General features: G+C 41.7%; 4 protein-coding genes and 1 long non-coding RNA gene across 5 annotated transcripts; all 5 read left to right on the forward strand.

Moving 5' to 3' along the window:
- The first annotated feature begins 2,274 nt into the window (after positions 1-2,274).
- exoc3 (exocyst complex component 3) lies at positions 2,275-14,003 on the forward strand. The gene is made up of 16 exons (XM_074652223.1): positions 2,275-2,441; positions 4,300-4,505; positions 4,730-4,949; positions 5,143-5,315; positions 5,584-5,796; positions 6,504-6,682; positions 6,878-6,994; positions 7,641-7,758; positions 8,137-8,262; positions 8,585-8,685; positions 9,036-9,146; positions 9,687-9,828; positions 10,556-10,678; positions 10,793-10,954; positions 11,099-11,220; positions 13,615-14,003. The coding sequence occupies exons 2-16, from the start codon at positions 4,362-4,364 to the stop codon at positions 13,817-13,819; spliced, it is 2,256 nt and encodes a 751-aa protein (XP_074508324.1). The 5' UTR covers positions 2,275-2,441; positions 4,300-4,361; the 3' UTR covers positions 13,820-14,003.
- A 2,842-nt stretch (positions 14,004-16,845) lies between these two features.
- Positions 16,846-27,746, forward strand: LOC141777708 (dnaJ homolog subfamily B member 6-like). The gene is made up of 8 exons (XM_074652221.1): positions 16,846-17,025; positions 20,329-20,435; positions 22,425-22,534; positions 23,308-23,373; positions 24,566-24,676; positions 24,860-25,006; positions 25,140-25,359; positions 26,792-27,746. Exons 2-8 carry the CDS (start codon positions 20,371-20,373, stop codon positions 26,895-26,897), a joined length of 825 nt encoding a protein of 274 aa, XP_074508322.1. The 5' UTR covers positions 16,846-17,025; positions 20,329-20,370; the 3' UTR covers positions 26,898-27,746.
- Positions 27,747-29,996: 2,250 nt separating this feature from the next.
- On the forward strand, positions 29,997-63,277 carry LOC141777709 (potassium voltage-gated channel subfamily B member 2-like). The gene is made up of 3 exons (XM_074652222.1): positions 29,997-30,669; positions 33,212-33,991; positions 59,168-63,277. Exons 2-3 carry the CDS (start codon positions 33,407-33,409, stop codon positions 61,169-61,171), a joined length of 2,589 nt encoding a protein of 862 aa, XP_074508323.1. The 5' UTR covers positions 29,997-30,669; positions 33,212-33,406; the 3' UTR covers positions 61,172-63,277.
- A 47,046-nt stretch (positions 63,278-110,323) lies between these two features.
- LOC141776287 (uncharacterized) lies at positions 110,324-113,369 on the forward strand. The gene is made up of 4 exons (XR_012595729.1): positions 110,324-110,376; positions 110,534-110,626; positions 110,712-110,811; positions 112,865-113,369. It is a non-coding gene; the product is annotated as an uncharacterized LOC141776287 (long non-coding RNA).
- Positions 111,067-112,925, forward strand: LOC141776612 (zinc finger MYM-type protein 1-like). The gene is made up of 2 exons (XM_074650322.1): positions 111,067-111,604; positions 112,529-112,925. Exons 1-2 carry the CDS (start codon positions 111,158-111,160, stop codon positions 112,844-112,846), a joined length of 765 nt encoding a protein of 254 aa, XP_074506423.1. The 5' UTR covers positions 111,067-111,157; the 3' UTR covers positions 112,847-112,925.
- Positions 113,370-133,595: the final 20,226 nt, after the last annotated feature.

Consider the following 133,595-nt stretch of genomic DNA (forward strand, 5'->3'; position numbering starts at 1 on the left):
GAAGGCAGTTGGTATGTTTAAAGTAAAAAAAACTTTTTACAAAGTATGGCATTTTGACAGTTCTATATTTTCCTATAATGTGTTTTCTGCTAATTCTTGTGGACTCAAAAGACCTGATCTGATGATTGCAGAGACTGATGGAAGTCATTGAGCTTGAGAAGAGCAGCAGTTGGAGGTGAACATGGAGGATGAGGAAGAGGAATAATCATCTCTGATCCACAGCTCTTGTTGAAGGAATTTTCTGCACGGCTGTTGATCAGCTCATGACAGATCTGGACGTCTGTGAAGTCCACCAGGCCCTGAAGAAATACCACAAAGAAAATGTGTTGTGTGAGAACATCATACAGCTCCAAACCTCCATTGAAACATCCCATATTTACATAGAGACGATATCAGACCTTCAAACATTTCAGTTCACACCTCAGATATTATTCTAATATGTTCTCTCACAAAGACACCCCTGTTTTCACTGAATGATTTCTACAGGCGTGATGCATAGACAGACACTGAGACACCATCAATTATCTCATACTGTTTTGCATCACACTGATAGCAGTACCTTAACTACAAAGCCTTGTGTGAGGGAGAAGAGGTCTTTCTGGTAGATGAAGTTCAGCATCACAGTCCCATTTTCCAGAAAATGAAGGTTCATGTTGATGGCTGCGTGTTCTTCCTTCACACAACAGAATACCTGTGGGAAGAAGAAGATGGTGAACATTTAAATGTAAAAGCAGCTTTAATTCTTCAGCCCATGCAGAGAATTATTACACATGTATCTGTTTGTATGTAATCTAAAATGTTAAATTTACCATACTGAGTGTGTCCCTGGCCTCTGCTCTTCCACTGAGGTCTTTACATGGTAATAGGATAGTACCTCCTTGGCATTATCAGTATTCAGATAATCTTCTCACTTCCAATTAAGATGAAAAAAAAGCTCAAATTCTCTGTAAATGTTAAATGTGCTTTAGTCATTAATAAGGATGTATGAAATTAATTTCTGTTCATCTTGGAAATGTTTAAAATGTGTGTCTTACCTTTGCGTCTTCATTGTGTTGTAATCCTCAAACCGGTGTGTTTATTCACACTGACTGTTTATATTTAATATTCTTTCCTTTGAGTTTATGAAACTTGTAGTCATCACATAGCAGCAGGATCAGTATGTGCGTCTCCACATTGAAAGAGGCGTTGTGCGCATTTTACGCAAGTGCCAGCATCTGAACCTTCATTAATGAAGCCTATTTAAATCTCCCGACAGGACAACAGGATCAGTGAGGATATAATGGTAAATGACCTACAGAGATTTCTACACATCACTCAGTTTGACTGTTTAACGCAGATTCCCGGTCGATTTATAGTAAAACATTTGGATCATCGCAGCTGTCCTCGGGATGAGTCCAGCTCCATCAGAGATGTCGGAACATTTTTATTAGAACTAAAAATCCAAATTTACTCTAGAAGGTCAAAAATATTTCTTTCTGTACTTTTAAGGTTAATAATACTTGGAGTTTTTAATGCTGTTGCATAAATGCAAAGTCTCGCAATATTTGCAGCATTGCGTCATTGTGCGCATATTTACCATATCAACCTGTTATCATAATGAAGGTCTTTCTTTGACACAGTTGGGGCCTTCCTCGGGACAGGTCAGGTAATAAAGCAGGACCCATAATTAACATGTTTGGTTTAATGTTTTAGTGCTGCATATTAAACAAATCAGTTAAATTACCACAAAATCACTAAGTTACCATACATGAAAATACGATGTCACATATCTGCTGGGATTTATGAAATTCAAGTAGGTCTACTTCAGAGTTGTACTCGTGGCTCCATCAGAGCAGTCGAGGACATTATAAATAAAAACTCAAACTACATTTCCTCTAAAGGGTCAAAAATATTTCCTTCTGTCCTGTCAAGGTTAATAAAACTTGGAGTTTTTAATGTCGTTGCTAAAATGCAAAGTCTGGTAATAAGGTCAGGTAATAAAGCAGGACCCACATTTAATAGGTTTTATGTTTTAGTGCTGCATATTCACTCTGTGTCCCCCAAGTATAAAGTGAAACATAATACTGAATAGTTATAGAGGAGTCTCTCATTTCTTCATCATTATCATATAATATGTAATGCATTTATTTTTTATTTATTTTATTTATTTTTGTATTATCATTAATAGTATTATTATTTTCATTTTCTTTAGTAGTAAAACTAGTGAGTAGTTAAACTCCAGACCAGCTGGTGGCAGTACTGCACCGTGAAGTTGTTTCAACCTCCATTAAACACCAACGAAGCAGCATCAGCTGGTGGTGGTGGGAGGAGGAGGAGGAGGAGGAGTCGGAGCTCAATGAGGAAGAGGAACCACAACCACAGACAGCTTCATCCCAAATATCAATGTTATAACTGTTGAAATGCATTTCATCCTCCCCACGGTTAGACCCTGAGTGTCTGAGGTAATCCCGTCTCTTGTGGTTTATTATAGAGAGCTAGTTTCAGACGGTGTTAGCGAGCCTCCAGCCGTCTGTTGTTAGCTTAGCTGATGCTACTAGCTGAATCTGTTGAGCTGGGAGATGTTAGTTAATTATCAAGGGTAGCTAATGATTTTATTTGACATTAGCTATACGTCCGAGAGAATAGTTTACCCGGCTGCTGTGTACCAGCTGTCACATTAAGACCTACGCTAACGTTAGCAGGTAAACGGCTAGCTCGCTAGCTGTCATCACAACAGCACCAGCACTGACGTCACTACCAACTAGTACTACTAACCTGACTCCATACTCAGCTACAGTCAAACTAGTGCAGCTGTTCACACAATACAGCTGACAGCTGAATATCTATATATCTAATACATTTATAGAAGGGCAGTCCTTTAATGTTCTCCTGCCATATTTTGTACATTGTCCCGTGTTATCCATGGAGAAAGGGTCGAGGGTCATCGGGAGGGGATTAGTCTGCAGCATGAACCAAATACTGAAGTAGATCGATATATACAAATGTGGCTTTTGCAACCATTGTGCTAATATAAAGGAGTGTAAACAATTCAGTGACCTTAAGACTCATAAGGTGTACGACATCAAAACGTCCATTAACTGTAACACTACTTTTGTTGTGTACCGTTTATCCTGTACCTGTGGTTGTGTTTACATGGGACGGACAAAGAGACGATTGAAAGAAAGATAGAGCCTCTGAGCATAAGTATGCAATCCGAAAAGCTAATTGAATTACGCTATGGCTAAGCACTTTTATGAAGTGCATAATAGCAATCCAGACAGCCTCATGGTTGAAGGCCTAGAAACCATCAAAAATAACTAATCGACTAAAATTGTTACTGCAGAGAGAAACTTTTTACATCCACCAAATTATGTGTCACAATATATCCAGGACTAAACGAGGAAATAGATTTTAGTCCGTTTTTTGTAGTGGCTCTTATGCATGTGGTCTGGTACTGTTGCCATAAATGGTAATATATATTATTACTTATTTACTTTTTTTTGTCTTTTTATCTGTATATTTATGTTTTCTTATTCTATTTTCATTATTTTCTCTGCTTTCTTGACATCCTGTAGAGCCATCTAGTGACCACATTTTGCACTTGTCACCTGAGAGTTTATTGGCCTCTTGCTCAAGTGTTTGCAATCATTAGTTGTCTGTGTACTCACAAAAGGGCAAGCTGTGTGCTGAGGGTTACACCCTGAAGAAGGCTGTTTGTTCCGCTATGCGTGGGTTGTTACCCAATCTGAACATGTACCAGCATTGTTTTTAGCATTTCATCATGAAATAGCCAATTGAATAAGGCTTTTTATTTTGCCAGAAGAGTGCTTTTGACTCCCCCCTTTTATATATATATATATATATATATATAGTTAGATATAGTTTCTACACACACTAGAGGTGTGTTCCACCTGAGAAATATTGCTATATTTATTTTTTAACCTATATATCTTTTCTTACAATTGCCCTGATGCTCAACAGTGAAACTGCTGTTTTCTGTGTTTTTTGTGACGCCATGGTTCACTCGCTGTTAGTTGGTACATCACAACACTGTTATAAACCACTGAAAAGCTGAATCTAGTCATTAACTCGAGATGTGAACATGATATACCAATATTTGTTTTATAGAATGTGCCTTTAAATTTGCCTGGACTCTTGTGCCACATTGTTTCCATAGAGAACAACCTGCTGTGACTTTTTTTTATAGTGCAATGTGATAGGAAAACACGGGAATTATTGCTGAATGTGTTGTATTTGGTTTAAGAAAAGATCAACTTTTTCTTATCTATTGGTGTGACAGTCTGTATTTTTCTCTTTCAGCTCAAGAGTGTTTGCAGGAAGCCTCTGAATACGAGTGGTACTTTATACTGCCGAGCATCGCTATGGAGGAGACGAGTCGGGAGGCGGTTGCCACGGCGGTGCAGCGTGTGGCAGGGATGCTGCAGCGATCGGACCAGCTGGACAAAGTGGAGCAGTACAGAAGAAGAGAGGCGCGCAAAAAGGCCTCTGTGGAGGCCAGACTGAAGGTGATGTGTTAACAGTGTAGTGTCGTTCAGTTTACACTCCTTCATTTTACATCTAGCAACTGTTTTGTCAGTGAGATGTCAGAAAATAGTGAAAAATCACAGGTTTGCTAAGTGTGACACATACTCAGTAAGTAATGAAGCATTGATCATATACCACAATATTATTAATTGACACAAAGCACAATAGAACTAACTGTCTCTTGATGGCCCCTGATGTGCTTCAGGCAGCCATCCAGTCCCAGCTGGATGGCGTTCGCACTGGACTGACCCAGCTGCACAGTGCTCTGCTGGACGTCAAAGACATCCAGGGCTCACTGGCTGACGTGAGTAAAGACTGGAGGCAGAGCATCAACACCATAGAGAACCTGAAAGACGTCAAGGATGCCGTAGTTCAACACAGTCAGCTGGCCTCAGCTGTGGAAAACCTTAAAAACATTTTCTCCGGTAAGCTTAGTTCAATCCGACCTAAAAGATGTCAACAATTGTGCGTCCCACCGCAGACAATATAGTGAAACATCCCAGGCTTTAGACTGGTTTGAGACAACAAGATATCTTTGAAGTTTGACTCGACTCACAGAGAACTTCTCTCCTGTTTTCTCTTGCTCTGTGTGTCTTTGTCACTCGGCTACGTGTACAGTCCCAGAGATTGTGTCAGATACGCAGCAGCTGATCGAGGAGGGGGAGCTGCTGCAGGCCCACAAGAAGCTGATGGAGTTGGAGTGTTCACGGGATGATCTCATGTATGAGCAGTACCGTATGGACAGCAAGAACACTAGTGACATGAACCTCATCTCCATTTACTTCGAAGATGTAAGTTTATGTGATAATTATAAAGTTTTATAACAGTATAATCAGTATAATGTACATTCCCACAGCACTAATTCCATCAGTACAACAACAGGGTCATGTCATACTCACTGTGTGTGCGCACGCGCGTGTCGCACTCAGAGTGAATTAAAGAGCAGCCAAGAAAGCAGTCAAATAAAATGAGTTTTGAAAACCACATATATATATATATAACCACATAGGCCAATGCTTTAAGGCAGTCTGTTCTCAATCTCCTCCTGTTCCCTTCCAGGTTCAGGGGTTGTCAGACGAGTTGGCCAAGCAGCTGTGGATGGTGCTGCAGAGGGCCATGTTAACGGTTCGTCGTGACCCTACCATGCTGGTGTCAGTGGTTCGCATCATTGAGCGGGAGGAGAAGATTGATCGACGTTTGGTCGACCGTAAGAAGCAGACTGGGTTCATTCCACCTGGGCGACCCAAACGGTGGAAGGACAAGATGTTTGAGGTAAGAGGAGTGATGAAGGATCACAGCATACTCTTCAAATACTCAAAAGTTCTTACAAATATTACTTGGACAATTAGAATAAAGTTTATTATCTGAGGTTAGCTACTATCCAGCCCCTAGTTTGTGGACCCTGGTTTTTCTCTTCTTTGACCATTTGTCTTCATCCGAAACATCCTCTTCTTCGTTGTTTGATTCTTCTTCCATGTCCAACCCTTCTTCCCTTTTTATTTTCCAAACCCTCTACCTTCTCTTTTTTCCTTTTCCTTCTTCCTCTTTGCCTTCTAACTCTTCTTGTTCTTCAGCCGACTCTTCTTCCGATTCTTTGTGCTATCCCACACTTATGTTCTTCTGTTTTTCTTCTTTCTCTCTTCCTTCCTCCTTGTAAATCATCACGACGTTTCACACAGCAGTCAGGTCTAGTCTAAAATGACCTATACCCAAACATGGAGGCCATATGGAGGTCGCTTTGAAGGCTGATTCAAAGTAACGTTTTCCGTCAAGAATGAAAGGCCTTGGTCTGACTGTCATGACTGTGTTTGTGGAACATATTATCACCAGTAGGTTTCCTTTTGCCTTACATTTAGATGCTGAGATGTAATTACATGCTGTGAACGCAGGGCACATTATAGGATTCATGGTAGTTTTAGCTGGTAAGAGGTTTTGCTTTTCTGGCTTCTCCTGAAGTCTTTGATCTGCTTCTGTTGCAGGTGTTGGAGGGTACAGTCAGCACCCGCATTGAAGGCACCCAGTCAGTGACGAGAGAGGTTGATAAAATGTGGCTGGTTCGTCTTCTAGAAATAACTAGGAAATATGTCCTGGATGACCTCATCATTGTCAAGAACCTCATGGCGCAGTGCTTCCCCCAGCACTACAACACGTTCAACAGGTAACAGACACTAAATGAAGTAGTTTTCTGTCATCACAGGTCAGTTTGCCTGACCAGTGACGGCCTCCACCTCCAAGCATAGTTGAAGTATAGTTGAAATTGGAAATGGAAGCCACATTCTCATACCATACCATACCATACCATACCATACCATACCATACCATGTTCTCTTACATGTATGTATGTGTGTTTCAGGTTTTTCGGTCTCTACCACAATGCTGTGTCCTGTCGTGTCAAAGAACTGGCCGCTGAGGACTTGGAGGCTAATGAGATCGTATCCATGCTAACCTGGGTCCTCAACACGTATAAGAGGTAAAAACACACACACACACACATACACACACTTTCACCAGCTCTGTCTGTGTACATGGTGTTTATTGTGGGACATTCATCAATTCAAAGACAGAACCTTATCTGTCAATATCGCACAGGTGAAACTTGTGAGGCTCAGTATTGCTGTTAGGGATCATTCTGGCTTGCCCCGACCACGGGGCTTTACATTACTTGTTTGTTCTGGCACCATTTGTGATGAGAGTTTGGTGACCTCTATAAAGTGTTGGATTATAGAGGTTGGGGGGAAAAAATCGATTCACCTATGTGTCATGATTTCCGATTTTGAAATTGAAACTTCAATTCCACAATCGATATACATGTGCTTCATTTGAGTCTAAAGTGTGTAGGATTCGGAAGCACCTAGTGGTGAGGTTTCAGATTGCAACCAACTGAAACTTCTCCCGTGTGTGAAGCTTGTAGGAGAACTACGATGGCCGACATTAAAACACTAATGGTCCTATCTAGAGCCAGCTGTTGTAAGAGTAAGAATAGTAGCTAAGAATAACAGAGCCAGTGCGTAGGGTGTGTGTGTGTGTGTGTGTGTGTGTACGTGTCTACACCAAATTCATGAAGCACCTGCTGATGGAAGTGATTTTAAGTTAATCTGTGCATGTGTATGTTTCAGCGAGGAGATGATGGGCCATCCCGAGCTCCTTTCAGAGTGTGACATCAACCAGCTGGAGTCTCTGCTGCCTCAAGATGTGGTGGACGACCTGCTCAGCAAATATGTCCAGACTTTTACAGTATGCACCACACACACATTCACAGGAATAGTAATGCATGTCCCGTTCAAGTTATTTAGCCTGTAGCCTGCCTTTATTTCATTTGGACCTGCTGTTGGAATCAACACATAATCAAATTGTGAGTGCTGCACTGAAAATAGACCTGACATCCAATCATAGTAACTAATTACGAAAAAAAAGACCAACACCGTGTCTTGTCCTGCCTCCCTGTCTGTCACACCTCCTCCCCCATCCCTGCACCTTCCCCCTGCACAGAGCATATAAATATTCACTTTATAAAAATGCCAACGTGTCATAATTAATAAGAAACAATGTTACAAAGCATCTTTTTGTTCAGTGTGGATCCCGACTCTCTGTTTTGACTGTCCATATTTTCAGTCTAATATAACAGGCTGGCTGCGGAAGGCCCTGGAAACAGACAAGAAGGACTGGCAGAAAGAAACAGAGCCTGAGGCTGACCAAGACGGATACTACCAGACCACACTGCCCGCCATTGTCTTTCAGGTAACACACCCATCAACTATTCCTGACCCTGAATAGCAATGAGAAGATATAGACGATGAGTTAACAGATTTTCAGTGGGCTGAAGGTGCAGCATGTGATCCAAACTGTAAATGAGTATTTGTGAATCTCAATTTGAATATGTTTGCAAACATTTAGCCATTATGACTTATTATGTATTGAAAGAAGTGAAGGGTTATGGATACTTCCCAAAGCCACTGCACAGTATGTTTGCTTCCTGGTCCTTTTAAATGAAACATCTTATCTCACTCATTCTCTCTCTCTTTTCCTTATTTTAATGTATCTCCACTCTACTCTCCATCAGATGTTTGAGCAGAACCTGCAAGTCGCTGCGCAGATTGACGGGGATTTCAAAGAGCAAGTTCTGAAGCTCTGCCTGAAACAGATGAACACTTTCCTCATCAGGTATTTTCTTTTCATACTTTCCGATTTTCTTTCTGACGTGATAGAGATCTCTTAAACCTATCCTTTTAAGGATAGGATAGATTTATAAGGATTAATTTAAGGTCAAATGAACAATATCTTAATTTAACATAGTATTAAAATCTGTGTAATTTTCCATGGTTGTGTGCACTTCTAATTTTCAGACCTCATGTGTTCTCTGTTGTGTTCTCTGTTCAAAAAGTTACCCTTTAAATATTGGTTATACGCAAACAGAGATCAAGTAACAAAGTACAGCAGTCCTTCTAACAGTGACTGTGTAAACCTAACCTGTGTGTGTGTGTGTGTGTGTGTGTGTGTTTTGTTGTGTGTAGGTACAGAGAGGAGGCAATGACCTACAAAGAGGAGCACCTGAGAGACAGACAGCTGCCTCAGTGTTACGTACAGTACATGATCGCCATCATTAACAACTGCCAGACATTCAAGTAAGATTTCATTTTATACATGATTAACTAGTGTTTACACTTTCAGTCAATGATAACTTTGGTCATAATGGGATAATGGGATAATGTCAAGGTGGTTGGCAGACAGGGGAAGGCCAACCAACTTCTCATGTAGAAGTGCAGTGGTGAGTGTTGTAACTGGCACCAGTTGAGGGCAGAATGGTAAATAGAATCCAGTGGTCTCAGGAATTAACTCATTGAATAAATTATCTTGTAATAATGATTGATTAAATGTCCACACTCCTGGGCCTCTGACAGAATCATCAATTATCAGGTGAAGAGTAATAAGTGAGGGGTGTAAGTGCACAACTCACCAATATCTTTGGTTAATATCTTGGAGCAGAGTGAGAAGGAAATGTAGAAATAGTCCGTTAAGTAAACCATTTTGGAATAGGCGAAAATGACCGTACATGAAACCTGCCTTGGCGGAGGTCTGCGCTCTCCGAGAGTACTTCTAGTTTGATATGGAACACTTTGGGCTCCATATTGTAATGCATGACAGATGTCCCATGTGTTCCTCAGAGAGTCCATCAACAGTCTGAAGAGGAAGTACTCGCAGTCGTCAGAGCCCACTGTCAGTGATGCTGCCATAGAGAGTACACTCAACGAGGTGGCCAAGGAGGGATGTCAGTTCTTACTGGATGAAGTCTTCCTAGACCTCGAAGTAAGTAGGAAATATTGTTGTTGTTATGCCAGGATCAGACTACATGATATTTTTGACGGTGACGATTGTCACTATGTCCCATTAGACGATTGAGAGTCATAAATTCTTGTCGTGACTTGGCCGCGACACAAAACAGACTACACGTCGGTCCCCTGTTCCGACAATACACACTCTCCCGGCACCGCCGTCTTTATATACGGGCTTACCGGGGCTCGAGCCCCCGGGCCCGACCATGTAGAGGGGCCCAGGAGGCTCCGGGGGAAAACAATAAAAATATGATTCACAGGGAGAAGCGTCTTGAGTGCGTTCACACCTGTACTTAGAGCTGTCCACTTGTGATCGTATCACTGAGGACGCGTGTTAATACCAGGTCTGAACAGTACCATAGCTCATTTCGCGGCTGCTGGTTACAGCTTCATCCCACAGTACTTTCAGAAATTCTTGTCCCCATTAGTCACATAGACATGTAAACATGGGAAAATAGGGTCCAGGTTGAAAAAATACCAAAGTTACCTTTTAACACCACAGAATAAATTATCCAATAAGAATATTTTAGCTTTTTGTAAACATTTGCTACAAAGCAAAAACACATTTTCTTGAAACTACAAAAAAAACTTAACTAACTGATGCATAAATGAACTTAAAATAGATCAATTGCCAAATTAAGGAAAATTCTACTGATTAACAAAATGCTCCAATCCATTTAATTGCTTTTTATATTGACCAGCATCACCTGAATGAGCTGATGACCAGGAAGTGGGTGACAGGCTCTCATGCTGTGGACACCATCTGTGTGACAGTGGAGGACTACTTCAATGACTTCAACAAGATCAAGAAACCCTTCAATCAGGTAGGACGGGAGCACTGTGCTCTTAGCAGGCTATCTCCACAACATCTGTCTATCTATCTAGTGTGTGTCATATTAGCTATGAGTGTTGTGATATGTTGGCTGTGGTGTGTACAGGAGATGACCAGCGAGGCCCTGCGCAGGGTGGTGGTGGAGTACATCAAAGCAGTGATGCAGAAGAGGATCACTTTTAAAAACGCTGATGAGAGGAGGGAGGGAGCTGAGAGGATGATCAAGGAGGCCGACCAGTTCAAGTTCCTCTTCAGGAAACTGGCTGCTGTGAGTTGACGTATAATGATTTCTCTATACGGAACACAGTACACAGCGTAGACTAAACATTGTGTAACAGTTGGCGTGGTAATGACAGGAAAGCCCCGTAAGGTTGGAGGGACATGCCTAACTTTATCTGGTTGTTGGGTGTAGGGTGAAGACACAGACCGGCTTTGTGGTGCCATCGCCGCCATCGCTGAGGTGTTCAAGCTGACTGACCCGACGCTGCTGTTCCTGGAGGTCACCACTCTGGTGTCCAAATATCCTGACATCAGGTACACACACACACACACACACACACACACACACACACACACACACACAGGTGTATGATATTCAACTAGGGCTGACAATCTATTACAATATTTAATCATGATTAATCGCATGATTGTCCGTAGTAAATCGTGATTAATCGCACATCTGTTCAAAATCGACCTTAAAGGGAGATTTGTCAAGTATTTAATACTCTAAACAAAACAATGACAAATATTGTCAGAAACCCTCACAGGTACTGCATTTAGCATAAAAAATATGCTCAAATCATAACATGGCAAACTGCAGCCCAACAGGCAACAACAGCTGTCGGTGTGCTGACTTGACTATGACTTGCCCCAAACTGCATGTGATGATCATAAAGTGGGCATGTCTGTAAAGGGGAGACTCGTGGGTACTCATAGAACCCATTTTCATTCACATATCTGGAGGTCAGAGGTCAAGGGACCCCTTTGGAAATGGCCATGACAGTTTTTCCTCGTCAAAATGTAGTGTAAGTGGGCGCCTGGGTTAGCTCAGTTGGTAGAGCAGGCGTCCATGTATCAAGGCTTGGTCCTGACCGCGGCGGCCCGGGTTCGAATCCGGCCTGTGGCCCTTTCCGCATCCACTCTCTCTCTCTCTCCCCCCTTTCAAGACTCTATCCACTGTCCTCAATAAAAATGGAAAAATGCCCCCAAAAAAATAACTTTAAAAAAAAAAAAATATAGTGTAAGTTTGAAGCGTTATTTAGCCTCCTTCACGACAAGCTAGTATGACATGATTTCTTCCATAAGATGATGATTCTTTAGGTTTTCTAGTTTCATATGATACCAGTATCTTCACTCTAGCTTTAAAACTGAGCCCGCTACAACCTGAAAATCACAAGTTGCGTTAATGGGTTTAAGAAATTAGCAGCGTTTAAACGAATAACTATATTCAACTTATCAAGCCTACAGTGCATCGACTTTTTTTTTTTTTTTACATTTAACATTGGATCATGGTATAATAAGGTTTTTATTGACACTGATCAGTAGAAAAAATACTGTGGTTGTATAAAAACATAAACTGTTACAGACTGCTGGGATTGAGGTTTGGACTCTGAGACGTTAACATTGTTGATTTGAAGTCATTCCTCCGTCCCAGTAACCCCCTGGAGGAGAACGCAAACGTCACATCAGTGTTGCGCTCGCTTAACAAGAGAGTTCATGCCACAATGAAACGACTGTCTATACCGGTTCCATCTGGTCCGAGCATTTCAAAGCGTCGAGCAGCAAAGGAGCAGCCACACTTTCTGTGCAGTTTGTAGTTTTCCTGTTTCCCCCTCGTAATCCGACAGGCTCTGAGAAAGTTTTAAAGAAAACTTTATTTGTATACCACTAAATAAATAAACAGCAATAAAGGAGAAAACATGCTATCAGATGAAATAAAATCAAAGAACAAGGTCAGATAATAAGAAAATAAGGATTATATGATAAAAGGTTGATAATTAAAATGATAAAATAAAATCCTTAAATAATATCATAATGTAGTAAAGTATGTAGGAGACAGCTGCAGAGATTAAAATGACAGCAAATCTGTTGCGTGAGACATGCAAGTAAAAAAAAACGTCTGACACGAGGGGTGCAGTACCATGACAGAAGTCCAGAGCCGGGTTTCCACCAATAATTTCTGCCGAACTTTACTTTCAATGTCAAACAAAGAGATCAGCTCTCCCCTCGTCCTAAAGTGGTCCTAAATTGAAACTAGAGTACTTCCATGTTTATGAATGAAGCGGTACAGTTAAGGCAGCGGTGCTGTGTGTTTGTGTTTCATTAATCAGCGACGGTCATCCCTGCAAACTCCACTCCGAAAGTTCTGGTACTTTCAGAAAGTACTTCCCCCCCGATCAGGGCCTTTTTGTGGAGTAAAATGTCCCCAGAACTTAATTTAGACCCTGGTTCCTGCAGTCCAAATGCAGTGAGTTCCTCAAAAGGTTCCTACTCCTGGGGTAAAGTTCCTGCTGTCGAAATGGTGCTCAGCATGCACAGCAAAGAGTATAGAAGCACAGAGACCTCAGCTGCTGCCGCTATTTTGGACTGAAAACGCTTATTATATTTATTATATTTTATTGTTTAACACAGGTCATTTCGGTAGAATATGACAATAGAAGAGAAATAATTTTGTTTTACTTTTGTACGTCACTTTTTACGCGGACGTTTTACTGGCTTTCAGTCCAAAATGGCGGAAGCGTAGCTCCGCTGCTGGGCGCTGATGTTGAACAATTGACTTTCACATCTTGGCAATATACGCTCTTTAAACATACTATTGATTACACCCAATCTTCTAAGTGACTGGGATGAGTTTCTTCATAAATGTTCTACTGTGTCCTCTGGGTGATGCCTCATTGTTTGAGCGCTAACACTGAAGTGTCTCCACAGGGAGGAACACATCCAGGCGTTGCTGGCAGTGCGAGGTGATGCCAGCAGGGAAATGCGCCAGATGATCATCGGGACTCTCAGCGAGAACAAAGTCTCCTACTCTGGTCTCACACAGCCCATCTTCAAAGACATCGCTGTGCCCACCATGACCATGACGACCATGAATACCATGACCTCTATGGCAACTGCAAAGCTCCTCAAATAAAGCCAATAACCATGACACTCTCTCCACTTTCAGACACAGTAACATAAGCAGACCTCTTCTTCCAGACTCATTTTGAATTGTTTAATGCAGCTAGTTGTGTTTTCTGTCTCCACCCTTTATTTGCTGTTTTTATTGTCACCCTGATCACGTCTGCTTCAACAAAATAATAAAATTAGAGTTGTAATAATGTGTGATATGACTACTAATTCCTACTTTCACTTATTTTTTTCCCTTTTCCTGCTGCTTCTCCACCACTACTGTACTTTGACCTCTGTGCAGGTGTCAAAGTTTACTTCCAAACAAGTTCCTCTTTATTTGTTGGCGCTCACACTGAGTTAGTGAACACAAAGCCAATAAAAGCCAGAAGGATGCATTACATGAGAACTAATAATATAGGGTCCTGATTTCACACGAGAAAATCCCATTAAGTCATCGGTGAGTACAACAGGAAGTATGTTACTACACATGAAATGGAAATGGGTCAAAAAGATAATGAATGAATGAATAAAGAAATAAATGATAATGTTATGATGCTGTGTTGGATTGAAGGCCTTTAGTTCTCAGGGGTTTTTTTAACACCAGAGATTCATTTTGCAAAAACACAAAATTCTGTACTTTCACTCACACAGCACACATGAAAACATCTGGATTAAAGTAAGTTACACATAGTGCATCAAGTTTATCAGAGCAGCACAACAGTGTACATTTACAAATGAATTTTAATCATTGTTGCATTTTTCTAAGATGAACATTGTCATCAAGACAGTTTGCAGTCATAACTTCATCAAGAATATACAGATGTCATAAGTGATGAAATGCAATGTCTGACTTTATTATTACAATACATTCTTTTCTTTTTTCCCCACTGCAGTGATGGTAAATCAATAATCTATATTGAAATGTGTCATGATTGCTGCCCAAGATGCTGATCCTGGGACAGCCTGGGAGCTGTCCATGGTGCTCATGTTATCAGACTGACTAATATTAGGCAGGGTATCCTGTCAGAAACTTTCAACATACTACACTGCTCTGTACGGTCTTATGTCAGCTGAGTCCGGAGATCGGCAGGATTTACTATTCAAAATAGTGGCAATACATGATTACTTCTCTTTGTGTCTTTATTAAACATTGTGACCAAACAGACATTCAGCAGGTCATGGACATTCTTACACAATTAAGATTCCAAAAAGTAGATGTCAATCCAATTAAATATGAAAAGTAAATAAATGAAATGACATATAAAAACTGTAGTATCTAAAGATAATAGATAAACAAGAACATCAAAAAGTTAATATACGTTAATCAGGAGCTAAGGAAAATAATTATTTAAAATTAGGGCTGTCAAAGTTAATGCAATTATAACGTGTTAACGCTAATTTGTTTTAAGGCCACTAATTTCTTTAACACATTAACACAACTTAAGATTTTTAGGTTGTAGAGGCTCAGTTTTAAAGCTAAAGTGAAGATCATATGAAGCAAGTAAACCTAATGAATCCATTGGTACAACGCAATCCATTGGCCTTGTTGGGAAGGAGGTACAGAAATTGTCAATAATGTATTATTATAGATTAAACTACCCATCAGTACATAAAAAAATCATTAAAATGAGCTCCACCTTAACCAGCTGCAACATTAAAGTGATGAACACATTAATGCATCAATAAGTATAATCCAATAATATAAATGTTTCTGCATAATGTGTACTTTTATGTTTGGTACTTTAAGTATATTCATATGCTAATATTTTTGCACTTTTATTTAAGTAGGATTTTGAATGCAGGACCTGTACTTGTAACAGAATATTTCTACATGGTAGTATTGCTACTTTTACTGATCTGACTACTTCTTCCACCTCTGCATGTACTATAATACAATAATAAATATGTAATACAATAATAATGTAATATAACATGTAATAGAAATGTTTTCTTAATGTGATGCCCCTATTGACTTTGCTTTGTTTGGTAAACCAATAGTGAGGTAAAGATCAGGGGAAGTCAACATGAAGTGTAATTAAGAATACTACATAGACATATTATTTTATATCTATGGGAAATACATTCAAGAGTAATACAATAAGGACTCATATGGGTGAGTTAATGAGAGAGTGGATAAACTAGCCCAACAAGCCAAGTCATGACAAAACATAAGTCAGGGGTCTGCAACCCGCGGCTCCGGAGCCACATGCGGCTCTTTAGCCCTTCTCCAGTGGCTCCCTACGGATTTTTAAAAATGGAAATGAATAACTGTTTTTTGTTTACATTTTAATTTATATTTATCATTGTTGTAGGTCTATGGTACGACGAAGTATTAGGGCCAAATTGAGGAGAAAAGTCATAATATTACGAGAATAAATTCATAATATTACGAGAATAAATTCATAGGTTTACAAGAAAAAAAGTCGTAATATTATGAAAATAAAGTAATAAGTTTAAGAAAGAAAAAAGTCATAGTATTATGAGAATAAAGTCATAATATTATAAAGTAAATATTTTACTTATTTTCTTTTTTTCTCGTTAAGTTATGACTTTATTCTCTTAATATTACGACTTTTTTTCTTGTAAAGTTATGACTTCATTCTCGTGATATTGCGACTTTTTTTCTTGTAAAGTTATGACTTTATTCTCGTGATATGACTTTTTTTCTAGTAATATTATGACTTTATTCTGGAAATCTCCGATTTTTTCCCCTCAATGTGGCCCTAATACTCCGTAGTACATTTGCTCATTGGCCCTCACTGCATTAGACTTACATACTATATACTTAGACTATAAACTGTGTTACCTTCATCACAATGCTCAAATGTTTTACGGCTCCAGACAGATTTTTGTTATTTATTTTTTTGCCTAAAATGTCTCTTTTGATAGTAAAGGTTGCTGACCCCTGACATAGACCCTATTAGACTCTCAGAATCAGAGGGAAACAGTGGGAGAAGCAAAGTGGACGCTGTAGAGGTTAACTACCTCCAGCAGGTGGCGCTAATGCAACAACAACAACAACAAGCTGCCGTTAAAGCTCACAGAAGAAGAAGCTGAAGCAGAAGCTGATGATGAAGCCAGGAACAGAAACAGGACGTTGCGTCTAATCTGAGGAGCTGCAGACTGCTGAACATGAATAAACCTCAACCTGTTTAGCTTCGGACACTCAACCTGAACCACAGACTGTCTACCTGTCCTCCAGCCCGCTGAGACAGCTGGACTTGACCGGTAAGAGTGGTTTAACAGCGCAGCTTCATGTGGCTGCTGATGTTTACTGCTGAGCAGAGCAGAGCTAAGCTAAGCTAAGCTAACGCTCTAACCAGCTTAACGCTATAGGTCCGCTGAGGTGAGCAGCTAGCAGCAGCTAGCAGCAGCTAGCAGCAGACAAACTACCGACACAAACTAAACAGTATCAGTGAAATAATACATCTTCACCGGGCTAGATATAATACATGTTTCCCGGTAACGCCACCGTTCCCGGTTCTTTGTGTTGCCGGGTTGCAGCAGAGAGATAAACAAGCTAGCGTCACTCACGCAGCTCAGCGCGCTAAAGTCTCATAATCAGCGTTACATGTACATCTTAAAGCTGACGCTGTGTTACATGTGTTAAAGCTTAACACTATACTGTGTAGTGATCAGTATCAGGACACAGTTGTTATTCATAAGTATTGAGGTTTCATAGCCAGCAGCCACACCATGCTTCTTATCAGGTGTTTGTTATCAGTGAGGAGCATCCAGACCACAGAGAGCTGCATGACTGAGAGGAACTGCTGCGTACTTAGAAAGACAAGAAGAAGCTTATTATGAATCATTTCCTGAACAAACTGCATGTGATTGGTGGAAGCATTGTGACAGTGCTATGCTGCTCAATGCTTGAATGATTCACATGATCATGTACAATCTGCAAACAATGCACAGCTTTATTCTGCACTTTAGTCTATTTAAAAAAAAAAAACTCTACCTCAGTTCTTATCCTGCATTATATATCTCCTATATTTTATTATCCAGCACTATATCACTTTTTGCACTATATTCACATTTGTAATAGTCCCGTATCTCAGTTGTTACCCTGCACTATATTCATTTTTAACAGTTTTCTTCATCTCCTGGTGTTTTTATATCTGGTATATTTCTTTGTACTTTGTACTACTTACTTCTGCCTTTTTTACTAACATGTCTTGCGCTATTGAACTGAGATGCTGGAAACTTGAATTTCCCTCGGGATCAATAAAGTTACTATCTATCTATCTATCTAAATCACATCAAATCTATATGTTGTATGATTGTGTTGTATTGTTTTCAACTGTGGCATTGAGTAATTGCCTTTCTTTTTATTATATATATATATATATATATATATATATATATATATAGTTTCTGGCCTTATTGTCTCCATTATTGATTGCAGACTGAAATAAATTTCAATGTACAGTACCGGCCGTATTGGAAGTATTGTCTCTAAAATACTTTAAAGGGGAGCTACACCCATTTTCAAAATTCATCCATGTTGTTCCTATGGTCTAAGACAGTCCCAGAAAATATTAGTAAACATGAACAACTCTCCCAAATCCAAAAACCTGAGTGCTAAAACTCAAACTTGTGATGTCATCGGGTATAAAGTGTGGAGCTGCTCCATAGACAATGAATGAGAGACAGATTTTGTGGACCCACAGAATGCTTGTTTTCTTTTTTATACCCAAATGAGCTTTATTCTATTGTAGAGTTCTCGGTTGTGAAACAGAAAATGTTCCCATATAATCACAACATTGCCCTGGCTGCTCTCAGTGTTATCTAGAACATCTCTCCTAATTCATGTCCACACTTTATACCCGATGACATCACAAGTTTGAGTTTTAGCACTCTAGTTTTTGGATTTGGGAAAGAGTTGTTCATGTTTACTAATATTTTTTTGGTCTGTCTTGGACCATTGGAATAACATGTATGAATTTAGAAAATGGGTGTAAATCCCCTTTAAGCTTTAACGCTTCAATGCATCAAACTTCACATGCATCATAATGAGCTTATGTTAAGTTGATCTGTGTGCAGCACTGAGCATTTTGATAAAATTGGTGTGCATACTTTGTGAAATTATTGTAAAATATAGAATAGGAAAGGATCCCTTAGGATTTTAGGACATTGACTAAGTCATCAAAATGGCTAATTTGGTTGTTGAATGTCCTCATTGTCCACTTCGGTACCCCCCTTCCGGTTTGCTGCTGCTTTAGACCAGTTCAGACTGACACAGTGTACCAGAGGCTCCGTTATATACCAGTAGCTACAAAGGAGCCTTTGTTAAACACATAACCATGTGAAATGAAAACAATCTGAGAAGAGAACGTCACTCTTTGGTTGAGCTGCTCAGCTGACAACGTGTGATGAGGGGGGCACAATTAGACATTGCCTAGCAATAATAGGTCACAAGCCCAAAATGTTGCTCTACACACTTTATCATGTGTAATCTTTAATTAATCTTTTAAACTGAGAGGAAGCCTGTTTTATGCAGGAATGCCCTGATCACAATCTCACTGTTACACATTTACACCTGGAAGCTGCCCAGTACAACCACAGTTTGACCTGCTGGCCACTGTGCAGCTCCACTGGGTTGAACTGGGTTAAGGGCCTTGCTCAAGGGCACCCCAGTGGTGGTAATGAGGGAGGGGCAAACGCTGCTTTTTCACTTTCCCCACCCAGATTTATCTTTACGGTCACACGCTCACTTCTCAAACCTTTAGGCCCCCACTGCCCCAAAATAAACATTTAATTATAGGCTCATATTAATGTTGGAATATACATTTGATTTTAGTGTTTTATTATTATTATTTTTGTATAAAAGGTCATTTGATTTGTAATTTTTTTTATTTAAATTTATTTAATAATTATTTTTTATTATTTATTTATTTATTTATTTATTTTTATATAGTAGTCATTTGTTGACCAAAATGTGACAATGGTTATATAAACATTCAATAAAATACTAATTTACAAAAAAAATAGCAATAGTAATTGTAGGACTGGTGGTACTTTATGTTGGAAACCAGTATCACTCATTAATATTAACAAAAATATTTTTTCCAAGATATAATGTATTACACTGTGGTAAATGTATGCACAGTTACACAGACACTAATCCAAATGATGCTCAGTGTGCCACTGCTATACTTTAAATCCAACCAAACACTTCTTGTGTGTTAAACCAAAGCTGCACTAACTCACTTGTTAGTTTTTATCACACTGAGCTCACATGGCCAGTTATAATACTGTCTCTCTTTTTGGATCTCATTGTAGCTCTTCTTAGCACAATCAATATATTGATATTTATTACGATATATAGATTATTTAAGATGAATGTATGATGAATGATGAAAGTAATTTCATCACTAACGTGGTCACACACTCTGTAAAATTGTTAATGACTGTATGGTCCCATCTGATTAGACACAACTGTTGCTACTGTTTTGACTGTTAGATCCAGGACACCAGACAGTCCCCCTATTGTAACACTATACTCTGCACCTCTTCTTGTTCTTTCAGGTTCATCAAGCTCACTGAAGTTCCTCCCTTCATCCACTCACCATGGTGGACTACTACCAGGTTTTAGGAGTACGGAGAGAATCGTCTGCGGAGGACATAAAGAAAGCGTGAGCTGATAAAACAATGTTATCTCTGATGTTGTGAAATATTTCAGCAGTCATCTGCACAGCGATGCTATCATCATCCTTGTTGTTGTTATCATTGTTGTGCAGCTATACAGCTAATCAATGACTCTCTATAGGAGCTCCCTTAACAACACAACTACTGAGTGAGCTCAAACTGACGGAGTAATCAATCTGCAGCTCACGATTTAAGAATGTGACGGGACACGTTTGTCAAGTCCAAACTAGTTAACGGAGCATGCAGCAGAGTGGGAGTAGTTTTCCTGTGCTCAGTGTCTTCCAGCTGCTCACTTTCAGTGTCAGCACTTTGTTTCCCTCTCATGCAAACTTTGTTAAATCTTTAATGTCACCTATGGGCACAAAAACAGTAATTTTACCTCTCAGAACATGAGAGATGCTGGTCCACCGCTGCTTAGATCAGTTAGTTAGTTTGTGTTATTGTGTGACTTTGGTGTTTTAAAGGGTTAGTTCGGATTCACCAAAGTCGCACAATAATCAAACTAACTGATCGAGGCAGTGGTCGACCGGCAACTCCCGTTATCTGCGAGGTAAAATGACTGTTCTTGTCAATGGAGTCTGGTGGCTTTGAAGAGAGCATAGATAAACGGCTTCAGTTCCCCGTTGCTTTGCTCCCTTGCTCGTGCTCCGGTCTGTTTCTCCAAACTGGGGGTGTGCTGACCCTCATCTACTGTAGGTAACACACTGACTATGGATAAGTACCTCTTACAATCCCACTTCAAAACACCTGAACTATCCCTTTAAACGTGCAGAAGGTAGAAATGGAGCAAATATGATTAAATAAGTTATTTTTATGAAATTATCACGTTTCCTGACAGTAGTGCATGAGACAGGTAATCTGAAAAAAATCATGTTCCTCCGGTGCTCCTAACGGCATTTGCAAGATTTCACAGACCGGTGGAAAACAACCAATAAGAGCTGATCTAGATTGTCAATCACTCGGGAACTCCCACAAAACGGTCAAACTAGGCAGCGCTGATCAAATCTGAATCAATATTCTGTTACTGTAATGCCTATTTCTCTCCTCAAATGTTTCCAGAAACATCTTGTAGTGCACGGTTTAGCTGTAAAATGAGAGAGTTTGTTCTGCACTGTATATTATTATCCGTTGCTTCATTTCTACTTTGCAGAAAGGAAGTATTTCTTCATATAAACACATATAGTTGTAGGCCACATCTATCATTTATCTAGGGAGGTAAAACTGAGTATTAACCCTTTAGGGGAAAAAGCCCACGTGGGTTTTATGAGGCAGTGTTCATCATGTAAAGAGATAGAGAGCAGACTGCCCACTGGAGATACAGGCAGTCAGTGTTATCTAAGTGAAACACAAGGCCCTCCAGGCTCAGACACACCCTGCTCTAAAGCATGATATCCTGACACTCTTGACTTTTGCCGTCTCTGACCAGCTGTCACTCACTCGCAAACTCGGATCAAACTGAATATTGATCCATATTTGATCAGCGCTGCCTAGTTTGACCGTTTGATCGGAGTTCGTTAGTGATTGACAGCCGGCTCTGTTGAATGAACAGCCAATAGGAACGCTCTCTGTCTGAAATGACCTGTGATTGGCCAAAGTCTCCCGTCAAGGGCTAGATTTTTTTAAAGCCTGAAAACAGAGCCAAGAGGTGGTGCAGAAGTCTAGTTATCTCTGAGAGCACCGGAATTACAATATGCTGAAAGGTTATTATGGATTTTTTTCACAATGATGCCAAAAATATACTGCCTACTGCCGCTTTAAGACAATAAAATAATTCAGATAATACAATCAGTGATAAGGTGAGAAAATTGTAATTGGGGATAAAGAAACAAAATGACCTATAAGAGTGTACAGTATTGTTCTCATCGGTAGTTAGCAGCAGTACCATGACAGCTAGATAAAAGTTCATGAGCGCAGTATTTTATTTTGTCTGTCGTGTGTTATTAATACGCCGTCATCTTCCTTCTGTCCTCGTGCAGCTACAGAAAGCTGGCCTTGAGGTGGCACCCTGATAAAAACCCAGAGAACAAGGACGATGCCGAGAAGAAGTTCAAGGAGCTGTCGGAGGCTTATGAAGTCCTGTCAGACGGTTTGTGTCTCAACTATCTGTACAAGTTCTGCAAATAAACACCAGACACCAGAGGCCCTGTTCACACCTGGCATTAGAATGCATCTCCACATGCGTCTCCAGTGACCACATGTGATCGGATCTCACTTCCCCGCTCAAAATGTAGAAAAACAAGTACATTATTTCCGTTTGCAAAGACCAAATGCTTTTTAACCAGCGGGAGGCAGCAATGCGCTTCTCATGCCTAGTCTGCTGGAAATTAAAAGAAGAAGTAGAAGAGGAAATCCAAACAATACAGACTGGGTCTATCCCTTGGTGTGTTCCAGACAAACCTGTTTGACACACAAGTAATATGTCTCTGTGGGATTTTTGAAATTCTCAGACGTCTTGGGCAAAGCCAGCTTATGCGATTTAAGAGCCAAATGGAGATGAGAGAAAGGAGGAACAAAAGGAGAGCCGCAGCTTTCATGACGTATTTTCCTGTTGCGTCCTTGTCGGGGACACATCGGGACGCATTACAATTTACACTACAAAAGATACGTTGTCAAACGCGTCCCAGACCGCATCGGCAAATGGTCTGAGTGCTCGGACCACAATGCGTCTTTGTGCTTGTTTTGTATTCAGAGTTGTCCACTTGTGATCGGATCACCCAAGACACATGTTAAAGCCAAGTGTGAACGGGGTCAGTGAAACACAGCACAGTTGTTAATGAAGTGAAGCTTATACCAACAACACAGGGTCTGTCTGGTCACTGATGTGATTCTATTTTGAGATTTTTCACTTTCCTCTTCCAGCCAACAAGAGGACCTTATATGATCGCTATGGCAAAGAGGGATTGACGGCGAACAACGGAGGAAGAGGTAAGAGCTCCTTTTAGAAGAGCTCAAAACTTACCATTAACCTAAAATCATTTCTTTTCTTGTGTGTGGACAACTGGTTTTAGTTTGAACTTCAAGTGAAACTTTATTGTTTTTCAACCTGGACCCCATTTTTTCCATGTTTTTGTGACCCAGTGACTAATGGGTACAACAATTATTTAAATGAGTCCAGTATTGAGGGAGAAGGCTGCAGCCGCTAAACAGGCTGCAGTGTAATCTTTCGGTGCAATTGGACACAAAAACATGGGAAAATAGGGTCCAGGTTGAAAAATACCAAAGTTACCCCTAAGAGAACATATCAAACATGACATTTCACTAAATTAATTATCATTTAGTTCTCACTAACTAACTTCACATGATGTTTTACTGGGAAGATTCAGATAGGGATGTCACAAGAACTGATCCAAAGTCATAGCCAAAATTGTGTAAATGTGACGGTACTCGGTTTTCTACAGAACCGCAGGTTAGGGTTGTTCAAAAATATCAAAGTATCGATACGTATCATTACAGAATATTTTTAAACGTTTCAATATTCATTTTCAGCAGTATCGATACGCAGGTACCAGCTGCACTTTCTGCTCTCTCTTCTCTCCGACAGCACACACACACACACACACACACACACCGCTATTTATCTTTTAAAGGAGCAGAGTGTAGGATCTGGCTAGTGTAGGATAATGGGTAAACAGTTGAAATAGTTAGCTAAAAGTAACAGGTGAACAGCTGAAATAGTTAGCTACATATCTTCCAACAGAAAGACACGGTTACACATGCACGAATGCAGGAGAGTGATCATTGCCTGCTCAGGCAATATTTGCCTGAAAGTTCAACTCCATGCGAATGCAAAGATGCAAATTTGCTACCGGAAACAAAAGTTTTTTGCCCCTTTTGTCAGTCTTAATATTAATACAACACACAGGCTTAATTAGACTAGTCTAACCACACAATCTAAGGCCAAGACTACTCTTACTAAGTTTATGCAACTGGCCCAAGAGTGTGTTTCCAGTGCCAGCAGAGTTGGCTGCTGGGTAATTCAACAGAAGCATAGTTTGATGTTGAATGCAGCAGATAGAGATGGCAGGAACGGTCAAAATAAACGCTGAACTAGCAGTGTTGAATGCATTTTGTCGTGTTTATACTGTTAACATCCGTTTCCATTGACATCATGTTTCAGGGGGACATTACCACAACGGAGATCATTTCCATGAACCATTCACATTCCGCAACCCAGACGACGTCTTCAGGGAATTCTTCGGAGGCAGAGACCCGTTTGCAGACTTTTTCGGTAAGTCGTACTATTTCAGTTTAAAGAAGTTGGTACGTCACTATGTCTGCCGCTGATTTAGGAGTTTTTTTTTTTTTTTTTTATCAAATTACAGATTAAACCGTTTTAGCCTGAATCCTAATCTCCTTTATCTCCTGCACCAGTTTTTCTTAAACTTAAATACTTTCTGTCCTCTTCTCTCAGGTGCAGATCCATTTAGTGATGATCCATTTTTCGGCAATGGCCGGCGGCACCAAGGTCGGGCGAATCGCAACCGGAACAGTGGCTCGTTTTTCGGGGGCTTTGTTGGTTTCCCTCCCTTTGGTGCTGGCTTCTCACCTTTTGACCCAGGTCAGACACGCACCGATGAATATATTATTAAAAAACAAAACATCACACCACTGTCACCTGTTTACATGACATTCTCTCTCTCTCTCTCTCTCTCTCTCTCTCTCTCTCTCTCTCTCTGCCCTGTTTATCTCAGGCTTCGGTACTTTTAATTCTATGAGCCCCATGGGTCATATGGGTCACATGGGTCACATGACAACCATGGGCAGCCTGGGAGGTGGAGGCTTCACCTCTTTTTCCTCCTCCTCCTATGGGGGGGGAGGAGGTGGAGGTGGAGGTGGCGGTGGCATGGGCAACTTCCGCTCTGTGTCCACCTCCTCCAAGATCATCAACGGCAGGAAGATCACTACTAAAAGGTATTTACTGAGCAACTGGGACATCGCAGTGACACAAATGGGGTGACATGTAGACTTTTTCCTCTTTCTCTACACATGGCAGCAGTATGCATGATATGATTTTATTTATGCTTTGCTATCTGACCTACATTCACTGGAAATTGAAAATCCAAGTGTAGTAAAGATGCCACTACCTGCACTAGTAGACAGACATTTACCCTGGCCCTCTGTTGACTGGTAGAAAACCTAAATTGCATCCAGGATTGCTGAAATACGAACCAAACTGGAAACAAGCGTATTGATTTAGAGATAAAAAATCACTACCGTAAGTTAGTCTATCTTCTGTTATTTATATTTTCACTATTTAATGAGCATTTTGTTATACATCCAACAACTCCTGTTTTCAGCGAAACACCTTTGGTAACACTTTTTATTACACGGCTGTGTTGAATACTCGATTCTGATTGGTCAATCGCAGCGTTCTGCGGTCTGTAATTTCTGTATAATAGACCGTTGCTATGGGCGCAGTTCTGATGTCGGACTCTGACGGACCATTTTTGTGTCAAAATATTGATTTCTTCAGTAAGTAGCCGTGTAATAAGCGGGGGTGCTTTATACATGGATGTATAAAGAGAGCAGAGCTGACGGGAGAGCTATAGACCACCTTGGAGAAGTTAGAGGAAGTATACACACGGTTTTCAAAATAAGGTGTTAACAAAGGTGTATGCAAAATACATATATGGTAATAAGATTGATTGGATTATATTCACCAGAAGTATAAAACATTACATGTCTCTTATAAATTAAAAAGAAAATACCACTAATCTGTGAGGGAAATGTCTTTATTCTTTGCTTTTTGGGTTGCTGGAAAAAATTTAATAAATAATGCCTGACAATGACTGATATATTTGATTTCAGGACATCTCTGACTACATACATGCTGAAAATCAAACATTTTTACTGGATTCATTTAGAGATTTTCCAAAGTAAAAGCCCCTAGAAGTGTATGATTCAACTTTTTCCCCATGGTCTAGTGTTAAAAAAGTTAACCAAAATCATAAAAAAACAATCGCAATGCACATCGAATCGGCACCCAAGTATCGTGATAGTATCGAATCGGAAGATAGGTGTATGGTCCCAGCCCTGATACTGTATGTACTGTGTATATTAATATGTCATTTACCACAGCTGTAAGGTGCTGGAAAAGCTTGAAATGCACCTTTTTAAAATGCTTCAAAAGTGCTTGAACTTGACTCAGGAATCCTGATTTACTGTCCTGAATAAAGCCATTACAGACCATTTCATCAATATGAGAAATAAAACATCTATTTATGGGATGAATGAAGCCAGCAGTGTTACAGTTGCCATGTTTTTAATCTTATTCAGCTCAGTTCCTCTTTCTCCTTTTTACGAGGATTCATGCTCTTATGTACTTTCCCTCCTCTTCCTCCAGAATCGTGGAAAACGGTCAGGAGCGGGTGGAGGTGGAGGAGGACGGGCAGCTGCGGTCAATAACCATCAACGGTAAGGAGCAGCTGCTGCGACTGGAACACAAGTGAAGACCGGAGCGTCCTCTGCTGGAGACGTGTTACCTCAGCACAAACATACCAACAAACTTGAGCTTGAAATGGAAGGCGGAAAAAAAAAAGCAACAAAACAATGTAATAATAGTGTTCTACTGTTGTTTGGATGTACATACTTAGGTTGTGTTTATTTCCCCCTTCATGTCCTCTCCCTGCTGACTCATTTGTTAACCAATTATTCAGATCCCAGGATTTGGATGCAGACTTTTCTATGCATTTTGTTAATGTATTTCTGAATTGGAGCTGTCCTTATATTTTGGCTCAGGGTGGTGTTATTGTTTCCGTGTTTGGGACCACATTATTGTTCTGATGTATATGACCAGCCCCCCCGCCCCCCTTCCTCTGTACTTTCTGTATGCACTCCACTGTGTGTTTGTCTGTGTCTGCAGACAGCACACACACTGTTCAGAAAAAACAAAGCATGACTTTGCTTTTTTCATCTGAATATTAAAAAAAGAAAGTGTCGCATTTTATTTTAGGAAAAGTGGGTAGAAATGTCTGAAGCATCTCCCCCCGCCTCCCCTCTCTGTTTACTGCTTGTCTAACCTCTTCTTAGTAATAATTCTTTTTTTATTAAAAAAAAAAAAAATACAATGCTGGTAGGATGAGTTATGCAATTTTATATGTTCTAATACCAATGTGTTTTTTGTTTATTTAATTATGCATGTACACCTGTTGATGTTGAGTCTTAATGTTACAGCTGCATTATGATGCACAAATAATGAAGGCATTCTATAAATGATATATGGATATAGAAGGAATTTTGTGTACTTTGTAAACCAATAAATCTTGAGTTTCATCCTGTTTTCAGGATGTTAAAATCTGGCTGATTTCTGCTCCTTGGAGGCGTCCAAAAACTGCCATTATTCGGCTCGCTTTACATTATCCCTTACACGTATATATGAAACTCTGAAACCCTCAGTCTAAATGTCAGGCCTTAGATATTAGCTTAATTCTTTACTTAAATTATACCTGCAAAATATGTATCAATGTGATATATTCATCAAATGACCACTGTAAAACCACCATATGGGGCCCCAGACTGTGTGGGGAGAGGAGGTGGGTGTTACAGCACCCCTGTGTGAATGGAAAGCTATGAATGTACCATCTCAGTCAGCTCTCAGCTTTTTTTTTAAAGATAATTTTTTGAGCTTTTATGCTTTTATTCAGTGACAGAGATAGTAGTGAAAGGGGAGAGAGAGTGAGAGAGAGAGAGAGAGGGCAACAAAGGCTTTGCCAGGGCGGAGCTTAAATGTGGGCGAGGAAATTGCAACAGCTATGGAGCTATGTCTGCTGTCATAGGCGGAGAAACCTGACAAACAGGTCAAATACCAATGTGCCAACCTCCGGTGCTGAGAAACAAAACCTGCAGGTCCTCAAATGGCCACTTGAGGCTGGCTCCAAACGCGAGTCAGTCCCCACAGACCCCCATGTTAAAATGATCAACTTTACAGCAGAAATAAAGTTACAGCCTGGTACAAAAAACAGTTCTGGTCTCTAGAGCTAATATCCCCGTTCATGACAACTGTACGGGGGTGAATTTTTATATAACTAACCTGTTTAAATTTAAATTATATTAATGTGGCGGTAGGCAGAATATTTTTGGCATTATTGGGCAAAAATTCCATAATAACCTTTCAGCATATTGTAATTCAAGTGTTCTGAGAGAAAACTAGACTTCTCATGGCTCTGTTTTTAGGCTTTAAAACATCTGGCCTGTGACGGGAGACTTTGACTAATCACAGGTAATTTCAGAGAGAAAGCGTTCCTATTGGCTGTGCTCCGGCTGGTGGGCGGTGCTTGGTATTTCCTCAACTGATCTCAACATGGCTGCCAGGTAACAAACTTTCTCATTTTACAGCTAAACAGTACACTACAAGATGTTTCTGAAAACATCTGAGGCGAGAAATAGGCACTACAGTAACAGAATATTGATTCATATTTGATCAGCGCTGCCTAGTTTGACCGTTTGATCGGAGTTCGCGAGTGATTGACAGCTGCTCAGTGACGGCAGACTCCAGATCAGCTCTGATTGGTTGTTTTCCTTCCGGTCTGTGAAATCTTGCAGATGCCGTTAGGAGCACCAGAGGACACAAGCACATGATTTTTTCAGATTACCTGTCTCATGCACAACTGTCAGGATATAGTGACCGTTTTATAAAAATAACTTTTTTTTAATCATAATTGCTCCTATTCTACTCACTTCTGCTTTAAAGGTCCTATATTATAAAAAAAGTGAGATTTTCATGTTTTTTTATTATAAAGCAGGCTTAAGTCCTATATAAATACTGTGAAAGTATCGAAACACTAAATCCACAGGGAAATACACACAGCCCGTATTCAGAAACTCTGCATTTGAAACAAGCCGTCAGGATTTCTGCCCATTTGTGATGTCACGAATATATAATATTTAGACCCTTGACACAATTTTAAACGTAAACATTCAAAATGTTTCCCAGTTTATTCCTGGTTGCAATTCCGTCAAAATGCGCTAAAATGGCACGTTTCAGACAGAGGATTACAGGCATATTCAGGCTGACAGTATGAGGAAAATAAAGTTGTTTTTTTAACATTACAGCATGTAAACATGTTCTAGTAGAAACGCAAAATACAAGTATGAACCTGAAAACGAGCACGATATGGGACCTTTAAGGCTTAAGTTAGGCACAAGGGCTACTTTGAGTAACAAGTGTATGCCATACAGGTTTATGTGAACCCAAACCACAATCTTTTTCCTAAACCTAACCAAGAATGTCTGTTGCCTGAACCTAAAAGGAGATATCCGGTAGAAACCCCTGAAGCCAAACTTCTTCCATGTGCTCTGCTGAATCACCTGCTGGGCCTCATCAGCTCCACCGACGCTCCTCCACCTCTTTGACCCTGTTTTTGGATTAGCCAGGCTGTGTGTCGTCACTGCCAAGATGGCGACAGCCACCCACTTTGACTTCCGGAAACTTCATGGGTTATGTCACTGAGACTGTGTCCATACTTTATACAGTCTATGGCAAATATAGGAGTTTTTTTTTAGTTTATATAGTTTTTCAATACAGTTAGGTCTTGGTTGTGCTATACCCTTCTATATGTGATACATATAATGTTAAAAAAAAAAACATCCTTTAAGCTTTTAATATTCTGTGATTAATTATAGAGATACACCAGAAATCAAGAAAAGTTAAAAATAGAAAAAGATTTATTTTAAGTAACAGAGCTCAGTAACAGAGAGTTCTACTGGAGGTGGAAACAAGCTGTTGATGTGGAGCTGTCCTTGGTGCTGAACGCCTCAATCCAATTACCTCTCTCTCTCTATTTCTCTCTATCTCTCCCTCTCTCTCTCTCTCCCTCCCTCTCTCTCTCTCTTGCTCATCCCTTTATTCTCTGTTCCTCTGGGCCGGTGTCTCTTCGGGCCAGCTGGTTCATACTTCTTCTTCTTCTTCTCTCTCTATATATATTATCAGCTGTGTGTTTTCTCCACATGGAGCTCCTCCCTGAGCATCACACATCTCTCGGGACATTTCCTCTCTTGCGCTGATTTTTTTTGTTTTGTTGTTTTTTTTGTTTGTTGTTCGCCAAAATGTGGCTGATCTCCAGCGGTCTGTGCGCTCTCGGGAGGCTTCGCGAATCAACGTCCGGAGAAGAGGCGAGGCAGCTGGGATAAGAACTAGAGAACTACCCTGGGGTGCTATGGTGGGACCTCCTGGAAGAGACACAGTTGGGCTTTCCCCAAATATCACCTTCACTTTCCACAGAGGTGAGATTCTTTTACTCTACACACACCCTTTTAAAAAGTATTTAAAATATATATATATGTATTTTAATAAGGAATTTGATGATGTTAATTTGTGTTGGGTCAGATATTACTTTCTATCCACTTTCTTATCTATACCTTGTACTTTTTAAACCTGGAGTGGGCTCAGGTGCATTATCACGGGTTAAGCCTGAGTCTCCTTAATCTCTTGGAGATCTCTCACTTTGCACTCTTATTCTGTGTTGTATGTACATGGATTCTCTGCATTTGGTCTCTATTGATGGAGAAAGTTAAAAAAAGAAAATACAGCTATGTATGTAATCTATTTCACACACAATTATTCAATAGTTAATTTTGGTTTATTAATAAACCCAATATATAAGTTAGTTTATTAATCTAGATTTTGATGTTGCAGACATGAATTGTCTTTTATTTTGGAGGGGGTGGGGGGGGGAGCACTGGAGCGTTTTTTTATTAGTGATGTAGCAGCTTGGTTCCTGACGTAGCTGTGTGTCCTGTGAGTGTCCCAGGAGAAGATAGACAGGCTATAATTAACTAAGGCAGACTTGAGCCAGGGGAGACGAAGCCCTAATGCCACTACTTGGATTTGTGGAACTCCATTACACAATCAGATAAAGGTCCTGCAGTCAGAGGACTTCTAATGGCAACGTAAGAGCCTTTGTGGTCCAATAGGAGAAGGGCTATGAAGTTAAAAAAAAAAAAAAAGATGCATTTTTAGATGCCACTCATTCTCAGGGAGTGGATTCCTATTGGTATTCACTGCATAGGAAAGCCTGTGTAAAGATATGCAGTTTCATTATTCAGTGATTTAATTAGAGGATGTTTTTCTAATTAACATTCCCTGGGTTTTGATGGATGTCCGGGTTTAACGGGGCTACCAGATATCACAGTGTATCACATCTCCCATGAAAACACTCATTTAGATTTGGTGTTGTGTGTGTCTGCTACTCACTGAACCTAAATAATTTACCATCTGACAGCTTGGAAGCTACAATAAATACAGACTCTTGTTAGAATTCACTGGAGCTTACCAGCTGTCAGCTGTTTTATATATATATATATATATATATATATATAGTATATGAGGGCTGTCAATCGATTAAAATATTTAATCGCGATTAATCACATGATTGTCCATAGTTAATTGTGATTACTCACAAATTAATCAAACATTTTGTATCTGTTCAAAATGTACCTTAAAGGGAAATTTAATATTTAATACTCTTATCAGTGGGCAAATATACTGCTTTATGCAAATGTATGTATATATTTATTATTGGAAATCAATTAACAACACAAAAACAATCACAGATATTGTCCCTCACAGGTACTGCATTTAGCATAAAAAATATGCTCAAATCATAACATAGCAAACTGCAGCCCAACAGGCAACAACAGCTGTCAGTGTGTCATTGTGCTGACTTGACTATGACTTGCCCCAAACTGCATGTGATTATCATAAAGTGGGCATATCTGTAAAGGGGAGACTTGTGGGTACCCATAGAACCCATTTTCAATCACATATCTGGAGGTCAGAGGTCAAGGGACCCCTTTGAAAGTGGCCATGCCAGTTTTTCCTCGGCAAAATTTGGCGTAAGTTTGGAGCGTTATTTAACCTCCTTCATGACAAGCCCGACTGAGCTCGCTACAACCTACCAAATCATCTATTCACATGGGCGATCACCAAAAGAAGGAATAAAAGAAGATGACAGTGACCTCTAGCGACTGTAGTAATTATGACAGGAGCAGAAGCGGAAGTCAGGCGTCAAAGTTGATTTATTTGTCATGTAACTTCTGTACTGAAGTTCCACCACCTCTGGTGTTATTTTAACCCAAACCACGATCTTTTCCTAAACCTAACTAAGTATTTTGTTGCCTAAGCCTAACCAAGTCAATCTTTTCCAAAACCTAACTAAGTAGTTTTATTTTGAAAAGACTGGAGTCGGAATAGACAAGTGCATCACGTGTTGTTGGACATTCGTAGGAAAACGCACAAAAAATACGTTGTCATAAGTCGCGATGAGCGTCATGAAATAAAAAGGGAAATTGGTGTCTATGAACACGAAACAAATAGATTCAATTTTGTGACTACTTTACGAACTGCCGTGAGACTGAGTTGGAAACTCTATGGGCTGGAGGTCGGGGATGATGGATGGAATACAAAACACAGTACTGTCACCCAGGAGACCGGGGTTTGCATCCCTTGTGAAATCAACGTGTAGTTATCTTTATGTTCATGAGTGTTAACTTTCACTTTTACGCGAACGTACTTCTTTTAAGCCAGAACACAACCTTTTTCCCTAAACTTCACTGAGTGGTTTTGTTGCCTATACCTAAACAAGCTGTTTTGTTTGTGTTCACATTCACTTGTACAATGTAGGAGGTGTAGCAGGCTCCTACTGACCCACATCTATGAGGCTGATAAAGACTGATAATACCCATTTAATGAACTGATAACAGTCACACTGGATGCGTGGTTACTGAGGAGGAATGATGTCTCATGTATGATGTCTTGTTTTTCCAGCCATGGATCAAACCAGGAGTTTAGTGGTCTGAACACAGCCAGGTGAGCTTGGTGGGCCTGGGCCACCTTCCCCACAACTGACTGACCACCATCATCATCTCACTGAGCCTCACAGCTCCAGACATTCACACACATACCACTACAACCTGTCTGAGGTAACCCACTCCCACAGTAGGACACACATACAGAGCAGACATGACGGACAGAGTGAACTTCAGCACGCCCAAAGTCAGCCCGCGACCCGCCGCAGGTCCCATGCTCCCCCCTGAGCCCATCGACATCATCCGCATTAAGGCCCGCTCCCGGCGGGTCCGGCTCAACGTCGGAGGTCTCACACATGAAGTCCTGTGGAGAACACTGGACCGGCTGCCCAGAACCCGTCTGGGACGGCTAAGAGACTGCAACACCCACGAGTCGCTGCTGGAGATCTGCGATGACTACAGCCTCAATGAGAACGAGTACTTCTTCGACCGGCACCCGGTGGCCTTCTCCTCCATCCTCAACTTCTACAGGACGGGGAAGCTGCACATGATGGAGGAGATGTGCGCCCTGTCCTTCGGCCAGGAGCTGGACTACTGGGGGATCGACGAGATCTACCTGGAGTCGTGCTGCCAGGCGCGGTACCACCAGAAGAAGGAGCAGATGAACGAGGAGCTGAGGAGGGAGGCGGAGACGCTGAGGGAGAAGGACGTGGAGGAGGAGGAACACGGTTGCTGTCCCGACAAGAGACAGAAGCTCTGGGATCTGCTGGAGAAACCCAGCTCGTCTGTGGCTGCAAAGGTAACAACAGCTGCACACACACACTGTAAACATGCCGATAAAGGGAAATTACACTCTGAAATAGAGTGGAGAATACAACTTTAGAACGTAAAGCATGGGCGTCTTTTTTGAAGCATTTCTTTTCCTTTATCGTGATTCCTTTTGCACGGTGATACGGTTGACGGGTGAACTTTGGTAGAAAGAAAATAGTTCCTACATGAAACTGCTCATAACAAGGTCTGTGGATTATCTGGAGTAACCGGGTCACGATTACTTCCATTATATTGGAGAAAAGGCAGAGATCTCTACGGCCAATATCTCCAACACTCAGCAACTCACACCAGAACAATCTAGACTGATAAATAACACTACAGGTTAAAGGGTAAATATAGAGTTTTGATTTTGGGGTGAACTGTTCCTTTAAAGCATTTTTTCTATTGTTCAACTTAGGAAGTGGCTCCTGTCTCTGTTTTTCCCGACATATTAGTCCCTAGCAGGTGGGCAAAGGGGGAGAATCTTTGATTTCAACCAATAAGTTGTTCAAATATCGGATAAAATTGATTTTGTCTTAGAATCTGAGCCACTGAGATTTACAATTATTTGTCAGTGGAGGAAAGTAACTAGGGATGCAATGATCTGGCTTTTTCAGTCCCGATACAGATAGCGACACCTGGGCTTTGGGTATCGGCCGATACCGAGTACCGATCCAATACCAGTGTTTGATTAATCAGCTGTATGCCTCACTGTGTGGACGTGACTGGGATCATTCTGTTATGTGTGATGCAACATCATGGTTGGACTTAAACATCGCTTTTTTAACTTTTTAAAACAAAATGTAACAAATAAATACATAGATACAAATTTACTGAATTGTTATAAATTATTAAAATAATAAAGCGTGCACCAGCAACTTGGTAAAAAAATATTCTAAATCAACAGGAATTAAAATTCCAGTATATAAATGTATACAGTATATAAACATAGAGTTGGACTGAATAGATCGGCCCCATTGTCACCGATACCCAATGCAGCTATTTGAGTATCTGATCTGGTATCGGTTGGTATGATGAGTTTATAAAATATGATGCATTATTCTAGATTAAACAACAGTATGTTAGAATTACCTCGGCCATCTACTGCATTAAAATGCTGCTTCCACATTAATGTGCCAAGAGTAATCATTTATTGATATAAACTGATAATGATAACACTCTGAAAGGTGCATAATGGGAACTTTTCCTCTTCTTGAAATCTTGTTCATAAAACTTCTGTATTTTGACGAACTCTATGAGCATTTCATTAGAGGAAAAATAAAACCTAGCAGCAGCAATAACTAGGGCCCCTTATAACTGGGATTGAACCAATTGCATGTCAATGTTCCAACAGACTCAATAATGTCCCACCATTGAGCAGGATTTTGACTCTGAGGTAGTAGCGTTCAGTCTCAATCATCCCTGAGTCTGAGCCGCCCGGCTGAACTCAGGTCCGTTTCCTCCTGCCTCTGTGATTAGCAGCCTCATGCAGATCCACGTAGGGGCATCGGAGGCCATTAGGGAGCTATCAGGACCATAATCCTCCTTCACCTGCAAAGTACAGAGACACCGAGGTGGAGGAGGAGGAAGAGGGATTACTGTTGCTTATTCTCCTGGCGTGTTAGCGCTGTATTGGATGTCCTTGAGTCTTCCCTAGTGGAAAGGTAGTGGGGGTTTTATGTTTCAAGGGTCAAATCACCCAAATTAACAAACCAAATATAAATTTTTTTTCACTTCCCTCCAGCAGTGTGTATCCATGCAGATAGTTTGGGTTTTATTTGGGTTTCTGAGATTTCTTCCTCTAACCCAAAACAATGGGGATGACTGGAATTTAGCTGGTTGGACTCACAGCACTGAAGAACTACATTTAAACCGGAAGCAATGTCCCTGTTAGTCTGGATAATCCTCAGAACACACTGTGAACAGGTTGCATTGGTATTACAAGTGTGCTGAGGCTGAAGAAATATTTAGTCCCTTTAAAAACTGTTAACAGTGAGGTCTGTGGGGAGTTTTTTTTTTTGGTAGTTTGGGTGAAATGGATTGGATGTACCAATGGATTCGTTAACTTTGGCTGCCTTTGTTATAATCTGCTTATAGAACTGTATAATAATAGTTATAAGCACTCATAAATATTCATATTGCTTTATAACAATAATCATAACTAGGGATGTAAAAAAATAACAATACTATTGAGTATCGTGATATGATGTTTTGTGATACTGTATCGATTCTCAAAATGAAGAAAACACCATAGATTTTTAACTAATAGTTTAAATGCAAAGATGAACTCAGTCAATACTTTATTTAATTTGCAAAGTTATGCACCCTCTCTCTATCCAACATCATAGAGAGGATGCGAAGATATGCACCCTCTCTATGATGTTGGATGTTACAGGACGGTGATAAATGCAAATGCAGATCCAACTGTTTTAAAATGCATGAAAAAGTTTGCTTTTTTTATTCAGATTGTATGCTTATAAAGCATTGTGCATTTTCATTACACGGCTTTGTTGAATACTCGATTCTGATTGGTCAATCACGGCATTCTACGGTCTGTTATTTCTTTATTGCAGACCGTTGCTATGTATAACAGACCGTTGCTATGGGTACAGTTCTGATGTCGGACTCTGGCGGACGTTTTTTTTGTCGGATTATTGATTTCTTAAACAAGTAGCTGTGTAATAAGCGATATAATGTACAGCAAGCTGGTCATTGTTGTGAAATAAACCTCGACAGGACGATGTGGCAGCCTGTTTAGGGGTTTATTTCTGGGTTTATTTTGAGCATTCAACAAAGCCGTGTAATAAAAATTCATAATGCGTTATAACAATAATCATAACACATTATAAAGCATTTTATAATGACTTATCTGGTCAAGTATTATAATACTTCATAATTGCTGGTCACTCACTTTCATGTTGTTTTTGCAAGGATCATACTGTATTATAATTCCCATAGTTTTAATACATTATAATAATTTTATAATGCACTATAATCACTGTTATTATGCATTATAATGTCATAAATGGTCATTGGGTGCTTCAAGTAAAGTAATGGAATTGCTAAAGTATACTGTAGACTGTTGGTTATAAGTCACTCTAAGTGGTCATCGTTTGGTTTAAGTAAAGTGAAAAAATATCCTTAAATTTATGAGGAACAACACACAAAACGTAAAATTTATATATATGTTTAATGGCTCGTGAGAGAAATTGAGTACAATATAATGCATAACAACAGTGATTATAAAGCATTATAAAAGGATTTTAATGTATTACAACTATGGTAATTATAATACACTATGATCATTGCAAATAAGAATGTCAGTGAGTACATTATCCCTTACTTATCAGTGATTATAACTATAATTATACAGTTCTATAAACAGATTATAAGTATGTTTAAAAAGCATTACAGACATGGACGTCATAGAAAATGTTACTGTGACCCTTAAACATGAAGCTGTGATTTTAATCACGTTATGCCCTCAATGTATTACAAGAAAAAAAAAAAAAAAATATATATTATTATTCATCCCATTAACTATCTTGTAGAGCCTCATATCTCTCTCTCTGTGGAGATCATAACCCCCAGGTTGGGCCCTGAGTAAATAGATAGCGACAGCTGTCAGGACTATAATATGAGAAAGTCTGATGCATCAAAAGCAATCTATCTCTGTGAGTCTCATCTTTATTGCATCACAATGTATTCATAAAGAAGCAGTCTGATGGAAGGTGAAAAGGTTGAGTGTGGAGATGCACTGATCCCACTCACACATCAAGCTTTATGACAGCTCTCACTGTGTGTTTGGACAGAGGTGTGTGTGTGTGTGTGTGTGTGTGTGTGTGTATGTGTGTGTGTGTGTGTGTGTGTGTGTGTGTGTGTGTGTGTGTGTGTGTGTGTATGTGTGTGTGTGTGTGTGTGTGTGTGTGTGTGTGTGTGTGTGTGTGTGTGTGTGTGTGTGTGTGTGTGCTTCTTCAAAATCCACACATTTAATATCAAATCCTGCAAAAAAAGAAGGCACATTGTTTTTCTCAAAATTACTGCGACATCTATTTATAGTTCAGTTTCCGTGTTTTTTGGGATAGGTTAGGTTAAGGTCAGGTTTCTGCTTGTCATGGTGGAGTCCACGGGGCCCAATATATTTTTTGCATCTGATGGAAAAAATGACATAATGTGTTTTCTGTGTAAATGCGTATGGATTTTCAGTGAGATCAGCTTTATATGTGTGTGTGTGTGTGTGTGTGTGTGTGTGTGTGTGTGTGTGTGTGTGTGTGTGTGTGTGTGTGTGTTTGCTACTAAAAGCTGCACATTATCTTTTTTTCTCTCTAAGCTTTGTGTAGTAGTAGTAGTACACACTGCAAGCTTGAAGAAAACAAATGATTTGACAGTTTGTTGAGCGCAGTGAGCTTACTGGGCTGGTTTTATTGTCTGCAGCACAGCAGAGCAGAGTGGAGCAGAGCAGAGCAGAGCAGAGCAGGCAGACAGCAGATAGACAGTACCAGTAGAGCATTAGTCAATCACTAATTACTGTATGTGACAGCATTGGACATTTATGATAACAGTTTTAATACACCACTGAGGGTATATCTTTATCTCTGGAAGGAATACAATACACAGTGTTCAGTGGACTTTTCCAGTTTGTGAGCCATCAAAATAAGAAGGAGAGGAGAGGAAACAAGGGAGGAGAGGAGAAGAGAGGAGAGGAGGGTAGAGGAGAGGAGAGGAGACAAATGAAGGAGAGGAGAGGAAATGAGGAGGGAGGAGAGGAAAGGAGACAAAAGAATGAGAGGAGAGGAGAGGAGAGGAGAGGAGAGGAGAGGAGAGGAGAGGAGACAAAAGAATTAGATTAGAGGAAACAAGATGAGGGGAAAGGAAAGGAGAGGAGAGGAGAGGAGAGGAGACAAAAGAAGGAGAGGAGAGCAAACAAGATAGGGGAGGAGGGGAAAGGAAAGGAAAGGAGAGGAGAGGAAACGAGGGAGGAGAGGAGGGTAGAGGAGAGGAGAGGAGACAAATGAAGGAGAGGAGAGGAAATGAGGAGGGAGAAGAGGAGAGGCGAGGAGAGGAGAGGAGAGGAGAGGAGAGGAGAGGAGAGGAGAGGAGAGGAGAGGAGAGGAGAGGAGAGGAGAGGAGAGGAGAGGAGAGGAGAGGAGACAAAAGAAGGAGTAGTGAAGTCTCCCTGAATTCCTATGTGATGATTGTGCAGCAGGCTACATGGTTTAATGTCAAGTGTCAGTGTGTTCCTTCTGTTCAGCAGTGGTGAGGTCATTGTGGTTAATGTAGACTATACCTCTGAATGCATCCTGTCGTAGACCCACACTTTGTTTCTTTTAGTGAGTGGGTTGGCAAAATGTCATGTAATGAAAACTGTTCAGCAGCGTAAATATAGAGCAAAGAGACGCTTGGCTGATATAGTTACAGTAATTGATTCCCTGTTTGCAGCTGACTGACTGGAAAGCGGTCCAGGACGACTGCACTGTCAGCAGCACAATGGGAGACGGTTCAGAGCTTTGGGTTTAATCAGCTAGATTCACAGAGGACCTGATTAACTTCAGGTCCTCTGTGAATGGCAGCTTCAACATGGACAACCAATAATACGAAAATATTGTACAATAGAAGAAGGCTGCGGTGGCGGTTTTACCCATTTACTACAAACTGTGTTGATATTATTATTGTAACCATTTTATAACACACGGCATTTGTGTTTAAGTTGATTTCCATTCTTTCTGTGTAGACGTTTGGTAAGATCAGTGTAGTTATGGAGGTGTTATTTTTTCTGCACTGAACAGCTGTGAACCATGTTGACAGCTCCAGTTGACCCCTTTTTGTGTGGACGTCATGATGACGTCACAGTGTCAGCTGGAGGCTAACACTAGCAGTGGGCTAAAGTTACACATCTAAATGAATCCAGATATCACATACATTTGAGATGACAAACTGTGATTCCTGGCTCTAGTGAGCTACAATATCGGAGAAACGTTTCAGAGATGGAGAGTAAATGTTGCTGATATTTAGCCTTCTGCTAACCGCAGCCAATGGCTCACGGCTTCGGTTAGCAGAAGGCTAAACTATTAGCAACCCTTTCTCTCCATCTCTGAAACGCCCCGCCGGTATTGTTCGACTCTCTTTTTGACTGACTTTACTGAAGGATAGTTAACTATAGGCCACCAACGGCGTAGGGGTCGGCAAATCTGGTCCCGTTGGTTAATGTTAACTTTCTCAACTAACACTTGTGATCCTGGAGAGTGAGTAACAGTACATATTAAGAGAAACTAGTATTTTCTTCAGCCATTGCTAAAAAACAAGCCAACAATACTTGGTAGTCAGCTTTAGCTAACGTGTTCAGAGAATTATTCTGCCTCCACTTAACGCACCGCCCGCTAAATACGTCACCATGGTTACTAACAGAAAAAGGGTCTATACTCTGATATCTGTGATGATCACAGTATCTGACAATATGGCCAACAATAGCACCAAATAATGTGATATGATATATGATAAGGGAAGATAAGATATTCCTTTATTAGTCCCGCAGTGGGGAAATTTGCAGTGTACAGCAGCAAAGGGGATAGTGCAAAAAACAAGAAGCATCAGCTAACACAGTAAAAAAGGAGCTAAACAAAGTGTAACAAAATATGAACCATTTAAATAGAAGGAAGTATAAAAATAGGAGCAGTATATACAGTATTGACAATAAACAGACTATTAACAAAATTGCACAAGTGGAAAATGATATTGCACAGTGAGGATGAATGAATGAATGAATGAATGAATGAAATTCCACCTGAAAATATCAGGTTATTGTCAGTTTTTGGTGTGTATGTGGTCTACTGGGAGCAGTGCTGGTTGTGGAGTCTGACAGCTTTAGGAAGGAAGGACCTGCGATAGCTCCTTCACAAACTTTGGATGGAGCAGCCTGTCGCTGAAGGAGTTCTCCAGTGCTGAGATGGTGTCCTGCATGGGGTGGGAGTCATTCTCCATCATGGATGACAGCTTAGCCATCATCATATGGCGTGCATACGATGCTTGTCTTTCACCATAAAAGTCCAGTTTAGAGATAGTTCATCTCTCTATAAATACCACAGTGCTGGCCTTCAGAGGGCCATGTGACTGCGTTGGAACCGTAGTGTCAGCAGGAGGGGAAGCTGCTTAGGCCACTCTGCTCTGACACCAGCCGTGTGTCACTCTGTGGCAGCGGTGATGCAGCTCAGCTCTCAGCCAATAGGAGGGCCTCTTCCTGGTGACATGTACAGCTCAGCGCTACGGCTGATTAGAACACAAGCATTACCTGGCCATTTGGAGAACATGGCGCAGCTAGTGCACACACACACACACACACACACACACATGCACACACAGAGCAGTTCAGAGTCCAGATGGACAGCTATCCATGATAGTTTTGAGTTTTATTGGATAATATGAGTATTAAACGTTCCAATAATAGAGCTTAGTTTCGTACACTTTACATAATCTGTGTAATCTTCTTATTTTTGACTCTGATTATATTTTTTGACGTGTTCTTTCTTTTGTTGTGAGGCTCACACACACAAACAGTTTCCTTTGTTGTCGGTCAAATGTATGTCCTGATATAACATTCAAACTCTGAGTGAGGTTTGAATGGAACCAACAGCGAGTTATGACAGCACCTCTGCATGCATGATCACCTGTTCATAGTGGACACACACACACACACACACACACACACACACACACACGCACACACACACACACACAGAGTATGATTTAGGAGTATAGCTTAATCTCCTTTGGGGCTTTTACCAGGACTGCTGCTGCTGCAAATAGACTAACTGTTGGCAGGTTGGATAGTCTGTCCTGTCCACTGTCTGACCTGCAGAAGGGAAGAAGGAAGGGGGGGGGGGAGGGGGCAATTAAGAACACAGTGCAATAAAATGTTTTATCAAATGGCACTATCCAGTGCAAAATAAGTGCAATGACTGTAAGTCACAGACTGCGGGGCGGTCATCAGAGCATTTTAACCCTCTTTATTCCAAAATGTGGTTCAAATTGTGAAGTTGTAGAGCTAGAGTGAAGATACTGCCATCATATAAAACTATAAAACCTAAGGAATCCATTGGTACCAGCCATGTCATACGAGCTTGTCAAGAAGGAGATTAAATAACGCTCCAAACTTATGCTAAACTTTGGCAAGGAAAAACTGGCATGGCCATTTTCAAAGGGGTCCCTTGACCTCTGACCTCAAGATATGTGAATGAAAAATGGGTTCTATGGGTACCCATGAGTCTCCCCTTAACAGGCATGCCCACTTTATGATAATCACATGCAGTTTGGGGGATGTCATAGTCAAGTCAGCACACTGACACACTGAGAGCATTAATTACAATTAATCGCATCGTATTTAATACTCTTATCAACATGGGAGTGGAAAAATGTGCTGCTTTATGCAAATGTATGTATATATTTATTTTTGGAAATCAATTAACAACACAAAACAATGACATACATTGTCCAGAAACCCTCACAGGTACTGCATTTAGCATAAAACAATATGCTCAAATCATAACATGGCAAACTGCAGCCCAACAGGCAACAACAGCTGTCAATGTGTCAGTGTGCTGACTTGACTATGACTTGAGTATAGTTTCATGAGGTTGATTCAATACAACAAACAAAGACATTTAATCGTTAATGAATGATTGACAACTACCAGAATGAGAGGAGAGAGGGGGAAGAGTCTTTGTGTGTACTCTACTGTATATGCAGCACACTGCAGGGAGCACTTGTTTACCCAGAGCGCAGTCACTACTGTCTGTCTCTCTGATGAACCACTGGTCCATAGCTGACAGGGAGCTCTCACTCTGCCCTCCACTTATCGCTCCATTCTTTCAAAATGTTTTGCTTTTGGTGAAAAATATTTCCTGCAGCTCATAAGGGGAAAGCATGTGACCATATATGGTTGTACAGATATGATGGCTCTTCTATGGTCTAGTTTATATCTTCTTCTTTACATTTATATATTCATATATTTCAAACTCAATATTGCATAAATAATGTATACGTTTCCCTTTATAGTTTAATGTATCCATTTGGTATTAGTGAAGATGAATTTTTCATTTTTTGTTTTAAAATTAACATGTTGTTACCAGCCTGTTGCTGAGCAGAAGATCATTTCTTCATGATGTTTACGCTCAGTAATGTCTTCTGTGATTTGTTGTATTTGATATTTATGTCTCTAAAAAGAAGGAAGAACTATAGATAACATAACTATAGATAACATCGTCTTTACAAACTGACTAACTTAAATGTTGGTGTTTATCATTATTGTGTGTGTTATTTGTATATTAAGCTTATAGCACTAAACATTAATCATATTTGCGTCCTAGTTCACTGGTTTGAACCTCAGTGGTTTATGTTCCAATATTCCTTCAGTGTATTCAGTATATCCATTATTACAAAGCTTAAAAATTAATTACTTTTTGATATTTTAAGGAAAAGGATATTTTCCCATTGATCCCAGTAGGGTCACAACAACTATCTTACTCATGAGTTGTCCCTACTCTGAGTAACTTAGCTGACTAGTAACATAGTTGACAACTTCCCTATTTTAGCCCATAACTTCAATGGTAGACCTAGCGTGGCTAACAACAAGTAATTTTGTTATAAGGTTAACCTTAAATTTCAAAATATATTTGAATTAAAATCTGAAAATAATTGTAAAACATAACAATGCACCCAACATAGTTGACATATTACAGTTATGATTTTTATTTTCAAATGAGGAGACTTTAATGTATTCAAAATAGCCACCATTGAGAGAAATTACATCCTGTGATGCTGGTCACATGATTTTGGGACAAACCATTTTTGAGTTTCAGGGGATGTTCTGTTAGTAACATAGCTGACAGAACTTTTGCGGACATTAATAAACTGACATATTTATATAATTTAATTATTAAACTGAATTAAAATATATATATATATATTGTATTTACAAGTTTAAAAAAAAATTAATAACAAATAGATGATGCTAAATTTAATGGTTTTACATCATTATTCTGGGAACATAGGAACATCATGACAATTTCAAGCTAAATGAAATAGAGTATGCAAGAAATATGTGTTTGATCTTATCATATGCTTTTCCTTAATCTGTAAAATATGATATTTTTGGAGAAAATAGTTAGAAAAAAATCATCAATAGACATAAAATGTACCCCCAATTAGAGAATGACTCACGTAAAATACCATCAGCATACCGAGTGAGCAAGAGACGTTCAACTGCAATAGTTAAAACACGTATATACTTATTTATAAATGTCATAAATGTATTTAAATTAAAATAATGTGGATTCTACGTTCTGATCACCATTTTGCCACGAACCAGCATGCTCACTTATTATAAGCGTTTAACTTAGTCGGAGGCTTGTCAGCACTCTGAAATTCAGGTTTGCCATGAGAGATTATGTTTTACTGGATCAACTCTTTTTTTAATACTTTTCAAAATAATTTTTTAAACAACATGGGCCTTATTTTAATAGTTCTATTGATTATGATAGCATATACCCATCAGTGTCATTACTGAGGTCTTTGCTAAACACAGCTTTACAACATAGAGCATCAGTAAGCCAGCAGTGAACAAGTTGTACAATATTCATCTAAACCACTTCTGTGTATGTTCAACGTGAATATTAAAGTTATTACTGAGAACAGTCTGTTGAAAATGTTCATTACATTTCAGAAGGCTACTTCCTGCTTCACCTTTGACTTTATGCTATTATGTTGTGCTAATATTTTTGTATGCACAATGGTTGATTATTACCGAAGTGTTTGCTTATATTTTCATCTCTACATAAGCAGTTTATGTAATATGGTTAAATTAGGGGATTAGTGTGACTGTCTGACTTACTTGCCCTATTAAACTGTGGCGATGATGCGATGAGATGAGGCAGTAAATCTGACGTCAGGTTAAAATGGCAACAGATAAGTTTTCAACTCCTTAGGTTTAGGAAACCAAATGGTTGGCCTTAAAACTACTACGTTTGTAAAGTAAAAATAAAACTATGCTGCAGCCAGCCACCAGGGGGCGATCGAAATGTTTTGGCTTCACTTTTGGGGGTCATGTCATCCGTCTTTGTATACAGTCTATGGTTTCACTCTGCCTTTATCATAGCACTGAGATTGAGGTTTCAAGTTCAAATTGAGATTCTTACGGAATGGTTGTTTCTTGCTTTGGACGGTAGCTAGGCTGCTAGCGGTGGTCATGTTGCTAACGCTAAAGCTAGCTAGCCAGCTAGATTAGTTAATTTAGAAATGACTGCGGAACAAATAAGGAACGACTTGAAAATGTATTAATAAATATTTCTCTGATGATTCCTAATGGAGGACTAGATAATGGTGAGTTACTAGAGAAAAGACTGGGCGATCTTATAATAATGAATCATTAAGTAATGATTAGTTCATGAATATATGTGACTCAATACTAGATATTCATGAACTAATCATTACTGACTGATTCATTATTATAAGAACTCCCAGTCTGTTCTCTAGTAACTCATCATTATCTACTATATAGTCCTCCAATTAGGAATTATTAGAGAAATACTCACGAACGATTCGATTTCTCAATTAACTAATCATTAACTACTCTATATAATTTGATTAGGAGTTACATATTAACTAATGGTTCCCTATAGCAATTATTTCCTCATTTCTTCCCGGGTAACTACTTGCATTTCTATGTACAGTATTATAAAGTTAACCCACATGGGCACATGCCAGCAGTCAAAGTATGAGCACTGCTTCTTCATAGTTGCGTTGGCATTGAGCTGTCTCTTTGTTAATTTACTAATTAACAAACATTTTCAACACTTGCGCGAGTTTTAAAATTCATTGCGAAATCCTGAGTGAAATTCAGGACATGGTAAAAGTCAACAATGAGTCATTGGTGGTGTGTGTGTGTGTGTGTGTGTGTGTGTGTAAAGTTTCTCCTTCCTATTATTGTGCAGGAAGCATGTCTCCACAGACAGCAGTGAGCAGCTCCTCAGAGGTCTGTAGTTTACTGGAATGATGTTTATGCACTAATGTACTGTAGCTTTCCGATACTGAATGCTTTCATTCCAATGAGAATGATTTGTCACTCCAGCAGGAGAGAGGTTGATCCAAAGTGGTTTGCCGTCTACAGCAAAGTTCATCCTGTTGACTGTAAATCTTTTGTTGGCAAATGTCTCCATGTCAGACTGCTCATTGGGTATGAGTGTACCACAGCTAACAAGCTGCCAGGCTGTTTGTTCACTACTTTATACGTCTTCGGTATAGCAAGAGACATCGGTGATGTTTCCTGCAGCTGAGTAATGCTAATATGGTGGATTACACAACTGCTTTTTTATCAGAGGAGAGTACTTCCACATGTAGCTGCCTACATGTTCATTCTAACCGTGCATCTCATCAACATTAACCATCTTTTCGGCAGCATCCCTTCCTTCCACCTGTAGCAGCTTTACCCAATATAGATTATACGCTACATGTTTTTATTAACGTGTCAACCTATCCTGATTTGGAGTGTCTTTCAGCCGCATCGTGTAGCCTTTATGTACAACGACATATTAGGGCCATTGTAGGTAAAAAAAATCATAAATCAGTCATAAATTTGCGAGAAAAATGTCAGAGATTTATGGGAAACAAACCTCGCAAATTGTGTTTTTTGTTTTCTCACTTTACAAGGTTGGATCGACCTCATCACACCATGTATTATGCCTGCAGTGGTTGACCTAATCAAATTATACTTTGCAATCGGATTTAGCAATAAGGAAATACTGGTGATTTTAGCCCAGAATCACTATTAATATTATATGCATCCAGACTTTGTAGACGTTGCTGTGAATTGGGTTAAGAAAAGAAAACTACATACTGATTTAATTTATTTCCCCAATCATTTGTGAGTTCTTTCTCGTACATTTACCACTTTAACCTCAAAGAATATCAGAGTTTTTTTCTCATAAATTTGTGACTTTAATCTAAGAGAATATCAAAGGCTTTTCCTCGTAAATGTACCACTTTCATCTCAAAGAAAATCTGAGTTTTTTTCTCGTAAATTTACCACTTTCATCTCAAAGAATATCAGTGTTTTTCTCGTAAATTTGTGACTTTAATCTCAGAGAATAATGAAAAAATTGTTATGTTATTTACAACGTTTTTTAGCAATAAATTGCTGCAATGTTTAAAATTGCAATTCTAAAAAACTACACCGTTTAAAGACGTCATATATTATATAACTAGTTCCCCTAAAAGCTGGTTTGTTGAGACCGAGATTTTATTTTATGAGTCATGTAACAGTGACTCTGAATTGTATTTGTTTATGGCTGGTGATGAGTAATATATATATATATATATATATATTTTATTTGGTTGGTTCTAACTACTTTGGCGTGATTAGGTGTAAGGAGCAGCAAAGCCTTCATGAGTCTCTGTGAGTCTGTATTACCCTCAAACGTTTTTGATGACGTGTGAATTACGGTTGCGGTCACCATGGAAGTCTCCAGAGACATCAGCCAGAAGCTCCATCAGGTTCATCTCCTGTGGTGCCACCAGATTTCTTTACTCAAGCTATCTTGTTAAGTGGAGTCCTACTGTTTTCATTGTGTGACTCATAAACAGCCAAGATGTATTCATCGATTTGGTCTGAAATGCAAGGCGTTGGTGGTTCTGTTTTAGACAATACCAACAGTGAATTGAACGTTTAAACCTCTCTATTATAGTTAGGAAACGTGCCTATAAAGTTGAAAAAGGATTCGGTTCATTTCACTGATGTATGGTGGTGCTTTCTCTTTAAAAATGAAATGAATTAAAATTAAACTTCTAAATGACTATGGCAATATATAATCCTGCTATTTTTCTTGTTTCAAAGCGTGTAGGTATAAGCATTTTCATTTTGGAATAGTAAAAATAATGATTATTGCTCTGTAAAATATTTTGGATTTGTCGAACCAAGCTGTGATACAGCAACAGAGATTCATCAAATGACCTTAAACCAACGGATCCACAGCAGCAGCTTCCATTGTGCTTCAGTGTCAGTTAGTGAACAGCCTGCCTGCCTGGATGGTTAATAACATACCATGTCTGACTAATTACAGACCAGCCAGGAGCTTCTCTTTGGAGTAATTACTATAATTCTGTCTTTATTCTGCTCCTCTTCCTCCTCTGTCTCTATCTAAGACTGAACACCCTGGCGGCATTCAGACCTTAATGATACACAGAGTTTGTCTTGTTAAACACTGACTCCGGTCTCAACATTTTCCATGTAGTCTCCATTTCTCTCAGTAGCAATAAAACCAGTAATACCAAATGCACTGAGGACGGCTCACATTTCCTGTCTGTAGATTGACAGTGTGCACCTGAAGGCAGGTCACCACACAGGTAGAAGAGTACAAGGCTAACAACGAGTCACAGCTCGGAATACTGTAACAGTTCAATACTAAGACGGAGCTGAGAGGTTATCTGGAAATAATGTATTTGAGGATAAGTAACCACAAAGGGAATATAACAACAGTAGCTCAAATTTTTTTAAATTTAATTTTGTTTGTTCATACGGAAGGGGAATGCATTCATTCATCATTAAATAATGGACTTTTTTCCAAAGATGAGAGAAATACATTTTATAAATGATACTGATATTTGGTAATGGTTTATTTCAGCCAATTACTCCTTTCAAAAGTAGAGGAGGAGCAACCTCCTCTGCCTCTATGGACCAGCCTCCACTGGGTTTTACTTAGTTTACGTACTTATTTTAAGCCCAACCTTGATGTTTTCCCTTACCCTAACTAAGAGGTTTTCTTGCCTCAACCTAACTGCGGACGTTTTTGCACTCATGACACGCGGAATGTCCGTGCAGTGTCCGGTTGCGCAGCCTTAAACCTCAATCGATTCTATCGATCAACACAAATGTTATCAGCAATGCAGGTAAAAATTGTAAATTCCATCTCCTTCGGGGGGTTAAAAAACAGAGCTCTGTCCAGTTTATTGAAGCCACACCAAAGATTTCTAGGTACTCTGATATAATTGGGCAAAAAAGATATATTCCCCTAATTTGTGGAAGGTGGGCTCACCTCTCCATAGTGTTAGCAAGCTACCCGGGGGTGCTACTGACAGCCCCGATCCACCCTGCCGCACCCCATTATGATTGACTTTCAAATGTGTGTAGGAGGTGGTGTGGAAAGACTAAAGGGCAGTGTTTCATTCCTCTTTAAATCCAGATCCTTGTAGGTGGTCTCCCTCACAGCACCTTTAAACCCCCAGATTCCCTTCCAGAGAGCTCCATGATTTTTGCAACACAGCCGCCCCACACAAACCTACATCTCTGCAATAGCGTGTTTGTGTAGGGGGGATTGATTTGGGGAAATGCTGATGCTATTGGGTGCTAAAAAGTCAGTGTGTATCTTGAACATTGCAGTGAATATCCACAAGTCACTATTAATAATCTGCTGTAGTAAATATCTAACATTTGGATTACTAAAGAAATGGTTTGAATGGAGAGAATATCAGCACAACCTCAGTGTAACAGTGGATGAAAACTATACGCCTGGAGAAAGCAGGCAGCAGCTTTATAGATGAAATGTTGTTGCAGCTGTCCAACAGTTCCTGTCACTGTTGTTCCAGAAATACCTCCACATATTGATCAGGGCTCTGGTTTCTCTTTCCAGTCACTCACTTCATCCATACTTTCATTTCCATCTCGTGTTTTCACTGATGTCTGTTTGACATCTTCTGGCTCTACTGTTTATTTGTGTTGACCCTGACAGGGACACCCCGCCCCCCCACTTCATTGATTCATATGACTATGGTTCAGATTACTGTATGTCAACAACTTTCTGTTGATATTTATGGTCCCCAGAGGAATTTTGTGTTGACCCCCTGACCTTTCAGATGCCATTAACTGAACACAGTCATACTCCTAAGACAATGTATCCTTTCAATTTTTAACATGTCGTGACCTTGAACAATCACGGCCATGCATAGCGAGACATAGAGATATAGATATAGATATCATTTAGAGATGTATATGTATATAAGATGCCTTTATATCAGCATTCTATTATACTGAACTATGCGTTTGTGTTTATCATAAACTAGCATCTAGAAGGCAGAGAGGCTAACAGTTTAGCAAGCTAGCAAGCAAGTCACATAACGCAGGATATCCAAAGACATAATGACAGAGGAAAAAGATGAGGCAGTTGGGAATATCAACATTTTCCTCAGACATATTATAAAATTATGAAGAATTACAATATACGACTAAAATGACAATATATTAACTTATTATACACCGAAAAATTTACTTCCATGGCCTCCGCTATTTCTGACAACGTTAACAAACACGTTGCAACTCGTGAACTCGGATATTTTTTTGGTTGCAGCTGGAACTGCTGCAACTTTTCGGGCTCCGAGCCAATTTTATATCATTCACAAAGGTCCAAAATTAGGTGGCGTAACTAATTACACATTTACGCATTAACACATTAACGCGACTTACATGTTTTAGATTGTAGCGGGTTCAGTTTGAAAGCTAGAGTGAAGATACTGGTATCATATGAAACTAGAAAAACCTAATGAATCCATTGGTACCAACCAAGACGGAGGCTAAATAACGCTCCAAACTTACGCTAAATTTGAACTATGATTATATAGTGCTATAAGCAGATTATAACGAAGGTTGTCAAAGTTAACGCGATAATAACGTTAACATAAATCTGTTTTAACGCCTGGCAAGTCATAGTCAAGTCAGCACACTGACACACTGATAGCTGTTGTTGCCTGTTGGGCTGCAGTTTGCCATGTTATGATTTCAGCATGTTTTTTTTATGCTAAATGTAGTACTTGTGAGGGTTAATATCTGTCATTGTTTTGGGTTGTTAACTGATTTATAATAATAAATATATACATACATTTGCATTAAGCATGATATTTGTCTACTCCCATGTTGATAAGAGTATTAAATACTTGACAAATCTCCTTTTAAGGTATATTTTGAACAGATACAAAATGTGTGATTAATTTGAGATTTATCACGATAGTCATGTGACTAATCGTGATTAAACAATCTAATTGATTGACAGCCCATATTTAAACCAGATAATTTCCTTTGGGTCAGAAAAACATTAGGGGTCATCTTCTGGAGGTCATGAATATAGATTACATCTCATGGGTATCCTGTCATTCAATGTATCCTGTCGAGGATCAAAGGTCATTAAGAAGTCCAGAGTAGATTTTCATCCTAATCACAAAACAGTGAGAGGAAGCCACGCAGCGTCATTGACATTAACTTTCCTCAGCTTTCTCTATCTCTATTTGAAGAACTGTTCCACTGTGACTACATGTGTTCCACTACTTTGTTAGTGACTCACTGGGATGCAAACTCAAATAGTAATTGAGCAGCGGAGTCTTAAATGTGGAGCCTCCATTAATTCTTCCTCCACTGCGCAGCTTCTAAAGCAGCTTGTGTGTTCCTGGTACTGCTTTAGATCTGCCCTGTGGGTGCCAAGGTCACAGCATTTGGCAGCCATTAAGCCATTAAGACGCTGCAGTGTGGACACACTTTGATACACCTGCCCTTTGTCCCGTCTTCCGGTCTCTCTCTGTCGTTTTCTATCTATCTGCTCTCTTCTTTTTCTCTTTGTTTCTCTGTTTTCTTTTTCTTGTTTGTGTTGCAGTCTGTTTGTGTTGTCTTTTTTTTTGTCTGAAACAAAGTCGCTCAGTCTGAATGAGGATTATGAAGCAGCAGAGATACTGTACACTGTGTAATGCTGTAATGCGCTGTGTCCTTTGACATACATGACTCTGATAGGCCAGACGGTCTAACGACCGGAAACTGCCGAGACAATCCTTCCATCACGATTTCACAGCAACTCTCTCTCTTAAGTGTCAGGCACAGTTGTCATAGAAGAATAAAAAAGTGCAGACAGAAAGATTAATGATGTGAATAAATGTTTTCCCTTTTTTAACTGAACATTTAAATCCTTTAACTTTAAATCAAATAAAGGTACATTTATTAAAGAAATTAGCTACTTGTGCTGACTCATTCTATCTAATCACAGTTTAATAAGTAAGTTAAAAAGTGTAAGAAAAAATAAACAGATATTAAACTTATTACCATTAAACAGATTAGGTTATTCTATTTCCTTATTCTGCTGTTAAGTGATTCATATTTGAATTGGTCCTAGATCTCATTTTATTAAATTTTGAAATGTAAGTGAAGTGTACACTCTTAACATTAAAGTGATCCTAATGTACCTTAAAGGGAGATTTGTCAAGTATTTAATACGAGTGGGCAAATATGCTGGTTTATGCAAATGTATGTATATATTTATTATTGGAAATCAATTAACAACACAAAACAATGACAAATATTGTCCAGAAACCCTCACAGGTACTGCATTTAGCATAAAGAATATGCTCCAATCATAACATGGCAAACTGCAGCCCAACAGGCAACAACAGCTGTCAGTGTGTCACTGTGCTGACTTGACTATGACTTGCCCCAAACTGCATGTGATTATCATAAAGTGGGCATGTCTGTAAAGGGGAGACTCGTGGGTACCCATAGAACCCATTTTCATCCACATATCTGGAGGTTAGAGGTCAAGGGACCCCTTTGAAAATGGCCATGCCAGTTTTTCCTCACCAAAATGTAACGTGAGTTTGGGCTCTTTAGGTTTTCTAGTTTCATATGATACCAATATCTAACCGCAAGTTGCGTTAATGCGTTAAAGAAATTAGTTGCGTTAAAACAAATTTGCTTTAACGCGTTAGCGCGTTAACTTTGACAGCCCTAATTTCACATATTTATTTTGTATTATATTGATATGTTATATCTATAATAATAATAATTATTATTACACTTTATCATCTAAAGACAGAATAAAGATGTACAACAATCAATTGGTACATATAATTATCTTTATTTTTAATTTTTTAATGTTTATTAATTGATCATAATTACATACTGTCTTTAATTACAACCTTGTGAAACGGTTGCAGTTAACGTAAATGGTTAACCTTGTGAAACGGCCACGGTTAACGTAACGTGGTTAACATGATGTGGTTAATGTTATGAAACGGTCACAGTTAACGTAACACAGTTAACATAACACAGTTAACGTAACGTTGTGAAACGGTCACAATTAACGTAATGTGGTAAACGTAATGTGGTAAACGTAATGTGGTTAACGTTGTGAAACGTCCGCGGTTAGGTTTAGGCAACAAAGATACTTGGTTATGGTTTGAAAAAAAGATCATGGTTTGAATTAAAATAAGTATGTCTCATACCAAACTTGAAGCTAGGGTTGGTAGTGTTGTTCAAATACATATTTTGTTATATTTGTTGAAATTCTCATTACATCCCGACAGCAATCAATGAATCAAATGCACAATTTATTTATTTTTTTAAACGGTATCTGTGGCTGTCGCAGGACTGTAATTAACATTAATAATAATAATTAATGATTAATAATAATCACTTTATTGGGGCGGAATGAGATGAATGGACGGACAACTTGCCTGTCCACCTGTGTGCACTCTATCTGTGCACTCATTGCACATCACCGCAGTCTTCTACAAGCTCATGTTTGTTGTTTATGTTCATAATGATAATTTTTGGAGAGTGTCTTTGAAGAGAGGCCTGAAGCGACGGACTGTCAGTGTTGCCGACTTGGCGACTTTCTCTCTAGATTTAGGTACTTATGGACTTAGGAGCTAGTGCTGCTAGATACTTTCATTGGAAAAGTGTTGGTTACTCCAAAAAATCTAGTGTACTATTGCTAGTTTCTCAGCATTACCAACCCTACCTTTAAGCTACGGACATAACGTCATGTGCCTCAGTGACCTCGGTGCGTCGGTATCAAGACGTCAAGGGGCAATGACCTAGTGTCAGTATTTGATGCCCGATCAGGCTGACACTCAAGCCTCCATACACTTATACCCATTGAGTAACAGAGCACTTCACTACAAAGTGTATTGTTGTTACAGGTTTAATAATGTATGATAACATTATATATTTGTCCAGGTATTTGCCTTCCATACACTCTAAACCAGGCCAATCCAAAGGACAAAGAGGGTGCTGTATGCTGCAGCATACACAGCATGGAAAACATGAACACAGATAGTTTAGTTTCTTTTTAGCACAGAATAGTTTCTAGATAGCAGAAAATGCACAGATTATTATTATTAATATTGCTTAACTACAATTATCTAACTTGTTACTTGGGAGAGTTTTACATTAAATATGAGACAGACAACCCATATGGTATTTCTGTTACTTATTACATCTTTAGGTAGGGGTTTTTATCTGTAGAAAATTATGCGGCCTCCAGCTCTAACTACTTTATATGCTTAATAATAATATACTACTTAATAATACACCATAGTTTATTAGTTGGTTTATATTTAGTATAAAGAATCTGAATCTGTACAAAGCTAGAAACTAATATTGTGAAGTGAAAAATTACAATATTTCCCTCTGAGATGTAGTGAAGTAGAAGTGGGCTATAAAGTTACATAAAATGGAAATACTCAAGTAACTCAAAATTGTATTTAAGTACAGTACTTGAGCAGGCTATAGTTCACCATTGCTAGAGCACAAAATCGTTTACAAGATATTTTAATAGTTCTAGCCTCTTAATGTTGCTCTCAAAGTGCACCAGATTGATGCATTTAACTTTTAAAATGAACAACATTTTCTGCTGGGGGAGCAGACTATCATGACCTCGGACCCTCTAGGAGGGTCAAGATGGTATACCACCTATGAAAAACCCTGTTTAGGTAATTGTCTTGAATCTCCAAACATATTATCTCGTCTTAAAAACAGCCTTATTTAAGCTCATTTTATTGCTTATACTTGTTTCTTGTAGTTCAGACTACATTTCTAACATCATTTGTATAAGCACTCAATCGGACATTCTCACAAAATCAAGGAGTGTATCTTTAAATTCCTGATGCAATCACTCACCATTGTAATCAACTCACCAGCACACATGCACAGAGCATGATGCACAACCGTCTCGGTTCACTTAGAAACAGCATCTCTCAGTGTTTCCTGTCACTCATTATCAGGCTCTTTTGACATATACTTTCTTTTTTTTTGTCTGACCTTTGTTCATTATATTCTATTTTGGTATAACCCTTTTCTCGGGTGTGTCCACCTATTGCTTGATTCTTCCTCTTGGGGGAGGAAATAATGAGTAAACACTTCTAACCTCTCTCTATCCTTTCTATAGATAGCAACACAATCCTATTACAATTATCCTGAAATGTCTTAGCAAGGGCTGCAGAGAGAAGACTCAGAGCGCACATGCTTCAGCTACCTCACTCCACTAGGACATTCAAGTTTATTTTTTTTTTAACAGGTATAAGGGAGTGGTGTTGAATCCCCTAAGTCCATTTTTCTAGGTGAGCCGTCCTGTGACAAGTACAGTAGGACTGCTGTGACTTCTAATCAGCCGGGAGCAGGAATGAATATGGGTTGGAGGAAAAAACTGTCTCAAAGGTTCATAAATCACCTGTGAAGCTAAAAGCTACAGTTTTATAAAAACAACTTTTTGTCATATTTGTTCAAACTGTCACTATATTCTGACAGTAGTACATGAGACAGATAATCTGTGAAAAAAATCATGTTCCTCTGCCTCCTCCTAGTGCTCCTAACGGCATTTGCAAGATTCCACCACGCCCAAAGGAAAATAAAAAAAAAAAACAATCGGAGCCGAGGAGTCTCTAACGCAGCTGTCAATCACTCACTAATTCCGACCAAATGGTCAAACTAGGCAGCGCTGATCAAATATCAATCAATATTCTGTTACTGTAATGCCTATTTTTCTCCTCAAATGTTGTCAGAAACATATTTTAGTGTAATGTTAACAGTAAATGAGAATGTTTGTGAACCGGCCACCATCTTACCGGAGCAAACTTTCTCATTTTACAGCTAAACAGTACACTACAAGATGTTTCTGAAAACATCTGAGGAGAGAAATAGGCATTACAGTAACAGAATATTGATTCACATTTGATCAGCGCTGCCTAGTTTGACCGTTTGATTGGAATTCACGAGCTTCACAGAGAGCGATTGACAGCTGCGTTAGAGACTCCCTGGCTCTGATTGGTTGTTTTCCTTCGGGCGTGGTAGAACCTTGCAAATGCTATTAGGAGCAGTAAAAGGAGGCAGAGGAACATGATATTTCCACAGATTATCTGTCTCCTGTACTACTGTCAGGATATAGTGACAGTTTGAGCAAATATGATAGTTATTTTTTTTTTATAAAAGTTACCAACTGCAGCTTTAAATATGTAGGGGTAAAAACTATAACTCCGTCTTTTACATTTTACTCAGCAAATGTTTAATATTTTTGCTTGAATGTCTGCTGGCCCATGGTGACCAAATCTTTCTAGTGCATTGTGGGGAAAATTTAACCAATTAGTAAAAGAGGCTGTTTCGGCTCAGTTGACACACAAGAAGCAGCAAGAGAAGGGGATACTGACCTCACAGAAAGAAAGAGTTCAAGAAAGTCTTATTCAAAATTCAAAATGACCAACAGTGGTTGATTGCATATTTTGAATAGATATTCCAGGGATTTAGTATTGTACTTTCATTAAGACGGGGGACTCACAGGAGGGAGATAAAAAAAATAAAAAAAGGTCCAAAAAACACGATTTTTAATTAAATTCCCAAAAATGCCACCCACACTTCCCATAATGCAACTTGATAGAGTCTTTCATTAAAACCTCTGCCTGGTAACAGTCTGGTCACATCGTTTAAACTCCACAGCTCTAGTTTGTAACGTAGGCTTGTAAATGGTGAGATAACTCTGATGATGTCATGTTGATTTTTTGATTTGTTGGTGAGCTGATTGAACCCTTATCAAATGGTGGTCATCAAAATACGGGAGACCTCTAGACTGCCTCTAACTTTTCTCAGAGTTAGGAGGCTTTTTAAGACCAGAAACTTAGGAGTCTTAGAGTTAGGACTGACACGGCCCTTATTTTTAGGAGTTTGTCCTTCCTCGGCCAATTAAGAGCTACTTTTAGCCATAGGATGTTTTGTGAATGCGCCCCTAGAGAGAAATCCACCAGAGAGAAAATGGCTCTTCTTTTAATGGTCATTAGCTTTACGAGGATGTGCGGCACCAATTGTGACTTTGTTGGTCTTGTTCTTTTCACATAAAACCATTTGTATGAAAGCCTGCTCTGAACAACGTGTGGTAGAGCAAGTACAGCTCTAACAAAGGAAAATAGTTTTCATGAGAATCTTGCCAAATGAGTGTGAGGTTTGCAGCCAGTGTGTTCTTCGTTAGACTCGTTTTGCAATCAGAGGTCATGAGGAGAAGATGGTTAGAGGGGCGACTGTCACTATGCATAACATGACACAGCTTTCAGAGCTAAATCATCTTATGAATACTGGATAAAAAATGACCTTTGCCAACCCTTCCTCAGTGCCCTCAGAACAAACTTTTTTGCCTCACTGTTGAGGCTCTAAGAAGAGCTAAAGCATCAGTATGTTGTTGATTGAGTCTAACATATTTGTGTAGTGGAATGAAATGAACACTGCAGCTACTAGGAGCCACTAGTGGGGCTTTATAGTTTTAGTCTTATTTATGCGTTTGTCATGTCAATTCTGAAGATTGTTTTGAGCTGATTAGTGTGACACGAAAGCAGCCATGAAGGTTGAGGTTGGGGGGGCAGCGCCAATGATTCCTGGTCAGAAGTCCCCGTTTGAACGATCCACATCATTGTCCTATAGGAGACAATGCAATAGAGTTAGCACCATACTTTAGTAGCACCTCACCTCTACTGGCTTTGCAGGTTTGCAAGAAAAAAGGACAATAAATAAACACTACAAGGATCCAAATCCTATCTTGTTTAAAATATGTATTGCTAATGTAACATATATGACACACTTGATGTGACTGTCTTTTAGTTTTGGTTCAAAACATAGTAATGATGAAATAGAGATGCTAAATAAATCAAACAGCCACATCCCAAAGTATGTACAAAGGCCCCCTGTGGACTTGAAAAAAAACATTGGGGTGCAATGCAAAAGGTTCCCAAAAATATTTAAAGTGTACAGCTATGCCAGCAGTGTTGTTAGCAGTGTTGCTAGATTGGGTGGTTTTCCACCAAAGTGGGGTACTTTCTATTTGATTGGGCAGGCAAAAATGTTTGGGGTGGCTTTTGATAATTTGAGCTACATTTTGTACTATTTTGTCAATCCAAAATGTAGTATGTGTAAATTTATCTTACCTGTAATACAAATAGGCTGAAACATTTTCCTTTTCAAATTATTATCCACCAACTCTGTCATAAAAAAACACTTGTAAAAGCTTACATCTGGTTTTAGACAGACTAAGTCTAAACGACTGGGTGTAGATCATTTTTTATTAGCGCATTTTGGTTCACCTAATTATAAAGATAAAACAGAAGACCAGAGGCATATAGTAAGAATCCACTTCTATGGAAATTGGGTGGGTTTGAGGCTCTGATTGGGCTACTAGGTGTCACTGAAATCTGGCAGAACACAGGGGGTTTGAGCTAAATGCTGATGTCAGCAAGCTAACATCCCTTAATGATTAACATGCTGATGTTTCGTTTTACATTAGCATGCTAATAATTGCTAATTAGCACTGTACACAAAGTACAGGTGAGGCTGATGAGAATGGTATTAGTTTGTGAGCTTTTTGGTCATAAACCAAAGTATGGGACAAATTGATATTTCAACTTAATTATGGCACTGGATGATAAGTTATGGGATTACTAAAGTCCTTTCTTTTCATCCTGTGGGGAACAACTGTACCAAATTGTATAGCAAGCCGTTCAATAATTGTGATGACATTTTACTTGAAAAGTCAAGGGATCCCCGAAGTCCTCAGGACTCATCCTCTTGGGAACACGATTCAACAGTTGTGGAGACATTTCAATCTGAACCAAAGTGGTGGACAGACTGGCTGACATTGCCGTCCCTACAGCTATGCAGCTAGGGTGGCTAAAAACAATTACAGGACTAACATGTTGCATCCCATATTGGCACACCGGATTTGACCAAGCAAGCTCTGCATGCTTTTGTTTGTCTATGTACAGATATGTGGATATGTACTGTATGGAACTAAAAATATGCTCAGCTAATACAGTAACCCACAATCTTTTCTTTGTCTTGCAGGTCCTGGCTACGATCTCCATCCTGTTCATCATCATTTCCACCATCTCGTTGTCCCTAAACACCCTACCGGAGCTCCAGGTGGTAGATGAATTTGGACAGTTCAATGACAACCCCAGTCTAGCCCACGTGGAAGCTGTCTGCATTGCCTGGTTCACCATGGAGTACATACTACGTCTGCTCTCAGCACCCAACAAGTGGGATTTCATCAAAGCACCACTGAACATCATTGATTTGCTGGCTATCCTGCCTTACTATGTGACCCTCTGCCTAACGGAGTCTAACAAGAACGTAATGCAGTTCCAGAACGTGCGCCGTGTGGTCCAGATCTTCCGAATTATGAGGATCCTGAGGATCCTGAAGCTGGCCAGGCACTCGACAGGACTCCAGTCTTTGGGCTTCACTTTGCGAAGGAGCTATAATGAGTTGGGTCTACTGATCCTCTTCTTAGCCATGGGCATTATGATCTTCTCTAGCTTGGTGTTCTTTGCTGAGAAGGACGAGGACGCCACCAAATTCACCAGTATCCCTGCCTCCTTCTGGTGGGCTACCATTACTATGACTACTGTTGGTTATGGAGACATCTACCCACAAACCCTGCTGGGCAAGATTGTAGGTGGACTTTGCTGCATAGCCGGTGTGTTGGTCATTGCCCTTCCCATCCCAATCATTGTCAACAACTTCTCTGAGTTCTACCGAGAGCAGAAGAGGCAGGAGAAGGCCATCAAGAGGAGGGAAGCTCTTGAAAGAGCGAAACGGAGTGGAAGCATTATTTCTATTAACCTAAAGGATGCTTTTGCACGCAGTATGGAACTCACAGATGTGTTGGTGGAAAAGAGAGAGGACAGTAAGTGTCCTCTGGACAATAACCTGTCGCCCAGCCGCTGGAGCTACCACAAACAGTACACCAATGCAGAGGTGGGTAGCCCAGTCAAGTCCCAACATTCTCATTACCTGGAAGTGGCTCAGCAAGGCTCCCCTGAACGGGTCAAGTCTCAAACTGCCCCTCAAAAACTCAACGTAAAGCAACTGGAAGACACTTACAACAAGACGGCAGCCATCCAGGAGCAGCCGGAGAGAAACAAAGAGGAGCAGATGGAGATGAAAGCATTGACTTCCACTCAAGCCCGACAAACTCCGCCTGAAGTTGCCAGGAAATTCTCCAATGTGGCTGATGAACTTTTAGTGGAAAGAGGGGAAAGAAGCTCTCTGCTCCCCAGCGCTGAAGGGGATAACACTAGTGCTAGAAACCCGCGCATCCCCCCTCCCTTGGATCTAACTCAGATCAGCACTATTGAGGTGAGCAAAGGCCCTGACAGCATCCAGCCAATGGCCATTATTAAAGAGGGTTTGTATGAGTTTGTGTCCACCCCCAAAGGTGGGACTGGAGATATGGATATGGAAAGTGTCGAAAGCTCTGGAATGACCTATGACAGCATCTCCAGCTCCTTGCAAGATTATAGCAGCCCTAAAAAGACAAGAGCCCACAAGCTTGACTTCATTGGATCCCAAGACGACGTGCTTATGGCGGTGATGACACCTGTAGCAACCTCGGCATCCACTGGATCAGCCAAGCTTGCTCAGCTGCTTTCCGACGAAATGGTTTCCAGGTTCTCTCCCTCTCCTAGCTCTGTAACCCATGAAGTTAAGTCTCCGCTGGCAATCCTGCAATCTCTGTCTCCGGCCCAGCAATCTGTCAGTCCAAGCAACTCCCAGGGGGGAGGTGAGGGTTCAGCAGCCAGGAGCTTAGAGGGTGAAGGGCAGCTCACAGGCTTAAGCCACCAGGAGAAGAATCACATGGAAAGGTCTGCTGTCGGCTCAGGCAGCAGCGCTAGCCCACTGCAGTCTAAAGCCAGCCCGCTCAACTGCACCCAGGAGCTAGCAACTATGGAAGGAGGGGAGGAAGAAGAAGAAGGAAGGGATGGAGCAGAACAGAGTAGGGAGAAACGAGAAAATCACATTGTTCGGGATGGAAGTGCGTCACCACCCTGTGAAACGCCCATGTGAACCGGAGAAAAGTTCACAGACGGGGATGCCAAATGGATGGGTTGATGAAAAGGTTGACGGGATGGATGACGGCAACTACCCAGAATAAACTGGAACAACTATTACCTGGTGTGGGTAGTGCACCTGTTGACAAAGACAATATGGAAACACACATGACAGTTGTTATAGTTTTTCTGGGGTGATGCACTTGTCATACCCCACAAGACTTTTGGAGTCTCATCTCTTTACTACTGTAAAGTAGTACTGTAAAGTACTGCCATCCAGAAACAGACATCTCTGCGGTGCTGTTATTATTATTATTACATTGAGGGAAGTCAGAAGCACATGCCCACTGTCTGGGTACTATCTGAAAGACACTGTCTCATATCAGTATTATTTACTTATTCTTTGTAGATCAGACTGATATGCTGCAGAGCAACTGATAAATCTTTTAGGGCTCAGACGTGAGCATAAACGAAGCCTTGTGTAAATGAGAGTATTTACGACTATCCTCAGAGAGTTTTTGTGTACAGCTCAACAGTTTCCTATTGCTTGCTATTTAGGCCTATTTCTTATGATGGACTAATAACACCAAGGAAAGACAGGAGGTGGAGGGAAGTAATATTTTTTTACAATTATCTAAGCAAAATTGATCTTTTACAAGACTTGAAAAAATGATGAGTCTTCATTCTGTATGGTGGGTCTTGCTTACCCATCATTCTCTCAATCTAGGTATTACGCTATTGTAATGGTACCCAGATCAAACACAGCACTCTTTATCACTTCATTGGACACACATAACATTGTATACAGTGCAGGAGGACATCCGCTGTATCCCTAAACACTGACCGTGTATGTTCAGTTTTATGTATGTTTCTCTTTTTGGTTTTGAATTTTTGTCTCTCCTTTTTCTATAATACCTGAAATAGGGTCTTGAAGGTGAAAAGGGAATAGACTAGGGATGCAAAGGCTATTGTATTTACTGCTAGACACACACTTCTAGAATAAGAGAAGTCCTTAAAAAAAGAAAAGAAACAGCTAAGGAAACAAAATACTCACAAGGAGACAGGTGAAATGATCAGATATAAGGACAGTGTACAAGTTCACTGATCGCTCCTGTGTGGGTGATCTCACACTGCCTGTGTACCAGCTCAGGGGCTCCTCCTTCAGTGTCATGCATTGCTGTACTGAATGTGTCATAGCAGGCCGACGTGGCTTGAACCATTCCAAAGGAACCTCCAAATATGGCTGACCGTCTTTTCCCATCCTTTATCAAAACATTGACCGGCCACTTGTTTAATGGTGTGTTCAGGCTGCCCTCCTGAATTCAGGAAGTTGACGAAGAGCGCCCAAACACAATCTGTTTTAGTCTCTATGAGACTACTGTTTTATTAAAGAGTAATTCCGGTTTAATACAACTTCTTTCTATCACTAATAATATCACTATATGCACACCAATTTAATTGTTGAGATCTGGGAACACGGTGACATCAATAAAAAGAAGACCAACGGGTCAAGAAACATGAGCAGTCAGACTATCAGACTGGTTGGAAACCGACCAACATGAGCAGTCAAACTTATTTGGAAGAGAAAACGAAGACAAAATGTGGAAAGATCACCCAAGGATCCATCACTATACCTACCTGTAAGCCTTGGTTTTACTCCCAATCGGACGTGTACACGGAGAGTTGCGGGCACCATGGCCGCGTATTACTTCTGTTTATACTCCTTTCTGGAGTCCACACATGTGCAGTAGATCGTTATGCTACCACTGGTAGCGTAGTGGCGGCGCGGAAAAGTCCGGACAAGTTTGTGTAGTCACAACAAATTGGAAGTATACTTCCAGACAGAGTCTATGGGTACACCTTCCGATGCCGATTTTCGGCACGCGGACCCTTGTGGATGCGGAAAGTATAATTTCGGTTTTAGGCCTTCAGTATGCTTCTCGGGGAGGAGGCTGAATCCAACCATTCTTGTAACTTTCCCAAACCGCCAACTCACCGATCACTTCCACAGTGATTGACCAGGTTTGTGGAGGTGTGACAACAGTTTAAACTTCTCCCTCAGGCTTTGAGTGCAACACCTTGACAGCCGGAGGAGAGACCGCCTGAAAGTGGTGCTATTAATTTCATCAAGATTATAAAGACCGGAGAAAAAAAGAGTTCTTGGAGAGTGATCAGGGAGGCAGGCAGGTTTCCCCCCCTGCCTTCTAAACACTTCTGTTGTACAAACTAACTTTCTTCCAAGCATACTGAACCCTTTGTGTGCACACAGTTCTCCTATACAATAAAGGATTATCAGCATAATTTCGCTTTTAGTTTTACCTCCAAATAAAGTGGCTTAGATGCTCTGGATAAACTGTTGGTTTGTTTTAAACCCGTCTGATCATCTGACTGTGTTTTCTCGACTTGTTGGACTTTGTTGTAGCAATGTCGCCATGCTCCCAGATCTCAGCAGTTAACTTGGTATGTTATCGTAACCAATATGAAAGATGGACAAAACTACCGATGCAAGACCAAGTGGTAATACACAAATACACTATCCTTTGAGGGAGGAGGTTCAGGTTCAACCTACTGCCCTTAAGTCCTGCAAAGGCTACACCTTTGAAGCCCACTGAAGGAGGTGGCCCCTGAATTCATGTGATTCCACACAGTTTGTACTGCTCTTCCCAGCGCTTGTTCATGTATGATGACTGGGGGGGTATCAAGAGAGGGAGTGTGTCTGTGCAGCTTGTTTTTTTTGCACGGCTGCTGGTTGTATTGTGAAGGTAGTATAAGAGTGCCCTCTACAGGCGTTCTTAAGGCACTTGAATGGAAGAACCTGATGCCTCTTTAGCACTCTGTGTAATCTTATTTAATGGACATATTTGTATTAGATCAGCTGTGCATTCATTTGAATGCATGCTGACACGCTCAAACGCACATTTAATTGTGGATAACTCACACAGTGCAGAGTGAGTGTGTAGTGATGGGACCAGTCACAATGTGAAAAATGAATTCTAAGTATACTTTCTAGATGAAGATGTCATATTTTTGTTTGCAGTTGAAACTAATTCATTGCATTTTTATAAGGTGAACTTGGAGCTGTGTGTTAACATCTCAGTATATTTAAAAAAAATGGGTGCCTTTTCATAAATAGACAATTTATGAGAAGGTGGGGAAAAAAACCTGTACAATTTTTTTGTTTTTGTCCTGATTTTCTCTCGTTTATCTCTGTTTAGTGGATATGTTGATATGCAAATACGCAAAGCTTTGTGTTCTCTAATCAACTCCAGTCAGTCATCTAGTTCTCATGCAACATAGCTTACTGTTCTAACCTCACTGTGCCACAATGTCGTTTTTTTTTTCAGCTAATGAAACTTTTTTGTGGAAAGTAGAGGCTTCAATTATGTTCAGTAGTGACTTCAGCTTGGATCAATTTGGTGCTGCAGCAGTACTATATACTGTATATTTCCAACTGCAGCACTGTACTAAATGTGACATTTAAAAGGTGTTGGTTAACCACAACCAAGACGGTTGCCACCCCTCAGCATGTGGAAAATGATCACAATAGGCAACCCGTTCTCACTCCTCAATGCGTCAAATACCGGTACTTGGTCAGTGCCCCCGCTGTTGGCTTTGTTTCCACCGTGGTCTAAAGACCTGTGGAGATTAGGCAAATTAGTCCACTGACGTATGAAAAAGCAACATGACATGAGACGAGGGCTGCTGGTGGTCACAGAGGTTAACACACTCTGCAGCCTGCAGTTCAGTGTGTCGCCTCTTCACTTTAAAAAACATCCTGGGAAAATGTTTTATAACAGTATTTGACGTGGCGAGAGTAAGAACGGATACGGATATGTGACAACCACATTTACTTCTTTACAGTAGCTTCTAGTAGAGATGCAGTGTGAGATAAAAAAAAAAAAAAAAAAAAAGACTCCTTTTTTATAGATCTTGTGAGTGGAAGTGTTGGGGAGCGCTAATTTCTAAATGTATGCACACTGTTTCTTTCTGTTAGCCAATATCCCCAAGCAGGCTGGTCAAGGCAGTTGATTAGATAAGAGCTTTACTGAGCCACAGCTTGATCTCACTGGAAATCCCTTCTTATGATAACGGAGAATATTTTTGACATTGTGAAGGTATGGCCCATTGTCCATTCACAAAACCACTGAAAATAACAAGCTTCCAAAATTCTTCCGCATGTTCATGACATGTTTTGTTTTGATCAGAAGTGTCTCTGTGCGGATCAGGGACCACATGAACACTGCTTTGGCTTTCCTTTGGACAACCTCAAACTCATCACAGTCATCTGAGAAATGTCACAAAATCTCCATTTGTATTTTGTTGATGTCGGGTTTTGTACAGTTAGATACAATCATCCAAACCAGACTCTTAAAAACCTGCTTCTTCACCTCTCCCTTCTTTTATTGTTCTTTAATGTTCCACTCTTCCACCCTCATCTACTTTGTTTGTTTAACAGTAGCCTGTGTGATGATTAGTCAGTTTCATTATCTTGTAACATACATAGTGAATGATAGGGACTTTTTGATTCAGTTACCAATATGCAAGACAAATAAATGTGTTCATGTGACCTACTTTTTGTGTGTTTTGTGTTATGTGTATGCATGTGTGTGTATGTGTGGATACAGGCAACTTGGCGAAGTGGGCCCCAAAATGTGCAGCCTCACTGCATGTCAGATGGTGTTGGTAATATGGTTCTTACACATTTGTTACTAAACTATATGCACAAACATGAGCAAATTATTTACCACATATACTTTATACTCTACTATAGATTAAGATTTTGCAAAGACAAACTATGATGAGTTTATGAAATGATTGTTAAAGATTAAATTATACAACAGTATAAAGAAGTTAGTGTTAGGGCCACCATGACGTGCTGCACCATTACAACGTTGCTTACATGTTATAGTAATAATAATCTGATAATATATCCGATGATATATATATCACTGCAGTGATTCTGCATGGAGTTACTTCTGTGTCTTTATCATGCAAGCAAACAGGATAGGTTTGAGAGCAAAACTATCGACATGCAACCAAATAATGTTTTATTGCAAGCGAAAGAAATTTGTGATTAAAAATGTATTAATGCAAATCCAAAAGCTTTGCTCGCTGTTGAGCAATACCAAGACCAATAGCAATTTTTTGGCCATGGGGCCGATAATCTGGTCATGCATGGAGGGGACCCACGCCATCTTCACAAGGCACTTCAACTAAACTTTAAAAAAAATGTCATTATTAGGGCCCGAGCACCGACAACGTCAGGCCAGCGAAGGCCCTACTGAAACTGTAGGAATTATTTTTCTTCTCTCAAATGAATTGCATTTTTGAGGGCCTTAACATGTTCCAAAAATTGTTAAACGTGGCACATTATATATGACTTGTAGAGTATATATGAACTGTAATAAAAACTCTACTATAAAACAACAGAAATCCAACCAAACAACAGATGATATAACAAAAGTCGATGTTATTGCTTAGAAGAGGAACAATCATGTTACAGTAACATTTACTGAAAGTTGATTTATGTAGTTTAATACCAAAATGTTTCCCCTGTAAATTACATCAATCACAATGTAACATGTGATTAAAATAAACCGTAAAGTATCTAGATGCATGGTAATAAAACACCTCAAACTACTTGATTTAAAGATACTTAAATTAAAGAAATGAAAGAAAATCAAAGTACTGGCTATCAGCGCAGTCAGACCAGCGGTCCTAATGCTCGTTTCACTAAAAAAAACAAAAAAACACTTCTGAATGGATGAAATATGGAAAGACAAGTTTGCTACTCATAAATGTAGAAGTCTTGAGGAAAGGTCAAGTTTTTATTTATATATAAAAGGTTTATCCTCTCTACGGTGGCCTTTTTAAGGACATTTGAAGCCCCGTTTGGACAGGATCTACAGTATGTTTCCAGGGGAGGTTCGGGTGATTTCAATATCAGCTGCGCTGGTCAATGATTTTAATACATCTTCCAGCTCTTTATACTTCCTGGTTCACGATTACGTGGAATTACGAAATGATTTCGTGCCGACCATCCCGAAAAAAATATGAAATTTGTGTCTTTCCAGTACAAGTACTAATACCACACCGTAAAAATACCCTGTTACAGTACAAGTACTAATACCACACCGTAAAAATACCCTGTTACAGTACAAGTACTAATACCACACCGTAAAAATACCCTGTTACAGTACAAGTACTAATACCACACCGTAAAAATACCCTGTTACAGTACAAGTACTAATACCACACTGTAAAAATACTCGGTTAAAGTAAACATACTAATACTACAGTCCAAACTTCAACATTAGTACTAATATATTAACATTATTACATGAAAAATTACTTCAACCATCAAAATTGTTTCACATAAATTTTCTATCAATCCATTAATTGTTTAATGGACTAACTGATTAATGGACTAATTGATTAATAGGATAAGGGTTTCAGCTGTACTTGTACATGTTCGTATGTTTTGTCTTCAAAAATCTTGATCTGTAAAGTAACTAAAGCTGTCAGATAAACGTAGTGCAGTGAAAAGTACAATATTATACAATATTTCTCTCTGAAATGTAGTGGAGTAAAAGTGTAAAGTGGCATGAGAAGAAAATACTCAAGTAAAGTACAAGTACCTGCATACTTTTACTGTAAGTACTTTAAGTATCTTTTACTGCACTATGCATACATTTACTTAAAGTATTTTAAGAATATTTTACTGTGCAATGCATACTTTTACCTTAAGTACTTTGAGTACATTTTACTGCACAAAGCACACTTTTACTTTAAGTACTATAAGTATATTTTACTGCACTATGCATACTTTCACTTCAAGTACTTTAACTACATTTAACTGATAATACTTTTACTACAGTAAGGTTTTGAATGCAGGACTTTGACTTGTAGTGGAGTATTTTCACAGTGTGGTATTAGTACTTTTACTGAAGGACCTGAATACTTCCTCCACCACTGAAACAATGTGTATGAGCTAGTGTGTGTGTGTGTGTGTGTGTGTGTGTGTGTGTGTGTGTGCGTGTGTGTGTGTGTGTTGTACCTCTGCAGCCAGTGGTCTCGCAATATTCTGCAGTTGATGAACTGAGTGATGGGAGCGTCAGACAGCGAGGGCATGTTTTTGTCTCAGCAGACGAGCAGAGACAAACTTCGTCCACTCGGCTTCAGAAGACTGAAAGACACAGCAGAATAAATCAAACGCTCCTCTTTGTTACACAAACAGGAACGTCACATAAACCAACAGTGTATGATCCCTAAAGGGACACCAGAGGGAAACTTAGTGGATGCTCTGCTGTGACTTCAGGACATGACCTAAACCCTGAATTTAACCCTAATTCCAATCCTAAATTATTTAGCTCCTCTCCAGTGGCTCCCTGTGAATTTTTAATAAAATTTGTGGAAATGAATAACTGTTTTTTTGTTTACATTTTAAATTTTATTTGTCATCGTTGTAGGTCTATGGTACGACGGTACGACGGAGTATTAGGGCCACATTTAGGGAAAAAAAATAATCTGAGATTTAGAATAAAGTCGTAATATTACGAGAATAAAGTCATAATATTATAAAGTAGCAATTTTACGTTATTTACTTTTTTTCTCGTAAAGTTATGACTTTATTCTGTAAATCTCAGATGTTTTTTCCCTCAATGTGGCCCTAATACTCCATAGTACATTTGCTCTTTGGCCCTCACTGCATTAGGCTTATATACTATATACTTAGACTATAAACTGTGTTACCTTCATCACAATGCTCAAATGTTTTGCGGCTCCAGACAGATTTATTTTTATTTTTTGCCTAAAATGTCTCTTTTGATAGTAAAGGTTGCTGACCCATGCCCTACTACTATGGTCACTGTATATATGGTGATGCTCCATCAGCATTAAATTATATCTTATCAGTGGAGGTGCAGCAGCTGACTTTGACCCCTCCATCCATCCATCTTCAACCGCTTATCCGGGATCGGGTCGCGGGGGCAACAGCTCCAGCAGGGGACCCCAAACTTCCCTTTCCCGGGCCACATTAACCAGCTCTGACTGGGGGATCCCGAGGCGTTCCCAGGCCAGAGTAGAGATATAATCTCTCCATCTAGTCCTGGGTCTTCCCCGTGGTCTCCTCCCAGCTGGTCGTGCCTGGAACACCTCCCAAGGGAGGCGCCCAGGAGGCATCCGTGCTAGATGCCCGAACCACCTCAACTGGCTCCTTTCGACGCAAAGGAGCAAGGACTCTACTCCGAGTCCCTCACGGATGACTGAGCTTCTTACCCTATCTCTAAGGGAGACGCCAGCCACCCTCCTGAGGAAACCCATTTCGGCCGCTTGCACCCGCGACCTCGTTCTTTCGGTCATGACCCAACCCTCATGACCATAGGTGAGAGTAGGAACAAAGATTGAACGGTAGATCGAGAGCTTTGCCTTCCGGCTCAGCTCTCTTTTCGTCACAACGGTGCGGTAAAGCGAATGCAATACCGCCCCTGCTGCTCCGATTCTCCGACCAATCTCACGTTCCATCGTCCCCTCACTCGCGAACAAGACCCCGAGATACTTAAACTCCTTCACTTGGGGTAAGGACTCATTCCCTACCCGGAGTAGGCAAACCACCGGTTTCCTGCTGAGAACCATGGCCTCAGATTTAGAGGTGCTGATTCTCATCCCGACTGCGTCACACTCGGCTGCGAACCGATCCAGTGAGTGCTGGAGGTCGCAGACCGATGATGCCAACAGGACCACATCATCTGCAAAAAGCAGCGATGAGATCCTCAGCACACCGATCTGCAAACCCTCCTCCACCCGACTACGCCTCGATATCCTGTCCATGAATATCACGAACAGGATTGGTGACAAAGCGCAGCCCTGGCGGAGGCCAACCCCCACCGGAAACGAGTCCGACTTATTGCCGAGGATCCGAACACAGCTCTCGCTTTGGGCGTACAGGGATTGGATGGCCCTGAGAAGTGCCCCCCTCACCCCATACTCCCGCAGCACCCCCCACAGTATCTCCCGGGGGACCCGGTCATATGCCTTCTCCAAGTCCACAAAACACATGTAGACTGGATGGGCATACTCCCAGGCCCCCTCCAGGATCCTTGCGAGAGTGAAAAGCTGGTCCGTTGTTCCACGGCCAGGACGGAATCCGCATTGTTCCTCTTCGATCTGAGGTTCGACTATCGGCCGAACCCTCCTTTCCAGCACCTTGGAGTAGACTTTACCAGGGAGGCTGAGCAGTGTGATACCCCTGTAATTGGCACACACTCTCTGGTCCCCCTTTTTGAAAAGGGGAACCACCACCCCGGTCTGCCACTCCTTAGGCACTGTCACCGACTTCCACGCGGTGTTGAAGAGACGTGTCATCCAAGACAGCCCCTCCCCACCCAGAGCCTTCAGCATTTCTGGGCGGATCTCATCAACCCCCTGGGCTTTGCCACTGTGGAGTTGTTTGACTACCTCAGTGACTTCCACCAGGGTAATTGATGATGGTCCCCCATCAGCTTCCAGCTCTGCCTCTACCATAGAGGGGCGTATTGGTCGGATTCAGAAGTTCCTCAAAGTGCTCCTTCCACCGCCCGATTACCTCCTCAGTTGAGGTCAACAGTGTCCCATCCTTACTGTACACAGCTTGGATGGTTCCCCGTTTCCCCCTCCTAAGGTGCCGGATGGTTTTCCAGAAGCACTTTGGTGCCGACCGAAAGTCCTTCTCCATGGCTGCTCCGAACTCCTCCCACACCCGCTGCTTTGCCTCCGTCACGGCAGTGGCTGCTGCTCTTCGGGCCCGTCGGTACCCTGCAACTGCCTCCGGAGACCTCCGAGATAACATATCCCGGAAGGCCTCCTTCTTCAGTCGGACGGCTTCCCTGACCACCGGCGTCCACCACGGTGTTCGAGGGTTGCCGCCCCTTGAGGCACCTAAGACCTTAAAACCACAGCTCACCGCCGCAGCTTCAGCAATGGAAGCTTTGAACATCGTCCACTCGGGTTCAATGCCCCCAACCTCCACAGGGATGCCAGAAAAGCTCCGCCGGAGGTGTGAGTTGAAGATCTCTCGGACAGGGGCCTCCTCCAGACGTTCCCAGTTCACCCTCACTACGCGTTTGGGCTTACCAGGTCTGTCCAGAGTCTTCCCCCACCCTCTGACCCAACTCACCACCAGATGGTGATCAGTTGACAGCTCCGCCCCTCTCTTCACCCGAGTGTCCAAAACATGCGGCCTCAGATCAGATGATACGATTACAAAATCGATCATCGACCTTCGGCCTAGGGTGCTCTGGTACCACGTACACTTATGAGCATCCTTATGTTCGAACATGGTGTTCGTTATGGACAATCCATGACTAGCACAGAAGTCCAACAACAAACGACCACTCGGGTTTAGATCAGGGAGGCCGTTCCTCCCAATCACGCCACTCCAGGTGTCTCCATCGTTGCCCACGTGCGCGTTGAAGTCTCCCAGGAGAACTATGGAGTCCCCTACTGGAGCCCCATACAGGACTCCATTCAGGGTCTCCAAGAAGGCCGAATACTCCGAACTGCTGTTTGGTGCATACGCACAAACAACAGTCAGAGTTTTCCCCCCCATAACCCGAAGGCGTAGGGAGGCGACCCTCTCGTCCACCGGGGTAAACTCCAACGTAGCGGCACTCAGCCGGGGATTTGTGAGTATCCCCACACCCGCCCGGCGCCTCACACCATGGGCAACTCCAGAGAAGAATAGAGTCCAACCCCTATCCAAGAGTACGGTTCCAGAACCGAGGCTGTGCGTAGAGGTAAGCCCTACCAGATCCAACTGGTAGCGCTCCACCTCCCGCACAAGCTCCGGCTCCTTCCCCCACAGAGAGGTGACGTTCCACGTCCCCAGAGCCAGCCTCTGCCGCCCGGGTCCAGTCCGTCGAGGTCCCTGGCCTTCACTGCCACCCATGTGGCAGCGCACCCGACCCAAGCGGTTCTTCCCGCAGGTGGTGAGCCCACAGGATGGAGAGGAGGGGGGTGCCACGTTCCTTTTTCGGGGTATCCCCGGCCGGGCTCCGTGGCAAGCCCGGCCACCAGACGCTCGTTGACGGGCCCTCCGTCTGGGCCTGGCTCCAGACGTGGGCCCCGGGCTTCCTCCGGGCCGGGTAACTCCTCCTCTGCCTCGTGTCGTCATTGGGTTTTTTGGGACTTTGACCCCTGATCTTCTTTATGTGCTCAATGCGTTATTGAATGTGTGATGTTGCAATGAGGACAAATAAATCTACTTTACCGTCGTCTTTCATACTCTGTACACGTATATATTATTATTACCTGGCTGTCTTTGAGAAACTATTACTCTGGTCTGTTCTCTGCGTGAAAACGCCCAACACCAAACTCCATCCAGAAAACAGTCAATTTAAGGTTTCGTTAGCTCTGACCTACTTTCCATACCTAGAGAGAGATGCGGGTTAGTTGTCTGAGGATCGGCAGAGTCCAGTTGTCAACTCGGCGACACTGAATACACAATACATCACTTATTCCGGTTCAGTTTTAACTTCTTCAACCGTCTCCACGTCGCTCGTCTTCTCCCACAACAACAGCGAAACAGGAGCAAGCCTGATTTAACTACCGTAGTTTTTTAACCGAGTTTGGCGACCGAACATTCCGTATTTTCATTCAGCTGTTTTGCCATAAACAGGATAAAACAAGATGATCAAACTGTTACTGTACTTTTATCTCTCGTGTTGGTAAGTCACCACAAGCTGCCAGAGGATGCCGCCGTTGCCTAGCAACCGTTGCCAGCCGCTGTTGGGCAGAGTTTAGCGGACATTCCTCTGAGGAGAGAATTAACCAAAAATCCCATTTCTGACAGTTTGCTCGAAGAGTTCACATGTACAACAACGCTTCTAGTCAAGACATTGAAGATAATCATTCATTTGCAATGGCCACCTATACAAGAAGTTCACAGACAACACCAGAGATCAGAGAGCAGGATGTTCGTCCACTGTTCAAAACCTTCTTAGGAAGTTTAACAGTGCAACAGCAGGCTCTGCTGAAACGAGGGGAACCTGATTCCGGCACAGAAATTCTGTCGGTGAAACTAGTCCAGGACATCATCGCCTTAGTGACGAAATGCATTTCGGAGACTGACGACGTGAATGCCATCACGTCTGAGGTTGTCCGGTACAGTCTGGGCGATACGCTCCATCGGGTTCTTGCTGTGGTCCTGAAGGTAAACGTCCAAGTCAACTGTGAGGGCACAAAAATCTTGACCGACTTGATTGCTGAAGACGTCGCAGAAAGGGTCAACAGCTCATCGGACAACAAATCGGGCAACAGCTCTGACAAACTCACCAAAATGGTCCATCACGTCTCCTGCAGCTTTAAAGCATTCATGGCCAAGATAAGAGCTGTGTTGACACCTCGTCGATCAGGACATCAATATCAGGACGGATCTGTGGAAACCAAGGAAACGTTCTCAAGAAGGTCAGAGGACAACTCGACCACACCAACCAGCATCGTCCAACAACTGATTGGAAAAGACCTTTTCTGGATATCATGGAGGTCTCTGAGCGTGAGCTGCTGCAATCCGACACCGACAGAGAGACTGAAAGTTTTGCAAAGGACATCGCAAAGTCAGTCGATGAACTGGTTGAGAAAGATGCTGCAAGTACCAGGCCAGAATCTGAAAAACGGGTCCAACAGCTCTGGAAAGAAGTGCCGGCCAAGATAAAGATCTTTTTGGCCAAACAGTTTGCCAAACTGTTAGCACATCCAGTCGCAAAAGAGCTGAAGGATAGATTCTTCCCAGCTCCACAGTTGAAAGCGACGAATCAATCCAGTCCTTCAGTAAGGCTATTGAAGATCTAATTCTGCCAGAGGATGATCAACAAGCTGGAAATGAGGCTGTGCTTGAGAGGTTACAGCACATTTTCAGCGGCAAAGACCTGGTGTTCACAGAAGCACTCTGTGAATACCTCTACAATCACACCACAAAGTCATGTGAGATCAATCCAGAAGCACTGACAAGGGTAGTGCATGTTTTACCATCACGTGAGAACATGTACGCTTACATACACGGCAAAGTGCAGCGTTTCCTGAGACTGATGGGGTGGTGCCTGGCAACTCAGTTTGGCTTCCACAGTGAAAAGTTCACTCAGGCTCTGATGGACGCTCTGTCACTGGCTCGGGAAAAACACGCATCGATCCAAAAAACAGCTGTATTGATCGTTGTGGAGAAGCTCGTTATCCGGGCCTTCAGCAAAACAAAGGTGAACTTTGAATGTGGAAGCCAGGTGACCATCATTCCACTACTGGTCGAAGAGATATGGGCCGAAATCAAAGGGTTAGATGTTGAACTCACCCCATAGATAGTTGACGACCTCGACAAAGCCATCTACAAGACCTTGCTCAAGAACTGTGGCGATGCAGACTGCGTGCTGGCTATGATGAGGATGCGTGAAGGGTATATTGGCAAGATTTTCAAGGAAACGCTGTTGACACCACCAAAGAAACGTAGCCCCATCTGGAGCTGCTTTTCCCGTGTGGGCAAAGCCATAACCAAGACCTCCACCGCATCGTCAAACCCAAGAGGAACTCTGTATGACCTGGACCCGATAATGGTCGGTGTCCTATAGGGGCCTACTGAGCTCTGTAGGACCAGGACCAGTGAATGGTCTCTGTCCTATAGAGAACTACAGAGCTCTGTAGGACCAGGACCAGTGAATGGTCTCCCACCTTAGTGGTCAGCAGTGTGAGCTCACAGGCGAGGATGTGACTTCCTGAGCCTTTGTGAGTTGGTCTGCTGTCTACTTGGGTGCTGTGTGTTTTTCTAAAAAAGTCTTCAATAAAAGACAAATAATTGAATTTCTGCTTAGCTGTCTTATAATTTTGTGTCGGAGCTGTAAATAGAAAAGAAATACATAGAAAAGTTGTTTTACTAGTGTTTTTCACATGGAAACCATCAGTCCTAGCATGCGAGTTGTAGTCATGAAATAGGTAGTAGATAAGGTAGTCACCATTCACATTCACTTAAAATACGTTTGAAAAAAGCACATCATAAATGGATATAACTAGTTATGAAGCCACAAGTAAAGTAAAATAACAAAAAGAGCAGCTATCTTATAAAAAAGAAAGTATTTTACCAAAGTTTGCTGAAGCTAATATATAAAATAATTCATGTAAATAGTAGCAGCACATACAGAACAGATATAAATGGTACAATACAGATTCACACAAGGAGCATTAAATACAATTAAAGGGCCTACATAAGAGCATAAATATATATAATAAATAAAAACAGGAGTTAAGTTAGGTGGAGCTAGTTTTAACTTTGTAAGTTCTGCGCCTGGATTAAGGACTTTGTCACCAACCGACCGCACACAGTGAAACTTGGCCCCCATCGATCCTCTCCTCTCTCACTCAGCACCGGCTCTCCTCAAGGCTGTGTGCTGAGCCCGCTACTCTATGCACTCTACACCCATGACTGCACTCCATCCCACCCCAAAAAACACTGTCATCAAATCTGCAGACGACACCACCGTGGTCGGGCTCATCTTGAAAGGAGACGAGACGATCTACAGGGACGAGGTCCAGCGACTGACGGCATGGTGTGCAGACAGTAACCTGGCTCTCAACAGGGTAAAACAAAGGAAATCATGGACTTCAGAAGACACCGTGCGGACCCTGGCCCACTCCACATCCACGGAGACTGCGTGGAAAGGGTCCCGACCTTCAAGTTCTTGGGCATCCACATCAGGGAGGAGCTTTCCTGGTCCACTAACACCACAGTGACAGTGAAGAAGGCACAGCAGCGTCTACACTTCCTGAGGCTACTCAGGAAAAACAAACTGGGACAGAAGCTGCTGGTGGCCTTCTGTCGCTCTGCCATCGAGAGCATACTGGCGTATGGCATCACAGTGTGGTACGCTGGGTGCTCCGCTGCGGACAAGAGAGCTCTCCAGAGGGTCACAAACTCAGCCCAAAAGATTGTTGGCTGCCCTCTCCCTCCCTGGAGGACATTTCAAGTTCCCGCTGCCTCAACAGAGCCAAAAACATTATCAAGGACTCCTCCCACCCAGCACAACACCTATTGAACCTGTTGCCCTCCGGCAGGCGCTACAGGTCCATCAGAGCTCACACCACCAGACTCACAAACAGTTTCTTTCCCTGGGCATTAAGAACTCTAAACTCTGTCAAACAGTAAATACCTCATACCTGTGCAATAATTATATTTTATTAGTAAAATAGCTACACTATTTATACACAGGTTCTTTTTTTAATTTCACTGATCTGGAGAAGCACTCCAAACACTTGTGTATTATGTGGGGAACGAATGTGAATGTGAATGTTGTGAATGTTATGGAGGAATGAATCAGTATTGTAGTTGTCTGTTGTTTTTATTTATCTATTTTTAACTGCACTGAGCTGGAGAAGCCTCCACATTTCGTTGTACCATGTACAATGACAATAAAGCTTTCTATTCTAAAACAAACTGGCGCCTACATAGCTATTTGTACATGTGTGTGTGTGTGTGTGTGTGTGTATGTGTTTTCAGTAGTTAAAGGTGCAGAGCCAGTAGAGGGAACCAAAGCACAACATTTAAACACAAACCTCACTTGACTTTTCTTCTGATAAACTGTTTGGGTTTTTGTAACAAGAGTTCTGGATATTTCTGTTCTTGCATTATGTACTTAAGCACTTGCATAAGTACACAATGCTTATTTTAGCAGCACCATGTACAGTATGTAGTAAAAGTACTCATTGTGCAGTAAAATGTCTCTGTGACTGTTATCTGATTCAATGTGACATCATTAGGCAGTACATACAGTATATATATACAGTATATATATTAAAGCTGCGAGCAGCGATAAACGGGCCCGAGCACCTTCTGGCGCGTTGGGGCTGACCTCAGGCAAAAATCGCACATTAAATTCAAAATGGCTGACTTTCTGTTGAGTTTTGGCTATACCTCCAAGAGTTGTTTTTTTGTGTCTCCACATGTTACATCTTCCTGCCAAATTTCATACATGTAGGTGAAACCGGAGCGAGGGGCTGAATTCTTCCCACTTTCTAGGGGGCGCTAGCGAGCCATTTTGCAACAGCCAAGCCCAAGACCCCATAAAATACTACAATTTTCACCGCTTCTGATAGGTGTGCCAAGGTTAAAAAATGTTTGAGCAAGTTAAGGCACTCAAAAAGGCGATTCATTTGAGATAAGAAAACGAAGAAACACTACAGTTTCAATAGGGCCTTCGCTGGTGCTCGGGCCCTAATAAAAATAAAATATTTATATATGAATAAAATATTTATATATATAAATAAATAAATTCAATCTTTATATATATATATATATATATAAATAAATAAAATATTTAGGACCAGGACCAGTGAATGGTCTCTGTCCTATAGAGGCCTACAGAGCTCTATAACACAGAGACCAGTGAATGGTCTCCCATGATGGGCGGCTGTGGCTCAGAGGGTAGAGCAGGTTGTCCACCAATCGGAAGGTCGGTGGTTCGATCCCCGGCTGCTCCGGGTCACATGTCGATGTGTCCTTGAGCAAGACACTTAACCCCAAATTGCTCCCGGAGGCATAGCCATCGGTGTGTGAATGAGTATTTAGATTAAATCCTGATGGGCAAAGTTGGCACCTTAGTAGCCTCTGCCATCAGTGTGTGTGAATGGGTGAATACTGACATGTAGTGTAAAGCGCTTTGAGTGGTCGGAAGACTAGAAAAGCGCTATATAAGTCCAAGTCCATTTACCATTTACCACCTTAGTGGTCAGCAGTGTGAGTTCACAGGCGAGGATGTGACTTCCTGAGCCTTTTTGAGTTTGTCTGCTGTCTACTTGAGTGGTGTGGGTTTTTCTCCGGTGCTCTGGTTTCAATAAATATAATCAATAAAAAAAATTATTGAATTTCTGCTTAGCGGTCTTATAATTTTCTGTCAGAGCTGTAAATATGAAACAAAAGCTGAAGTTCTGCTGTTCAGAGGGTTCACATTTGATGATTGTTTGATATATTTGATTCAGTGGTAGTCCGGGGATGTTAAATAGGTTCAACTTGATCAAACCTCTTGTTTTATTGACGTGACTGGGATGTTTCTAAATGTCTTCTTTATTTTCTGGGTCTGACAGCTGCTTTCATTGTTATTTATATTCATATAAATGTAATTTATGGTGCTGTTGGATTGCTGCCTGTCCGCCCCGTTACAGGTGTGTGTGGAAGAGAAAGCCGTTTTTAACCGCAGTGAAACTGCTGTTTTTGAAGGGCTGAACGACGAAAAATATGGACTGAAGCAGAATATTTGGTTAGAGAAAAACATGTAGTGATTTTTGGAAATAACACGATCTCTCTTGACTTTTGGACTGAGGACTGAGGCGAGGACAGAGAGGGTGGAGGAGGTGGAGGGAGGCTCATGTTTCTCACATCATTGTTACACAGCTGCTGCGCTCAGGAGACATTCCATGGGGCATGCACAGGTGCGCAGAACGTCTGTGCATAGAATGTCATGATGTCATGATGTGACATCACATGCAAGGCTTATTGAAAGAGGCTGCACCTGCTGCCATTAATCATGATGTCACAAAGCCAAATTCCGAATGATGTCACAGAGCCAAATTCCGAATGATGTCACAAAGCCATCAAAGCCATCAGTTCAGAGAAATCTTCAGTCACTACAGCAGAAGATTCCTGAGACCGCGGCAATACATCACGCCTTCAATTTGGCAAAGGGGGAAAATGGAGCACGTTGCCAAATACATCAGAGATCGGAAAAGATTGCCGACACACAACGAAGACAACGAAGACAAAAAAGATCTCCTGAGGACAGGGCAGCAGACTTCAGAGATGGCAGCATCGCGTCCCATCACTGTGGGAAAGGGGTTACTGAATGCTCCCTTGAAGAGACCTCACCTGAACTTAAATATCCGGAACACATCAGCTCAGGAGATGATAGCTTACCTGAAGCCAACTCGCCTGAAGACAGCTCGCCTGAACACACCTCGCCTGAACACAGATCTCTTGAAGGAGCAGCAGATTTCAGAGATGGCAGCATCACGTCCTGTCAGTGTGCCAAAGGAGTTCCAATTCAAACCAATCAGAATTATGAATGACAGATTGCTGACGGACCAGGAAAACGAGGGAATTCTCCTGATGACAGATCTCTAGAGGACAGCTAACCCAACCTACCCTGAATCTCTGACAGAGCAACAACGTGCAGAGATGGCATGTCTGCAGGCAACCATTCAGGGTCAAGCTCAGGAAGTCAACAAAAACAAGAGCTCGTTGGAGGCTACACCTGAGGATCAGACACATGAGAACCTCCCAAAGGCTCCAGCTGATAAGGATCAGACACATGGGAACTTCTCAAAGGCTCCAGCTGATGAGGATCAGACACATGAAAACCTCCCAAAGGCTCCAGCTGATGAGGATCAGACACATGAGAACCTCCCAAAGGCTCCAGCTGATGAGGATCAGACACATGAGAACCTCCCAAAGGCTCCAGCTGATGAGGATCACGAAGCAAGTTGGTGGCCCAGCACTGCTAACGTTCTACGGAAAGTAGCTTGGTGTGCTGGCATCGCCATTGTGGGTGTAGTGGCCTATAAAATCATCTCACTTTGACATTGTCACCTCATGTTATATAAGGTGTAGCACCGTCAAATCACATGAGGTGACAGAGCTACACCTCATATAATGATATGCGATATGAGGTGTAGCACCGTCACAGATATGTGGGGTCGCACCGACCGGTGAACGGTGTCTGTCCTATAGGGGCCTACAGAGCTCTGTAGGACAAGGACCAGTGAATGGTCTCTGTCCTATAGCATGTGAGTTGTAGTCATGAAATAGGTTGTAGATAAGGTAGTCACCATTCACATTCACTTAAAATACATTAGAAAAAAGCATATTATAAATGAATATAACTAGTTATGAAGCTACAAGTAAAGTAAAATAATAAAAAGAGCAGCTATCTTAAAAGAAAAAAAGGATTTTACCAAAGTTTATTAATGCTAATATATAAAATAATTCATGTAAATAGTAGCAGCACATACAGAACAGATATACAGTAAATGGTACAATACAGATACACACAAGGAGCATTAAATACAATTAAAGGGCATACATAAGAGCATAAATATATATAATAAATAAAAACAGGAGTTAAGTTAGGTGGAGCTAGTTTTAACTTTGTAAGTTCTGCGCCTGGATTAAGGACTTTGTCACCAACCGACCGCACACAGTGAAACTTGGCCCCCATCGATCCTCTTCCCTCTCACTCAGCACCGGCTCTCCTCAAGGCTGTGTGCTGAGCCCGCTACTCTATGCACTCTACACCCACGACTGCACTCCATCCCACCCCAAAAAACACTGTCATCAAATTTGACGACGACACCACCGCGGTCGGGCTCATCTTGAAAGGAGACAAGACGGCCTACAGAGACGAGATCCAGAGACTGACGGCATGGTGTGCAGACAATAACCTGGCTCTCAACACAGTAAAAACAAAGGAAATCATCATGGACTTCAGAAGACACCTTGCGGACCCTGCCCCACTCCACATCCACGGAGACTGCGTGGAAAGGATCCCGATCTTCAAGTTCTTGTGCATCCACATCAGGGAGGAGCTCTCCTGGTCCACTAACACCACAGCCACAGTGAAGAAGGCACAGCAGCGTCTACACTTCCTGAGGCTACTCAGGAAAAACAAACTGGGACAGAAGCTGCTGGTGGCCTTCTATCGCTCTGCCATTGTGGGTGTAGTGGCCTATAAAACCATCTTTTACGGGTTCCGTAAGTTAAAACTACTCAGAGTGGTAGGTCTGCCTAGTATTCACTATCTTTACAGGTTGCCAAACTGCTTCCCTACTTCTTTCGTGTGACGTCACTGCTGTGTCTACCACTCCGCGGTCGCGGCGGGAACCGGCCGAATCATTTAAAACAGGACCGGAGATGAACGACACGGGTGGCTGTGATTATGCTTGATCAGTCCACCTCGTTGCTTCTTTGTGTGTTGTTAACGTTGGAGTATAGAAGCATTTGTTATTTGGTTGGAACTGGGCTAGAGATTAGTAGTGTTTTAGGTCACATATCCCTGTGATAGTTGGTTAGTCTTTTCCCTCTGTGTAGATACACTAGTTTAAGAGGTGGCTGCCACTTGTGTGTTTTGGTTATTAGTTTGGAGCGTAGTTAAAATAGAGTTTTATTTCTTGTTCATATTTAGTTGTTTGCCAGCTCAGCTGTGATCCTAATTTCTAGTTTGCAGTCATTTTTGTTTTATTAAGTTATTGATTTCGGCGCCATCAGAACCCTGTTCCTAATTTACATTTTATGTCAACACTTGTTTTCGCTTTTGTTTGCTGCATCTTGTTGGTAAATTGCCTGCAGCCTGTTTCTATCATATTAATTGTGCATTTAATAATAAACGGCTACTGTACGCCTGATACCATCGGCTCAGGTTGCTTCCCTTACCCCTAGACCTTACTGGGACGTAACATAATGGGGCCTCGTCGGGGATCATTGTAATCAATTCCCGTGCTAATAGTAGTTGTTAAATTGTTTGTGGACAATCACAGTAAATTTGTCACTCTGTAGGTGACCTGATAGGATTGGATTGGATCACTGGATCAGACGCATGAGAACCTCCCAAAGGCTCCAGCTGATGAGGATCAGACACATGAGAACCTCCCAAAGGCTCCAGCTGATGAGGATCAGACACATGAGAACCTCCCAAAGGCTCCAGCTGATGAGGATCACGAAACAAGTTGGTGGCCCAGCACTGCTAACGTTCTACGGAAAGTAGCTTGGTGTGCTGGCATTGCCATTTTGGGTGTAGTGGCCTATAAAATCATCTCACATGGACATTGTCACCTCATGTGATATGAGGTGTATCACCGTCATATCACATGAGGTGACAGAGCTACACCTCATATAACGATATGCGATATGATGTGTAGCACCTTCACAGATATGTGGTGTAGCACCGACCAGTGAACGGTGTCTGTCCTATAGGGGCCTACTGAACTCTGTAGGACCAGGACCAGTGAATGGTCTCTCACCTTAGTGGTCAGCAGTGTGAGCTCACAGACGAGGATGTGACTTCCTGAGCCTTTGTGAGTTTGTCTGCTGTCTACTTGGGTGCTGTGGGTTTTTCTTAAAAAGTCTTCAATAAAACAAAAATAATTGAATTTCTGCTTAGCTGTCTTATAATTTTCTGTCGGAGCTATAAATGGAAAAGAAATACATAGAAAAGTTGTTTTACTAGTGTTTTTCATGTGGAAACCATCAGTCCTAGCATGTGAGTTGTAGTCATGAAATAGGTAGTAGATAAGGTAATCACCATTCACATTCACTTAAAATACATTTGAAAAAATCACATCATAAATTAATATAACTAGTTATGAAGCCACAAGTAAAGTGAAATAACAAAAAGAGCAGCTATCTTATAAAAAAAAGAGTATTTTACCAAAGTTTGCTAAAGCTAATATATAAAATAATTCTTGAGCAGACAGTATAGTTGTGCTTATGAAACATTGCTCTTTATGCATTATATATGTGGCTCTTAAAAGAGCCTTTTGGTTGTGTAGTGCTCTACACATTTTCTTGCCATGGAACAGCACCCAATTGGCAAAAGTGTGAGGTGAAGCTCTGTCTCACACGAATGGCTTCCCTTGTGGCGTTGGTCGACCCCATCCTGGCAACATCCTGGAGAACAGCAGCAGAAGCAGCAGCAGTGTTTTCTGGTACGTGGAGATGAGGTTCAGCCTCCCTCATGTCGGCGACCCTCAGGAAGTTGTGAAGGACACAGGTGGCCTTCACACACAGCTCTGCAGTTACTGAGCCGACTCCAATTACGCGCCGGTACATACGCCACTGGGATGAGAGGATGCCCAAAGCATCCTCAACCACCAACATGGCACGACTGAGGCGGTAATTGAATACCCTCTGCTCCCTGCTGATGTTGGAGCCTGGGAATGGCCGCATCAGGTTCCTGCGGAGGGGAAAGGCCTCATCTTCCATAAATACATGTGGCAGTGAGCCTCTGTGCTCTGCTCCTGGAACCACAGCATCTTGTGGGAGGTCCAGGGTGCCATCTCGGAGCCCATTTCCAAAAGCGGAGTTGTGGAGAGACCTACTGTCACTGGTTCTCCCATATCCGCCGATGTCAACCACCCGGAAACGGTACTGCGCATCTACAACTGCCAAGAGGACAATAGAAAATGTCCCCTTGTAGTTGTAGTACAGCGAGCCGGAGTTGGAGGGGGCCTTGATGACAACGTGCTTGCCATCTATGGAGCCAACACAGTTGGGGAAGTTCCAGCGATGACGGAACTCCTCCGCTATGGTCCTTCAGTCCTCCATGGTTGGAGTAGGCATGACCTCACTCACCATGGAATCCCAGAGAGCTGCTGCCACATCCCTCACGATCCTGCCCACTGTGCAGACCCCCACACGATAATTTAAGGCTATCGTGTGGAATGAGTCGCCTGTTGCAAGATATCTGTAAATACATATATGAAGACATTAGCCTTGTATTAACTGTAATATGTAGCTGTGTGGCATACACAGTATTACAGTAATTCAAACAAACATAATGGCTAACGACTACAGGAAGGCTCATGGGGTCTAGTACAACAACTTTCTGTTGACATTATTTGTCCTAACTAATGTTGAGTTGAAATATTACCTAGTTATGTAGTGCCTACAGGACACTTAATGGGCACAACTACATTATTCCAAAGTATGAGGATTTAATAACAAAAGTAATACTGCACAAAATAAAGCTGGGTACAACACTATGCTTATAATTTACTCTATACATCTTGATAATGTAATTTCACCGCCATTATGGCAGTAGGACCATGGAACTTTGTGCCAACATGTTATTTAAACAACAATGGATGCATGGACAAAAATCAATTTTTTTGTGCTTTTGAACGCATAGCCACGGCTCTTCACTGGCCGCAAGGTATGTGGGCCCTGTTGTTGCAGTGCAAGATCAATGGCAAAGCTCAAGAGGCAGTCTCCGCACTCCCTCTAGAGGAGAGTTTGATTTATGATAAAGTTAAAATCGCAACTCCCCGAGCATATGAACTCGTTCCAGAGGCCTATAGGCAAAAATTCAGAGCGTTACCCAAACTTGCGTTGAGTTTGCTAGGGACAAGGGAAGTCTATTTGATAAGTGGTGTGTTGCATGTAAAGTCGAGGATTTTGCATCTCTTAGGGAACTGATGTTGCTCCAGGAGTTTAAAAAGTGTCTTCTGGAACGCAAGGTGGTTCATTTAAATGAACAGAAAGTTAAAATCCTCTCTGTTGCCGCTGTGTTGGCAGATGAATATATGTTAATGCACAAAACTTTCATATTCATTACCTGTTACTGCTGCTGAGAAGCCACGATCTGTAGTTTCCACATCTGACAACTTTCCAAAAGCACTCGCTTTCCACAAGGACGAGAGAGAGTGTTTTTATTGTCATAAGACCAGGCACATTATTGCGAATTGCCTGCTCCTCAAACGCAAGGAGCAGCAGCAATCTTCCCCTGATGTGTCCCAACCCAAAGGCATAGGTTTGATTTAGTCAGTATCACCTGTAGTTCCACATAGCCAGAGTGAGCATGATGTTGAGTGTCCAGATCCCTGTTTTAAGCCCTTTGTATTCGAAGGGCTGGTGTCACTGACAGGTAAGCCAGAGGACCAGACACCCGTGCGTTTTTTACGCGACACGGACGGATCGCAGTCTGTGATCCTAGCTAAAGCTTTGCCGTTTTCTGACAAATCTGCCTGTGGTTCCAGTACGGTGCTTAGCGGCATCTAAATGGGTTATGTTCCACAGCCACTGCGCAAGTTTTTTGTTTAGTCCAGTTTGATTACCCGCTTTTTCCGCGTCGCCGTTTGCCCCACGCTGCCCGTCCGTGGCATCGTTTTCTCAATGGGAAACGATATTGCCGGAGGAAAAGTACCTCCTTAGCACGTTGATACCGAAGTCTCCCCGTTGCCTGTCAAATTGTACCCTTCGTGCGTAATTACGCGCGATCAGGCACAGCAACAGCAGGAAATAATTTTGTCTGACAGTGTTTGTATGCCAATCTTTGCAGGAGAGACAGAACCGGAGAGTGAACAGGTGTCAGAGTCCTGTGTTGACACCAAAACGGCCGAGGTACCGCGTACCACCGTTCCTGATGAGCCACGGTTAGTGGTAACTAGTGAGCGGCTCGTTATGGATTAGAAGGCGGAACAGAGTCCTCAAAAATGTTATGCGGCTGTGATGAGTGGAGAACAGTTCAAAGAGGCAGATGTCGGTTACTTCGTTGATAGTGATGTGTTAATGCGTAAATGGTCACCGGCCGTAGTGGATGGTGTAGACTGGAAGGATACGCTGATTAACTCACAATCTGGGATGAAAACTCAATCTGATCGTTCCGCTGATGAAGTGGGTGATAAAGTTTCCGCCCTCCTGCCCATTGTTGGTTCTGCTCTCACTGCACGTTTTTCCGGTCCGTATGATGTGCGTGACAAACGGAGTGACACAGACTATGTTATCCATACTCCTGGTAGGAAAAGAAAAACTTGCGTACGTCACATTAACTTGCTAAAACCGTATGACGTCCGCGATGACCTCGCCCGTCCCGTCCATCCGGTGCTGATAACTAAGCGCTTTGAGCAATCAGCTCTGGTCGTGGCCAAGCCTGGTACTGACTGTGTAGCAGTGCGACACCCATCCCAAAGTGCCAGACTGCCGAACTTGAAAATGAAAAAAATGTTGCCCACGCAACTTGATCATTCGGATGTTAATCGGAGGTGTGGTATTGTAGGTTTAGTGGTCTGTTTGACTCTAGTTTTAGTTCTCCCGCACGTTGAGGTTTATGTTGGGTCTAGCTGTCTATCTATTGTGGTGCACACTGACCATAACCCCCTCGTGTTCATGTCTCGTATATACAACCACAGCCAGCGCCTCATGCGCTGGGCTCTGTTGGCGCAGGAGTTTAACCTCGCCATTAAACATAAGAAAGGCTCAGAGAAAGTGTTAGCCGATGCCTTGTTCCGTGTGTAAATATGCGTTGAGTAGATTACAAACCTACAGGTTTGTATTTATGGGAAGGGGGGGTTACGGGAACCGTAAATTAAAACTACTCAGAGTGGTAGGTCTGCCTAGCATTCACTATCTTTGCAGGTTGCCAAGCCTGCCTGCTTTCGTGTGACGTCAACGCTGTGTCTACCACTCCGCGGTCGCGGCGGGAACCGGCCGAATCATTTAAAACAGGACCGGAGATGAACGACACGGGTGGCTGTGATTACGCTTGATCAGTCCACCTCGTTGCTTCTTTGTGTGTTGTTAACGTTGGAGTATAGAAGCATTTGTTATTTGGTTGGAACTGGGCTAGAGATTAGTAGTGTTTTAGGTCACATATCCCTGTGATAGTTGGTTAGTCTTTTCCCTCTGTGTAGATACACTAGTTTAAGAGGTGGCTGCCACTTGTGTGTTTTGGTTATTAGTTTGGAGCGTAGTTAAAATAGAGTTTTATTTCTTGTTCATATTTAGTTGTTTGCCAGCTCAGCTGTGATCCTAATTTCTAGTTTGCAGTCATTTTTGTTTTATTAAGTTATTGATTTCGGCACCATTAGAAGCCCGTACCTAATTTACATTTTATGTCAACACTTGTGTTCGCTTTTGTTTGCTGCAACTTTGTTGGTAAATTGCCTGCAGCCTGTTTCTATCATTTTAATTGTGCATTTAACAATAAACGGCTACTGTACGCCTGATACCTTCGGCTCAGGTTGCTTCCCTTACCCCTAGACCTTACTGGGACGTAACACCATCTCACATGGATAGTGTCACCTCATGTGATATGAGGTGTAGCACCGTCATATCACATGAATAGAATAAAATACATTTTTTTTTAAAAATAACAATTTGGAAGAGGAACTGAATCTGTAAAATGAAATAAAAATGAAATAAGGAAAACTGAGTATCATAATTGTGAGAAATTCTCATAATATTACGACTTTCTTTCTCGGAAACTTATGATTTTACTCGTACTAATCAAATTGAGGGAGTCGAGCAATCAAATCCATTTGTTCTGTTCAGGTTGTGCTGAGTCGCAGAAACCTGAAGCCTGTTTTCTAATATCCAACAATTACATAACTTTACTAGACAGATATTTCGCTAACATCATCACTAAATGAACGAGCATTTCCCTTCAGTATTTAGACAGCAGTCAAGAAGAGCTTTGGAGATGCTAATACATGTGATTATCTAAAGCCCTGGACAGACAGACAGACAGCAACAGACACCAATGTGTGGTGTTCATGTTTTTGTTACTCAGCCAATGTTCGCGGGTCTGGTGGACCCATCCCATTATTGGGTTTTTAGATCAATACAGCCATAACAATTTATGTAAAAATACTTAACAGATGTTTACCTTATCCCATTTACAAGCAATATAGACAGGATTTATGGTTAATATTTGCCATTTACCTCTGTAGGATAACATTTATGAATGAAAAGTGCTATTCGTTTTTTGTGATAAAATGTAATAAAAAAGAAAAATCAAGTATAATCAAGGTATGGGTGGGAAAAAACGTGTTTATCTTGAACAATTATGAATGAAACAAGGTTTTTAATATATTGATGTTTATTTCTTTGAACTTAATTAGAAATTAATTTCAGTCTACACAACACGAACCCCATTGAAGAGATGCAGTATCCATATCAGTCTACACAACACATCAGCCCCATTGAACACATAGCCTATTCATGCCAGCCTATACAACACTTGAGGGTTGTGTGTTGCATATGTATTTCTTGCACGTGATGCATGTATACTGTGAGTGTGTTCCAATCCACGTACTTCCTGAAGTACACTTCAATGTAGTGCACTATGTGCACTCTGTACTCACTTGATTAGTGCGTAAATTTCAAGGGGGTAGGGTCGTCTCAAATCGAATACTCTGTGGCGCACTGAGCGGAAATGACGATCACAACATTTCACCGCGGCTCGCTACCCGCCAAAATATCTTCTTCTTCTTCGGGGTTTTACGGCAGCTGGCCTCCTTTGTGTTGCGCTGCTGCCTCCTTCAGGTTTTACCCGTCAACTAACCGCCAAAATATGTGCCTGCTTTGTTGAAGAAAAAAATGAAAGCCAAGTGGAAATTACATTTCCAACATCGTCGCCTACGCCTACGATGTGTCCTCCTGTTGGCTGAAAATGAACAGGTATGTTTACATATTGTATTGTTTTATTGTTATCTACGTGGCCCGTAGACTATTGTTGAGCAGCAGTAATTTACTTCAAACACACACATGAACAAGCAGTCATCCAAAGTTGTATTTGTGCTGTAATCAGACTCATCATTACATAAAAGAATAGAACAGAGATAATTTATGCCAGGATACATCTATAAATACTATTTGATTGTAACTTTGTGTAGTCATGTGTAACAGATAGAAGAAGTGACAGTAAATAATATTTGTAATTTTTATTTCTTATGGTATGTGTTCTATTGCAATATGTATTAATTTCACCAAAATCCCTCACTTGTTGTGTTGTTCCTAAATTTATCCTTGGTATTGGGAGTACTGTTTTAGTTTGTGCTACAGCGCCCTCTAGTGGTTGTTAGCAGACGTACTGCGTCTCTTCCGGTCACTCGTCAGTCTGCACTGAACCTGACTGCGAGAGGTATGTATCTAAAGTGGCACGATGTAAAGTGTGTATTCTAATGTTTTAATGTCGATTTAATTGCACAGAGCAGTTTATTCTTTCATAGTATCAATATGACAGACGAACTCTCATGTTAGGTGTGTTTCTATGAGGATAAAAACCATATGACAGCATTTTGCTCTCTCTGGGCTCAAAACAGGTATGTGTGTATGTGTTGTACTCCCATTACCGTGTTCAGTAAATATAGGATTCATTTAAAGTTTATTGTGTGAGGTGATTGTGGTACAGTGTAATTTTCATGACAGCCATGGGGGCCTGTAAAATCTTTTTTTCATTGAATATGTATTTTTTTTTGTGTGTGTGTCATTTAATGACAAACACACAGCTATATGATTTATTTCACATGTCATGGCGATGTAGGCTAAGCCTAAAGCCAATTGTTATTAATAATATAATTGAATGTCATGTAATTGGAGACACAAAGTAATGACACACTCATTTATATTTTATTGTGTTTTATTTGATTTACATGTTTTGAGTTATTTTCAAGTTTATAATCCGTCTGCACTGAACCTGACTGCAAGAGGTGTGTTTCTATGAGGACAAACAAGTTCAACAAGACATGCCAGTGTCCAGCGTCTGATTGTGCACCAGAACACAACGCAGTGTGGTCGGGACCTGCAGACCGTTCCGGCTACACATGCAAAGTGTAAATGCAAAAGAAAACACATAACATTGAAATGACTGAGTTTATTAAATATTAAATTCAACTAAATAAATAAATAGATAAATACATAGATATTGATAGCTTGTCCTATTTGTCTTTCTCCAGCCTCCAAACCCAGTACTGCCAGCTGAATGCCACAGTGCCAGTGCTGGCCTGTATTTTGACGGCCAGAGTGACGTGCGGATCGACTTTCGCCTGTCCAGGGCATCTTTTAATGCCCTGATGGCAGCCATCGGGAAGGATGCTGATCACGGTTGGGGGCCTGTTATCGACTCCCTGGTATTTTTGTTTTGGTTGGCTAGTGGAACTTCCTACCGTGTTGTGGCCAGGGCATTTGACATGCCCCGAACCACAGTTCACCGGGCAGTCCACAAAATGAGCGGGAAGATATTGGCTCTCCTCCATCAGATCGTCCGTCACCCAACAGAGGAGGATCTGGTTGCCGTAGGAACAGGCTTTGCACGTCTGGCAGGGTCGGCTGTTTTTTTAACACGGGAGTTGGTAGTATCGACGGCTGCCACATTAGAGTCAAGCCGCCCTCTGACGATGCAACCTGCTACATAAACAGGAAACTGTTTTACTCCATCCAACTTCAAGCTGTGTGTGACCACACAGCAAAGTTTATTGATGTTTGCGTTGGTTACACCGGGTCTGTGCATGACGCAAGGGTGCTGAAAAACAGCCCTCTGTACTATGAGCAGAAGTACCCTCCACCGGGTTTCTGCATCATTGGGGATGGCGGTTACCCCTGCCTCTCCAACCCAATGACCCTCATCACACCATACCGCGAGCCTCTCCGCAACCAGCTGCAGGCTAGATTCAACAGCCGTTTGTCCAAAGCCAGATGTGTTGTGGAGAGGGCATTCGGCATTCTGAAGACCAGGTGGAGGGCCATCTTCCTGAAGGCGCTGGAGGTGGACATCCTCTACGTTCCGGAGGTGATCACCTGCTGCACAATCCTGCACAACATTTGCCAGAGCAACGGAGACCTGTTGGACCCAGACGTTGGTGTGGACGGAGCAGCAGGTGACCTTCCAGACCATGGAGAACGAGCACCTCCAGGCGCCATCTGTGGAGCAGAGGAGAGAAACAGGATGGCAACCCTGTGTTATGCACCAGACCATGATTACATTTAATTGATTAAATCATTTGGCTAATTTCAACACAAATTCTTGTCTGAACATTTGTTACAACCCGGCTCTTAGGCTGTAACAAAAATGGGAGTGGAGACGAGGTAAATGCAAAAAGTAACAAAGTTTATTTACAAAACACTAATTCATGAATAAATGTAAAGCTCAGTATCAGTAGTCAGTGGTGTAGGAGTGCATGGATGCGTGTGTGTGTGAGTGCATGTAGAAAAAGAGGAAGAATAGCCGCGCCGCGATGTCCACAGGAATGGAGAGATGTGCGTGAATGGAGAGAGAGCGTTCTGAATGGCAAAGAGGGTTTTATAGTCAGCGCTACACCGGGCCCAGGTGTAGCTCATCAACCCATCATCTCCTCATGTCCCCGCCTCAACCAGAGCCTGCAAGAAACAAAGAGACCAGCGAGCCAACACACACCTAGTGGTGGGGAGGGGTCGTCACACTCCCCCCCCCCCCCCCAATAAGAACACCGCAACCGCTATTCACTAAATCAACCAAAAAAAGTAAACAAAGCTACAAAACAATTCACTTTACCTATGATTGATGTTTTTTATTGGTAATATCATTTCTAAACTTTAGTTGTAACACTATACTTACACTTACAACTATATCAAAATCCATACTGACCGTTTGTAGTTTATTCCCCAGCAGCCAACCAACCCCCATCCCGCCCACTCAGCAACTCCGGCGCCTGAAGAAGCATTTAAGGCAGTGGTCTCAAACTCAATTTACCTGGGGGCCGCTGGAGGCAGAGTCTGGGTGAGGCTGGGCCGCATCAGGTATTCCACAAAAAAAGCTTTGTTAAAAAAAAAACAATCTTCTCAAACGTCATTATTAACAGTTCTTTAACTTGAATGGGTTCTTCTGAACATGAACTGTTCTGAACATGAATGGAACATTGAAGAACATGAACGGTTCTTCTGAACATGAACTGTCCTGAACATGAATGGAACATTGAAGAACATGAACGGTTCTTCTGAACATGAACTGTCCTGAACATGAATGGAACATTGAAGAACATGAACGGTTCTTCTGAACATGGCCTATTGCGTCTCCCACTTTTCCTGAAATTGTCTGTGCTCGTCACCAACCTTTCTCTTCACTGCAGGCTTTGAAAAAGACATGATTGGGGCTGTGTGACAAGATATATATTCATTCCACTTGGTGTCACTCCGCAATAAAGTTGTGCCTGCTGTGTTTGTGTTGCTCTGCAATTACACCACCAAACCACTAGTTGGCGGCAGCGTCTATGAGTTTCCTTCTTCTTCTTCTTCTTCTTGTACTACAAACAGAAACTGAGCGGAGTTGGAGCTAATAACTGTTGAACCACAGAACTTTTACTGACATTACTGGAACGCCGAAAAGAGAAAATATATCTGAGTGGATTTGTGTGAACAAACATTGAAAAGATGGAGGCAGAGAGAAGTAGAACTTTCTGTGGTTGTCCGGGGTCCTGGCCGCTCAGCATCGCTGAGAGACTGGACCAATCACAGCTGTTGCGGTCTGCGTCGCCGCGACGTGTAGTTACATTTCTGGAGAGGTGCACGTCAGGCTACGGCGTCGATTCAACGCAGAAGTATAAATCAAGCTTTAATCGAGCTTATGCGATGTTACACGGGCGCCGCCATAGTTGTTGTGAAATGTTTCTCTGCTTGCATCAAGCCCGGCCGATTGCCTGCCCCCGGGAGCCATATACCCCACTGTGATTGGTAGGTTCGTTCAGCTCGGGCTCGCGCAACAAAGGGACCTTCCACACACAACGCGGCAAAGTGCCATTCACATAAAACTCGCGGGCCGCACTAACATTAAACTTTCATATCAAGGTGGGGGCCACAAAATATCGTCTTGCGGGCCGCAATTGGGCCGCGAGTTTGAGACCCCTGATTTAAGGTGACAGAACAGGGACATAGCAGACCAGAGGGGTTAACAATTCAGTCAGACAAATATTTAAGAGCTAGGAGCTCTAGATAAGGCATCGGCCACAACATTATCAGAGCCTTTGATGTGGCGAATGTCCAAACAATAAGCTTGCAAATACAACATCCATCGCATCAACCTGCGATTTGGGCAATGTACTGAGTGCAAAAAAGTTATGGGGTTATGATCTGTGTACGCAACCAGAGGAACAGCCTACATAAACATCAAAATGCTGTAAGGCCCAGATGAGTGCCAGGGTCTCTTTCTCAATCACCGAGTAGTTCAACTGAAAAGAGTTAAACTTTTTTGAGTAGAAACTCACGGGACGATCCACACCACTACCATCCGTCTGGAACAGCACCGCCCCTGCCCCCACATCACTTGCATCCACCTGCAGTTTGAAAGGTTGATCCATGCAAGGAGCTGCGAGAACAGGAGGTGAACACAAAACAGACTTAACATTGTCAAAAGCCTGCTGACACGAGGCTGACCATACAAATCAAGCTTTTCCTTTCAGCAAATCAGTCAGAGGGGCTACCACAGTCGAAAAGTTTTTACAGAAGCTGCGATAGAACCCGAAGGCCAAGGAAACGCTGAAGTTCTTTTTTCGTGGTGGGAACTGGATATTTCTCAATGGCCCTCACTTTGGCCTGGACTGCACACACCTTCCCCTGTCCTACAACTTTACCAAGGTAAATGACGGTGGACTTGGCAAACTCACATTTTGCCAGGTTTACTGTTAGACACGCATCACTCATTGATACGAGCCAAATGTTCTTCCCATGTATTGCTGTAAATTACAACGTCATCCAAATACACAGCACAACCTTCCAGCCCTGACACCACCATGTTCATGAGGTGCTGGAATGTTGAGGGTGCATTCCACAGTCCAAAACTCATGACATTATAAGTGAACAAACCGTTGGGTGTAATAAAGGCAGAGATTTCTTTTGCCCTCTGAGACAGTGGAACCTGCCAGTAACCCTTCAGTAGATCAAATTTACTTACAAATTTCGCAGAACCAACCTGATCAATACAATCTTCGATCCGAGGCAGTGGATAGGCATCAGGTTTGGTAACTGTATTTACTTTACGGTAATCTGTACAAAACCTAGGACTTTTGTCAGACTTTTCAACAAGCAAACAAGGTGACGCCCAGCTCGAAGATGAAGGTTCTGCGATGCCATTTTCGAGCATGTATTTAATTTCTGTGTCCATTACCTTGCGCTTCTCTTCAGACACACGGTAAAAACGCTGACGGATGGGCTGCGCGTCGCCTACATCTATGTCATGCTCGACCAGATGAGTTTGGCTTGGTGTATCACCAAACAAGCATGGATAGCTGTGAATAAGAGCAGACAACTCAGCACTTCTTTCCGCAGACAAATGAACAAACAAAGAATCAAGATTGCGCAACGTTTCAGCGTTCTTCAGTCGCCCATGCAACAAGCTTTCATCTGTTGCGGTAACCCCATCATCCTCCCCTGCAGGGAATTGACTCCCAACAGCCGCCGCTGCTGAGAGAGGTCTAGACTCGCGAGCATAGTACGGTTTCAACATGTTGACATGGCAGAGTTGAGTTGCTTTCCTACGCTTCGGCGTGGAAAGGATATCATTTTGGTCAGACACTTGCCGCAGTACAGTAAAAGGGCCAGTAAATTTAGCTTGAAATGGCGACTTAACCATTGGAAACAAAGCAAGGACCTGATATCCAGGACTAAACCCGCGCTGCTCGGTTTTCCGATCATACAAACGTTTATTTTTTTCCTGGGCAGACGAGAACTTTTCTTTAGCCATCTCCCCAGCGGAGTACAAACGATGTCGGAACCCGTTTACATACTCTATCAGATTACTAGGCGGTTCTGATGGCGTGACAGTGTCATGCAGCAGCGTGAGCGGCCCATGCACTGTATGGCCAAAAACAAGTTTGTTAGGGCTAAAACCGGTGCTTTCCTGCACAACTTCTCCAGCAGCCAACAGAAGCCATGGCAGCCCTTCCTCCCAGTCCTGATTCAGCTCAACACAATAACTACGCAAAAGAGACTTCAGAGTCTGGTGGAACCTCTCAAGAGCATTCCTGACTCTGTGCGTGATATGCGGAAGACTGGTTATGTTGGACCTTCAACTGTTTCCACACTTGTGCAAAACGGTTGGATGAGAAATTTGAACCCTGATCACTCTGGATCACTTTCGGGATTCCGAAGATGGAGATGAATTGTGTCAGTGCTTTCAGTACCGACTTCGTGGTGATAGAACGCAGTGGATATGCGGCTGGATACCGCGTGCTCTGACACATCACAGTAAGCAAGTAGTTACAGCCTGCTTTGGAACGAGGTAAAGGACCGACACAATCAATGATCAAATATTCAAATGGCTGTGCAGTCGCTGGGATGGGGCACAGTGGAGCAGGTTTAATGCTCTGACTGGGTTTACCTGTCATTTGGCACGTGTGACATGATTTAATATAACGAGACACATCTTTCTTTAAACGAGGCCAAAAAAAATACCGTAAAATGTAATTATACGTCTTACGAACGCCCAGATGTCCTGACTGGTTATGTGATGTCTTAAGGACCTCGTCACGAAACTTTACAGGAACCACAATCTGAAACACTGGCTTACCGACAGTCTTCCCCATGCGACAGCCATTTTCTCACCAAAAGCTCTCCTTGCAACAGATAACCACTGGCGGCGCTGTTTCCATCCTCAGTGGAGAGAACAGCCTCAAACAGCTGACTCAGGGAGGGATCAGCTCTCTGCTCTGCCACTAGGTCACTGCGAGATACAGACAACAATGAGTCAGGAACAACAACAAGATCCCCCTCACTCAACTCCTCTTCACCCTGCTCAGGTTCCCCCTGTGCACGGCTCATATGGTACGTGTCCACAAGGGCGTTTTTTATCGCGACGCGACGCTCCTGAAGTTTGGACGCTTGGTGGGCGTTCCAGTAGGCGGTGACGATAGATGATTGACAGATGATTGACCAATACTGGGCGTTGACGTTTTCCCGGCTTTATTTCAAGTTTTGGAGGGATAGCGGATCATAGCCCACTGTCATTTGCCATGGACAGAAGAAGGAGAAGGATCTTCATCATTGCCCTGCTGTATTTGCGGTACAAGAGGTACCAACGCCGCCGCCGCCGGAGATTCTGGGTCCACCCTATCCTCCAGGCTCGCAAACAGCACGGCGAATACCACCGTTTGGTCGCGGAATTTCGCCTGGATGAGGTGATGTTCCAGCAGTATTTCCGACTGACCAGAGGCCAGTTTGATGAGGTGCTCGGGAGAATTGGAGAGCGAATCTCTCGGATGGACACCAGCTACTGGGAGGCTATCGGTCCACCTGAGCGCCTCGCCATTTGCCTACGGTAAACTGCATTGATTTTTGTCCATGCATCCATTGTTGTTTAAATAACATGTTGGCACAAAGTTCCATTTTCCTACTGCCATAATAGCGGTGAAATTACATTATCAAGATGTATCGAGTAAATTATAGGCATAGTGTTGTACCCAGCTTTATTTTGTGCAGTATTACTTTTGTTATTAAATCCTCATACTTTGGAATAACGTAGTTGGGCCCATTAAGTGTCCTGTAGGCACTACATAACTATCTAATATTTCAACTCAACATTACTTAGGACAAATAATGTCAACAGAAAGTTGTTGTACTAGACCCCATGAGCCTTCCTGTAGTCGTAAGCCATTATGTTTGTTTGAATTACTGGAATACTGTGTATGCCACACAGCTACATATTGCAGTTAATACAAGGCTAATGTCTTTATATATGTATTTACAGATATCTTGCTACAGGCGACTCGTTCCACACGATAGCCTTGAATTATCGTGTGGGGGTCTGCACAGTGAGCAGGATCGTGAGGGATGTGGCAGCAGCTCTGTGGGATTCCTTGGTGAGTGAGGTGATGCCTACTCCAACCATGGAGGAATGGAGGACCATAGCAGAGGAGTTCCGTCATCGCTGGAACTTCCCCAACTGTGTTGGCTCCATAGATGGCAAGCACGTTGTCATTAAGGCCCCCTCCAACACCGGCTCGCTCTACTACAACTACAAGGGGACATTTTCTATTGTCCTCTTGGCAGTTGTAGACGCACAGTACCGTTTCCGGGTGGTTGATGTCGGCGGGTACGGGAGAACCAGCGACGGTGGGTCTCTCCACAACTCCGCTTTTGGAGAGGGCCTCCGAGATGGCACCATGGACCTCCCACAAGATGCTGTGGTTCCAGGAGCAGAGCACAGAGGCTCACTGCCACATGTCTTTGTGGGAGATGAGGCCTTTCCCCTCAGCAGGAACCTGATGCGGCCATACCCAAGCTCCAACATCAGCAGGGAGCAGAGGGTATTCAATTACCGCCTCAGTCGTGACCAGGTTGGTGGTTGAGGATGCTTTTGGCATCCTCTCATCTCAGTGGCGTATTTACAGGCGTGTAATTGGAGTCGGCTCGGTGACTGCAGAGCTGTGTGTGAATGTGACAGGGTCAAAAATGACTTATGCATGATTTATGTTTTATGGTTGTTTTTATTCTATTTTGCATGTTTTATGGTTGATTTTATTCTATTTTGCATGTTTTATGGTTTTTATTCTATTGTGTGTTTTATCCCTGCATGTTGGTTGTTTGGATTGCTTTTAATACGTAAATTGAAGTGTTTTTAAGAAGTCATGAACTGGAATGAGACCCATGGACAGCCACACCCCCAATCAAAGACACTGATTAGGAGAGGAGCGGCAGGTGTGGCGGAGAGCCTGCAATTAGCAGGATGCAGCACAGGTGGAGAGGACACAAAAGGAGAGAACGGCTTGCAGCATAGGAGAAGATCTTCAGTCAGAGACAGTCCAGAGACAGCAGTGCAGCAGAAAAGCCCTCCTGCTACTACCTACCAGCCCAGTGACCTGAGAGTCCTGTGAGACTACATGCAGCAGACCGTGTCCGCCAACGCAGATTCACTCAAAAAACGTAAGTACCCTTTTGGTACATTTACGTGGCGGACACACTGAAAACAGACCAGGATAGCTTTTATCTGGAGTTGTGATAGCAAAGTAGCGGAGAACACACTACTGGTCCTGGTCTCTTGTTGTTTCACAGTTTCGGACGGTGCTGGAGAGACGGCCGAGACGGGCAGACGGCTGTTGGAGTACGGGAGGAGCTAAAACGCGGACACGAGGAGGATCGCTGGATTGGATTGGACTAGATTGGACTGAACTGGATTAAAGAGCCGGATTGGACTTGATTGGACTGGACTTTTTATAGGGTTTTTAACCTTGTTGCTAGTAACATTTTATTCCTTTTAGCTTTTAGATTAATCATTAATTTTTAGACCCATGCTATTTTAATTGCAATAAATCTGGTTTTAATTTGATTTAAACTTCTGCCTGTGTTTTTAACTCTGCTCACCTGATGTAAAAGAACCTGAATTTATCAGAGTCCTAGGCTCCAAGTATTTCCTAGGTGGCGTTGTCGGCTCTAAGCAAAAACATTAATTGTTAAAAATCTAACTGGTACTTTAAGTTGTGGCCTTGCCATTGGCTGTTGGGCCCGGGCCACATGAAGGCCACCTGTGTCCTTCACAACTTCCTGAGGGGCGCCGACATGAGGGAGGCTGAACCTCATCTCCACGTGCCTGAAATCTCTGCTGCTGTTCTCCAGGATGTTGCCAGGATGGGGTCGACCAACGCCACAAGGGAAGCCATTCGAGTGAGACAGAGCTTCACCTCACACTTTTGCCAAGAGGGTGCGGTTCCATGGCAAGAAAACATGTAAAGCACTACACAACCAAAAGGCTCTTTTAAGAGCCACATATATAATGCATAAAGAGCAATGTTTCATAAGCACAACTATACTGTCTGCACAAGCACAACTACACTGTCTGCACAAGCACAACTATACTGTCACAACTATAGAAAGTATACTTGTGTTTGTGCAGACAGTGTAGTTGTGAGTCACAACTACAAAAACACAACTATACTGTCTATAGTTGTGACAGTGTAGTTGTGCTTGTGTCTGCACAAGCACAACTACACTGTCACAACTATAATTATGTACTGTTTTACCTGGGGAGTACAAATCATTTCACACACATACAGTGGAGGAAATAAGTATTTGATCCCTTGCCGATTTTGTAAGTTTGCCCACTTACAAAGAAAAGAACGGTCTATAATTTTAATGGTAGGTTTACTTTAACAGTGAGAGACAGAATATAAAAAAAAATCCAGAAAATCACATCATATAAAAGTTAAAAATTGATTTGTATTTGATTGTGGGAAATAAGTATTTGATCCCCTAGCAAAACATGACTCGGTACTTGGTGGAGAAACGTTGTTGGCAAGCACAGAGGTCAGACGTTTCTTGTAGTTGGTCACCAGGTTTGCGCACATCTCAGGGGGGATTTTGGTCCACTCCTCTTTGCAGATCATCTCCAAATCCTTAAGGTTTCGAGGCTGTCTCTTGGCAACTCGAAGCTTCAGCTCCCTCCACAGATTTTCTATGGAATTAAGGTCCGGAGACTGGCCACGCCACTCCATGACCTTAATGTGCTTCTTCTTGAGCCACTCCTTTGCTGCCTTGGCCGTATGTTTTGGGTCATTGTCATGCTGGAAGACCCATCCACGACCCATTTTCAGTGTCCTGGCTGAGGGAAGGAGGTTGTCGCCCAACATTTCACGGTACATGTCCCCGTCCATCCTCCCTTCGATGTGGTGAAGTCGTCCTGTCCCCTTAGTAGAGAAAGACCCCCAAAACATAATGTTTCCACCTCCATGCTTGACGGTGGGGATGGTGTTCTTTGGGTTATAGTCAGCATTTCTCTTCCTCCAAACACGGCGAGTCGAGTTGATGCCAAAGAGCTTGATTTTGGTCTCATCTGACCACATCACCTTCTCCCAAGCCTTCTCTGAATCATTCAGGTGTTTATTGGCAAACAGACGGGCCTGTACATGTTCCTTCTTGAGCAGGGGGACATTGCGGGCGCTGCAGGATTTTAAACCATTACGGCATAGTGTGTTACCAATGGTTTTCTTGGTGATTGTGGTCCCAGCTGTCTTGCGATCATTAAGAAGTTCCTCCCGTGTAGTTCTGGGCTGATCCCTCACCTTTCTCATGATCATCGATACCCCACGAGACGAGATCTTGCGTGGAGCCCCAGACCGAGGGCGATTGATGGTCATTTTGTGTTTCTTCCATTTCCGAATAATGGCACCAACAGTTGTCTCCTTCTCACAAAGCTGCTTGCTGATGGTCTTGTAGCCCATTCCAGTCTTGTGCAGGTCTGCAATCTTGTCCCTGACGTCCTTAGACAGCCCTTTGGTCTTGCCCATGGTGGAGAGGTTGGAATCTGATTGTGGACAGGTGTCTTTTATACAGGTCACGAGTTGAGATTCGGAGTACTTTCTTAAAGCGAGAGGACTAATCTAACCGGTCTGTGGGGGACAGAATTCTTGCTGGTTGCTAGGGGATCAAATACTTATTTCCCACAATAAAATACAAATCAATTTATAACTTTTATATAATGTGATTTTCTGGATTTTTTTTTTTATATTCTGTCTCTCACTGTTAAAATATACCTACCATTAAAATTATAGACATTTGTTTTCTTTGTAAGTGGGCAAACTTACAAAATCGGCAAGGGATCAAATACTTATTTCCTCCACTGTATATGTATACCCCATTTCATTTGCACCTCAAGCACTTCCTATGGCAACTCAATTTTATTTTATACTATTGTGAAACTTTTATAATGAAGAACCGTAGCATTGTGTTATAAGCAGTGGATTATGTAATAACCAATATACAGTTATATTATTAATTAAAGAGATTTATTTATAAGAAAATTTAAAACATTTAACAGATTTATTAATAAGAACATTTAAAACACCAACATTTAACATAATCAAAAATGGAACATAACACAACTGAACTGAACATATAACAAAATCTTAAATGAACATATCTACTTGGCTCCTGCCTCAAACAGGAGCTGGTGGATCTTGAACTTCACCTCCTCCTTTTTCCTGTCCTCTAACTTCTTGAGTAATGGCAGGATACTTTGAAAAAAAGGGCATCTAAATCTATGGGGGCTGGAGGTGGAGGTGTGGATGGGGGGCTGGTTTCATCCAGTGCAATGAGGAGTCTCCTCTCAAACGCACTCACAGGACCACTATCTGTGTCTGCTCGCCTCCTTTTAGCAGGTGGCCGTGGAGTGTATGCAGCTGGCTGAGGTGGCACTTGGGGGAGACTGACTGTGCTGCAGGGAGGGGGGTGGTGGTTGGAAATTGCAGGGACGGGGGATGGATGGAGGAGACGGACTGTGCTGCAGGGAGGGCGGTGGTGGTTGGAAGTTGCAGGGACGGGGGATGGAAGGAGGATGTAAGGATGGAGGAGACGAACTATGCTGCAGGGAGGGGGGTGGTGGTTGGAAGTTGCAGGGACGGGGGACGGAAGGAGGATGTAAGGATGGAGGAGACGAACTGTGCTGCAGGGAGGGGGGTGGTGGTTGTAAGTTGCAGGGACGGGAGAAGGATGGAGGAGACGGACTGGGCTGCAGTGGGTGGGACCCTCCTGGGAAGGTTGGATGATGTCTGCCTGCTTTCTATGAAAGGTGTGAGGAACTCCATCACTGACATGAAACGCCATGGCCGTTGTGAGGAGTTCCCAGCCCCACTCCTGTTTCTCTCCTGAATCTTTTTTTTTTCCTTCTTAAATTGGTCCCTCAAACTCTTCCACCTTGTGCGGCAGATGTCCTCTAATGAGAACATAGGATCATAGGAGCACATTTATTTACTGTGTCTTACATTAGTGTTTATTAATACAATTTGATCATCTAACTTTGTCCTTTTTGTGTGATGGTCAGTGTTGGGGATTAGCTGTAGTTACATAGATTAATTACAAAGTGCATTATAATTGTGATTTTAAATAGTTTGAACCCACCAGAAACACCAACAATCTCTGCAACCTTTTTCCAGGCTGCATTCCTCTCGTTGTTGTTCTTATAATTGGGAAGGGAAGCATCGTAGAGCACTGCAAACCCCGACACCACCGTAATTAACTTTTCCTCCATCGCTGACCTGCATCTGACCCACAACAAAGAAAACTACACTCATCTCCTATAACCGCGCAAATACTTCCGGCTGCACCTGATTGGACAACGCTTTCCCTTGTGGGCGGTCCTCTCCCAGCTTTCAAACCGGAACCAGTATGGAGGCTCGTTTGGAAACTTTCTCTTATTTCACGAAAATAGTTCACCGAAATGTGTTTCTGAAAACATTTGAGGCGAGAAATGAGCCATGCAGTTACTGAATATGTCTTTATTTTGGATCGACAACGTTTATTTTAAAAGATCTTCGGGAGTTTCAAGAGGCGGCGCGTCGCGTCGGACACCCGTGATTTGCATAAAGTAGCCAGGACTTAAACTTTATGCAAATGAGGAGTGGGCTTCCTGCACGCCTAGTCTCTCGAATCGCGACGCCACACTACCAGAATGCATTGCGCGGCTGCTTGCATAGACAATGAATGGGGAGCGTGGAAAGCACGGAACCTGTGGACACGTACCAATAGCCCGTGTCACAGCGCAAGCGGTAAACACTTCTGGGAAACACCGAGCATTCTCATCTGGGTTACCAGTCACAGTGGGTGAAGATGACACTATAGGAGGTGGTGGACGCTCGGCCCACACCCGGCTGCCAGCCAGGCCGTTACCAAGAATGATGTCCACACCTTCGATCGGCAGTGCAGGACGGACCCCCATGGCGACCTTACCCTGCACCAAACCACAGTTAATCACAACAGAATGCAGAGGAACAGGCACAACGTTCAAACCCATACCCCGCATCAGGACAAAGTCCCCAGTGTCAGAATCATCACAAAATGGCAGAACAGAGCTCAAAATGTACGAGTCGTATGCTGCGGTATCTCTCAAGATTTTTACCGGCACACTGTTACCTCCCACCAGTGACACCCAGCCGTCAGACACAAAGGCAGAGAAGTCAGGTTCCTCCAACCTGCATGGCTCTCCAATGTTAACCTGTCGAAAGGGAGAGACAACAGGGACAGGTTCCACAGATACAGCACAAGCACCAGAGTTCATCCGACCCCCGCTATACCCTCTTCCAGCATTAGCTCTGGGACAGTCAGCTTTCCAGTGCCCTCTACCCTTGCAAAAGTTACATACTCTTGAAGAGTCAAAATGCGTCTGACCTCGTGTACAGTGTTCCAACCTACCAAGGCGTGGATGAGGTTTCTCCTCTCGTCTACCCGAGGCACGATACATACCACCTCCATCTGGGACCCTGAAGTTACGGTCACCTCTATGCGTCAGCACGTAGTCATCAGCCAGGGTGGCGGCCTCAGCAGCAGTCTTCACTTTATGCTCACCGATGTAAACAGCGATGTGGCTGGGGATGGAATTTTTAAATTGTTCTAAAACAACCAGATCACATGAAGCATTATAAGTGTCTACCTTTACGGCATTGCACCACCGACTGAAAAAAGTGACCAGATCTCTGGCAAACTCCACATGACTCTGTTTACCAGACTTCTCCCAGGTCCTGAACTTCTGGCGATACGCCTCAGGGACTAACTCGTAGGCCTTTAATACAGCAGACTTAACAGTTAAATACATTTTACTTTCTGCCACTGTCAGAGCAGAGTAGGCCTCCTGAGCCTTACCTATTAAAACACACTGCAATAATAATGTACGATCAGCATCAGACCACTCTCTGCTCTTAGCTACACGCTCAAACAATGAGAAAAAGGTGTCTGGGTCTCGCTCACTAAATTGAGGAACTAACCGCAGATTACTGGCAACATCAAATGACGAAGTCGATCTACCAGAGAAGTCAGAGGCACGGCTAGCACCTCCAGCAGGTAAACTCAACCTGTGCTCTATCTCCAGCCTTTTAAGTTCTGCCTCTCTCCTCAGTTTCTCCACTGCCAGCTTCTCCATCTCTGTCTGCAGTAGCAGCAGCTCTCTCCTCTGCTCAAAAGTCAGACCTGTATCTCTGCAGCCAGACACATCAACACTGTCCACCTCAGGACCAACAGTATACATTTTACCTCTGAAAATACCCCTATCACTGAGATTTGCTTTAACAATACCTTTAATGTTGTCCTTCATCCTCTTATCACCAACATCTAAATTAAAATGTTCGGCAATACGGATTAACTGTTCACATGAGCAGCTCTCTAGCAGCTCCTCCGATGGCGCTCTCAAAAACTCCTCTACACTCGCCATAACTCACTTACCTACACGCACAATCCTCTACTCACCTGACGAGACAAAAACACACCTGGCACGCTGAGCTCACACAGCCCGCACAGCCGTGACGTCACCGTGCACCGTCCCTCTAACTGCCTGACGGAGAACTAGGTAAACTCCCCCCTAGTCTTCAGGTGCTAGTTGCGGTGGGTATTTATGCACTCTCTACCGCAAAGCCCGGCGAAGCAACCGGCAACCAGCGACTTCCCCTGCAGCCTCGGCCATGCTCCCGAGCTGACAGCAGCTCTAACCGCGTTCACACCACACTAACACCCCCCCTACGAACTCCAAAGGGAGTCCGCACTGAAGCCTAACAGGGACAGAAACACCGGTAACTTACAGTGGCTGGACCTGACTGCTGAACTCACTGCCAAACATCACCAGCACATCAAACCTGGCGACACTACCAAACAACCAGCGGCTTCACTGAAATGACCACAACCAGCACTTACCCTCGTCAACGCTACTCCCAAACATTTAGCTGAGCGTTCATTGACAAAAAACGCTCCTGAAATTGGCCACAGCTGTGTGTCGACGTCACACTACAACCGGCCCCTCTCACTAACTCCGCCCAACAGACCTCTTACTACCTGAGAAACTAGGTCCACCAAAATAGACGAGCCCCCATTTGTTACAACCCGGCTCTTAGGCTGTAACAAAAATGGGAGTGGAGACGAGGTAAATGCAAAAAGTAACAAAGTTTATTTACAAAACACTAATTCATGAATAAATGTAAAGCTCAGTATCAGTAGTCAGTGGTGTAGGAGTGCATGGATGCGTATGTGTGAGTGCATGTAGAAAAAGAGGAAGAATAGCCGCGCTGCGATGTCCACAGGAATGGAGTGATGTGCGTGCATGGAGAGAGAGCGCGTTCTGAATGGCGAAGAGGGTTTTATAGTCAGCGCTACACCGGGCCCAGGTGTAGCTCATCAACCCATCATCTCCTCATGTCCCCGCCTCAACCAGAGCCTGCAAGAAACAAAGAGACCAGCGAGCCAACACACACCTAGTGGTGGGGAGGGGTCGTCATTTCTTTGTCAATGACTTAAAACCTCAGAGTAACATCAATAAACAGATTGAATTATATATCTGTATTTATTTAGTACTGCTTATTTATTTATTTAATAACTGCTGAAGGATGGCCAGGAACCGCTCCTCCCTTGCAGCGTCCTCTCTGTCCCTCCTCTCCTCCCTCTCTCTCATCTCAGTGAAGAGACGCTGCTCCCTCTCTGCCGCGTCACGGCACCGTCTCTCCTCCCTTTCCACTGCCTCAGCATACCGCCTCTCCTCCCTCTTTAGCACCTCCTGATGTCGTCTCTCCTCCCTTTCTACTGCCTCCCTATACCGCCTCTCCTCCCTCTCTAGCACCTTCTGGTGTCGCTTCTCCTCTCTTTCTTCTGCCTCTTTCTCTCTCCTGCCATCTTTCTCCCTGTCCTCCGCCTGCGCCCTCCTGAATTCTTCGTTCTCTCTCACCTGCATCTCTTTAACAAACTCCACAACATCCACCCGCTTCCTTTTTGGGGTGAATGTTGTGGAGTCTGTCCCCTTCTGGGGTCAGTACAGAGAGGGGTGCAACCACCACCGCAACCTGGGAGGATGAGGCAATGAGGACAGGCGGCGTCACCGACGGCCTGCCCCCAATTGCCTCATCCATCAAAGTGTGCCACTTCCATGATGCGGCAGTAGTCTCACCCCCCTCTGTACTGACCCCAGTTCTGGGGCATTTCAGGTCCTGTTGAGGAAAAACATCCAAAAACAAAGGAGAACATTTCCAGATTATATTGAAATAGTAATAGTGGAGTCATCACTGTTGAATGCTTCTGCTGGTGTTATGTTTGCACAAGAGAAAAGTAAGTAAGTAATGTCAAAGAGTCACTGATATATTTAGAAGTTGCCTTTTCATCAGCTCAAACAATGATTTACAATTCACATCCATAAAGGATAGTGACATGTGGAATATTGAAATAGACAAGCTAACCAACCAACCTTATACTTCTGCTTGAGATTCTCCCATTTTTTTTTAAGGAAAAACTGGAGTCACCCTCCCCTCCACGCCTTTCTCCACAATGTAGGTCCTGTTTAAAATACAATAATAAAACAATACAATGCAGAAAATATTAGATATCTTTATGTGTATCAATAACTTGATACACTTCGTTACCAGTCCACAAGGAGCATTGAGCAGAAACTAATGCAGTCATAAATTCAAACTTCTCTAAGGGCCTCAAAGATTAAATATCAGAAAAACTATAATATGGGACTCAACACAACAGAGTATAACACACGTGCACTTACTCATATCCACTGACGGCTGCATTTCGCCTCCCAGTAAACGAGGTGTTGGCAGCACGCCAGGTTATCATGGACCTCGTGTCCTCATCCGTCCCTAGAAGACCAAAATATGTGTTTAATTCAGATTAAAATACACACATGTTGAAATATGATGCCTGACTACAATTATGTGCTGCTTCTGATTATCGTTATTCTTTATTGCATCACGGTATTGACTCTGCTTCACTAACACAATGAACATCCTGATGGTCTCTATCTGACGACGGTTTAGTTACTGAAAAGTGCAGAGTGTAGCGTTGTAGCTTCACATCTACATGGATAAGGTAACTTATCGATGCCCATAAACGTGTCACTGATAGTTTAGCGTAACGTTATCTTAGCTAACGTTAGCTTGCTGGCATTAGCGTTCACAATCCGACCGACAACGCGTGAAAAACCGAACAAATATTCTAGTGGCTGGTGGTCGATAACATTGCAAAGGATCATGAAAACAACAACACATCAATCAGCTGCAAGGTGTCGATGTATGACTGGATGTAGTTAAACGTTAACATCTACGTTACCGCTGTTGGCAAGCTTGTTAGCATTGTTAGCATTCACGATATCGTTCATGGTTTGTTAACTGTACAAACTCCTAACAGTAATCCAATAAACAGACTGATGACTTGTGCTCGACAACAATCAGTGCAAAAAAAAGAAAATGAGCAGATGTGAAACGTTATAACTTCAATTTATAAGGTGCATTCAGCCCCGCAACAGCTCCTGCATCTTCTGCCGCCATTTTTACAAGTTTGAATAGTGGTCGTGGCTCAGCCCCTTCCGCTACGTAGCCAAGATGGCGACAATTGAGTGTGGAAAGTGTCCAGCGTTCCACACTCAACGATCTCACCGTTTTGAGTACAACATCCGGGTACTTTGAGTGCACTGCATTTTGCCGTACTTCCCAGTGTGAACGCACTTATGCACTCAAAATAGTGAGTGTAAGTACAGAAGTATGCAGATTGGAACACACCGTTGATGTCCTGCACATGAGTAACCACCATCCATGTTGGCCCTGGTTAAATCCTTATAACAGTGGCAGCCATGTGGGGTGGCTCATTCCTTGGGCAAGGAGACCATTCAATTTCACCATTTTTTGACATCCATATTTCTCCACTTGCTCGCTGCTGACGGGCTGGTCCTGTGGCTGGCTGTTGACGGGCTCGTTTTGGAGCTGCCTTATGGTCAGTCTCATCCTCTTCTTCGTACTCACTGTCAGACTCTGAATTGACAGAAATGTGATCCTCATATTCTGAAAACTCTTCCTCTTCATCTTCCAAAGGTTCTCTCTCTTCTAAAATAATTTCTAAAGCCCTCTGAGCAGAGCATCTTTTCGCCATCTTAATCGATTGTGATAAGGAGCCACACAGTCAATTTGCAGCTGGGATATAGTGTGAGAAAATGTAGAATGGTTCCCGCAAGACAGAGGGCAAAATGTGCGGGAATGTGGGAGCAGACAGGTGTCGGTGCTTGAAATGTAACAACCTCGTGCGGGAACAGCAGGAGCAGAAAGACAAAACTCACACACATATAGAAGCAAACACAAACAAACACACATACGTACGTGTTTATAGACAATATTAGGACTTTTGAAAAAAAACGTGGTCCTAGAGAGACCTGGGAATCAAAGTATTTCCGAGCCATGCTTCTACGAATACATCCATCTGATGAGATTTTGTCTAAGGCTATATTTTGGTCAGACCTGATTTTAATGCTACGGAGGCTCTAGAGCAGGGGTCTCAAATTCGCGGGCCAATTGCGGCCCGCAAGACGATATTTTGTGGCCCCCACCTTGATATGAAAGTTTAATGTTAGTGCGGCCCGCGAGTTTTATGTGAATGGCACTTTGCCGCGTTGTGTGTGGAAGGTCCCTTTGTTGCGCGAGCCCAAGCTGAACGAACCTACCAATCACAGTGGGGTATATGGCTCCCGGGGGCGGCCAATCGGCCGGGCTTGATGCAAGCAGAGAAACATTTCACAACAACTATGGCGGCGCCCGTGTAACATCGCATAAGCTTGATTAAAGCTTGATTTATACTTCTGCGTTGAATCGACGCCGTAGCCTGACGTGCACCTCTCCAGAAATGTAACTACACGTCGCGGCGACGCAGACCGCAACAGCTGTGATTGGTCCAGTCTCTCAGCGATGCTGAGCGGCCAGGACCCCGGACAACCACAGAAAGTTCTACTTCTCTCTGCCTCCATCTTTTCAATGTTTGTTCACACAAATCCACTCAGATATATTTTCTCTTTTCGGCGTTCCAGTAATGTCAGTAAAAGTTCTGTGGTTCAACAGTTATTAGCTCCAACTCCACTCAGTTTCTGTTTGTAGTACAAGAAGAAGAAGAAGAAGAAGGAAACTCATAGAGATGCCGCCGCCAACTAGTGGTTTGGTGGTGTAATTGCAGAGCAACACAAACACAGCAGGCACAACTTTATTGCGGAGTGACACCAAGTGGAATGAATATATATCTTGTCACACAGCCCCAATCATGTCTTTTTCAAAGCCTGCAGTGAAGAGAAAGGTTGGTGACGAGCACAGACAATTTCAGGAAAAGTGGGAGACGCAATAGAGGCCATGTTCAGAAGAACCGTTCATGTTCTTCAATGTTCCATTCATGTTCAGGACAGTTCATGTTCAGAAGAACCGTTCATGTTCAGAAGAACCCATTCAAGTTAAAGAACTGTTAATAATGACGTTTGAGAAGATTGTTTTTTTTTTAACAAAGCTTTTTTTGTGGAATACCTGATGCGGCCCAGCCTCACCCAGACTCTGCCTCCAGCGGCCCCCAGGTAAATTGAGTTTGAGACCACTGGCGTGTTCAGGGAGTGGCCTTGGGTGGCACAGGCCACCCCTGAAATCTGATTGGCCACCCCAAGTGCCACCCCAATATCTTAAAATATGATTGGCTATATGCCCAGTCAGAGCCGGGCCACGGCACTGAATGTAAACTGCACTCTTGTTTAGAGTTGCAGTTCCTTCTCAAACCTGAGAGGCAGAGATGCGCTAAAGTAGTATGTAGCCTGCAAAAAAAAAAGTTCGAAGAAGAAGAAGTTTGAGCTGGTGAACTACAGGTGAAACAAACTTTTTTTCTACAGTCAGTCTATGGAAGCAACACGTCTCTGGAGCGTCGTCGTGAAAGATGTGAGTAGCCTACATTTTACTACACTTACTGTGCCTGTAGTTAAAAGCTGTAACGGTAATAAGCTAAACATTTACCCTGTCTTGTTTTATTTCTTTTTATTGTAATTGGCACAAGGCTGTCATCATCTCATCTCATTAGCAAACACTGTTTTGACTGTCAACGATGCTAAAGCTAACATTTAGCTATTCTGTACTGCGTAACATTGTTATGTTAGACCCGTGTAACATCAATTACATTTCGTTTTCATTCGTGTGTATGCACAATTATCTATTGTACAACATATAAGAATGTCGTGCATTATGGGACTATTACAGTATGAAAAGAAATCAGAATATAAAGGATTTCTTCAAAAGAAAGAAATCCAAAATAGAGCCAGAGCCGGGGCAGAGCAGTCAGTCAGAGGATGAGAGCCAGCTTGTCCTGAAACAGCCTTCAGCTTCAGCTGTACACATAGGTATGTGAAATCCTGATAGTTCAAGTTTGTTCTCATGTTTGAACTTACTCATTTGGTTTGACTGTAACATACCACTTAGTTTACTTAGGAAAGGCTGATTGTATTATCATTCTAATCACAGCTTATGTATTATTATAGAGTCACATGTGGATGGTAAAGATGAAAGACCCTCAACATCACATACACATCAGGGTATGTATGAATTTACCTTCTTTAAAACATTATGTGCATTGATTCGAACTGGGATATTTCACTTATACTACAGTGGCATATACTGTCATTAAGCGTGTAGACAATTTTTTTAACAATACTGGTGTGAAAAGCCTAAATGTGACAATTTGACATATAAATGAACTGATACAATCTCTGCATTGCTTCAGGTGTGTCCAGTGCTGACAATCCAGAGGTTCCTGCAGGCCATGCACAGGGGGATAGTGGTGTGGCAGCCCCATTTGGCGGGCTCGAACCTATTGGTATGTCTTAACAATTCATTTTTCATATGAAGTATAATATACTTAATATTTTAGGCACATTATCATTCTAATGACAACCTATGTGTTATTGCAGTCAGGCGGAGATTCCTGTGATGAAGGCCCCTTACCGTCACATATGCAGCAGGGTATGTATGCTTTACCTTTTAAAAAAACGAAAAAAAACAAAAAACATTACAGTATCTGCTTTTATTTGGATCAGGATATCAATAATACTGGTGTTTAAAAGCTAAATGTGGCAATTTGAAATATAATTAAACTAATAAAATCTCTGTATTGCTTCAGGTGTGTCCAGTGCTGACAATCCAGATGTTCCTGCAGGCCATCCACAGGGGGATAGTGGTGTGGCAGCCCCTTTTAGCCGGCCCGGACCTATTGGTATGTCTTAACAATTCATTTAAGTCAAATCAGTGACTTAAATGACACTTAACGGTTCAGATTCCCATACATTTGTCACTTACAGATATTTCACAGTCAAGAGCAGCAGGACCCACTCAACCCCGGTTAAAGATGTATCCAAAAACCATGCAAGGGGAGAAGAGGAGGTCATTCAATCCATCTTGGTACAACACGTTTTCATGGCTTGAGTACTCACTAATGAAAGACTCCGCTTACTGCTATGCATGCAGACAGTTGTCTTTGCCTAGCATGTCATAATCCGTTTTCACCTCAGAATCCGGCTTTTTACATTGGAAAAAAGCAATGTATAAAGATGCTGGCTTTAAGTTGCATGAAAAATCTGATTCTCACATTACTGCCATGTTAGCTTGGAGTGAACAGAAGAGGGCTGCACTTACAGATGCTTCTGTATTAAACATGATCAACAAAGAGTACAAAAAGAAGGTTGAAGAGAATCGCAGTTACATTAAAACTGTTGCAGATGTACTGCTTTTGACAGCCACACAAAATATGGCACAAAGAGGGCACTGTGAGTCTGAGCAATCTGACAACAAAGGGAATTTCTTAAAAATTCTTGAAATGATTGCTAAACACAATCCCGTGGTAGCCAAAAAAATTAAAGCAAAAGGCAATGCAAAATACACAAGCAATACCATACAAAATGAAATTCTGCAGTGCTTAGCCAGTATGGTGCAAGATTTCATTGTGAAAGAAGTGAAAGAGAGTGAGGTATTCTCCATCATCGCTGATGAAACCAAAGATCTGCAAAAAAAGGAGCAGCTGTCATTAGTACTTCGATATTATTACAATGGGGCTGTTCATGAAAGCTTCCTTGAATTCCAGAATGCACAAAATCTAGATGCTAAGGGGCTTAGTGACATGATCATCAAGTGCTTAGAAAGCTATGGCCTTCAGTATAAATCAAACCTTGTTGGACAAGGTTATGACGGCGCCTCAGTAATGAGTGGTAAACATTCGGGTGTGGCAGCCAGAATTAAGACAGAGGCTAAAACTGCGTTTTATGTCCACTGTAATGCGCACTGTCTAAACCTGGTCTTGGTTGACACTGTAAAGTCAGTTCCAGAGGCAGATTGTTTCTTTTCGCTGCTTGAGAAGATCTATGTATACATGTCAGGCTCTTATGTGCACCAGAAATGACTTACTGTCCAGAAAGAGATGTATGGTGGCACACCTAGAGAGTTACAAAAATTAAGTGACACAAGATGGGCATGTAGAGCAGTAACTTGCAGGAATTTGATGGATAGATTACCAGCTGTGTTGTGTGTTCTTCAAAATATAAGTGCAGAAAATCACAGACAGGTCCATTGATGCTAGAGGTCTGCTTGCACAGATTGACCTCACATTCATAGGCCTCCTTGCAACCTTCTGAAAAGTTTTTGGTGACACAAAGCTGCTTTCTGACCTGTTGCAGTCACCCTCAGTTGATTTAGCTATGGCAGCAGACATGGTGAAGTCACTTCTTGATACTTTTCAAGAGTATAGGACTGAGACATTTAGTGATGAACTGTGGCATGACATAGTAGAGACAGCCAAACAGTGCAACATAGCTGTTGAGAATGTTGAGAAGAAAAGAGCACATAAAGTCAGCACCAAACTTGGTGGGTCGTATGTGACATGTACTATAGGCCTGCGCAAGGGTAATGCAGACAAAGATACATTCAGGCAGGGACTACTCTACCCCATCCTTGACACCTTAGTTGCTGAAATGGAAAGAAGGTTCTCAAAAATGAACTGTTCAGTAATGAGAGGTATACAGGCCTTAAATCCTAAAAGCAGTACATTCCTCCAGGATGACCAGGTCTTTGACTTTGGAAAAATATATGGGTGTGATAAGGAAGACTTACTCATGAGCTTCACCAGGCTAGAATAATTTTGTCAAGGAAAGCTGAGAGTAGGGCGGCACAGTTGGGAAACATCCTAGATTTAACAGTGTTTTTGGAACTCTTCAGGCTATGCAAAATAGCTCCAGCCCTCCCAGTCAGCAGTGCTGCATGTGAGCGGAGTTTTTCAGCTCTAAAGCTCATTAAAACTCATTTGAGGACAACCATGCTAGACAACAGACTAAGCCATTTAGGTTTGCTAAGTATTGAGTCAAGAAGAGCGAGGGCACTCAACATGGATGATTTTATCAAAGTGTTTGCAAGCAAACACAAGAACAGGCGAATTGCACTGTTTTAACCCTCCTGTTTTCCTCAGGTCAAGGAAGGAAGAAGGGAGGGAGGAAGGACGGAATGAAGAACAGAGGAAGGATAGAGGGAGGAAGGAAGCAAGGAAGGAAGGAACTGTCAAAACAGATTGGGTCTCTTGAATGGTAATACTAGGTAATACTAGGGTAACCAACACTGTAGCACATGTAAAGTTTATAATTTGTTTGGTTAAATAATTTGTTCAAAGAGGCGTATGTTTTCTAAATATGTTTGCACTTTATAGGCGGAGAGTGACTGTGTTTTTTAATGTGCATTGTTTTCTTATGTTGGCTTTTGGAGTCACATGTTATTTTGTAGCATTATTACTGTAACAAATCAGTGTTGAAACAAGATTTGTTACAAGTGATGTAAGCTTTTTTTATGCACACATAAGCTCTGGTAAGGTCAGCTATCTCTGTTGATAAAATATTCTACTCGGTCTGTACCTCCAACCATTTACATTGTTGCACATGTAAAGTTTTGCACAGTTTTGTCAAGTAAATATTTTGCCCAAAGAGTCTTATTTATTTAAATGTTGTTGGCACTTTATAAAGTGACTGTTTTAGAATAAGGATTTTCTTTTGTATGTAACCTACTTTGGGAATTTACAAATTATTTTGGCATTATTTAACAGTTCACTTTACAATGTTAAAACAAGATTTGCTGGTATGTGAGGAGGGATGTGACTTTTGTTTATACCTGGGAGTTCAGGTTTCTCTGTTGCTGAGAATACTACAGTAACTTACTACACTGTGGCATGTGACAAGTTTTGTCAAGTAAATGTTTTGCCCAAACAGGCTTATTTATTGTAATTTTGTTGGCACTTTATACAGAAAGTGCATTGTCTTTTTTGTATGTACTGTATATCATACCTTGGAAGGTTGTTTTGAGGTTAGAATAAAGTATGGTAGTTTTCAATCACATTTGTATGTTGCCTTTTCCTGAATGTTGTGACTAGTAGGTCTATTCTTGCTTGCAGTGTTAGTAAGTGAAGTAGATATGGGTTGTGGAGACAAAAATGGTAAATTAATGCTATGCCGACACCTGGGTGTGGGTGTGTATTTTCTTGTGTGTGTGTGTGTGCGTGCATACGTGAGTGTATATGTCTGTGCGCAGGCGCTCCTGCTCACACTTCATGCCACCCCTGCATAAGTCAGTGCCCCACTGGTGCCACCCCTATCAAAAATGTCTGGACACGCCCCTGTTTGAGACCACTGCTCTAGAGCACTGTAGTGAGCTCGGAAAAATGAGGACGCCAAAAAATGTCCTAATTTTTCCAAGTGTCCTGATATTGAAGGTGTGTTATCATAGAATTGTCCTCATTTGTCATGAAAACAAGTACACACACACACACTCACTCACTCACTCACTCAGATAAACTCACCTGACTTCCTGTAAATGGAGAGGGGAGGAGCAACACTTAGCAGATGATCCAGGTACATGAACAGGAAGGGAAGCCTGACTTTTAGTGCAACTTTTATAATGAAGAACTGTAGCATTGTGTTATAAGCAGTGGATTATATAATAACCAATATACAGTTAGTCAGGAGACTTTTGAAAAAAAGGGCATCAATATCGATGTTGGTTGGAGGTGGAGGTGTGGATGGGGGGCTGGTGTCATCCAGTGCAAGAAGGAGTCTCCTCTCGAAAACACTCACGGGACCACTACCTGTGTCTACTCGCCTCCTTTTAGCAGGTGGCCGTGGAGTGGATGCAGCTGGCTGAGGTTGCACTTGGGGGGGAGACGAACTGTGCTTCAGGGAGGTGGTTGGAAGTTGCAGGGAGGGGGGACGGAAGGAGGAGACGGACTGTGCTGCAGGGAGGGGGGTGGAGGTTAGAAGTTGCAGGTAGGGTGGAGGATGGAAGGATGGAGGAGACAGGTTGTGCTTCAGGGAGGGGGGTGGTGGTTGGAAGTTGCAGGGAGGGTGGAAGGATGGAGGAGACAGACTGGGCTGCAGTGGATGGGACCCTCCTGGCTAGGTTTGATGAAGTGTGTCTGCTATCAATAAAGGGTGTGAGGAACTCCATCACTGCCATAAATCTCCAAGGCCGTTGTGAGGAGGCCCCAGCCCCACTCCTGTGTCTCTCCTGAATCTTTTTTTTTCTCCTTTTTGAACTGGTCCCTCAAACTCTTCCACCTTGTGCGGCAGATGTCCTCTAATGAGAACATAGGATCATAGGAGCACATAAATTTACTGTGTCTTACATTAGTGTTTATGAATACAATTTTATCATCTAACTTTGTCCTTTTTGTGTGATAGTCAGTGTTGGGGAGTAGCTGTAGTTACATAGATTAATTACAAAGTGCATTATAATTGTGATTTTAAATGGTTTGAAATGTGGAAAGAGTATATGGAATTTATTTGCAAAAACAGATAAAGGCCATCCTTAAAATGAATAAACCATCACCAGTTAGATTGAGAGCACAATAAATAAAACATGTTTGATGAAAAGTCAAACCAGCTTTATTGATATTCCTGGAGTGCAAAACAGATTTAACAGACAAATATATCTTTTAAACCCACCGGAAACACCAACAATCTCTGCAACCTTCTTCCAGGCTGCATTCCTCTCGCTGTTGTTTCTATAGTTGGGCAACGAAGCATCGTACAACACTGCAATAACTGACACCACCGTTATTAATTTTTCCTCCATGGCTGACCTGCTTCTGACCCACAACAAAGAAAACTACCCCTCCTACAACCGCGAAAATACCGGCTGCACCTGATTGGACAACGCTTTCCCTTGTGGGCGGTCCTCTCCCGGATTTCAAACCGGAACCAGTATGGAGGCTCGTTTGGAAACGTTCTCGTTTCATGAAAATAGTTCACCGAAATGTGTTTCTGAAAACATTTTAGGTGAGAAATAAGCCATGCAGTTACTGAATCTGTCTTTATTTTGGATCGACAACGTTTATTTTAAAAGATCCTCGGGAGTTTCGAGAGGCGGCGAGTTGCGTCGGACGCCCGTGATTTGCATAAAGTAGACGAGCCCTCAACTTTATGCAGATGAGGAACTGGCGTCGTGACACGTAGTCTCTCGAATCGCGACGCCACGCTACCAGAATGCATTGCGCGGCTGCTTACATAGACAATGAATGGGGGGCGTGGAAAGCACAGAGCCTGTGGACACGTACCATGACTCTTATGGTACGTGTCCACAGGGGTAGTTTTTTATCGCGAGGGGACGCGGCGCTTCCCAACATTGGACGCTTGGTGGGCGTTCCAGTAGGCGGTGACGATAGATGATTGACAGATGATTGACCAATACTGGCTGGTGATGTTTTCCCGGCTTTATTTCAAGTTTTGGAGGGATAGCGGATCATAGCCCAGTCATCTGCCATGAACAGAAAGAAACGGATCTTCGCGATGAGGTGATGTTCCAGCAGTACTTTAGACTCACCAGAGGCCAGTTTGATGAAGTGCTCGCGAAAATTTGAGACCGAATATCTCGGATGGACGCCAGCTACCGGGAGGCTATCGGTCCACCTGAGCGCCTCGCCATTTGCCTACGTTAAACTGCATTGATTTTTGTCCATGCATCCATTGTTGTTTAAATAACATGCTGGCACAAGGTTCCATGGTCCTACTGCCATAATGGCGGTGAAATTACAATATCAACATGTATAGAGTAAATTATAGGCATAGGCTGTATTCGAAACCGCATACTATACTAGTAGTACGTACTGATTTGGCCAAAATGTAGTATGTAGTATGCAGTATGCGAACAAAAGCAAAATCTCCAGTATGCCAAAAATACCCAGATGACGTACTGATTTGGAAAAATTCTCCAGTATGCATCAGACCAGTCTATCTCGCCTACTGTATCCCACAATGCAATGCGCTGGGACGGTCACTTTTGGAAATTTTTATAATGGTGGACATGGCGGAATATAAATGTAAGTACCACTTATAGCATATTATTTTTCTAATTTAATGTAAGGACAGCAATTCATAAGTGCTACTGTCTATCTGTAACGAACGTAATTTGTCCTACTAATGTTAACTTTACCCATAGCAAAGCCGTAACTTTTAAGTTAAACCTACAAAGCTAGCTAACGTTTGATATCACGGAGACAGCAACGTTAATCTTAGCGAGCTGTCAATAAGAAAACAACACAACATAAATATCTTAAATCTATCGTACTGATATTTTTGTTAATAGGGACAGAGCAGGACACAGAGGCCCTTATCCTTTGGCGGACTTCAAAACGAAGCCCTCTTCAGTGGGCGGCGGAATGCTACAGAGAGGAGAAGAGAGAGAGTGGAGAGAGTGGTTGGTGAAGAGAGAGAATGAAAATGCAGAAAGGGAGGAGAGGAGACAGAGATTTGCTCTCCCTTGTTGAGACAATTTTGAAAAATAAATAAATATATAGAATATGTTTGGATTTTGGTATCAGCTCTTTCATTACATCTACATTCATACATCTATTTTACTTATAATTTTGACAAGTAATTATATTGTATCGTAATTATGATGTTATCCCCGAAAACATATTAATATTACAATTTAACATTAATAATGCTGATAATGATGGTGTATTTTGTATCACAATGAGGGTGTATGAGCCACATCATCATAGCCATCATAGAAATTATGAATTTGAGACAACATACATAATGCTTTTCATGTAATACCAAGACAACCAGTCAACTAGTCCAGCACTGCAATAACATCACCCTTGTGTTATAAAATTGTAAAACAAGTATTGGTACAATAGAAATAGAGTATACAGCCATGCTTCAAGGACTTCTAATTTAGTGTATAATCTTAAATTGTCCTTATCGTGAATGAATACAACAAAAGGTCAAATGTGACATATATCTGATTTATTGCATAAAGGAGGGAGAGAGAGAGGGGGGGGGGGGATGTACAGCAACCACAATGATACTAAACTTACTAAAATGACTAACTACTAATAAGAACAAGAACAATTATTGCAGGAAATATGTACAAAACGGTTTGTTACTGCTGCATTCAGTAATCATGCTCCTGCAGTGCAGGGATGGCAGCACCAGGAGCAGAAACCTCTGCTGCCAGTCTGTTCCTCAAATTTTCGCCCGGCAATATGTGGTCCTCACGCTGGTTTGGCTGGTCCTCCACCTCGTCGTCGCCATGGACAGCCCCCTCCTCCTCATCCACATCTGGCTCCACCAAATCCCCATTTCTTATTGAGAGGTTGTGGAGGAAGGCACACGTGGACACCACCTCTGGCACGAATGTGGACTTCACCTACAGGAAAAGAGAGGTTGTATGTAACTGTATAATGTCAATTAAACTGAAATTAATTTTGGTCCTTTTTGGTTACAATGCTATAGAAGTCTCTTAATTAATTCAAAATGGTCTTCTTTGTACCACTTTGCTTCTTGTTTTCCTGACCTGCTGCTCAGCAGTCAGCCAATGTATCTACTTACATTTACACATAATCTTATGTTCTCCTTTACCTCAAGAGCCTTGAGGAAGATGCTGCGCCACGGGTCTTCATCATTCCGATAGCCCTCTCCACCACACATCTGGCCTTGGAATGATGCCGGTTATACCGCCCCTGGACTGGGCCCTGCACCGGCTCCCTGTATGGGGTCATGAGGCTGATGGGTGCCGCCAGGCATGGATATCCTCCATCCCCAATGATGCACCAGCCAGCAGGCGGGTAGAGCTGCTCCACATAAATGGAGCTCCAACGCAGGACCCGAGCATCACGCACCGAACCAGGTAGTCCTGTAACCGGTCATTGTGAAAAAAAGGAAAGGGGTAACGGCTTTTAAAAAAGGCTCTAAAGGCACATTGAAGAATATATTGTGTAAAAAATGCTTGATACATAAACACTTTTACTTATGATTAGGAAATATCTTTGGAAGTAACAATACAATTAACAATGAAAAGTAACCACAAATCCCAATTAAATGTAATCTGGGGTCACAGTTACACTTAAAAATACTATTGAAATCTTAAGACTCAAAGCAATATTGTATCAACCTGTTCAACAATGCTCATTCCAATCCATACCTGTGAAAGTATTTAGGAAGTGACCTTTGTGGTCACAGATCACCTGCAGCTGAATGGAGTGGAAAAGCTTCCTGTTAAAAATAAAAAAGTAGTAAAATGTAGTCACTTGACAGTTGACATTGATATGAGATTAAAGCAGGCCATTATATCTTTGTGTGAAGTGGCAATTTGTATGCAAGGTACCTATTCAGGTAGTCTTCCTTATTTGCTGCAAGTGGCTTGATTCTTATGTGGGTCCCATCAATGCTCTACGGAAGGCACGGGAGCCAGCCAGCCGGGCAAAGCCTTCCCCGATACCCTCCAGCTCATCTGCGGCAGGAAAATGGACCACCCTTTTAAAGATGGCCATGATGCTGTCCGCGACCCGATGGACGACATCATGGACCGTGGTGATGGGGACGTCAAAGGCCTCGGACACCACACGATATGAAGTGGCACTGGCCAGCCAATATAACAGGTCTTTTCCCCAGCCATGGTCCTTGGCGTACCCCAGACACTCCACCAAGGCATTTATGGTCTGCCTTGAAAGACGGAAGTCTTTTTTTAAGTCTCCCTCTCCCAGGTAGAGGCGGACTACAGGGGTATGGGCATTCAACCTTAAATACTGCCCTCGAAGCGCACCCTGTAGGAGTAGAGTAGGAGAAGATGTTTTTAGACAATTCTAAGTTTTTATTGTTTGTGTGAACTGAAAATCTGTCTATATATAGTTATATAAAAATGTAAATAAAATGAATATAATGATTTTTACGATTCTCTACTGTAACAGTTAATTTTTTTCCACAGAGTTCACTTGTTTTAAAGAATAAACAGTTTTCTAATAAACATGTTTGTCAGAGAATATTATTTATTGACTTGCAATTGTGTGTATTCTCATTCATCTCCTTTCACCCCAGATTCTACCACTCTTATCTGCCCTGCAATCACCTCTTTCCCCTCACCTGAGCTTTCCAGCCCATCTCCACACCTGCACCTCATTTCCGCCCAGCTCCACCGTTCCTCTGCCAGACTGTCTAGTGCAGCCATTCTCAACCAGTGGGCCACATTAAGTGTGACCCAGCCTCCTTCAATAGGCCTTGTGTCTGTCATCTATCTATCATCTATCTGTCGAAAACGAGAAAACCAATTGGATTTCCAATTTTTTTGATTCACATGAAAAACTGAAAAGCAAAATAATGCATTGTATATTTGATTATCCTGTGATCAAACAAGTTGAACACAGCTTTGGGCGGAGGGTACATGGACCAAAAGAGCTATATGACAAGCTAAAATGTCAGCTGTACAAAAAGGCTATACTGCTTCAGCGAGAGGTGGAGTTTTAAAATTAGCCTGGGAACAGAAGTTAAGATCATCTTAATCTGCCATTTAGCCATCTCAGACCGTACCTCACATGAACCTGTGTACCTATGACTGCTCTGCAAAGCAGCATGTCCCCAAAGGCCAACTTCCGGCCAGAACCCCGCCAGCACAATTGTTGGGCCAATGGAGTTGTTAGCAGGTGGATAAGGACACGCCTTGTGTTGGAGGATGGGTTGGGACCCCCAATTGTTAACAGATACTGTGCCTAGATTGAAGTAGTAATATTTTAGTGTATTCATAAGACAGCAAAAAACTTAAATGAAAAATGTAAAAAAAAAAAAGTTGTCATCAAAGAATTTGTTTTTTGAGCAAATCAAATGTACCATGTCACTGAAGCAGGCCTGGTCTTTCAGCTTATTTTCAGTTGTTTCTATGTCCTGCAGGCTGTTCAATGGCAAATTTATGCCCTCTGTCAAGATGGCAGCTGCAGAGTGCCGGTTGTTTTGAGAGAGTAACATTTGCTTGATAACGGCCACCTCTTCCTTCAGGTGTTCGAGCTGCCTTATGATGAGCCGTTCTGTTGCTGTTGACACAGTAACTTATAACAGGTTATATATAAAAGTGCTTTACAGACATCACAGAAGTAACGCATTTACTGTTGTAATTTGACAAGTTGTTGGCTCTGTAGGCACTAATGCAGTGAATGGATATCTTGCAGGTGCAGAAAGGGAGAGAGAAAAAATATAATGTTTTGGAAAAATTTAACATAAAAACATATACTAAGCACAGTTCATTTACAGTTGTTGTCTATCGTCTTTAATTTGTGCAACATAATTTGTTTACTTGAACATTTATTTTAACCTGTGCAACTAATGCTACAATATCACTTGTTATTGTGATACATGAAAGCCTGAAGTCAATACTTACGAGTAATTGTTGGCTTTGCTAATGAGGCAAGTGTAGAAGGGGCTGGTGGAGTTGGTGGGGCCGGTGGAGTTGATGGGGATGGTGGGACTGGCAGGTAGCGCCTCCTTGGCTGAATTATATCCTCGTCGTCAGACGACTGTTGATAGTCTTGGTACCGAGAGTTGGGTCTTTTTAGAATTTTTAAATAGAAATAAATGAAAAGTTACAAACAAAAATTCACATGATCGTAAAAGAATATGTACTGTAAGCACAATGTTAATTAGTTTTCAACGGTACAATTACTTCAGTACTGCACAATAGACTTGTACTTCTACTTCACTACATTTCTAGGGAAATATTTTTTACTCAACTACATTTGTTGAACAGCTATAGTTACAATTTTCTTTACTAATCACTACTTTTTCTGCACTAACTAGATTGCACTAGATCAGCGCTAGATTTTTTTTACATAGAGAAAGAAAATGTTTGAGAAAGGTTTTAAGGAGCTAATTGCAGTTGGATTTGTCTTCATAAAATACGTGCTTTTGCACTGTTAGGGACTGAACTAAGCAGTCACAGCCAGTGTTGGGGAATGACAAGTTACATGTAACGGAGTTACAATTAAATTACAAAATAAATGTAATTGTAATCCGTTACAGTTACTGAGAAACAAAATATGTAAATAAATTAGTTACTAATCAAAATGTTGGTGATTACAAAGGGGTTACATCTGAATCTATTATCCACAGTAAAATGTGTATATGTGTTTGTATATTCTGTTGCTCTGTTCCAGTCTTAAATCAAGTTATTGTAAAAAACTTTTAATAAAAGTTTGACAGTAATCAGCATGGAGTACTGTTGTTAGATTTACACTGCATGGTTTAAGTATATATTTTTTGGAATTTTCTTGCTTATTTGTCCAGTTTCAAACATTTGTTAGAAAAGTAAATCAAATGTAATATGTTACATTTCTTTGATGAAGTAATCAAAGTAGTTGCATTAATGATTACATTTTGAACAGGGTAACAAGTAATCTGTAACCTATTCAATTTCTAAAGTAACCTTCCCAACACTGGTCCCAACTATCTCCATCTCGACACTGGTTGGCCTACAACAGTAAAATGCTGTTTATGAAGGTTACTGTAGTAGTGCAGTATGTTGTTGCCCTATAGCCTACTGTGAACAGGACATTGTACATCTTTGTAAAATCTCAATAAGTGGAGACTTTTATTTTGTGTAGGTTGGCATTTCCGGTGTTATATTTCCTGTGTTCGTTATACCTAACGAAATATAAGACTGCTGTTAATATCAACAGAGTAATTACTTTAATATGATATCCTGGGTATGCTCAAGGACACTTTGACATACGGACAGAAGAGCCCGGGATCGAACAACCAATCTTGTGATTTAAGGATGACCCGCTCACAGCCGCCCGTAACAGGAAGTAGGCTATAATAGTTTTATTTTGTAAAACCTTACTTATTGAGCTACAGGTGGCTTTTCTTCCTCTTTCACTCGGACTTTCTCCTGGGCAGGTACGTATTTTTATTATGTGTTAACTTTCGGTAATTTTGGATAAATATGTGATGTTAAGTTGCTTTGAACGGATGTAAAGTTGATGTATTGTCATTGCAAGGGTTTACAGCTGCAATTGTTTGTTTGGAAACACTTTATAATAAGGGTACAAATAATGTACTAAAGTAATGCTTAACTAATGCAATTAATGCAGGATGTATCACGATTCCTGTCGCTCACTATTAACACATAATTAAGTCACTATGATTTTATGTGATTAGTTCACACTTAATATATCATCAGTTAAGGAATGTTAATTCCAGTTACTTAAGTAGTGGAAAGTAACTAAGTACATTTACTCAAGTACTGTACTTAAGTACAATTTTGAGGTACTTGTACTTTACTTGAGTATTTCCATGTTACATTACTCCACTACATTGATTTAATAACTTAACTTACTTTACAGATTCAGATTATTAATACAAAATATAATCAAGGAATAAATTATGTATTATTATAGATTAAACTACCCAGCAGTATATAAAGTCTTTAAAATGAGCTCCACCTTTACCAGCTGCAACATTAAAGTGATGAACACATTAATGCATCAATAAGTATAATCCAATAATATACATTATTCTGCATAATGTGTACTTTTATGTTTGGAACTTTAAAGCTGTAGTAGGTGAGATTGGAGCAAATATGATTAAAAATAAGTTATTTTTATAAAACGGTCGCTGTATCGTGACCGTAGTACATAAAACAGGTAACCTGAAAAAGCTGATCGGAGGTCTGCCGTCCATCTGCCGTCTATGAGAGCCGGCTGTCAATCACTCTGAACTCCGACCAAACGGTGAAACTAGGCAGCGCTGATCAAATATGAATCAATATTATGTTACGTTAATGCCTATTGCTCTCCTCACATGTTTTCAGAATCATCTTGTAGTGCACGGTTTAGCTGTAAAATGAGAAAGTTTGTGACCATTGTGAAATCTGGTGAAGGAACGCCAACGTCTGGTCACATGACCAGAGCACAACCAATAGGAACGCTCTCTGAATGAATGACCTGTGATTGGTCAAAGTCTCCCGTGACGCTCGCTTGGGGCGATAAAATAATCGCCCCTCTCGTATTAGATTTGAGGACGCCGATTGGCTAAATTTAATGTCAATCGTTCAGAGCTTGAATCAGCTATTGGCTAAGCTGCTACATAGACCCGCCTACTCGGGGCGATTTCTCCGTCGCCCCAGAGCTGAACTACAGACAGTCAGACAGGCAGAGAGACAGAGGAGAATCAGGGGACAGGATAAGCATATATTTTGCACAGATGATTTTCTGTCATATTTTACACATATTACTGGGTGCATTCCATATTTTAAACACACAAATATTGACAATTTGTACAATTTATTATTATTATTATTAGTAGTAGTAATGTTTTTTTGTGTGTGGCTGTCTGGTTTAGGGGGGGGGGCGCCCTAGCGCCCTCTATTGACCGGCCGCCACTGTGTATATACAGTATATATACATATATACTGTATATATGTGTATATATGCATATATATATATACATATATATGCATATATATATATGTATATGTATATATATATATATATATAAACTGATTATGTCGCTGACGCTCGCCTCACAATAAGTATGTCGTTATAGTTAAGACACACCGTGATCTCGTTGAGACATACAGTCTCATTCTCAAGAGAGACCTGATAAAACTTGGTGGACACTGAATTACTTTTTGTGGACACGGGTCATGGTTAATGTTGAATCCTGCTTAAGTATATATTTGTGTTAAGAAGGTTTGCTGTGGAATTCAGGCAAATCAGTCCAGAGCATGTCAGGAGCCAATCAGCTACTTGGAGTGGTTAAGTGGTATATTGCTCATTGAGTTTTGTAGTTAGGTCTGCTGGTTCACTGCAGTGAGTTTGAATATGTATGTATGAATATGTAAGTATGCTTTATATTTTGCACCTTCATTGTACATGTAGTAGCCTATTAATTAATTAATTAAGTGTTTTAATGTGTGTAATTTGACATAAGTTGTGTGAGTCTTATAATTCCACCATGAATGAATGGAGGTTACTAATTCAATTTGTATTGCGTGTTATGTTAATTAAGGTGGTGTGTCTGTCAATCTCTGTTCGTCTAGAAACCACATTCCAGTGTAAACCTGCACAGCCTTCTAGTAAAGAATAAGAATCCTTTGAAGCATCGTCTTGTGTATTCTTACCGATAAACCAATAAGATTATAAACTCCACATTTATTATGGGGTTTTAACACCTAACAAACAATTCGTACCCTTATTATAAAGTGTTACCTTTTGTTTTTATGCATAAATCTGCTAGCTAGGGGAAAATGTATTAAATATTTGAGTATGTGTTGACTTGCTCATGATGCTTCACAGGCGCTGGGAGCATTTACGCAGAAGCAACCATATGGAGCAACTGCAGCGGTTTGTCTCTTGCTTCGAGGTATGTCGCATGCTGGTTATTTATTGTTCTGAAGGTATTTTTGTTTGCTGTTTATTTATGTAAATTGTATTTTATTTCTGTCTTGTTAAGTGACAGGGCTCCGCAGAGAGAAATGTTTTCGTCTCCGGGTGTCTCCCCTGTTCCCTCCGGCCGCGGTCGGGAGGCTCAGGCAGGAAAAGTCAACACTAGGATCAGCATTGATTCATGGAGAGACCTTCGTCTGGTCAGCTAACATTACTGCCAAGCAGGTGAAATATAGAGTGATATTGTGGTTTTAGCTGACGTGTGTCGCCTCACTGTTTTGAGCGATGCTCGTTCATGTCTATGTAGAGCGAGCAAGTGCGAGCAGCAGGACGCTGACTTTAGTTGACTTAACGGCCACAGGTGTCGCTGTTAACAAGCATTTCTGATTATTACAAACAGTCCCTTTAAATAATCAATGCAAAAACAAAGAAACTCACTGTCTTATTCGTTGGAACTTGCCCAACATGTTGTCACTGTCTGACAGATGACACGTTTTCTCAGCCTTCTTGGCCTTCTGCCTGGCTTTGTCATAATCCGCTGTAGAAGAAAAATATGCACAGTATCAGGCTTGTTTTCATTGGCACTATAACGAGCTGAACTTCAGTCAAATGTTATTGTGTTATTGTATACTTTTTACAAATGAAAAAATCAAGATTCCTTAGATACTCTACACAGTAAAAACGGCAGTGTTATTCCAACACTTAAAGAGTCAATTTTAACACTAAGTCAGTGAACATAATGGTCTCTATCTACAGAGTGTTAGTTACATTGAACATAGTGTTGAATTTTCAGTCAATTCAACTCTAGAAAGAGTTAATATTTTACACTACACTACAGAGAAGTGTTACTCAAATTTTACACTATGACGAAAACAACACTCATAGTGTTATTTACAGTTGACACTAGGAATTTTTAAGTGTTAATCAGAATTAACTCTAATTAATTTACTCTTCATGAGTGTTAAACCAACACTAAGTGTTGATTAAGAAATTACTCCAAACCCAGTGTTGATTTTTGAATGACTCCTGCCAGTGTTAAAACATATTTACTCGTGCATTTACCCCCTTTAAGTGTTATTCTTACCCAACAACTTGTTTATTATCAATGGACTCCTTTTTAATAAAATGTATTCTTCAACAGAATTACTTTAGTGTTTTGCATTTTCTACATTACCATGTCCACCTGACACTTAAAACAAGTAAAACTAAAAACGTTTGCAAGGGTAAAAACAACAAACACCATTATATCCATGTCTTAATATAAATTTATTAAATAAAAACATTAACCCTCAGGTGAAATGTAGTTCTAAAACAAGTTTTGAGACATGCTCAATCCATCACATGCTACATAACAATTAAACTTCACTTTCAGTTTAAAAGACATCTGAATTACCCATGAGTTTCAGTCATGTCTGCTGCAAGGATGTTAACCATATGTCGCCGTGAGGAGTCAGTCAGACCTTTCGTCCGGTTATATTCCTTGACAATAGAGTCTCCACCAGGTTTCTTGGCCAGCGCAGATTCAACCAGCTGTGAAATGACAGTGTAGAAGACAAGACAATATTTACTAAAAATGAAATAGTCTTGAAGAACTGAAAGTGAATACACAGGAAAATAAAATCAAAAGTGTACAATCCCCAAAGGAAGCTATCACAACAGACATTTTACACATAAACTTACATGTTTGGCATCTTGATCTTCCTTCTGCCGTTTTCTGGAAGGGCTGTAATCCTCATCTAGAATGATTGTATCATCAGGGCCGCAGGATACAAGATCCAGCGTTGAATTAGTTACGACATCAAGTAGTGGACTGGCAGACAAAGTTGTCCCCTCGGAAGAGCCGGACGAACTTGGTCCCTGGGAACCTGCGTGTAGTTGAGGAGAGAGAGGGAAGAGAGAAAAATAAACACCTACAATTTGTCGGTTTTTCACAACCTTAAAAAAATAAATGGGAATTAAGATAGAACAAGTTTACCGTTGTCAAATGTGATAGTAAATACACCAGCGTTGGGCTGCTGTGCTACTTCCTCAAAGACATCTGCATCCACCTCAGTTCCTGTCTCATCATATACTCTGATGCCTTTAGTGACGGGTGGGATGGAGAACTTCATGAAAGCTTAGGGAAAAAACACAAACAGGGGGTCATACCATATGATACCATGCCACCAATCTGGTCACACTGTCTGGCATATACCAACTTTCATTAATCATCTTTAAAAAGAAAGAAAGAAAAAAAAAGTGGTTCCTATATCAATTAGGTGAGAAACAAACTCAACTAAGCCAACCAATACAAGTCAGCACTTGATTGCTATGACATCTGGAAATGCCCAAAAGGTAGCTTGTCAGAAAGAGAGATATGGAAATTAATTTCAACCAACAGAACAATGACTTGCATCCTCAAAAATCATAACCTGACACATACACTTTCCTTTTGTTTTTACAATGGGGTGTGACTGATGGCTTACCAGCATTCAAGAATTCCTCCAAGCTCAGTTCACTGATCCTGACATATTTCTGTTCATTATTGATTTTGGTTTTAATCAACATGATGGTATCTGTAAAAGCAAAACTGATTTTGTGTTATGATCTACAACACAAAGCTACTCTGACAGTAGCATCAGCTCCTGTTGGCATATAGTAGATGGGGAAATCGTATTGGTCGATTTAGGCTTTAAAAATCACAATCATAATTTGTCTAATTTCTAATTAATTAAATAATTCAAAGTAACTGTCTGGACTGTGTGGAGTGTCTGAGACATGCAAGCAGAAACCATTTTGACATGTGTGTAAACATAGACTAATGTTAATATTAACTTATCTAAAATGATACTTACCATCACTGGACCACAGCTCATAACGGGGACATCTAAAAAAACAAGTAGAACAATTTCATGTAACATTAAAAGGAATACAGGGAAAATAAAGTCAGTTATCTTATATCAGGGAATTACACGATGCAGAACTTTGTGTTTCCCCGCCACGTGTTAGCTAACTGTTAGCCCCGGATAGCTTGTTAGCTAGTTAGCTAGTTCAGCTAACTCCCTACATATGCAGTCTTTGTGTTTTACTGTAATCTATGGACATGAATAAGAACACAACTGTCACTCCTCCACATTGACAATTCTTACCAACATTACAAGTATAGTTTGACATTAGCTGGTTAGCATTAATTGGCTTAATGTTGCTGACACATTTTAGCTAGCCTTCCACATGGTCACGTCAGCCCCATTAGCCCTGTGTAACTGTGTAACTCGGTATTATAAGACACAAAACCAGCTGGAGTGTATGTTGATTATTAAAACCAGCTGGAGTGTATGTTGAACAACAATATAAAGTTATCCTAAAATGCTGCTTCTGCTGAAATACTCAAATTTGGTTTAATAAGTGATTAAGAGAAACTTACCTCAGTCTTTCAACAAGTGCGAAATGACGCTGAGAACATCGTGGTCTGTTGTGAAGGATGAGGAGGAGGAGGGAGGAGGAGGAGAGGAGGAGGAGGAGGAGAGAGGAGGAGAGGAGGAGGAGAGGAGGAGGAGGAGGAGAGAGGAGAAGAGGAGGAGGAGGAGGAGGAGAGGAGGAGGAGGAGGAGAGAGGAGGAGAGGAGGAGGAGGAGGAGAGAGGAGGAGAGGAGGTGGGAGGAGGAGAGGAGGAGGAGGAGGTGGGAGGAGGAGAGAGGAGAGGAGGAGGAGGAGGAGGAGGTGGGAGGAGGAGAGAAGAGGAGAGGAGGAGGAGGAGAGGAGGAGGAGGAGGTGGGAGGAGGAGAGGAGGAGGAGAGGAGGAGGAGGAGGTGGGAGGAGAGGAGGAGGAGGAGAGGAGGAGAGAGGAGGAGAGGAGGAGGAGGAGAGGATGAGGAGGAGGTGGGAGGAGCTCTCCAGAGTACAGAGTACTCTCCAGAACACACCAGTCTGGTAACTCGAAACACTTTCACCAACACTGGGGTGTATCTTAAGCTCGGGCCACACAGCGCGCATCATGCTCGCGTGACGGCAACGTCGCGTGTTGTTTTTTATTTCGGCGTCCATGTTAACAGGTTAGAGTGGACACACTGCCCGCATGAGACGCACGTCAGACGCCCGTCAGACGCACGTCAGACGTGCGTCTATTTTATAGAATAGAAGGCTCGCCTATTTTTCACGCTTGCCGCTTACCTCTCGGCTGCGTCTCCCAGCAGCAACAGACAGTGAAGGTGATCTATTGACAGTATATGAGCAAGATTACTACAGTTTCCATGTCTAGACATCTGTAGAATATGTCACTGACCATCAATATTTTACACTTCCTATCTAGATTTCAAAATAAAAGTCCTCTAGCGTTTTTAGTGCACAGAATCATTCATTCATTAACACAATGCTTTTATTCTGAAATACTCTAAATAAAGCAGTTGTCTGCTTGCAGGTTTCCATCAAGTTAATATAGTACAGGCTTTTAATTATGTAAACACTGTAGTAGTCATAGCAGAAACCCTACATATGCTATACATATAATAGACTGGGTTAATAGGTTATAAGAACATCAGGTGATAGTTGGCAGTATTTTTCCGATGCGCTCTCTCTCTCTCTCTCTCTCTCTCTCTCTCTCTCTCTCTCTCTCTCTCTCTCGCTCTCTCGCTCTCTCTCTCTCTCTCTCAACAAACACCACGTAACTTTATTGTTCTTTCTTTTAGAGGTGTTATTTAATTTTTTTAAAGATATTTAATAATAATTTTCGTTTTCTAAAGGTTAACAAATAACGAAACTGTTTATTTTGCTTTGTTTTATAATAATAAAAAAAACCACTTTACTTATATTTATCATTCTGAAATACTTCAGGTGTTTTTCTCCATCAAGGTGCAGTTCAGCAACAAGGTGGTGAAAAGCTCCAAGTTGCCTGAGATGTCGGAACATCAGCATTTATAATGTAAATTGCTGTCCCGCCCCAGATGTAAATTAAGTCGTTTTCGATAAAAGCCGCAACCTGGAATGCTGTAGAACAGGAACCCGAAACCCCCTGGAAATGTTGTTTAAAACTGTGCCAGTCAAAGTGAAGAGGGATTGCTGTAGGCTCTCTCTTACTACTAATGTATTTATTTATTTTTTTGTATTAATATATAGCCCACAGAAATCCCTCTTCACTGTCAATGAAGAGGGATTTATATATATATATATATATATATATATATATATATAGCCCATAGAAATCCCTCCTCATTGTATATATATAAATCCCTCTTCACTGACAGAAAAGAGGGATTTATATGGGCTATATATTAATATTTATGTATGAATTTATTTGCTTGTTTTTAATAATATTTACAAATTACCACACAGTTCTTACCCTTTTTTGTCTTAAATAAATATAAATCACATTTATTATGAAGTTAAATGGCCATTAAAAGGCAAACTCTATGTAGAAAGAAAGGGCTGTCAGCAACAGCAAAAACACAGCTGACAGGTAGCTCCGGGACGCTCCCGAGACGTGGGTAACTCGTCTAGTGTGAACACCCTAGGTGGGCATGACGCGGCCACGACGTGACGCTGCCGTCATGCGAGCATGATGCGCGCTGTGTGGCCCCGGCGTTACTCTAGCTGTTGTTGTAATAACTCTGAAAGAGTCCATGTACTTTGACACTGTATATTTTACACTGAACATTTTTAACTCTGAATATTTTCACCTACACTGGAGGGTATGTTACTCCGGCTGTTGTTGTAATGACTCTGAAAGAGTTCATATACTTTGACAAGGCATATTTAACTCTGGAGAATTTGCAGTGTAGAGGCTTAAAGGTGTCCAGCCGAAGGATGTGTGGTCTATAACAAGAAGAACAAATACAAAGGTGCCACAATATAATGAGAATTAAAGTAACCAGATATATTTCACTTAAATGGCTTATTATTAGCAAAAGGAATACATTTTCTATGAGCTGGTTTCAATAGCACATGAGAAAATACAGCTAAACCGTGCACTACAAGATGATTCTGAGAACATGTGAGGAGAGAAATAGGCATTAACGTAGCAGAATATTGATTCATATTTGATCAGCGCTGCCTAGTTTGACTGTTTGGTTGGATTTCAGAGTGATTGACAGCCGGCTCTCATAGACAGCAGATGGACAGCAGACCTCAGATCAGCTCCGACTGCTTGTTTTCCTCCGGTCTGTGAAATCTGGCAGATGCCGTTGGGAGCACTGGAGGACACCGGAGGACACAGAGGGACATTATTTTTTTCCAGGTTACCTGTTTCATGTACTACTGTCAGGATATAGCGAACATTTTATAAAAAATAACTGTTTTCAATCATATTTGCTCCAATCTCGCCTACTTCAGCTTTAATTCCCTGTGTTGGATGTGAAAATAGATTTTTAGATTAACTGTTCATGTCAACATATGTTGGAAAGCGAATCAAGCAGTTTGTTAAGGAGCCACATTGCGTATAATTGTAAAATATGAACACAAGTTATGTCAAAAGATATTTAACTTACTCCTTTTTTTTCTCTAGAATACACCAGAAAGATTACAGCAGTACTCCCCTACCTTGGCAGCATGGCTGCCATCATATTTGCATTAGAAATACTAGAATAGAGGCAGTGGCAACCACTCACTGTCTTAAAGTAACTTTTTCAGTGTGTTGTCATGTGCAGAGCTATATGACTCCCTCTCCCTATGGCTCTCCAGGTAAATTAATAAAACTATATGGTGTATTTAAAATAGTAAGGATTGGCACCACTTGGTGACCTAGACGAAACTGTAAATCAGTATCGGGGGCATTTGTCACTTACCGTAATGTGAAGCTATACAGTATTACAGTATTTATTTGTGTTCTATGCTTTGTTCGCATGAAGGAGTGTGTTCAAATATTTATTAGTGCATACATGTGTACAGCATGAGATACGCATTGCAGAATGTGAGACAACACCTAGCTGCTGTTAGTAGAACATTTGTGCGGAAGAACCTGAAGATCAATATTTTTTTAAAGATTATGTGAAAGAAAGGACCAAAATCCCACTGGAAAATTGTAAGAGATTAGCTTCATCATTTCAGTTAGTGTGTTTGATATTTGTTTCCACTTTATTGCACATAACCTTTTATGATTTCTTTATCTGTACAGTTTTGAATTAATATCAGGTTTATATTTCATAAATATTAATGAAAATAATTTATGTATGTATGTATATACTATATATTACACGGCTTTGTTGAATACTCGATTCTGATTGGTCAATCACGGCGTTTTACGGTCTGCTATTTCTTTATAACAGACCGTTGCTATGGGCGCAGTACTGATGTCGGACTCTGGAGGACCGTTTTTTAGTTAAATTATTGATTTCTTAAGTTAGTAGCCGTGTAATAAGCGGGATATACATTATCCCTTACATATATATATGTGTGTGTGTGTATTTACAGACGTAGGCAAAGTTGTTGGTACCCTTCCGTTAAAGAAAGAAAAACCCACAATAGTCACTGAAATAACTTGAAACTGACAAAAGTAATAATAAATAAAAATGTACTGAAAATTAACTAATGAAAATCAGACATTGTTTTTGAATTGTGGTTCAACAGAATCATTTTAAAAAAACAAACTAATGAAACTGATCTGGACAAAAAATGATGGTACCCCTAGAAAAGATGTAAAATAATGTGACCATAGGGACATATTAAACTAAGGTGTGTCCTGTAAATAGCATCACAGGTATCTTCAAACTTGTAATCAGTCAGTCTGCCTATTTAAAGGGTGAAAAGTAGTCACTGTGCTGTTTGGTGTCATGGTGTGTACCACACTGAACATGGACCACAGAAAGCTAAGGAGAGAGTTGTCTCAGGAGATCAGAAAGAACATTATAGACCTTCATGTTAAAGGTAAAGGCTATAAGACCATCTCCAAGCAGCTTGATGTTCCTGTGACTACAGCTGCACATATTATTCAGAAGTTTAAGGTCCATGGGACTGTAGCCAACCTCCCTGGACGTGGCCGCAAGAGGAAAATTGATGACATATTGAAGAGACGGATAATACGAATGGTAACCAAAGAGCCCAGAACAACTTCCAAAGAGATTAGAGGTGAACTCCAAGGTCAAGGTACATCAGTGTCAGATCGCACCATCCGTCACTGTTTGAGCCAAAGTGGACTTAATGGAAGACAACCGAGGAGGACACCAAATCATAAAAAAGCGAGACTGGAATTTTCCAAAATGCATATTGACAAGCCACAAAGCTTCTGGGAGAATGTCCTTTGGACAGATGAGACAAAACTGGAGCTTTTTGGCAAGTCACATCAGCTCTATGTTCACAGACGAAGAGATGAAGCATCCAAAGAAAAGAACACTGTACCTAATGTGAAACATGGAGGAGGCTCGGTTATGTTATGGGGCTGCTTTGTTGCATCTGGCACAGGGTGTCTTGAATCTGTGCAGGGTGCAATGAAATCTCAAGACTATCAAGGCATTCTGGAGCGAAATGTGCTGCCCAGTGTCAGAAAGCTTGGTCTCAGTTGCAGGTCATGGGTCCTCAAACAGGATAATGACCCAATACACAGC

This window comes from Sebastes fasciatus, chromosome 11, assembly GCF_043250625.1.
Source record: "Sebastes fasciatus isolate fSebFas1 chromosome 11, fSebFas1.pri, whole genome shotgun sequence".
In the NCBI taxonomy this organism is placed as follows: domain Eukaryota; kingdom Metazoa; phylum Chordata; class Actinopteri; order Perciformes; family Sebastidae; genus Sebastes; species Sebastes fasciatus.

Coding starts and splice junctions, on each gene's coding strand:
- exoc3 (XM_074652223.1), top strand. CDS start 4,362: ATGGAGGAGACGAGTCGGGAGGCGGTTGCCACGGCGGTGCAGCGTGTG. Junction 6,683..6,877: donor CACTACAACACGTTCAACAG/GTAACAGACACT, acceptor TGTGTGTTTCAG/GTTTTTCGGTCTCTACCACA. Junction 8,263..8,584: donor TGCCCGCCATTGTCTTTCAG/GTAACACACCCA, acceptor ACTCTCCATCAG/ATGTTTGAGCAGAACCTGCA.
- LOC141777708 (XM_074652221.1), top strand. CDS start 20,371: ATGGTGGACTACTACCAGGTTTTAGGAGTACGGAGAGAATCGTCTGCG. Junction 20,436..22,424: donor GCGGAGGACATAAAGAAAGC/GTGAGCTGATAA, acceptor GTCCTCGTGCAG/CTACAGAAAGCTGGCCTTGA. Junction 25,007..25,139: donor CTTCTCACCTTTTGACCCAG/GTCAGACACGCA, acceptor TGTTTATCTCAG/GCTTCGGTACTTTTAATTCT.
- LOC141777709 (XM_074652222.1), top strand. CDS start 33,407: ATGACGGACAGAGTGAACTTCAGCACGCCCAAAGTCAGCCCGCGACCC. Junction 33,992..59,167: donor GCTCGTCTGTGGCTGCAAAG/GTAACAACAGCT, acceptor TTTGTCTTGCAG/GTCCTGGCTACGATCTCCAT.
- LOC141776612 (XM_074650322.1), top strand. CDS start 111,158: ATGGCACAAAGAGGGCACTGTGAGTCTGAGCAATCTGACAACAAAGGG. Junction 111,605..112,528: donor AAGGTTATGACGGCGCCTCA/GTAATGAGTGGT, acceptor GAGCTTCACCAG/GCTAGAATAATTTTGTCAAG.